Here is a 144,179-nt window from a genome sequence, read left to right on the forward strand (position 1 = left end):
CCTCCATAAGTCACTTGTGGACTTTTCTTCATCTGATCTAAATCCTCCAAATATTTTTTACTGCTTCAGTCGATCTGAGTCATTCTAGTGTGTGTGAGGGGCGTGGCTAAAGCTAGTGCGTGTGAGGGGCGTGGCTAAAGCTAGTGTGTGTGAGGGGCGTGGCTAAAGCTAGTGTGTGTGAGGGGCGTGGCTAAAGCTAGTGTGTGTGAGGGGCGTGGCTAAAGCTAGTGTGTGTGAGGGGCGTGGCTAAAGCTAGTGTGTGTGAGGGGCGTGTACAGTAACGTTTCTCTTGTTGCTTAGTAACCTGTTCTTCATGAAGACCACGCGTGACTTCAATGACGGTCACCTCTGGCTCTCGGTGGTCAATCGACCTTTGACCTCCAGCTTCTCCAGGGTCCAGAGAGTGTCCTGCTGCTTCTCTCTGCTGCTCTGCACCATGCTGACCTCACTCATGTTCTACGGCCTGCCCTCTGACCCCTCAGAGCAGGTCATGGACCTGGGTAAGACCAGGACCAGACCAGGACCTGGACCAGGACCAGGACCAGACCAGGACCAGACCAGGACTAAACTTCTGTGTTTGTGCAGGTCATTTTGAGTTCACGCTGCAGCAGTTCATCGTCGGGGTTCAGTCGTCTCTCGTCATGTTTCCTGTCAACATCCTGATCGTCAGTCTCTTCAGGTTCTCCAGGTCCAGGACCTGCTGCAGATCTGGACCAGACTCTGTGGAGCGCATTATCAAGGTGAACACTGAAGACTAAACCAGGTCTGAACCCGGACTAAACCAGGACTAAACCCGGACTAAACCAGGTCTGAACCCGGACTAAACCAGGACTAAACCAGGACTAAACCAGGACTAAACCAGGACTAAACCAGGTCTGAACCCGGACTAAACCAGGACTAAACCAGGACTAAACCAGGTCTGAACCCGGACTAAACCAGGACTAAACCAGGACTAAACCAGGACTAAACCCGGACTAAACCAGGTCTGAACCCGGACTAAACCAGGACTAAACCAGGACTAAACCCGGACTAAACCAGGACTAAACCAGGTCTGAACCCGGACTAAACCAGGACTAAACCAGGACTAAACCCGGACTAAACCAGGACTAAACCAGGTCTGAACCCGGACTAAACCAGGACTAAACCAAGACTAAACCCGGACTAAACCAGGACTAAACCAGGTCTGAACCCGGACTAAACCAGGACTAAACCAAGACTAAACCAGGACTAAACCAGGACTAAACCAGGTCTGAACCCGGACTAAACCAGGACTAAACCCGGACTAAACCAGGTCTGAACCCGGACTAAACCAGGACTAAACCAGGACTAAACCAGGACTAAACCAGGACTAAACCAGGACTAAACCAGGACTAAACCAGGTCTAAACCAGGTCTGAACCCGGACTAAACCAGGACTAAACCAGGACTAAACCAGGTCTGAACCCGGACTAAACCAGGACTAAACCAGGACTAAACCAGGTCTAAACCAGGTCTGAACCCGGACTAAACCAGGACTAAACCAGGACTAAACCAGGACTAAACCAGGACTAAACCAGGTCTAAACCAGGACTAAACCAGGTCTAAACCAGGTCTGAACCCGGACTAAACCAGGACTAAACCAGGACTAAACCAGGACTAAACCAGGACTAAACCAGGACTAAACCAGGACTAAGCCAGGTCTAAACCAGGACTAAACCAGTTCCAAACCAGGACTAAACCAGGACTAAACCAGGACTAAACCAGGTCTAAACCAGGACTAAACCAGGACTAAACCAGGACTAAACCAGGACTAAACCAGGACTAAACCCGGACTAAACCCGGACTAAACCAGGTCTAAACCAGGACTAAACCCGGACTAAACCAGGACTAAACCAGGTCTGAACCCGGACTAAACCAGGACTAAACCAGGTCTAAACCAGGACTAAACCAGGACTAAACCAGGACTAAACCAGGACTAAACCAGGACTAAACCAGGACTAAACCAGGTCTGAACCCGGACTAAACCAGGACTAAACCCGGACTAAACCAGGTCTGAACCCGGACTAAACCAGGACTAAACCAGGACTAAACCAGGACTAAACCAGGACTAAACCAGGACTAAACCAGGTCTAAACCAGGTCTGAACCAGGACTAAACCAGTTCCAAACCAGGACTAAACCAGGACTAAACCAGGACTAAGCCAGGTCTAAACCAGGACTAAACCAGTTCCAAACCAGGACTAAACCAGGACTAAACCAGGACTAAACCAGGACTAAACCAGGACTAAATCAGGACTAAACCAGGTCTGAACCCGGACTAAACCAGGACTAAACCCGGACTAAACCAGGTCTGAACCCGGACTAAACCAGGACTAAACCAGGACTAAACCAGGACTAAACCAGGACTAAACCAGGACTAAACCAGGTCTAAACCAGGTCTGAACCAGGACTAAACCAGTTCCAAACCAGGACTAAACCAGGACTAAACCAGGACTAAGCCAGGTCTAAACCAGGACTAAACCAGGTCTAAACCAGGACTAAACCAGGACTAAACCAGGACTAAACCAGGACTAAACCAGGACTAAACCCGGACTAAACCCGGACTAAACCAGGTCTAAACCAGGACTAAACCCGGACTAAACCAGGACTAAACCAGGTCTGAACCCGGACTAAACCAGGACTAAACCAGGTCTAAACCAGGACTAAACCAGGACTAAACCAGGACTAAACCAGGACTAAACCAGGACTAAACCAGGTCTGAACCCGGACTAAACCAGGACTAAACCCGGACTAAACCAGGTCTGAACCCGGACTAAACCAGGACTAAACCAGGACTAAACCAGGACTAAACCAGGACTAAACCAGGACTAAGCCAGTTCCAAACCAGGACTAAACCAGTTCCAAACCAGGACTAAACCAGGACTAAACCAGGACTAAACCAGGACTAAACCAGGACTAAACCAGTTCCAAACCAGGACTAAACCAGGACTAAACCAGGACTAAACCAGGACTAAACCAGGACTAAATCAGGACTAAACCAGGTCTGAACCCGGACTAAACCAGGACTAAACCCGGACTAAACCAGGTCTAAACCAGGTCTAAACCAGGACTAAACCAGGACTAAACCAGGACTAAACCAGGTCTAAACCAGGTCTGAACCAGGACTAAACCAGTTCCAAACCAGGACTAAACCAGGACTAAACCAGGACTAAGCCAGGTCTAAACCAGGACTAAACCAGGTCTGAACCCGGACTAAACCAGGACTAAACCAGGACTAAACCAGGACTAAACCAGGACTAAACCAGGACTAAACCAGGTCTAAACCAGGTCTGAACCAGGACTAAACCAGTTCCAAACCAGGACTAAACCAGGACTAAACCAGGACTAAGCCAGGTCTAAACCAGGACTAAACCAGGTCTAAACCAGGACTAAACCAGGACTAAACCAGGACTAAACCAGGACTAAACCAGGACTAAACCCGGACTAAACCCGGACTAAACCAGGTCTAAACCAGGACTAAACCCGGACTAAACCAGGACTAAACCAGGTCTGAACCCGGACTAAACCAGGACTAAACCAGGTCTAAACCAGGACTAAACCAGGACTAAACCAGGACTAAACCAGGACTAAACCAGGACTAAACCAGGTCTGAACCCGGACTAAACCAGGACTAAACCCGGACTAAACCAGGTCTGAACCCGGACTAAACCAGGACTAAACCAGGACTAAACCAGGACTAAACCAGGACTAAACCAGGACTAAGCCAGTTCCAAACCAGGACTAAACCAGTTCCAAACCAGGACTAAACCAGGACTAAACCAGGACTAAACCAGGACTAAACCAGGTCTAAACCAGGACTAAACCAGGACTAAACCAGGACTAAACCAGGACTAAACCCGGACTAAACCCGGACTAAACCAGGTCTAAACCAGGTCTGAACCCGGACTAAACCAGGACTAAACCAGGTCTAAACCAGGACTAAACCAGGACTAAACCAGGACTAAACCCGGACTAAACCCGGACTAAACCCGGACTAAACCCGGACTAAACCCGGACTAAACCAGGACTGGTGAAGATGAAATACACTAAAATGACGGTTGTTTTGCAGAAAGTGTCTAAACTGGTCCAGTCTCTGTCCAAGTCCAGACTCAGACGACAGAAGGATTTGGACAAAGTTCTGTTGGAACTGGAAGAGTTTGTGTCACTGAGACTTGTGAAGAACACACTACACCAGGAGAAGAAAGGTCAAACACACACACACACACACACATAAAACACACACACACACACACACACACACATAAAACACACACATAAAACACACACATAAAACACACACATAAAACACACACATAAAACACACACATAAAACACACACATAAAACACACACACACACACACACACATAAAACACACACACACACACACACACACACATAAAACACACACACACACACACATAAAACACACACATAAAACACACACACACACATAAAACACACACACACACACACACACATAAAACACACACACACACATAAAACACACACACACACACACACACACATAAAACACACACACACACACACACACATAAAACACACACACACACACACACACATAAAACACACACACATAAAACACACACACACACACACACACACACACACACATAAAACACACACACACACACACACATAAAACACACACACACACACACACATAAAACACACACACACACACACACACACACATAAAACACACACATAAAACACACACATAAAACACACACATAAAACACACACATAAAACACACACACACACACACATAAAACACACACACACACACACACATAAAACACACACACACACACACACATAAAACACACACACACACACACACACATAAAACACACACACACACACACACACACATAAAACACACACACACACACACATAAAACACACACATAAAACACACACACACACATAAAACACACACACACACACACACACATAAAACACACACACACACACACATAAAACACACACACATAAAACACACACACACACACACACACACACACATAAAACACACACACACACACACACATAAAACACACACACACACACACACATAAAACACACACACACACACACACATAAAACACACACATAAAACACACTCACACACACACATAAAACACACACACACACACATAAAACACACACACACACACACACACATAAAACACACACACACACACACACACACACATAAAACACACACACACACACACACACACATAAAACACACACACACACACACACACACATAAAACACACACATGTTCCGTCCCATCGAGTGAAACACCGTGAATTGTTTTTGATTGTTTAATAAATTTAACCAATGGTTCAAACATGAGGAGAGACCAGACACAGCCCTGTCTGACCCCTCTGTCCAGAGCAAACATGAGGAGAGACCAGACACAGCCCTGTCTGACCCCTCTGTCCAGAGCAAACATGAGGAGAGACCAGGCACAGCCCTGTCTGACCCCTCTGTCCAGAGCAAACATGAGGAGAGACCAGACACAGCCCTGTCTGACCCCTCTGTCCAGAGCAAACATGAGGAGAGACCAGACACAGCCCTGTCTGACCCCTCTGTCCAGAGCAAACATGAGGAGAGACCAGACACAGCCCTCTCTGACCCTTCTGTCCAGAGCAAACATGAGGAGAGACCAGACACAGCCCTGTCTGACCCTTCTGTCCAGAGCAAACATGAGGAGAGACCAGACACAGCCCTGTCTGACCCCTCTGTCCAGAGCAAACATGAGGAGAGACCAGACACAGCCCTGTCTGACCCTTCTGTCCAGAGCAAACATGAGGAGAGACCAGACACAGCCCTGTCTGACCCCTCTGTCCAGAGCAAACATGAGGAGAGACCAGGCACAGCCCTGTCTGACCCCTCTGTCCAGAGCAAACATGAGGAGAGACCAGGCACAGCCCTGTCCGACCCCTCTGTCCAGAGGCAGTGACCATTGGTTTTAACTTTTAATGTTGGACAATCATAAAGAGCCCTGCAGCATAACGGGGATGAGAGAGGGGAGGACATGCAGCATAACGGGGGTACTATAGTACTACTATAGTACTATAGTACTATAGTACATACAATAAGTACAATATAAAGTATGTTGTGCAGTAGAAGTGACAGGGAGTGACAGGGAGTGACAGGGAGTGACAGGGAGTGACAGGGAGTGACAGGTGTTCATGAGGGAAAGAAACTGTTCTTATGATGGGAGGTTCTGGTCCTGAGGGGAGTGGCCTCCTGCAGAGATGAAGTCTGCAGCCGATAACCTTCTCAGCAGAGGGCGCTGTAGTCTCTGTTTGGCCCTGTCTGTGGCTCCAGCGTACCACACAGTGATGGAGGAGGTGATGGAGGAGGTGATGGAGGAGGTGATGGAGGAGGTGATGGAGGAGGTGATGGAGGAGGTGATGGTGGTGCAGAGGGAGGAGTCCACAGAGCTCCAGGTTGTTACCGCTGCACCAGCCGCTCCACCTCCTGTAGACAGACTCATCCCAGTCCGAGATGAGACCGTCTTGGTGATGAGGGTGGTGTCGTCATGGTGATGAGGGTGGTGTCGTCGGTGTCGTCATGGTGATGAGGGTGGTGTCGTCGTGGTGATGAGGGTGGTGTCGTCATGGTGATGAGGGTGGTGTCGTCGTGGTGATGAGGGTGGTGTCGTCATGGTGATGAGGGTGGTGTCGTCGTGGTGATGAGGGTGGTGTCGTCGTGGTGATGTGGGTGGTGTAGTCATGGTGATGAGGGTGGTGTCGTCGTGGTGATGTGGGTGGTGTCGTCGTGGTGATGAGGGCGGTGTCGTCGTGGTGATGAGGGCGGTGTCGTCGTGGTGATGAGGGCGGTGTCGTCGTGGTGATGAGGGTGGTGTCGTCGTGGTGATGTGGGTGGTGTCGTCATGGTGATGAGGGTGGTGTCGTCGTGGTGATGTGGGTGGTGTCGTCGTGGTGATGAGGGCGGTGTCGTCATGGTGATGAGGGCGGTGTCGTCGTGGTGATGAGGGTGGTGTCGTCATGGTGATGAGGTGGTGTTGATCCTGGTGTAGGTTCCCGAGGAGTCCAGGTGCTGCAGGTGAAGTGGAGAGCCAGGTTGATGGTGTCGTCCACAGACCTGTTGGTTCTGTAGGTGAACTGCAGGAGGTCCAGCAGGAGGTCCAGCAGGAGGTCCAGCAGGAGGTCCAGCAGGGGGTCCAGCAGGAGGTCCAGCAGGGGGTCCAGCAGGAGGTCCAGCAGGGGGTCCAGCAGGAGGTCCAACAGGGGATCCAGCAGGGGGTCCAGCAGGAGGTCCAACAGGAGGTCCAGCAGGAGGTCCAGCAGGGGGTCCAGCAGGGGGTCCAGCAGGAGGTCCAACAGGGGATCCAGCAGGGGGTCCAGCAGGAGGTCCAACAGGAGGTCCAGTAGGGGGTCCAGTAGGGGGTCCAGCAGGAGGTCCAACAGGGGGTCCAGCAGGGGGTCCAGCAGGAGGTCCAACAGGGGGTCCAGTAGGGGGTCCAGCAGGAGGTCCAACAGGGGGTCCAGCAGGGGGTCCAGCAGGAGGTCCAGCAGGGGGTCCAGCAGGGGGTCCAGCAGGAGGTCCAACAGGGGATCCAGCAGGGGGTCCAGCAGGAGGTCCAACAGGAGGTCCAGTAGGGGGTCCAGTAGGGGGTCCAGCAGGAGGTCCAACAGGGGGTCCAGCAGGGGGTCCAGCAGGAGGTCCAACAGGGGGTCCAGTAGGGGGTCCAGCAGGAGGTCCAACAGGGGGTCCAGCAGGGGGTCCAGCAGGGGGTCCAGCAGGAGGTCCAACAGGGGATCCAGCAGGGGGTCCAGCAGGAGGTCCAACAGGAGGTCCAGTAGGGGGTCCAGTAGGGGGTCCAGCAGGAGGTCCAACAGGGGGTCCAGCAGGGGGTCCAGCAGGAGGTCCAACAGGGGGTCCAGTAGGGGGTCCAGCAGGAGGTCCAACAGGGGGTCCAGCAGGGGGTCCAGCAGGAGGTCCAACAGGAGGTCCAGTAGGGGGTCCAGTTGGGGGTCCAGCAGGAGGTCCAACAGGGGGTCCAGCAGGAGGTCCAACAGGGGGTCCAGTAGGGGTCCAGCAGGAGGTCCAACAGGGGGTCCAGCAGGAGGTCCAACAGGGGGTCCAGTAGGGGGTCCAGCAGGAGGTCCAACAGGGGATCCAGCAGGGGGTCCAGCAGGAGGTCCAACAGGAGGTCCAGTAGGGGGTCAAGTAGGGGGTCCAGCAGGAGGTCCAACAGGGGGTCCAGCAGGGGGTCCAGCAGGAGGTCCAACAGGAGGTCCAGTAGGGGGTCCAGTAGGGGGTCCAGCAGGAGGTCCAACAGGGGGTCCAGCAGGGGGTCCAGCAGGAGGTCCAACAGGGGGTCCAGCAGGGGGTCCAGCAGGAGGTCCAACAGGGGATCCAGCAGGGGGTCCAGCAGGAGGTCCAACAGGGGGTCCAGTAGGGGGTCCAGCAGGAGGTCCAACAGGGGTTCCAGCAGGGGGTCCAGCAGGAGGTCCAACAGGGGGTCCAGTAGGGGGTCCAGCAGGAGGTCCAACAGGGGGTCCAGCAGGGGGTCCAGCAGGAGGTCCAGCAGGGGGTCCAGCAGGGGGTCCAGCAGGAGGTCCAACAGGGGATCCAGCAGGGGGTCCAGCAGGAGGTCCAACAGGAGGTCCAGTAGGGGGTCCAGTAGGGGGTCCAGCAGGAGGTCCAACAGGGGGTCCAGCAGGGGGTCCAGCAGGAGGTCCAACAGGGGGTCCAGTAGGGGGTCCAGCAGGAGGTCCAACAGGGGGTCCAGTAGGGGGTCCAGCAGGAGGTCCAACAGGAGGTCCAGTAGGGGGTCCAGTTGGGGGTCCAGCAGGAGGTCCAACAGGGGGTCCAGCAGGAGGTCCAACAGGGGGTCCAGTAGGGGGTCCAGCAGGAGGTCCAACAGGGGGTCCAGCAGGAGGTCCAACAGGGGGTCCAGTAGGGGGTCCAGCAGGAGGTCCAGTAGGGGGTCAAGTAGGGGGTCCAGCAGGAGGTCCAACAGGGGGTCCAGCAGGGGGTCCAGCAGGAGGTCCAACAGGAGGTCCAGTAGGGGGTCCAGTAGGGGGTCCAGCAGGAGGTCCAACAGGGGGTCCAGCAGGGGGTCCAGCAGGAGGTCCAACAGGGGGTCCAGTAGGGGGTCCAGCAGGAGGTCCAACAGGGGATCCAGCAGGGAGTCCAGCAGGAGGTCCAACAGGAGGTCCAGTAGGGGGTCAAGTAGGGGGTCCAACAGGGGGTCCAGCAGGGGGTCCAGCAGGAGGTCCAGCAGGAGGTCCAACAGGGGGTCCAGAAGGGGGTCTAGCAGGAGGTCCAACAGGGGCAGGAGGTCCAGTAGGGGGTCCAGCAGGAGGTCCAACAGGGGATCCAGCAGGGGATCCAGCAGGGGGTCCAGCAGGAGGTCCAACAGGAAGTCCAGTAGGGGGTCCAGTAGGGGGTCCAGCAGGAGGTCCAACAGGGGGTCCAGCAGGGGGTCCAGCAGGAGGTCCAACAGGGGGTCCAGTAGGGGGTCCAGCAGGAGGTCCAGTAGGGGGTCCAGCAGGAGGTCCAACAGGGGGTCCAGCAGGAGGTCCAACAGGAGGTCCAGTAGGGGGTCCAGTAGGGGGTCCAGCAGGAGGTCCAGCAGGAGGTCCAACAGGGGGTCCAGCAGGGGGTCCAGCAGGAGGTCCAACAGGGGGTCCAGTAGGGTGTCCAGCAGGAGGTGCAACAGGGGGTCCAGCAGGAGGTCCAACAGGGGGTCCAGTAGGGGGTCCAGCAGGAGGTCCAACAGGGGGAGGGGGTCCAGCAGGGGGTCCAGTAGGGGGTCCAGTAGGGGGTCCAGCAGGGGGTCCAGCAAGGGGTCCAGTAGGGGGTCCAGCAGGAGGTCCAACAGGGGGTCCAGCAGGGGGTCCAACAGGGGGTCCAGTAGGGGGTCCAGCAGGAGGTCCAACAGGAGGTCCAGCAGGGGGTCCAGCAGGAGGTCCAACAGGGGGTTCAGTAGGGGGTCCAGCAGGAGGTCCAGCAGGAGGTCCAACAGGGGGTCCAGCAGGGGGTCCAGCAGGAGGTCCAACAGGGGGTCCAGTAGGGGGTCCAGCAGGAGGTCCAACAGGGGGTCCAGTAGGGTGTCCAGCAGGAGGTCCAACAGGGGGTCCAGCAGGAGGTCCAACAGGAGGTCCAGTAGGGGGTCCAGTAGGGGGTCCAGTAGGGGGTCCAGCAGGAGGTCCAGCAGGAGGTCCAACAGGGGGTCCAGCAGGGGGTCCAGCAGGAGGTCCAACAGGGGGTCCAGTAGGGGGTCCAGCAGGAGGTCCAACAGGGGGTCCAGCAGGAGGTCCAACAGGGGGTCCAGTAGGGGGTCCAGCAGGAGGTCCAACAAGGGGAGGGGGTCCAGCAGGGGGTCCAGTAGGGGGTCCAGTAGGGGGTCCAGCAGGGGGTCCAGCAAGGGGTCCAGTAGGGGGTCCAGCAGGAGGTCCAACAGGGGGTCCAGCAGGGGGTCCAGCAGGAGGTCCAACAGGGGGTCCAGTAGGGGGTCCAGCAGGAGGTCCAACAGGGGGTCCAGCAGGGGGTCCAGCAGGAGGTCCAACAGGGGGTCCAGTAGGGGGTCCAGCAGGAGGTCCAACAGGGGGTCCAGCAGGGGGTCCAGCAGGAGGTCCAACAGGAGGTCCAGTAGGGGGTCCAGTAGGGGGTCCAGCAGGAGGTCCAACAGGGGGTCCAGTAGGGGGTCCAGCAGGAGGTCCAACAGGGGGTCCAGTAGGGGGTCCAGCAGGAGGTCCAACAGGGGATCCAGCAGGGGGTCCAGCAGGAGGTCCAACAGGGGGTCCAGCAGGGGGTCCAGCAGGAGGTCCAACAGGAGGTCCAGTAGGGGGTCAAGTAGGGGGTCCAGCAGGAGGTCCAACAGGGGGTCCAGCAGGGGGTCCAGCAGGAGGTCCAACAGGGGGTCCAGTAGGGGGGAGGTGAGAGACTTGAGGTGGGAGAGGACCATGTGCTCAAATGACTTCATGACCACAGACGTAGTCACAGGGAGGGCATCTGACACATTTGTCGTGTGCTTTCAGAAGCTGGTCCTGATCCCAGTGACAGTGAAGAGGAACTTTACTCTGAACTCTGTCGCCTGGAGAAGCAGCTCAGTGACATCACGCTGGACCAGAACCAGGACCAGAACCAGGACCAGAACCAGAAACCGAGCCGGACCAGACTCCTGAGACCCAAAGGACCGAATCTACAAAGCTTCAGCCAGAGCCTCAAGAGAGTCCAGGTCCTGAAGGAGAGACTGAGAGAAAAAGAGAACTACAGGTGAGGAGGACTACAGGTGAGGAGGACTGCAGGTGAGGAGAACTACAGGTGAGGAGAACTACAGGTGAGGAGGACTACAGGTGAGGAGAACTATAGGTGAGGATAACTACAGGTGAGGAGGACTACAGGTGAGGAGAACTACAGGTGAGGAGAACTACAGGTGAGGAGGACTTCAGGTGAGGAGAACTACAGGTGAAGAGGACTACAGGTGAGGAGAACTACAGGTGAGGAGGACTAAAGGTGAGGAGGACTAAAGGTGAGGAGAACTACAGGTGAGGAGAACTACAGGTGAGGAGAACTAAAGGTGAGGAGAACTAAAGGTGAGGAGAACTACAGGTGAGGAGGACTACTAGTGAGGGGGACTACTGGTGAAGAGGACTACAGGTGAGGAGAACTACAGGTGAGGAGAACTACAGGTGAGGAGGACTACAGGTGAGGAGGACTACAGGTGAGGAGAACTAAAGGTGAGGAGGACTACAGGTGAGGAGAACTATAGGTGAGGAGAACTACAGGTGAGGAGGACTACTGGTGAGGGGGACTACTGGTGAGGAGGACTACAGGTGAGGAGGACTACAGGTGAGGAGAACTACAGGTGAGGAGAACTAAAGGTGAGGAGGACTACAGGTGAGGAGAACGGCAGGTGAGGAGGACTATAGGTGAGGAGAACTACAGGTGAGGAGAACTACAGGTGAGGAGAACTACAGGTGAGGAGGACTACAGTTGAGGAGGACTACAGGTGAGGAGGACTACAGGTGAGGAGAACTACAGGTGAGGAGAACTACAGGTGAGGAGGACTACAGGTGAGGAGGACTACAGGTGAGGAGGACTACAGGTGAGGAGAACTACAGGTGAGGAGAACTACAGGTGAGGAGGACTACAGGTTAGGAGGACTATAGGTGAGGAGAACTACAGGTGAGGAGAACTACAGGTGAGGAGGACTACAGGTGAGGAGAACTACAGGTGAGGAGAACTACAGGTGAGGAGAACTACAGGTGAGGAGGACTACAGGTGAGGAGAACTACAGGTGAGGAGAACTACAGGTGAGGAGGACTACAGGTGAGGAGAACTACAGGTGAGGAGAACTACAGGTGAGGAGGACTTCAGGTGAGGAGAACTACAGGTGAGGAGAACTACAGGTGAGGACTACAGGTGAGGAGAACTACAGGTGAGGAGGACTGCAGGTGAGGAGAACTATAGGTGAGGAGAACTACAGGTGAGGAGGACTACTGGTGAGAAGAACTACAGGTGAGAAGAACTACAGGTGAGGAGAACTACAGGTGAGGAGAACTACAGGTGAGGAGAACTACAGGTGAGGAGAACTCTGGTGAGGAGGACTACAGGTGAGGAGAACGACAGGTGAGGAGGACTACAGGTGAGGAGGACTGCAGGTGAGGAGAACTACAGGTGAGGAGAACTACAGGTGAGGAGGACTTCAGGTGAGGATAACTACAGGTGAGGAGGACTACAGGTGAGGAGGACTACATGTGAGGAGGACTACAGGTGAGGAGAACTATAGGTGAGGAGAACTACAGGTGAGGAGGACTACAGGTGAGAACTACAGGTGAGGAGAACTAAAGGTGAGGAGGACTACAGGTGAGGAGAACGACAGGTGAGGAGGACTACAGGTGAGGAGAACTACAGGTGAGGAGAACTAAAGGTGAGGAGAACTACAGGTGAGGAGGACTTCAGGTGAGGATAACTACAGGTGAGGAGGACTACAGGTGAGGAGAACTACAGGTGAGGAGGACTACAGGTGAGGAGAACTACAGGTGAGGAGGACTACAGGTGAGGAGAACTATAGGTGAGGAGAACTACAGGTGAGGAGGACTACTGGTGAGGGGGACTACGGGTGAGGAGAAATACAGGTGAGGAGAACTACAGGTGAGGAGAACTACAGGTGAGGAGAAATACAGGTGAGGAGAACTACAGGTGAGGAGGACTACAGGTGAGGAGAACTACAGGTGAGGAGAACTAAAGGTGAGGAGAACTACAGGTGAGGAGGACTACAGGTGAGGAGAAATACAGGTGAGGAGGACTAAAGGTGAGGAGAACTACAGGTGAGGAGAACTAAAGGTGAGAAGAACTATAGGTGAGGAGAACTACAGGTGAGGAGGACTACTGGTGAGGGGGACTACTGGTGAGGAGGACTACTGGTGAGGAGAACTATAGGTGAGGAGAACTACAGGTGAGGAGGACTACTGGTGAGGGGGACTACTGGTGAGGAGAAATACAGGTGAGGAGAACTACAGGTGAGGAGGACTACAGGTGAGGAGAAATACAGGTGAGGAGAACTACAGGTGAGGAGGACTACAGGTGAGGAGAACTACAGGTGAGGAGAACTAAAGGTGAGGAGAACTACAGGTGAGGAGAACTACAGGTGAGGAGAACTACAGGTGAGGAGAACTACAGGTGAGGAGAACTACAGGTGAGGAGGAATACAGGTGAGGAGAACTACAGGTGAGGAGGACTACAGGTGAGGAGAACTACAGGTGAGGAGAACTAAAGGTGAGGAGAACTATAGGTGAGGAGAACTACAGGTGAGGAGGACTACTGGTGAGGGGGACTACTGGTGAGGAGGACTACAGGTGAGGAGAACTACAGGTGAGGAGAACTACAGGTGAGGAGGACTACAGGTGAGGAGAACTACAGGTGAGGAGAACTACAGGTGAGGAGGACTACAGGTGAGGAGAACTACAGGTGAGGAGGACTACAGGTGAGGAGAACTATAGGTGAGGAGAACTACTGGTGAGGAGGACTACTGGTGAGGGGGACTACTGGTGAGGAGGACTACAGGTGAGGAGGACTACAGGTGAGGAGAACGACAGGTGAGGAGGACTACAGGTGAGGAGAACTACAGGTGAGGAGAACTACAGGTGAGGAGGACTACAGGTGAGGAGGACTACAGGTGAGGAGGACTACAGGTGAGGAGAACGACAGGTGAGGAGGACTACATGTGAGGAGGACTACAGGTGAGGAGAACTATACGTGATGAGAACTACAGGTGAGGAGGACTACAGGTGAGGAGAACTACAGGTGAGGAGAACTACAGGTGAGGAGGACTACAGGTGAGGAGAACTACAGGTGAGGAGGACTTCAGGTGAGGAGAACTACAGGTGAGGAGAACTACAGGTGAGGAGGACTACAGGTGAGGAGAACTACAGGTGAGGAGGACTACTGGTGAGGAGAACTATAGGTGAGGAGAACTACAGGTGAGGAGGACTACTGGTGAGGGGGACTACTGGTGAGGAGAAATACAGGTGAGGAGAACTACAGGTGAGGAGGACTACAGGTGAGGAGAAATACAGGTGAGGAGAACTACAGGTGAGGAGGACTACAGGTGAGGAGAACTACAGGTGAGGAGAACTACAGGTGAGGAGAACTACAGGTGAGGAGGACTACAGGTGAGGAGAAATAGAGGTGAGGAGAACTACAGGTGAGGAGGACTAAAGGTGAGGAGAACTATAGGTGAGGAGAACTAAAGGTGAGGAGAACTACAGGTGAGGAGGACTACTGGTGAGGGGGACTACTGGTGAGGAGGACTACAGGTGAGGAGAACTACAGGTGAGGAGAACTACAGGTGAGGAGAACTACAGGTGAGGAGGACTACAGGTGAGGAGAACTACAGGTGAGGAGGACTACAGGTGAGGAGGACTACAGGTGAGGAGGACTACAGGTGAGGAGAACTATAGGTGAGGAGAACTACAGGTGAGGAGAACTACAGGTGAGGAGGACTACAGGTGAGGAGAACTAAAGGTGAGGAGAACTACAGGTGAGGAGAACTACAGGTGAGGAGAACTACAGGTGAGGAGAACTACAGGTGAGGAGAACTACAGGTGAGGAGGACTACAGGTGAGGAGAAATAGAGGTGAGGAGAACTACAGGTGAGGAGAACTACAGGTGAGGAGGACTAAAGGTGAGGAGGACTAAAGGTGAGGAGAACTACAGGTGAGGAGAACTACAGGTGAGGAGAACTAAAGGTGAGGAGAACTATAGGTGAGGAGAACTACTGGTCAGGGGGACTACTGGTGAGGAGGACTACAGGTGAGGAGAACTACAGGTGAGGAGAACTACAGGTGAGGAGGACTACAGGTGAGGAGAACTACAGGTGAGAACTACAGGTGAGGAGAACTACAGGTGAGGAGAACTACAGGTGAGGAGGACTACAGGTGAGGAGAACTACATGTGAGGAGGACTACAGGTGAGGAGAACTATAGGTGAGGAGAACTACAGGTGAGGAGGAATACTGGTGAGGGGGACTACAGGTGAGGAGAACGACAGGTGAGGAGGATTACATGTGAGGAGAACTACAGGTGAGGAGAACTAAAGGTGAGGAGAACTACAGGTGAGGAGGACTACAGGTGAGAACTACAGGTGAGGAGAACTACAGGTGAGGAGGACTACAGGTGAGAAGAACTATAGGTGAGGAGGACTACAGGTTAGGAGAAGTACAGGTGAGGAGGACTACAGGTGAGAACTAAAGGTGAGGAGGACTACAGGTGAGGAGGACTACAGGTGAGGAGAACGACAGGTGAGGAGGACTACAGGTGAGGAGAACTACAGGTGAGGAGGACTACAGGTGAGGAGAACTACAGGTGAGGAGGACTACAGGTGAGGAGAACTACAGGTGAGGAGGACTACTGGTGAGGGGGGCTACTGGTGAGGAGAACTACAGGTGAGGAGAAATACAGGTGAGGAGGACTACAGGTGAGGAGAACTACAGGTGAGGAGAAATACAGGTGAGGAGAACTACAGGTGAGGAGAACTACAGGTGAGGAGGACTACAGGTGAGGAGAACTACAGGTGAGGAGGACTACAGGTGAGGAGAACTACAGGTGAGGAGGACTAAAGGTGAGGAGAACTACAGGTGAGGAGAACTACAGGTGAGGAGAACTACAGGTGAGGAGAACTACAGGTGAGGAGGACTACAGGTGAGGAGAACTACAGGTGAGGAGGACTACAGGTGAGGAGGACTACAGGTGAGGAGAACTACAGGTGAGGAGAACTACAGGTGAGGAGGACTACTGGTGAGGGGGACTACTGGTGAGGAGGACTACAGGTGAGGAGGACTACAGGTGAGGAGAACGACAGGTGAGGAGGACTAAAGGTGAGGAGGACTACAGGTGATGAGAACTACAGGTGAGGAGGACTAAAGGTGAGGAGAACTACAGGTGAGGAGAACTACAGGTGAGGAGAACTACAGGTGAGGAGAACTACAGGTGAGGAGGACTACAGGTGAGGAGGACTACAGGTGAGGAGGACTACAGGTGAGGAGAACGACAGGTGAGGAGGACTACATGTGAGGAGGACTACAGGTGAGGAGAACTATACGTGAGGAGAACTACAGGTGAGGAGGACTACAGGTGAGGAGAACTACAGGTGAGGAGGACTACAGGTGAGAACTACAGGTGAGGAGAACTACAGGTGAGGAGAACTACAGGTGAGGAGGACTTCAGGTGAGGAGAACTACAGGTGAGGAGAACTACAGGTGAGGAGGACTACAGGTGAGGAGGACTACAGGTGAGGAGAACTACAGGTGAGGAGAACTACAGGTGAGGAGAACTACAGGTGAGGGGGACTACAGGTGAGGGGGACTACAGGTGAGGAGAACTATAGGTGAGGAGGACTACTGGTGAGGAGAAATACAGGTGAGGAGAACTACAGGTGAGGAGGACTACAGGTGAGAAGAAATACAGGTGAGGAGAACTACAGGTGAGGAGAACTACAGGTGAGGAGGACTACAGGTGAGGAGAACTACAGGTGAGGAGAACTACAGGTGAGGAGAACTACAGGTGAGGAGAACTAAAGGTGAGGAGAACTACAGGTGAGGAGAACTACAGGTGAGGAGAACTAAAGGTGAGGAGAACTACAGGTGAGGAGAACTAAATGTGAGGAGAACTACAGGTGAGGAGAACTAAAGGTGAGGAGAACTATAGGTGAGGAGAACTACTGGTCAGGGGGACTACTGGTGAGGAGGACTACAGGTGAGGAGAACTACAGGTGAGGAGAACTACAGGTGAGGAGGACTACAGGTGAGGAGAACTACAGGTGAGGAGAACTAAAGGTGAGGAGAACTAAAGGTGAGGAGAACTACAGGTGAGGAGAACTACAAGTGAGGAGAACTACAGGTGAGGAGAACTACAGGTGAGGAGGACTACAGGTGAGGAGAACTACAGGTGAGGAGAACTACAGGTGAGGAGAACTACAGGTGAGGAGGACTACAGGTGAGAAGAACTATAGGTGAGGAGGACTACAGGTGAGGAGAACTGCAGATGAGAAGGACTAAAGGTGAGGAGAACTACAGGTTAGGAGAAGTACAGGTGAGGAGGACTACAGGTGAGAACTACAGGTGAGGAGGACTACAGGTGAGGAGAACTAAAGGTGAGAACTACAGGTGAGAAGAACTACAGGTGAGGAGGATTACAGGTGAGGAGAACTACAGGTGAGGAGGACTAAAGGTGAGGAGAACTATAGGTGAGGAGAACTACAGGTGAGGAGGACTACTGGTGAGGGGGACTACAGGTGAGGAGGACTACAGGTGAGGAGGACTACAGGTGAGGAGAACGACAGGTTAGGAGGATTACATGTGAGGAGAGCTACAGGTGAAGAGAACTAAAGGTGAGGAGAACTACAGGTGAGGAGAACTACAGGTGAGGAGAACTACAGGTGAGGAGGACTACAGGTGAGGAGGACTACAGGTGAGGAGGACTACAGGTGAGGAGAACTACAGGTGAGGAGGACTACAGGTGAGGAGAACTACAGGTGAGGAGAACTACAGGTGAGGGTGACTACAGGTGAGGAGGACTTCAGGTGAGGAGAACTACAGGTGAGGAGAACTACAGGTGAGGAGGACTACAGGTGAGGAGGACTACAGGTGAGAAGAACTATAGGTGAGGAGAACTACAGGTGAGGAGGACTACTGGTGAGGGGGACTACAGGTGAGGAGAAATACAGGTGAGGAGAACTACAGGTGAGGAGGACTACAGGTGAGGAGAACTACAGGTGAGGAGAACTAAAGGTGAGGAGAACTACAGGTGAGGAGAACAACAGGTGAGGAGAACTACAGGTGAGGAGAACTACAGGCGAGGAGGACTACAGGTGAGAAGAACTACAGGTGAGAAGAACTACAGGTGATGAGAACTACAGGTGAGGAGAACTACAGGTGAGGAAGACTACAGGTGAGGAGAACTACAGGTGAGGAGAACTACAGGTGAGAAGAACTACAGGTGAGGAGGACTACAGGTGAGGAGAACGACAGGTGAGGAGGACTACAGGTGAGGAGGACTACAGGTGAGGAGAACTGCAGGTGAGGAGAACTACAGGTGAGGAGAACTACAGGTGAGGAGGACTACAGGTGAGGAGAACTACAGGTGAGGAGAACTACAGGTGAGGAGGACTACAGGTGAGGAGAACTACAGGTGAGGAGAACTACAGGTGAGGAGAACTACAGGTGAGGAGAATTACAGGTGAGGAGGACTTCAGGTGAGGAGGACTTCAGGTGAGGAGAACTACAGGTGAGGAGAACTACAGGTGAGGAGGACTACAGGTGAGGAGAACTACAGGTGAGGAGGACTACAGGTGAGGAGAACTATAGGTGAGGAGAACTACAGGTGAGGAGGACTACTGGTGAGGGGGACTACTGGTGAGGAGAAATACAGGTGAGGAGAACTACAGGTGAGGACTACAGGTGAGGAGAAATACAGGTGAGGAGGACTACAGGTGAGGAGAAATACAGGTGAGGAGGACTACAGGTGAGGAGAACTACAGATGAGGAGAACTAAAGGTGAGGAGAACTACAGGTGAGGAGAACTACAGGTGAGGAGAACTACAGGTGAGGAGAACTAAAGTTGAGGAGAAATACAGGTGAGGAGAAATACAGGTGAGGAGAACTACAGGTGAGGAGGACTACAGGTGAGGAGAACTACAGGTGAGGAGAACTACAGATGAGGAGAACTACAGGTGAGGAGAACTACAGGTGAGGAGAACTACAGGTGAGGAGAACTACAGGTGAGGAGGACTACAGGTGAGGAGAACTACAGGTGAGGAGAACTATAGGTGAGGAGAACTACAGGTGAGGAGGACTACTGGTGAGGGGGACTACTGGTGAGGAGGACAACAGGTGAGGACGACTACAGGTGAGGAGAACGACAGGTGAGGAGGACTACAGGTGAGGAGAACGACAGGTGAGGAGGACTACATGTGAGGAGGACTACAGGTGAGGAGAACGACAGGTGAGGAGAACTACAGGTGAGGAGGACTACAGGTGAGGAGAACTACAGGTGAGGAGAACTACAGGTGAGGAAGACTACAGGTGAGGAGAACTACAGGTGAGGAGAACTACAGGTGAGGAGAACTACAGGTGAGGAGAACTACAGGTGAGGAAGACTACAGTTGAGGAGAACTACAGGTGAGGAGAACTACAGGTGAGGAGAACTACAGGTGAGGAGGACTACAGGTGAGGAGAACGACAGGTGAGGAGGACTACAGGTGAGGAGGACTACAGGTGAGGAGAACTGCAGGTGAGGAGGACTACAGGTGAGGAGAACTACAGGTGAGGATAACTACAGGTTAGGAGGACTACAGGTGAGGAGAACTACAGGTGAGGAGGACTACAGGTGAGGAGGACTACAGGTGAGGAGAACTACAGGTGAGGAGAACTACGGGTGAGGAGGACTACGGGTGAGGAGAACTACGGGTGAGGAGAACTAGTGGTGAGGAGGACTACAGGTGAGGAGAACTACAGGTGAGGAGAACTACAGGTGAGGAGGACTTCAGGTGAGGAAAACTACAGGTGAGGAGAACTACAGGTGAGGAGGACTACAGGTGAGGAGAACTACAGGTGAGGAGGACTACAGGTGAGGAGAACTATAGGTGAGGAGAACTACAGGTGAGGAGGACTACTGGTGAGGGGGACTACTGGTGAGGAGAAATACAGGTGAGGAGAACTACAGGTGAGGAGAACTACAGGTGAGGAGAACTACAGGAGAGGAGAACTACAGGTGAGGAGGACTACAGGTGAGGAGAACTACAGGTGAGGAGAACTACAGGTGAGGAGAACTACAGGTGAGGAGGACTACAGGTGAGAAGAACTACAGGTGAGGAGAACTACAGGTGAGGAGGACTACAGGTGAGGATAACTACAGGTCAGGAGGACTACAGGTGAGGAGAACTACAGGTGAGGAGGACTACAGGTGAGGAGAACTACAGGTGAGGAGGACTACAGGTGAGAAGAACTACAGGTGAGGAGAACTACAGGTGAGGAGGACTACAGGTGAGGATAACTACAGGTCAGGAGGACTACAGGTGAGGAGAACTACAGGTGAGGAGGACTACAGGTGAGGAGAACTACAGGTGAGGACAACTACAGGTGAGGAGGACTGCAGATGAGGAGAACTGTTTGGGTTCCCTCTCCTTAAACAGCCTCATCTCCCCCTCAGCCTCCCGCGCCTCCCCCCGAGGCGGGCGCTCCCCTGGTGGTGTGTGTATGTGGCCTGGCTGCTCGTGGCTGCCTCCTCCTGTGTGTCGGGGTACTACACCATGCTCTACGGACTCAAGTTTGGGAAAGAGAAGTCTATCAGCTGGCTCGTGTCCATGAGCGTGTCCTTCTTCCAGAGCCTGCTGCTCATCCAGCCTCTCAAGGTGAGTCCAGACCCTGAAGTCCAGACCCTCAAGTCCAGACCCTGAAGTCCAGATCCTCAAGCCCAGACCCTGAAGTCCAGATCCTCAAGCCCAGACCCTCAAGTCCAGATCCTCAAGCCCAGACCCTCAAGTCCAGATCCTCAAAGTCCAGACCCTCCTCTGTGTTCTTTAGGTGGTGGGTCTGGCTGTGTTCTTCGCTCTGGTGGTGAAGAAGGTGGAGGACGAGGACCTGGGGGACGTCCAGATCCACAAAGACTCAAGTAAAAAAAACACTTTACTTCACAAACAAAGAGTAAACGTCTTCATTTACTGCATGATTACGACCGCTGTGGCTGTTCTTCTGACCGCTGTGGGTGTTGTTCTGACCGCTGTGGGTGTTGTTCTGACCGCTGTGGGTGTTGTTCTGACCGCTGTGGGTGTTGTTCTGACCTCTGTGGCTGTTGTTCTGACCGCTGTGGGTGTTGTTCTGGCCGCTGTGGGTGTTGTTCTGACCGCTGTGGGTGTTGTTCTGACCTCTGTGGCTGTTGTTCTGACCGCTGTGGGTGCTCCTCTGACCGCTGTGGGTGTTCTTCTTACCGCTGTGGGTGTTGTTCTGACCGCTGTGGCTGTTGTTCTGACCGCTGTGGCTGTTGTTCTGACCGCTGTGGGTGTTGTTCTGACCGCTGTGGGTACTCTTCTGACCGCTGTGGGTGTCCTTCTGACCGCTGTGGGTGTTTTTCTGACCGCTGTGGGTGTTGTTCTGACCGCTGTGGCTGTTCATCTGACCGCTGTGGGTGCTCTTCTGACCGCTGTGGGTGTTGTTCTGACCGCTGTGGGTGTTGTTCCGACCGCTGTGGGTGTTGTTCTGACCGCTGTGGCTGTTCTTCTGACCGCTGTGGGTGTTGTTCTGACCGCTGTGGGTACTCTTCTGACCGCTGTGGGTGTCCTTCTGACCGCTGTGGGTGTTTTTCTGACCGCTGTGGGTGTTGTTCTGACCGCTGTGGCTGTTCATCTGACCGCTGTGGGTGTCCTTCTGACCGCTGTGGGTGTTTTTCTGACCGCTGTGGGTGTTGTTCTGACCGCTGTGGCTGTTCATCTGACCGCTGTGGGTGCTCTTCTGACCGCTGTGGGTGTTGTTCTGACCGCTGTGGGTGTTGTTCCGACCGCTGTGGGTGTTGTTCTGACCGCTGTGGCTGTTCTTCTGACCGCTGTGGGTGTTGTTCTGACCGCTGTGGGTACTCTTCTGACCGCTGTGGGTGTCCTTCTGACCGCTGTGGGTGTTTTTCTGACCGCTGTGGGTGTTGTTCTGACCGCTGTGGCTGTTCATCTGACCGCTGTGGGTGCTCTTCTGACCGCTGTGGGTGTTGTTCTGACCGCTGTGGGTGTTGTTCCGACCGCTGTGGGTGTTGTTCTGACCGCTGTGGCTGATGTTCTGACCGCTGTGGCTGTTCTTCTGACCGCTGTGGGTGCTCTTCTGACCGCTGTGGGTGTTGTTCTGACCGCTGTGGCTGTTCTTCTGACCGCTGTGGGTGTTGATCTGACCGCTGTGGGTGTTGTTCTGACCGCTGTGGGTGCTCTTCTGACCGCTGTGGGTGTTGTTCTGACCGCTGTGGGTGTTCTTCTGACCGCTGTGGGTGCTCTTCTGACCGCTGTGGCTGTTGTTCTGACCGCTGTGGCTGTTCTTCTGACCGCTGTGGCTGTTGTTCTGACCGCTGTGGGTGTTCTTCTGACCGCTGTGGGTGTTGATCTGATCGCTGTGGGTGTTCTTCTGACCGCTGTGGGTGTTGATCTGACCGCTGTGGGTGTTGTTCTGACCGCTGTGGGTGTTGTTCTGACCGCTGTGGGTGTTGTTTTGACCGCTGTGGCTGTTCTTCTGACCGCTGTGGGTGTTCTTCTGACCGCTGTGGGTGTTGATCTGATCGCTGTGGGTGTTCTTCTGACCGCTGTGGGTGTTGATCTGACCGCTGTGGGTGTTGTTCTGACCGCTGTGGGTGTTGTTCTGACCGCTGTGGGTGTTGTTTTGACCGCTGTGGCTGTTCTTCTGACCGCTGTGGGTGTTCTTCTGACCGCTGTGGGTGTTGTTCTGACCACTGTGGGTGTCCTTCTGACCGCTGTGGGTGTTTTTCTGACCGCTGTGGGTGTTGTTCTGACCGCTGTGGCTGTTCATCTGACCGCTGTGGGTGTCCTTCTGACCGCTGTGGGTGTTTTTCTGACCGCTGTGGGTGTTGTTCTGACCGCTGTGGCTGTTCATCTGACCGCTGTGGGTGCTCTTCTGACCGCTGTGGGTGTTGTTCTGACCGCTGTGGGTGTTGTTCCGACCGCTGTGGGTGTTGTTCTGACCGCTGTGGCTGTTCTTCTGACCGCTGTGGGTGTTGTTCTGACCGCTGTGGGTACTCTTCTGACCGCTGTGGGTGTCCTTCTGACCGCTGTGGGTGTTTTTCTGACCGCTGTGGGTGTTGTTCTGACCGCTGTGGCTGTTCATCTGACCGCTGTGGGTGCTCTTCTGACCGCTGTGGGTGTTGTTCTGACCGCTGTGGGTGTTGTTCCGACCGCTGTGGGTGTTGTTCTGACCGCTGTGGCTGATGTTCTGACCTCTGTGGCTGTTCTTCTGACCGCTGTGGGTGCTCTTCTGACCGCTGTGGGTGTTGTTCTGACCGCTGTGGCTGTTCTTCTGACCGCTGTGGGTGTTGATCTGACCGCTGTGGGTGTTGTTCTGACCGCTGTGGGTGCTCTTCTGACCGCTGTGGGTGTTGTTCTGACCGCTGTGGGTGTTCTTCTGACCGCTGTGGGTGCTCTTCTGACCGCTGTGGCTGTTGTTCTGACCGCTGTGGCTGTTCTTCTGACCGCTGTGGCTGTTGTTCTGACCGCTGTGGGTGTTCTTCTGACCGCTGTGGGTGTTGATCTGACCGCTGTGGGTGTTGTTCTGACCGCTGTGGGTGTTGTTCTGACCACTGTGGGTGTTGTTCTGACCGCTGTGGGTGCTGATCTGACCGTTGTAGGTGTTCTTCTGCCCGCTGTGGCTGTTCTTCTGACTGCTCTGGGTGTTGTTCTGACCGCTGTGGCTGTTGTTCTGACCTTCTGACCGCTGTGGCTGTTCTTCTGACCGCTGTGGGTGTTGTTCTGACCACTGTGGCTGTTCTTCTGACCGCTGTGGCTGTTGTTCTGACCGCTGTGGCTGTTGTTCTGACCGCTGTGGCTGTTCTTCTGACTGCTCTGGGTGTTGTTCTGACCGCTGTGGATGTTCTTCTGACCCCTGTGGCTGTTGTTCTGACCGCTGTGGCTGTTGTTCTGACCGCTGTGGCTGTTGTTCTGACCGCTGTGGCTGTTGTTCTGACCGCTGTGGATGTTCTTCTGACCCCTGTGGCTGTTGTTCTGACCGCTGTGGCTGTTCTTCTGACCGCTGTGGCTGTTGTTCTGACCGCTGTGGGTGTTCTTCTGACCGCTGTGGCTGTTCTTCTGACCGCTGTGGGTGTTGTTCTGACCACTGTGGCTGTTCTTCTGACCGCTGTGGCTGTTGTTCTGACCGCTGTGGCTGTTGTTCTGACCGCTGTGGCTGTTGTTCTGACCGCTGTGGCTGTTGTTCTGACCGCTGTGGATGTTCTTCTGACCCCTGTGGCTGTTCTTCTGACCGCTGTGGGTGTTGTTCTGACCACTGTGGCTGTTCTTCTGACCGCTGTGGCTGTTGTTCTGACCGCTGTGGCTGTTGTTCTGACCGCTGTGGCTGTTGTTCTGACCGCTGTGGCTGTTCTTCTGACCTGTTTTCCAGATTCGGGTGCCAGAGAGACAAACATGAGTCTGTACAAACCTCCTCCTGCTGGCGACATCGAGAAGATGAAGAGGAACCGAGAGAAGGAGCAGAAGGCCTACGCTCTGCTCACTGAAATCCTGGGTACGTGACACCAGGGGGCGCTCTGTGTCTGTGTGTTGATGTGTTCTGCGTTTCATCGTACGTGACACCAGGGGGCGCTCTGTGTCTGTGTGTTTTCAGCCTACGTGTGCTTTATGTGGATGCTCCTGCTCTTGGCCTACGGTCAGCGAGATCCAAACGCCTTTTACTTGAACCGTCACATCCTCGGCTCCTTCAGACCTGCTGAAGACCAGAGTCTGAGCCTGGAGCAGGTCTTCCTCTGGACCCAGAGCACCGTGCTGCCCAGCCTCTACGGACCCTACCCAGGTATGGACCCTACCCAGGTATGGACCCTACCCAGGTATGGACCCTACCCAGGTATGGACCCTACACAGGTACCACAGCCTCTTCCTGGGCTAGTGTTGGATCAGGAACCAGTTGACCGCTCAGTCCGCTGGAGACTGACTTTTATTGAAGACACTAAAAAGCATGTTCCCTGAGAAATTAAGAGCTGCGTTACTCCAGAACACTTCGTTAGTCCAGAATACTTTGTTAGTCCAGAATACTGCGTTACTCAAAATACTTTGTTAGTCCAGAATACTGCGTTACTCCAGAACACTTTGTTAGTCCAGAATACTGCGTTACTCCAGAATACTGTGTTACTCCAGAATACTGTGTTACTCCAGAACACTTCGTTAGTCCAGAATACTGCGTTACTCCAGAAAACTTTGTTAGTCCAGAATACTGCGTTACTCCAGAATACTGCGTTACTCCAGAATACTGCGTTACTCCAGAATACTGCGTTACTCCAGAATACTGCTTTACTCCAGAACACTTTGTTAGTCCAGAATACTTTGTTACTCCAGAACACTGCGTTACTCCAGAATACTGCGTTACTCCAGAACTCTGCGTTACTCCAGAACACGGCGTAACTGCAGAATACTGCGTTACTCAAGAATACGGCGTAACTCTAGAATACTGCGTTACTCCAGAATACTGCGTTACTCCAGAATCCTGTGTTACTCCAGAAAACGGCGTTTCTCCAGAATACTGTGTTACCCCAGAATACTGCGTTACTCCAGAACACTGCGTTACTCCAGAATATGGCATAACTCAAGAATACTGCGTTACTCCAGAATACGGCGTAAATCTAGAATACTGCGTTACTCCAGAATACTGCGTTACTCCAGAATCCTGTGTTACTCCAGAAAACGGCGTTTCTCCAGAATACTGTGTTACCCCAGAATACTGCGTTACTCCAGAACACTGCGTTACTCCAGAATATGGCATAACTCAAGAATACTGCGTTACTCCAGAATACGGCGTAAATCTAGAATACTGCGTTACTCCAGAATCCTGTGTTACTCCAGAAAACTGCGTAACTCCAGAATACGGCGTTACTCCATAATACTGTGTTACTCCAGAATACTGCATCACTCCAGAATACTGCGTAACCCCAGAATCCTGCGTTACTCCAGAATACTGCGTAACTCCAGAATACTGCGTTACTCCAGAATCCTGCGTTACTCCAGAATCCTGCGTTACTCCAGAATCCTCCGTTACTCCAGAATACTCCGTAACTCCAGAACCCTGCGTAACTCTAGAACACTGCGTAACTCCAGAATACTGCGTTGCTCCAGAATCCTGCGTAACTCCAGAATCCTGTGTTACTCCAGAAAACTGCGTAACTCCAGAATACTGCGTCACTCCAGAACATTACTTAACTCCAGAACCCTGCGTTACTCCAGAACCCTGCGTAACTCTAGAACACTGCGTAACTCCAGCATACTGCGTTATTCCAGAATCCTGCGTAACTCAAGAATCCTGCGTAACTCCAGAATACTGCGTCATTCCAGGATACTGCGTTACTCCAGAATACTGCATTACCCCAGAATAATGAGTTACTCCAGAATACTGCGTTACTCCAGAATATTGCGTAACTCCAGAATACTGCATTACTCCAGAATCCTGCGTAACTCCAGAATACAGCGTTACTCCAGAATATTGCGTAACTCCAGAACCCTGCGTTACTCCAGAACCCTGCTTAACTCTAGAACACTGCGTAACTCCAGAATACGGCGTTACTCCATAATACTGCGTAACTCCAGAATCCTGCGTTACTCCAGAATACTCCGTAACTCCAGAACCCTGCGTTACTCCAGAACCCTGCGTAACTCTAGAACACTGCGTAACTCCAGAATACTGTGTTACTCCAGAAAACTGCGTAACTCCAGAATACTGCGTCACTCCAGAACACTACGTAACTCCAGAACCCTGCGTTACTCCAGAACCCTGCGTAACTCTAGAACACTGCGTAACTCCAGCATACTGCGTTACTCCAGAATCCTGCGTAACTCAAGAATCCTGCGTAACTCCAGAATACTGCGTCATTCCAGGATACTGCGTTACTCCAGAATACTGCATTACCCCAGAATAATGAGTTACTCCAGAATACTGCGTTACTCCAGAATATTGCGTAACTCCAGAATATTGCGTAACTCCAGAATACTGCATTACTCCAGAATCCTGCGTAACTCCAGAATACAGCGTTACTCCAGAATATTGCGTAACTCCAGAACCCTGCGTTACTCCAGAACCCTGCTTAACTCTAGAACACTGCGTAACTCCAGAATACGGCGTTACTCCATAATACTGCGTAACTCCAGAATACCGCGTCACTCCAGAATACTACGTAACTCCAGAACCCTGCGTTACTCCAGAACCCTGCGTAACTCTAGAACACTGCGTAACTCCAGAATACTGCGTTACTCCAGAATCCTGCGTAACTCAAGAATCCTGCGTAACTCCAGAATACTGCGTCACTCCAGGATACTGCGTTACTCCAGAATATGGCATTACCCCAGAATAATGAGTTACTCCAGAATACTGCGTTACTCCAGAATACTGCATTACTCCAGAATCCTGCGTAACTCCAGAATACTGCGTTACTCCAGAATATTGCTTAACTCCAGAATATTGCGTAACTCCAGAATACTGCATTACTCCAGAATATTGCGTAACTCCAGAATATTGCGTAACACCAGAATACTGCATTACTCCAGAATCCTGCGTAACTCCAGAATCCTGCGTTACTCCAGAATACTGCGTTACTCCAGAATCCTGCGTTACTCCAGAATCCTGTGTTACTCCAGAAAACTGCGTAACTCCAGAATACGGCGTTACTCCATAATACTGCGTAACTCCAGAATACTGCGTCACTCCAGAATACTACGTAACTCCAGAACCCTGCGTTACTCCAGAACCCTACGTAACTCTAGAACACTGCGTAACTCCAGAATACTGCGTTACTCCAGAATCCTACGTAACTCAAGAATCCTGCGTAACTCCAGAATACGGCATTACCCCAGAATAATGAGTTACTCCAGAATATTGCGTAACTCCAGAATATTGCGTAACTCCAGAATACGGCATTACTCCAGAATCCTGCGTAACTCCAGAATCCTGCGTTACTCCAGAATCCTGCGTTACTCCAGAATACTGCGTTACTCCAGAATCCTGCGTTACTCCAGAATCCTGCGTTACTCCAGAATACTGCGTTACTCCAGAATACTGCGTTACTCCAGAATCCTGCGTTACTCCAGAATACTGCGTTACTCCAGAATACTGCGTTACTCCAGAATCCTGCGTAACTCCAGAATACTGTGTTACTCCAGAATACCGCGTAACTCCAGAATCCTGTGTTACTCCAGAACACTGCGTTACTCCAGAACTCTGCGTTACTCTAGAACACTGCATAACTCCAGAATACTGCGTTACTCCAGAATCCTGCGTTACTCCAGAATCCTGCGTAACTCAAGAATCCTGCGTAACTCCAGAATACTGCGTCACTCCAGAATACTGCGTTACTCCAGAGTACTGCGTTACTCCAGAATACTGCGTAACTCCAGAATACTGTGTTACTCCAGAACACTGCGTTACTCCAGAATCCTGCGTTACTCCAGAATACTGTGTTACTCCAGAACACTGTGTTACTCCAGAACACTGTGTTACTCCTGAACCCTGCGTTACTCTAGAATACTGCGTTACTCCAGAATACTGCATTACCCCAGAATAATGAGTTACTCCGGAATACTGCGTTACTCCAGAATCCGGCGTTACTCCAGAATACTGCGGTACTCCAGAATACTGCGTAACTCCAGAATACTGCGTTACTCCAGAATACTGTGTTACTCCAGAACACTGCGTTACTCCAGAACACTGCGTTACTCCTGAACCCTGCGTTACTCTAGAACACTGCGTCACTCCCGAATACTGCATTACCCCAGAATACTTTGGACATGTATTTACTTACAGGACACTGATCATCTGTATTAACACGTATTAGTAACGATTTGAATACTTAGAATACTTTGTCTTTGAAGTGCAGAAGTGTAAAAACACGACATTGGATTAAAACATCTTTGTGTCGTTTGTGTTGCACTGATTAAAGAAGAAGAATCACACGTTTTAAAGAAGCGAGAGATGATTCGGAGCCTGAAAGTCTCACGTTGTGTTTCCCCGTTCCTCCTCCACCTGTGTATTTTGTGTATTTTGTGTATTTTGTGTATTTTGTGCTTGTTCCTGCTGAAGCTCGGGTCCTCAGGATTTAATTGGCCCTCAGAGACTCGCCTGAACGTTCAGTGGATTTAAAGAGCTAAACTGTGGATAAATGATCTCGTGAGATAATCTGGATTTAATGAGGAGTTTGTCTAAAGTGGTTTGAGACGCTGCCTTTTTGAAACATGAGTCATAATAATAATAATGAATCCTTTTGTTTTTGGACTACATCCTCAGATGCTCGCTGCAGGAGTTTAAAACACAGTGTGTAACTTTTCCTTCTTATATTGGTGCTGTTCAAACGTGTGTCATGTGCCTCAGAGTGAGTCATGGTCTGAGCCAGGTTCAAAGTGGGACAAAAGTGACTGACGGGGAAATGAAACACTCTGTCTCAGGTTTCATCACGGACGGAAACTCGTTCCTGGTTGGTTCGGCTCGGCTCCGTCAGCTCCGTGTACAGGGCCCCTCGTGTCGGGCCCCCGAAGCTCTGCACTTCCACGGAGACTGTAACCCCACGTACTCCTGGGACTGGGAGGACACTGGCTCCTACAGCCCACGATGGGCCGCGCCGAGCAACTGCACCAGTGACGAGAGCGCCCCCTGTGGGAACAGCACTGGCCCCTGGACGTACCAGAGCCAGGAGCAGCTGAGGGCCGCGCCGTTCTGGGGCCGAAGTGTCTTGTACAAAGGAGGAGGGTTTGTTACAGAGCTTGGACCAAACCTGCAGAACGCCGCCAGGTAAGACTGCTTTAGACTAGTTTAGACTGGTTTAGAATATATTTGCAGTACTCTGCAGCACTTGTACTCTGTATATTTGCAGTACTCTGCAGCACTTGTACTCTGTATATTTGCAGTACTCTGCAGCACTTGTACTCTGTATATTTGCAGTACTCTGCAGCACTTGTACTCTGTATATTTGCAGTACTCTGCAGCACTTGTACTCTGTGTATTTGCAGTACTCTGCAGTACTTGTACTCTGTGTATTTGCAGTACTCTGCAGCACTTGTACTCTGTGTATTTGCAGTACTCTGCAGCACTTGTACTCTGTATATTTGCAGTACTCTGCAGCACTTGTACTCTCTGCGCTGGCTGGACTCGCTCACACGGGCCGTGTTTGTTGAGTTCACGGTTTACAACGCCAACGTGAACCTGTTCTGTTTAGTGACGCTGCTGCTGGAGGCGCCGGACGCCACAGGTCAGTATAAACTCATTTTTAGTATTTATTATTATATATTTATTATTGGGCCCGAGCGCCACAAGCTGGCGAGAGGCCTATTAACCTCGTAAGGCCGCGCTCGCCCACTTCCAAACACTCACTAACGCACTCCTTCACTCACGCACGCCCCGTGCATACTAATTAGTAGTAGGAAAATGGAACATTACCTTTGTAAACGGGCGAAGCCCGTGCAAAAGTGCGCACTAAACGAGCACTTTACATTTCGCGGTCGTCATCCCCATATAAAGCACTCATTTGCGCTAAGTAGCTCACGAATACGTTCCCCATCTCTTGCATGTTCCGTGCATATAAGCATGTAATGCAAAAATTGAACATTATTACTGTTTAGAGGGCCAAAAACACAAAGTGGGCGGAGCCCACTCAAAATTAACGAAAGTACCCGTCAGTGACCAGGGACCCACACCATGAGGTAGGAAAGCGCGAGCGCTTTCCCAAAATGTATAGTTTATGATATTTGAAAAATGGGAAACATTGTTTTCGCATCGGAATATTCTTCTTTTTTCTTCTCTATTTTTCACCCAGTGAAAATTGACGAAAAGTCACAAAAATTTGCACACCTCTAAAAATCGTGCCTCTCTACATTCTGGCTATTTCCCTTTTCTAAAATAAAAAAAATTGGCGCGTCAGCGCCCCCAAATGTACCAAAAATGCATTGAGAGATGGGAAATGACCCAAAAATGATCTGATCGTAGAATCATGAAATTTGGCGCAGAGGTAGATGGTGACAAGAGAAGTAAAAAATATTATCACGGCAACGCCGTCCACCCAACCAAATGTCGGCCATATTGCTTCAAAAATGGCTAAGCATGACCCGGGAGTTTTTCCAAACGTCGTACTTTTACGAACTCCTCCCAGGGCGTTGGCTCTAAAAAGCTGAAACTGTGTGAAAATGCTACTGAGGAGTGGGACATCAAAAGTTATGAAATGACATTGACCCTGTCACGGTCTCTGAGCGGTGAAGCCACAAACTGTAGCTAGAATTTCAGAAATCTCTCAAATGTAACATTTCTGCCGTTTGCGCAGATAAAGTCCGAATTGCGTCAAATTAGAATCAGTTGTTAAACTCTTTGCCCTAAACCTACTTGAGGTGAAATAAATTAATTTGGCGCCACAGCGCCCCCTACAGATTTTATATGGAGGTTAAATGTTTAGTTTTGCGAAATTATATGAAATTTGACACACAACTCAATTTTGGCCCCATCAAAAAAGTCAATGACTCATGTCATAGTTGTTATGGCGTTGCCGTAGCGATGACCAAAACCTCCCATATTATTCCAATGGGGAAATCGCCAGAACATGTTTACACTTTAGACTTTCACAAACTCCTCCCCCTCAGGGCGTTAGACATATGAACCTGAAATGTGGTGAGACTCATCTTCAGGGGTAAAAGTTATTCACATTTTTATTCAAAGAGTCACGGTGTCTGTGCAGCAAAGCCGCACATTTTGCCAAGAATTCTAAATAAAATTGCTTTTTGATGTAAAACAAAGGGGAGAAGATGTGACAGCGTCACAGATTCAGCAGTAGGCGTAATAAAAGGACAATTGGGGCGCGTTAGCCACGCCCCCTCCTATTGCGGCGTGGCGGCGGCTTGGCGAGGGCCGATCATTGCCGCTTGCGGCTATATTTACCTTTTATTATTGTGAGGACAGAAGTATAAGGCCTAAACAGCAGAGGTCGGATCTGAGTATCTGCTGTTATTAAGCGTTCACATTCTCATGTTTCTTCAGGAGCGTTCACATTCTCTTGTTTTTCTTCAGGAGCGTTCACATTCTCATGTTTCTTCAGGAGCGTTCACATTCTTGTGTTTCTTCTGGAGCGTTCACATTCTCGTGTTTCTTCGGGAGCGTTCACATTCTCATGTTTTCTTCAGGAGCGTTCACATTCTCATGTTGTCTTCAGGAGCGTTCACATTCTTGTTTCTTCAGGAGCGTTCACATTCTCGTGTTTCTTCAGGAGCGTTCACATTCTCATGTTTTTCTTCAGAAGCGTTCACATTCTTGTGTTTCTTCTGGAGCGTTCACATTCTCGTGTTTCTTCAGGAGCGTTCACATTCTCTTGTTTTTCTTCAGGAGCGTTCACATTCTCATGTTTCTTCAGGAGCGTTCACATTCTTGTGTTTCTTCTGGAGCGTTCACATTCTCGTGTTTCTTCAGGAGCGTTCACATTCTTGGGTTTCTTCAGGAGCGTTCACATTCTCGTGATTCTTCAGGAGCGTTCACATTCTCATGTTTTCTTCAGGAGCGTTCACATTCTTGTGTTGTCTTCAGGAGCGTTCACATTCTTGCATTTCTTCAGGAGCGTTCACATTCTCGTGTTTCTTTGGAGCGTTCACATTCTCATGTTTCTTCAGGAGCGTTCACATTCTCGTGTGTCTTCAGGAGCGTTCACATTCTTGTGTTGTCTTCAGGAGCGTTCACATTCTTGTGTATCTTCAGGAGCGTTCACATTCTCATTTTCTTCAGGAGCGTTCACATTCTCATGTTTCTTCAGGAGCGTTCACATTCTCATGTTTTCTTCAGGAGCGTTCACATTCTTGTTTTCTTCAAGAGCGTTCACATTCTTGTTTTGCTTCAGGAGCGTTCACATTCTTGTGTTTCTTCAGGGGCGTTCACATTCTTGTATTTCTTCAAGAGCGTTCACATTCTCATGTTTCTTCAGGAGCGTTCACATTCTTGTGTTTCTTCAGGAGCGTTCACATTCTTGTGTTTTTTCAGGAGCGTTCACATTCTTGTGTTTCTTCAGGAGCGTTCACATTCCCGTGTTTCTTCAGGAGCGTTCACATTCTTGTGTTTCTTCAGGAGCGTTCACATTCTCGTGTTTTTTCAGGAGCGTTCACATTCTCGTGTTTCTTCAGGAGCGTTCACATTCTCGTGTTTTCTTCAGGAGCGTTCACATTCTTGTGTTTTCTTCAGGAGCGTTCACATTCTTGTGTTTTCTTCAGGAGCGTTCACATTCTTGTGTTTCTTCAGGAGCGTTCACATTCTTGTGTTTTCTTCAGGAGCGTTCACATTCTTGTGTTTCTTCAGGAGCGTTCACATTCTTGTTTTTCTTCAGGAGCGTTCACATTCTTGTGTTTCTTCAGGGGGGTTCACATTCTTGTGTTTTCTTCAGGAGCGTTCACATTCTTGAGTTTCTTCAGGAGCGTTCACATTCTCTTGTTTCTTCAGGAGCGTTCACATTCTCATGTTTCTTCAGGAGCGTTCACATTCTTGTCTTTCTTCAGGAGCGTTCACATTCTCATGTTTCTTCAGGAGCATTCACGTTCTCATATTTCTTCAGGAGCGTTCACATTCTTGTGTTTCTTCAGGAGCGTTCACATTCTTGTTTTTCATCAGGAGCGTTCACATTCTAGTGTTGTCTTCAGGAGCGTTCACATTCTCGTGATGTCTTCAGGAGCGTTCACATTCTCATGTTTTCTTCAGGAGCGTTCACATTCTTGTGTTTCTTCAGGAGCGTTCACATTCTAGTGTTTCTTCAGGAGCGTTCACATTCTCGTGTTTCTTCAGGAGCGTTCACATTCTCGTGTTTTTTCAGGAGCGTTCACATTCTCGTTTCTTCAGGAGCGTTCACATTCTCGTGTTTTTTCAGCAGCGTTCACATTCTCGTGTTGTCTTCAGGAGCGTTCACATTTTTGTCTTTCTTCAGGAGCGTTCACATTCTCATGTTTCTTCATGAGCTTTCACATTCTTGTGTTTTCTTCAGGAGCGTTCACATTCTCGTGTTTTTTCAGGAGCGTTCACATTCTCGTGTTTTCTTCAGGAGCGTTCACATTCTCTTGTTTCTTCAGGAGCGTTCACATTCTTGTGTTTCTTCAGGAGCGTTCACATTCTCGTTTCTTCAGGAGCGTTCACATTCTCGTGTTTTTTCAGCAGCGTTCACATTCTCGTGTTGTCTTCAGGAGCGTTCACATTTTCGTGTTTCTTCAGGAGCGTTCACATTCTTGTGTTTTCTTCAGGAGCGTTCACATTCTCGTGTTTTTTCAGGAGCGTTCACATTCTCGTGTTTTCTTCAGGAGCGTTCACATTCTTGTGTTTTCTTCAGGAGCGTTCACATTCTCGTGTTTTTTCAGGAGCGTTCACATTCTCGTGTTTTCTTCAGGAGCGTTCACATTCTTGTGTTTCTTCAGGAGCGTTCACATTCTTGTGTTTCTTCAGGAGCGTTCACATTCTTGTTTTTCTTCAGGAGCGTTCACATTCTCGTGTTTCTTCAGGAGCGTTCACATTCTCGTGTTGTCTTCAGGAGCGTTCACATTCTCATGTTTCTTCAGGAGCGTTCACATTCTCGTGTTGTCTTCAGGAGCGTTCACATTTTCTTGTTTCTTCAGGAGCGTTCACATTCTCATGTTTCTTCAGGAGCGTTCACATTCTCATGTTTCTTCAGGAGCATTCACATTCTCGTATTTTCTTCAGGGCCGTTCTCATTCTCGTGTTTTCTTCAGGAGCATTCACATTCTTGTGTTTCTTCAGGAGCGTTCACATTCTCGTATTTTCTTCAGGAGCGTTCACATTCTTGTGTTTCTTCAGGAGCGTTCACATTCTCGTGTTTTCTTCAGGAGCGTTCACATTCTTGTTTTTCTTCAGGAGCGTTAACATTCTCGTGTTTCTTCAGAAGCGTTCACATTCTTGTTTTTCTTCAGGAGCGTTCACATTCTTATATTTCTTCAGGAGCGTTCACATTCTTGTGTTTCTTCAGGAGCGTTCACATTCTCATGTTTCTTCAGGAGCGTTAACATTCTTGTGTTTCTTCAGGAGCGTTCACATTCTCGTATTTTTTTCAGGAGCGTTCACATTCTCATGTTTCTTCAGGAGCGTTCACATTCTTGTGTTTCTTCTGGAGCGTTCACATTCTCGTGTTTCTTCAGGAGCGTTCACATTCTCTTGTTTTTCTTCAGGAGCGTTCACATTCTCGTGATTCTTCAGGAGCGTTCACATTCTCATGTTTTCTTCAGGAGCGTTCACATTCTTGTGTTGTCTTCAGGAGCGTTCACATTCTTGCATTTCTTCAGGAGCGTTCACATTCTCGTGTTTCTTTGGAGCGTTCACATTCTCATGTTTCTTCAGGAGCGTTCACATTCTCGTGTGTCTTCAGGAGCGTTCACATTCTTGTGTTGTCTTCAGGAGCGTTCACATTCTTGTGTATCTTTAGGAGCGTTCACATTCTCATTTTCTTCAGGAGCGTTCACATTCTCGTGTTTCTTCAGGAGCGTTCACATTCTCATGTTTTCTTCAGGAGCGTTCACATTCTTGTGTTTCTTCAGGAGCGTTCACATTCTTGTTTTCTTCAAGAGCGTTCACATTCTTGTTTTGCTTCAGGAGCGTTCACATTCTTGTGTTTCTTCAGGGGCGTTCACATTCTTGTATTTCTTCAAGAGCGTTCACATTCTCATGTTTCTTCAGGAGCGTTCACATTCTTGTGTTTCTTCAGGAGCGTTCACATTCTTGTGTTTTTTCAGGAGCGTTCACATTCTTGTGTTTCTTCAGGAGCGTTCACATTCTCGTGTTTCTTCAGGAGCGTTCACATTCTTGTGTTTCTTCAGGAGCGTTCACATTCTCGTGTTTTTTCAGGAGCGTTCACATTCTCGTGTTTCTTCAGGAGCGTTCACATTCTCGTGTTTTCTTCAGGAGCGTTCACATTCTTGTGTTTTCTTCAGGAGCGTTCACATTCTTGTGTTTTCTTCAGGAGCGTTCACATTCTCGTATTTTCTTCAGGAGCGTTCACATTCTTGTGTTTCTTCAGGAGCGTTCACATTCTCGTGTTTTCTTCAGGAGCGTTCACATTCTCATGTTTCTTCAGGAGCATTCACGTTCTCATATTTCTTCAGGAGCGTTCACATTCTCGTGTTTTCTTCAGGAGCGTTCACATTCTTGTTTTTCTTCAGGAGCGTTAACATTCTCGTGTTTCTTCAGAAGCGTTCACATTCTTGTTTTTCTTCAGGAGCGTTCACATTCTTATATTTCTTCAGGAGCGTTCACATTCTTGTGTTTCTTCAGGAGCGTTCACATTCTCATGTTTCTTCAGGAGCGTTAACATTCTTGTGTTTCTTCAGGAGCGTTCACATTCTCGTATTTTTTTCAGGAGCGTTCACATTCTCATGTTTCTTCAGGAGCGTTCACATTCTTGTGTTTCTTCTGGAGCGTTCACATTCTCTTGTTTTTCTTCAGGAGCGTTCACATTCTCATGTTTCTTCAGGAGCGTTCACATTCTTGTGTTTCTTCTGGAGCGTTCACATTCTCTTGTTTTTCTTCAGGAGCGTTCACATTCTCGTGTTTCTTCAGGAGCGTTCACATTCTCTTGTTTTTCTTCAGGAGCGTTCACATTCTCATGTTTCTTCAGGAGCGTTCACATTCTTGTGTTTCTTCTGGAGCGTTCACATTCTCGTGTTTCTTCAGGAGCGTTCACATTCTTGGGTTTCTTCAGGAGCGTTCACATTCTCGTGATTCTTCAGGAGCGTTCACATTCTCATGTTTTCTTCAGGAGCGTTCACATTCTTGTGTTGTCTTCAGGAGCGTTCACATTCTTGCATTTCTTCAGGAGCGTTCACATTCTCGTGTTTCTTTGGAGCGTTCACATTCTCATGTTTCTTCAGGAGCGTTCACATTCTCGTGTCTCTTCAGGAGAGTTCACATTCTTGTGTTGTCTTCAGGAGCGTTCACATTCTTGTGTATCTTCAGGAGCGTTCACATTCTCATTTTCTTCAGGAGCGTTCACATTCTCGTGTTTCTTCAGGAGCGTTCACATTCTCATGTTTTCTTCAGGAGCGTTCACATTCTTGTGTTTCTTCAGGAGCGTTCACATTCTTGTTTTCTTCAAGAGCGTTCACATTCTTGTTTTGCTTCAGGAGCGTTCACATTCTTGTGTTTCTTCAGGGGCGTTCACATTCTTGTATTTCTTCAAGAGCGTTCACATTCTCATGTTTCTTCAGGAGCGTTCACATTCTTGTGTTTCTTCAGGAGCGTTCACATTCTCGTGTTTCTTCAGGAGCGTTCACATTCTTGTGTTTCTTCAGGAGCGTTCACATTCTCGTGTTTTTTCAGGAGCGTTCACATTCTCGTGTTTCTTCAGGAGCGTTCACATTCTCGTGTTTTCTTCAGGAGCGTTCACATTCTTGTGTTTTCTTCAGGAGCGTTCACATTCTTGTGTTTTCTTCAGGAGCGTTCACATTCTTTTGTTTCTTCAGGAGCGTTCACATTCTTGTGTTTTCTTCAGGAGCGTTCACATTCTTGTGTTTCTTCAGGAGCGTTCACATTCTTGTTTTTCTTCAGGAGCGTTCACATTCTTGTGTTTCTTCAGGGGGGTTCACATTCTTGTGTTTTCTTCAGGAGCGTTCACATTCTTGAGTTTCTTCAGGAGCGTTCACATTCTCTTGTTTCTTCAGGAGCGTTCACATTCTCATGTTTCTTCAGGAGCGTTCACATTCTTGTCTTTCTTCAGGAGCGTTCACATTCTCATGTTTCTTCAGGAGCATTCACGTTCTCATATTTCTTCAGGAGCGTTCACATTCTTGTGTTTCTTCAGGAGCGTTCACATTCTTGTTTTTCATCAGGAGCGTTCACATTCTAGTGATGTCTTCAGGAGCGTTCACATTCTCATGTTTTCTTCAGGAGCGTTCACATTCTCATGTTTTCTTCAGGAGCGTTCACATTCTTGTGTTTCTTCAGGAGCGTTCACATTCTCGTGATGTCTTCAGGAGCGTTCACATTCTCATGTTTTCTTCAGGAGCGTTCACATTCTTGTGTTTCTTCAGGAGCGTTCACATTCTAGTGTTTCTTCAGGAGCGTTCACATTCTCGTGTTTCTTCAGGAGCGTTCACATTCTTGTGTTTTCTTCAGGAGCGTTCACATTCTCGTGTTTTTTCAGGAGCGTTCACATTCTCGTGTTTTCTTCAGGAGCGTTCACATTCTCTTGTTTCTTCAGGAGCGTTCACATTCTTGTGTTTCTTCAGGAGCGTTCACATTCTCATGTTTCTTCAGGAGCATTCACATTCTCATATTTCTTCAGGAGCGTTCACATTCTTGTGTTTCTTCAGGAGCGTTCACATTCTTGTGTTTCTTCAGGAGCGTTCACATTCTCGTGTTTTCTTGAGGAACGTTCACATTCTTGTGTTTCTTCAGGAGCGTTCACATTCTCTTGTTTCTTCAGGAGCGTTCACATTCTCATGTTTCTTCAGGAGCGTTCACATTCTCGTGTTTCTTCAGGAGCATTCACGTTCTCATATTTCTTCAGGAGCGTTCACATTCTCGTGTTTCTTCGGGAGCGTTCACATTCTCATGTTTTCTTCAGGAGCGTTCACATTCTCATGTTGTCTTCAGGAGCGTTCACATTCTTGTTTCTTCAGGAGCGTTCACATTCTTGGGTTTCTTCAGGAGCGTTCACATTCTCTTGTTTTTCTTCAGGAGCGTTCACATTCTCATGTTTCTTCAGGAGCGTTCACATTCTTGTGTTTCTTCTGGAGCGTTCACATTCTCGTGTTTCTTCAGGAGCGTTCACATTCTCTTGTTTTTCTTCAGGAGCGTTCACATTCTCATGTTTCTTCAGGAGCGTTCACATTCTTGTGTTTCTTCTGGAGCGTTCACATTCTCGTGTTTCTTCAGGAGCGTTCACATTCTTGGGTTTCTTCAGGAGCGTTCACATTCTCGTGATTCTTCAGGAGCGTTCACATTCTCATGTTTTCTTCAGGAGCGTTCACATTCTTGTGTTGTCTTCAGGAGCGTTCACATTCTAGTGTTTCTTTGGAGCGTTCACATTCTCGTGTGTCTTCAGGAGCGTTCACATTCTTGTGTTGTCTTCAGGAGCGTTCACATTCTTGTGTATCTTCAGGAGCGTTCACATTCTCATTTTCTTCAGGAGCGTTCACATTCTCATGTTTCTTCAGGAGCGTTCACATTCTCATGTTTTCTTCAGGAGCGTTCACATTCTTGTGTTTCTTCAGGAGCGTTCACATTCTTGTTTTCTTCAAGAGCGTTCACATTCTTGTTTTGCTTCAGGAGCGTTCACATTCTTGTGTTTCTTCAGGGGCGTTCACATTCTTGTATTTCTTCAAGAGCGTTCACATTCTCATGTTTCTTCAGGAGCGTTCACATTCTTGTGTTTCTTCAGGAGCGTTCACATTCTTGTGTTTTTTCAGGAGCGTTCACATTCTTGTGTTTCTTCAGGAGCGTTCACATTCTCGTGTTTCTTCAGGAGCGTTCACATTCTTGTGTTTCTTCAGGAGCGTTCACATTCTCGTGTTTTTTCAGGAGCGTTCACATTCTCGTGTTTCTTCAGGAGCGTTCACATTCTCGTGTTTTCTTCAGGAGCGTTCACATTCTTGTGTTTTCTTCAGGAGCGTTCACATTCTTGTGTTTTTTCAGGAGCGTTCACATTCTTGTGTTTCTTCAGGAGCGTTCACATTCTTGTGTTTTCTTCAGGAGCGTTCACATTCTTGTGTTTCTTCAGGAGCGTTCACATTCTTGTTTTTCTTCAGGAGCGTTCACATTCTTGTGTTTCTTCAGGGGGGTTCACATTCTTGTGTTTTCTTCAGGAGCGTTCACATTCTTGAGTTTCTTCAGGAGCGTTCACATTCTCTTGTTTCTTCAGGAGCGTTCACATTCTCATGTTTCTTCAGGAGCGTTCACATTCTTGTCTTTCTTCAGGAGCGTTCACATTCTCATGTTTCTTCAGGAGCATTCACGTTCTCATATTTCTTCAGGAGCGTTCACATTCTTGTGTTTCTTCAGGAGCGTTCACATTCTTGTTTTTCATCAGGAGCGTTCACATTCTAGTGTTGTCTTCAGGAGCGTTCACATTCTCGTGATGTCTTCAGGAGCGTTCACATTCTCGTATTTCTTCAGGAGCGTTCACATTCTCGTCTTTGTTCAGGAGCGTTCACATTCTCGTGTTGTCTTCAGGAGCGTTCACATTCTAGTGTTTCTTCAGGAGCGTTCACATTCTCGTATTTTTTCAGGAGCGTTCACATTCTCGTTTCTTCAGGAGCGTTCACATTCTCGTGTTTTTTCAGCAGCGTTCACATTCTCGTGTTGTCTTCAGGAGCGTTCACATTTTCGTGTTTCTTCAGGAGCGTTCACATTCTTGTGTTTTCTTCAGGAGCGTTCACATTCTCGTGTTTTTTCAGGAGCGTTCACATTCTCGTGTTTTCTTCAGGAGCGTTCACATTCTTGTGTTTTCTTCAGGAGCGTTCACATTCTCGTGTTTTTTCAGGAGCGTTCACATTCTCGTGTTTTCTTCAGGAGCGTTCACATTCTTGTGTTTCTTCAGGAGCGTTCACATTCTTGTGTTTCTTCAGGAGCGTTCACATTCTTGTTTTTCTTCAGGAGCGTTCACATTCTCGTGTTTATTCAGGAGCGTTCACATTCTCGTGTTGTCTTCAGGAGCGTTCACATTCTCATGTTTCTTCAGGAGCGTTCACATTTTCTTGTTTCTTCAGGAGCGTTCACATTCTCATGTTTCTTCAGGAGCATTCACATTCTCGTATTTTCTTCAGGGCCGTTCTCATTCTCGTGTTTTCTTCAGGAGCATTCACATTCTTGTGTTTCTTCAGGAGCGTTCACATTCTCGTATTTTCTTCAGGAGCGTTCACATTCTTGTGTTTCTTCAGGAGCGTTCACATTCTCGTGTTTTCTTCAGGAGCGTTCACATTCTTGTTTTTCTTCAGGAGCGTTAACATTCTCTTGTTTCTTCAGAAGCGTTCACATTCTTGTTTTTCTTCAGGAGCGTTCACATTCTTATATTTCTTCAGGAGCGTTCACATTCTTGTGTTTCTTCAGGAGCGTTCACATTCTCATGTTTCTTCAGGAGCGTTAACATTCTTGTGTTTCTTCAGGAGCGTTCACATTCTCGTATTTTTTTCAGGAGCGTTCACATTCTCATGTTTCTTCAGGAGCGTTCACATTCTTGTGTTTCTTCTGGAGCGTTCACATTCTCGTGTTTCTTCAGGAGCGTTCACATTCTCTTGTTTTTCTTCAGGAGCGTTCACATTCTCATGTTTCTTCAGGAGCGTTCACATTCTTGTGTTTCTTCTGGAGCGTTCACATTCTCGTGTTTCTTTGGAGCGTTCACATTCTTGTGTTGTCTTCAGGAGCGTTCACATTCTTGCTTTCTTCAGGAGCGTTCACATTCTCGTGTTTCTTTGGAGCGTTCACATTCTCATGTTTCTTCAGGAGCGTTCACATTCTTGTGTTGTCTTCAGGAGCGTTCACATTCTTGTGTATCTTCAGGAGCGTTCACATTCTCATTTTCTTCAGGAGCGTTCACATTCTCGTGTTTCTTCAGGAGCGTTCACATTCTCATGTTTTCTTCAGGAGCGTTCACATTCTTGTGTTTCTTCAGGAGCGTTCACATTCTTGTTTTCTTCAAGAGCGTTCACATTCTTGTTTTGCTTCAGGAGCGTTCACATTCTTGTGTTTCTTCAGGGGCGTTCACATTCTTGTATTTCTTCAAGAGCGTTCACATTCTCATGTTTCTTCAGGAGCGTTCACATTCTTGTGTTTCTTCAGGAGCGTTCACATTCTTGTGTTTTTTCAGGAGCGTTCACATTCTTGTGTTTCTTCAGGAGCGTTCACATTCTCGTGTTTCTTCAGGAGCGTTCACATTCTTGTGTTTCTTCAGGAGCGTTCACATTCTCGTGTTTTTTCAGGAGCGTTCACATTCTCGTGTTTCTTCAGGAGCGTTCACATTCTCGTGTTTTCTTCAGGAGCGTTCACATTCTTGTGTTTTCTTCAGGAGCGTTCACATTCTTGTGTTTTCTTCAGGAGCGTTCACATTCTTGTGTTTTCTTCAGGAGCGTTCACATTCTTGTGTTTCTTCAGGAGCGTTCACATTCTTGTTTTTCTTCAGGAGCGTTCACATTCTTGTGTTTCTTCAGGAGCGTTCACATTCTTGTCTTTCTTCAGGAGCGTTCACATTCTCATGTTTCTTCAGGAGCGTTCACATTCTTGTGTTTCTTCAGGAGCGTTCACATTCTTGTTTTTCATCAGGAGCGTTCACATTCTAGTGTTGTCTTCAGGAGCGTTCACATTCTCGTGATGTCTTCAGGAGCGTTCACATTCTCGTATTTCTTCAGGAGCGTTCACATTCTCGTCTTTGTTCAGGAGCGTTCACATTCTCGTGTTGTCTTCAGGAGCGTTCACATTCTAGTGTTTCTTCAGGAGCGTTCACATTCTCGTGTTTCTTCAGGAGCGTTCACATTCTCGTGTTTTTTCAGGAGCGTTCACATTCTCGTTTCTTCAGGAGCGTTCACATTCTCGTGTTTTTTCAGCAGCGTTCACATTCTCGTGTTGTCTTCAGGAGCGTTCACATTTTTGTCTTTCTTCAGGAGCGTTCACATTCTTGTGTTTCTTCAGGAGCGTTCACATTCTTGTGTTTCTTCAGGAGCGTTCACATTCTCGTATTTCTTCAGGAGCGTTCACATTCTCGTCTTTCTTCAGGAGCGTTCACATTCTCGTCTTTCTTCAGGAGCGTTCACATTCTCGTGTTGTCTTCAGGAGCGTTCACATTCTTGTGTTTCTTCAGGAGCGTTCACATTCTCTTGTTTCTTCCGGAGCGTTCACATTCTCATGTTTCTTCAGGAGCATTCACGTTTTCATATTTCTTCAGGAGCGTTCACATTCTCGTGTTTTCTTGAGGAACGTTCACGATCTTGTGTTTCTTCAGGAGCGTTCACATTCTTTTGTTTCTTCAGGAGCGTTCACATTCTTGTTTTTCTTCAGGAGCGTTCACATTCTCGTGATTCTTCAGGAGAGTTCACTTTCTTGTGTTTTCTTCAGGAGCGTTCACATTCTCGTGTTTCTTCAGGAGCGTTCACATTCTCGTGTTGTCTTCAGGAGCGTTCACATTCTCATGTTTCTTCAGGAGCGTTCACATTCTCGTGTTGTCTTCAGGAGCGTTCACATTCTCTTGTTTCTTCAGGAGCATTCACATTCTTGTGTTTCTTCAGGAGCGTTCACATTCTCATGTTTTCTTCAGGAGCGTTCACATTCTTGTGTTTCTTCAGGAGCGTTCACATTCTCATGTTTCTTCAGGAGCATTCACGTTCTCATATTTCTTCAGGAGCATTCACGTTCTCATATTTCTTCAGAAGCGTTCACATTCTTGTTTTTCATCAGGAGCGTTCACATTCTCGTGTTGTCTTCAGGAGCGTTCACATTCTTGTTTTTCATCAGGAGCGTTCACATTCTCGTGTTGTCTTCAGGAGCGTTCACATTGTCGTGATGTCTTCAGGAGCGTTCACATTCTCGTGTTTTCTTCAGGAGCGTTCACATTCTTGTATTTCTTCAGGGGCGTTCACATTCTGGTGTTTCTTCAGGAGCGTTCACATTCTCGTGTTTCTTCAGGAGCGTTAACATTCTTGTGTTTCTTCAGGAGCGTTCACATTCTCGTATTTTTTTTTGGGGCGTTCACATTCTCATGTTTTCTTCAGGAGCGTTCACATTCTCGTATTTCTTCAGGAGTGTTCACATTCTCGTCTTTCTTCAGGAGCGTTCACATTCTCGTCTTTCTTCAGGAGCGTTCACATTCTCTTGTTTCTTCCGGAGCGTTCACATTCTCATGTTTCTTCAGGAGCGTTCACATTCTCGTTTTTTCTTGAGGAACGTTCACGATCTTGTGTTTCTTCAGGAGCGTTCACATTCTTTTGTTTCTTCAGGAGCGTTCACATTCTTGTTTTTCTTCAGGAGCGTTCACATTCTCGTGTTTCTTCAGGGGCGTTCACATTCTCATGTTTTCTTTAGGAGCGTTCACATTCTCATGTTTTCTTCAGGAGCGTTCACATTCTTGTGTTTCTTCAGGAGCGTTCACATTCTCGTGTTTTCTTCAGGAGTGTTCACATTCTCGTGTTTTCTTCAGGAGTGTTCACATTCTTGTTTTTCTTCAGGAGCGTTCACATTCTTGTTTTCTTCAGGAGCGTTCACATTCTTGTTTTTCTTCAGGAGCGTTCACATTCTCGTGATTCTTCAGGAGAGTTCACATTCTTGTGTTTTCTTCAGGAGCGTTCACATTCTCATGTTTCTTCAGGAGCGTTCACATTCTCGTGTTGTCTTCAGGAGCGTTCACATTCTCATGTTTCTTCAGGAGCGTTCACATTCTCGTGTTGTCTTCAGGAGCATTCACATTCTTGTGTTTCTTCAGGAGCGTTCACATTCTCGTATTTTCTTCAGGAGCGTTCACATTGTTGTGTTTCTTCAGGAGCGTTCACATTCTCGTATTTTCTTCAGGAGCGTTCTCATTCTTGTTTTTCTTCAGGAGCGTTAACATTCTCGTGTTTCTTCAGAAGCGTTCACATTCTTGTTTTTCTTCAGGAGCGTTCACATTCTCATGTTTTCTTCAGGAGCGTTCACATTCTTGTGTTTCTTCAGGAGCGTTCACATTCTCATGTTTCTTCAGGAGCATTCACGTTCTCATATTTCTTCAGGAGCGTTCACATTCTTGTGTTTCTTCAGGAGCGTTCACATTCTTGTTTTTCATCAGGAGCGTTCACATTCTCGTGTTGTCTTCAGGAGCGTTCACATTCTTGTTTTTCATCAGGAGCGTTCACATTCTCGTGTTGTCTTCAGGAGCGTTCACATTGTCGTGATGTCTTCAGGAGCGTTCACATTCTCGTGTTTTCTTCAGGAGCGTTCACATTCTCATGTTTTCTTCAGGGGCGTTCACATTCTGGTGTTTCTTCAGGAGCGTTCACATTCTCGTGTTTCTTCAGGAGCGTTAACATTCTTGTGTTTCTTCAGGAGCGTTCACATTCTCGTATTTTTTTCAGGAGCGTTCACATTCTCATGTTTTCTTCAGGAGCGTTCACATTCTCGTATTTCTTCAGGAGTGTTCACATTCTCGTCTTTCTTCAGGAGCGTTCACATTCTCGTCTTTCTTCAGGAGCGTTCACATTCTCTTGTTTCTTCCGGAGCGTTCACATTCTCATGTTTCTTCAGGAGCGTTCACATTCTCGTGTTTCTTCAGGGGCGTTCACATTCTTGTGTTTCTTCAGGAGCGTTCACATTCTTGTGTTTCTTCAGGAGCGTTCACATTCTTGTTTTCTTCAGGAGCGTTCACATTCTCGTGTTTTCTTCAGGAGCGTTCACATTCTCGTGTTTTCTTCAGGAGCGTTCACATTCTCGTGTTTCTTCAGGGGCGTTCACATTCTTGTTTTTCTTCAGGAGCGTTCACATTCTTGTTTTCTTCAGGAGCGTTCACATTCTTGTTTTTCTTCAGGAGCGTTCACATTCTCGTGATTCTTCAGGAGAGTTCACATTCTTGTGTTTTCTTCAGGAGCGTTCACATTCTCGTGTTTCTTCAGGAGCGTTCACATTCTTGTGTTTCTTCAGGAGCGTTCACATTCTTGTTTTTCTTCAGGAGCGTTCACATTCTTGTGTTTCTTCAGGGGGGTTCACATTCTCGTGTTTTCTTGAGGAACGTTCACATTCTTGTGTTTCTCCAGGAGCGTTCACATTCTTGTGTTTCCTCAGGAGCGTTCACATTCTCGTGTTTCTTCAGGAGCGTTCACATTCTCGTGTTTCTTCAGGAGCGTTCACATTCTCATGTTTCTTCAGGAGCATTCACATTCTCGACTTTCTTCAGGAGCGTTCACATTCTCTTGTTTCTTGAGGAGCATTCACATTCTCATGTTTCTTCAGGAGCGTTCACATTCTTGTCTTTCTTCAGGAGCGTTCACATTCTTGTGTTTCTTCAGGAGCGTTCACATTCTCATGTTTCTTCATGAGCGTTCACATTCTCATGTTTCTTCAGGAGCGTTCACATTCTCTTGTTTCTTCAGGAGCGTTCACATTCTTGTGTTTCTTCAGGAGCGTTCACATTCTCATGTTTCTTCAGGAGCGTTCACATTCTTGTGTTTCTTCAGGAGCGTTCACATTCTTGTGTTTCTTCAGGAGCGTTCACATTCTCGTGTTTCTTCAGGAGCGTTCACATTCTCATGTTTCTTCAGGAGCGTTCACATTCTTGTGTTTCTTCAGGAGCGTTCACATTCTCGTGTTTCTTCAGGAGCGTTCACATTCTCGTGTTTTCTTGAGGAACGTTCACATTCTCTTGTTTCTTCAGGAGCGTTCACATTCTCATGTTTCTTCAGGAGCGTTCACATTCTCGTGTTTCTTCAGGAGCATTCACGTTCTCATATTTCTTCAGGAGCGTTCACATTCTTGTGTTTCTTCAGGAGCGTTCACATTCTTGTTTTTCATCAGGAGCGTTCACATTCTCGTGATGTCTTCAGGAGCGTTCACATTCTCGTATTTCTTCAGGAGCGTTCACATTCTCGTCTTTCTTCAGGAGCGTTCACATTCTCGTGTTTTCTTGAGGAACGTTCACGATCTTGTGTTTCTTCAGGAGCGTTCACATTCTTTTGTTTCTTCAGGAGCGTTCACATTCTTGTTTTTCTTCAGGAGCGTTCACATTCTCGTGATTCTTCAGGAGAGTTCACATTCTCGTGTTTCTTCAGGAGCGTTCACATTCTTGTGTTTCTTCAGGAGCGTTCACATTCTCGTGTTGTCTTCAGGAGCGTTCACATTCTCATGTTTCTTCAGGAGCGTTCACATTCTCGTGTTGTCTTCAGGAGCGTTCACATTCTCGTCTTTCTTCAGGAGCGTTCACATTCTCTTGTTTCTTCCGGAGCGTTCACATTCTCATGTTTCTTCAGGAGCGTTCACATTCTTGTGTTTCTTCTGGAAAGTTCACATTCTTGTGTTTCTTCAGGAGCGTTCACATTCTTGTGTTTCTTCTGGAAAGTTCACATTCTCGTGATTCTTCAGGAGCGTTCACACTCTTGTGTTGTCTTCAGGAGCATTCACATTCTCTTGTTGTCTTCAGGAGCGTTCACATTCTCTTGTTGTCTTTAGGAGCGTTCACATTCTCATGTTTCTTCAGGAGCGTTCACATTCTTGTGTTTCTTCTGGAAAGTTCACATTCTTGTTTTTCTTCAGGAGCGTTCACATTCTCATGTTTCTTCAGGAGCGTTCACATTCTCGTGTTTCTTCAGGAGCGTTCACATTCTCGTTTCTTCAGGAGCGTTCACATTCTCATGTTTCTTCAGGAGCGTTCACATTCTCGTATTTCTTCAGGAGCGTTCACATTCTCGTCTTTCTTCAGGAGCGTTCACATTCTCTTTCTTCCGGAGCGTTCACATTCTCATGTTTCTTCAGGAGCATTCACGTTTTCATATTTCTTCAGGAGCGTTCACATTCTCGTGTTTTCTTGAGGAACGTTCACATTCTTGTTTTTCTTCAGGGGCGTTCACATTCTTGTTTTTCTTCAGGAGCGTTCACATTCTTGTGTTTCTTCAGGGGCGTTCACATTCTTGTATTTCTTCAAGAGCGTTCACATTCTCATGTTTCTTCAGGGGCGTTCACATTCTCGTATTTTCTTCAGGTGCGTTCACATTCTCATTTTTCTTCAGGAGCATTCACATTCTCTTGTTTCTTCAGGAGCGTTCACATTCTCATGTTTCTTAAGGAGCATTCACATTCTTGTTTTTCTTCAGGAGCGTTCACATTCTAGTGTTTCTTCAGGAGCGTTCACATTCTTGTGTTTCTTCAGGAGCGTTCACATTCTCGTGTTTTCTTCAGGAGCGTTCACATTCTCGTGTTTTTTCAGGAGCGTTCACATTCTCGTGTTGTCTTCAGGAGCTTTCACATTTTCGTCTTTCTTCAGGAGCGTTCACATTCTCATGTTTCTTCATGAGCGTTCACATTCTTGTGTTTCTTCAGGAGCGTTCACATTCTCATGTTTCTTCAGGAGCGTTCACATTCTTGTGTTTCTTCAGGAGCGTTCACATTCTCGTGTTTCTTCAGGAGCGTTCACATTCTTGTTTTTCTTCAGGAGCGTTCACATTCTTGTGTTTCTTCAGGGGCGTTCACATTCTTGTATTTCTTCAAGAGCGTTCACATTCTCATGTTTCTTCAGGGGCGTTCACATTCTCGTATTTTCTTCAGGTGCGTTCACATTCTCATTTTTCTTCAGGAGCATTCACATTCTCTTTCTTCAGGAGCGTTCACATTCTCATGTTTCTTAAGGAGCATTCACATTCTTGTTTTTCTTCAGGAGCGTTCACATTCTAGTGTTTCTTCAGGAGCGTTCACATTCTTGTGTTTCTTCAGGAGCGTTCACATTCTCGTGTTTCTTCAGGAGCGTTCACATTCTCGTGTTTTGTCAGGAGCGTTCACATTCTTGTGTTTCTTCAGGAGCGTTCACATTCTCGTGTTTCTTCAGGAGCGTTCACATTCTCGTGTTTTGTCAGGAGCGTTCACATTCTCGTGTTTCTTCAGGAGCGTTCACATTTTCGTCTTTCTTCAGGAGCGTTCACATTCTCATGTTTCTTCATGAGCGTTCACATTCTCGAGTTTCTTCAGGAGCGTTCACATTCTCTTGTTTCTTGAGGAGCGTTCACATTCTCGTGTTTTCTTCAGGAGCGTTCACATTCTTGTTTTTCTTCAGGAGCGTTCACATTCTCGTGTTTCTTCAGAAGCGTTCACATTCTTGTTTTTCTTCAGGAGCGTTCACATTCTTGTTTCTTCAGGAGCGTTCATTTTCTCGTATTTTCTTCAGGAGCGTTCACATTCTCGTATTTCTTCAGGAGCGTTCACATTCTTGTGTTTCTTAAGGGCCGTTCACATTCTCGTGTTACTTCAGGAGCGTTCACATTCTTGTTTTTCTTCAGGAGCGTTCACATTCTTGTTTTTCTTCAGGAGCGTTCACATTCTTGTGTTTCTTCAGCAGCGTTCACATTCTTGTTTTCTTCTGGAGCATTCACATTCTCGTATTTTCTTCAGGAGCGTTCACATTCTTGTGTTTCTTCTGGAAAGTTCACATTCTTGTGTTTCTTCAGGAGCGTTCACATTCTTTTGTTTCTTCAGGAGCGTTCACATTCTTGTTTTTCTTCAGGAGCGTTCACATTCTTGTGTTTCTTCAGGGGCGTTCACATTCTCCTGATTCTTCAGGAGCGTTCACATTCTCTTGTTGTCTTTAGGAGCGTTCACATTCTCATGTTTGTTCAGGAGCGTTCACATTCTTGTGTTTCTTCTGGAAAGTTCACATTCTTGTTTTTCTTCAGGAGCGTTCACATTCTCATGTTTCTTCAGGAGCGTTCACATTCTCGTGTTTCTTCAGGAGCGTTCACATTCTCGTTTCTTCAGGAGCGTTCACATTCTCATGTTTCTTCAGGAGCGTTCACATTCTCATGTTTCTTCAGGAGCGTCCACATTCTCGTATTTTTTCAGGAGCGTTCACATTCTCGTATTTCTTCAGGAGCGTTCACATTCTCGTATTTCTTCAGGAGCGTTCACATTCTCGTATTTCTTCAGGAGCGTTCACATTCTCGTATTTCTTCAGGAGCGTTCACATTCTCATGTTTCTTCAGGAGCATTCACATTCTTGTATTTCTTCAAGAGCGTTCACATTCTCATGTTTCTTCAGGGGCGTTCACATTCTCGTATTTTCTTCAGGTGCGTTCACATTCTCATTTTTCTTCAGGAGCATTCACATTCTCTTGTTTCTTCAGGAGCGTTCACATTCTCATGTTTCTTAAGGAGCATTCACATTCTTGTTTTTCTTCAGGAGCGTTCACATTCTAGTGTTTCTTCAGGAGCGTTCACATTCTCGTGTTTCTTCAGGAGCGTTCACATTCTCGTGTTTTTTCAGGAGCGTTCACATTCTCGTGTTTCTTCAGGAGCGTTCACATTCTCGTGTTTTTTCAGGAGCGTTCACATTCTCGTGTTGTCTTCAGGAGCGTTCACATTTTCGTCTTTCTTCAGGAGCGTTCACATTCTCTTGTTTCTTCATGAGCGTTCACATTCTTGTGTTTCTTCAGGAGCGTTCACATTCTCATGTTTCTTCAGGAGCGTTCACATTCTTGTCTTTCTTCAGGAACATTCACATTCTTGTGTTTCTTCAGGAGCGTTCACATTCTTGTGTTTCTTCAGGAGCGTTCACATTCTTGTGTTTCTTCAGGAGCGTTCACATTCTCGTGTTTCTTCAGGAGCGTTCACATTCTTGTGTTTCTTCAGGAGCGATCACATTCTTGTTTTTCTTCAGGAGCGTTCACATTCTTGTGTTTCCTCAGGAGCGTTCACATTCTCTTGTTTCTTGAGGAGTATTCACATTCTCATGTTTCTTCAGGAGCGTTCACATTCTTGTCTTTCTTCAGGAACATTCACATTCTTGTGTTTCTTCAGGAGCGTTCACATTCTCGAGTTTCTTCAGGAGCGTTCACATTCTCTTGTTTCTTGAGGAGCGTTCACATTCTCGTGTTTTCTTCAGGAGCGTTCACATTCTTGTTTTTCTTCAGGAGCGTTCACATTCTCGTGTTTCTTCAGAAGCGTTCACATTCTCGTTTTTCTTCAGGAGCGTTCACTTTCTTGTTTCTTCAGGAGCGTTCACATTCTCGTATTTTCTTCAGGAGCGTTCACATTCTCGTATTTTCTTCAGGAGCGTTCACATTCTCGTATTTCTTCAGGAGCGTTCACATTCTTGTGTTTCTTAAGGGCCGTTCACATTCTCGTGTTACTTCAGGAGCATTCACATTCTTGTGTTTCTTCAGGAGCGTTCACATTCTTGTGTTTCTTCAGGAGCGTTCACATTCTTGTTTTTCTTCAGGAGCGTTCACATTCTTGTTTTTCTTCAGGAGCGTTCACATTCTTGTGTTTCTTCAGCAGCGTTCACATTCTTGTTTTCTTCTGGAGCATTCACATTCTCATGTTTCTTCAGAAGCGTTCACATTCTCTTGTTTCTTCAGAAGCGTTCACATTCTCGTGTTTCTTCAGGAGCGTTCACATTCTCGTGTTTTCTTCAGGAGCGTTCACATTCTTGTTTTTCTTCAGGAGCGTTCACATTCTCGTGTTTCTTCAGGAGCGTTCACATTCTTGTGTTTCTTCAAGAGCGTTCACATTCTTATGTTTTCTTCAGGACCGTTCACATTCTTGTTTTTCTTCAGGAGCGTTCACATTCTCATGTTTTCTTCAGAGGCGTTCACATTCTCGTTTTTCTTCAGGAGCGTTCACATTCTCAGGTTTCTTCAGGAGCGTTCACATTCTTGTTTTTCTTCAGGAGCGTTCACATTCTCGTGTTTTTTCAGGAGCGTTCACATTCTCGTGTTTCTTCAGGAGCGTTCACATTCTCGTGTTTTTTCAGGAGCGTTCACATTCTCGTGTTGTCTTCAGGAGCTTTCACATTTTCGTCTTTCTTCAGGAGCGTTCACATTCTCATGTTTCTTCATGAGCGTTCACATTCTTGTGTTTCTTCAGGAGCGTTCACATTCTCATTTTTCTTCAGGAGCGTTCACATTCTTGTGTTTCTTCAGGAGCGTTCACATTCTCGTGTTTCTTCAGGAGCGTTCACATTCTTGTGTTTCTTCAGGAGCGTTCACATTCTTGTTTTTCTTCAGGAGCGTTCACATTCTTGTGTTTCTTCAGGGGCGTTCACATTCTTGTATTTCTTCAAGAGCGTTCACATTCTCATGTTTCTTCAGGGGCGTTCACATTCTCGTATTTTCTTCAGGTGCGTTCACATTCTCATTTTTCTTCAGGAGCATTCACATTCTCTTTCTTCAGGAGCGTTCACATTCTCATGTTTCTTAAGGAGCATTCACATTCTTGTTTTTCTTCAGGAGCGTTCACATTCTAGTGTTTCTTCAGGAGCGTTCACATTCTTGTGTTTCTTCAGGAGCGTTCACATTCTCGTGTTTCTTCAGGAGCGTTCACATTCTCGTGTTTTGTCAGGAGCGTTCACATTCTTGTGTTTCTTCAGGAGCGTTCACATTCTCGTGTTTCTTCAGGAGCGTTCACATTCTCGTGTTTTGTCAGGAGCGTTCACATTCTCGTGTTGTCTTCAGGAGCGTTCACATTTTCGTCTTTCTTCAGGAGCGTTCACATTCTCATGTTTCTTCATGAGCGTTCACATTCTCGAGTTTCTTCAGGAGCGTTCACATTCTCTTGTTTCTTGAGGAGCGTTCACATTCTCGTGTTTTCTTCAGGAGCGTTCACATTCTTGTTTTTCTTCAGGAGCGTTCACATTCTCGTGTTTCTTCAGAAGCGTTCACATTCTTGTTTTTCTTCAGGAGCGTTCACAGTCTCATGTTTTCTTCAGGAGCGTTCACATTCTCGTATTTCTTCAGGAGCGTTCACATTCTTGTGTTTCTTAAGGGCCGTTCACATTCTTGTTTTTCTTCAGGAGCGTTCACATTCTTGTTTTTCTTCAGGAGCGTTCACATTCTTGTGTTTCTTCAGCAGCGTTCACATTCTTGTTTTCTTCTGGAGCATTCACATTCTCGTATTTTCTTCAGGAGCGTTCACATTCTCATGTTTCTTCAGGAGCGTTCACATTCTTTTGTTTCTTCAGGAGCGTTCACATTCTTGTTTTTCTTCAGGAGCGTTCACATTCTTGTGTTTCTTCAGGGGCGTTCACATTCTCCTGATTCTTCAGGAGCGTTCACATTCTCTTGTTGTCTTTAGGAGCGTTCACATTCTCATGTTTGTTCAGGAGCGTTCACATTCTTGTGTTTCTTCTGGAAAGTTCACATTCTTGTTTTTCTTCAGGAGCGTTCACATTCTCATGTTTCTTCAGGAGCGTTCACATTCTCGTATTTTTTTCAGGAGCGTTCACATTCTCGTATTTCTTCAGGAGCGTTCACATTCTCGTATTTCTTCAGGAGCGTTCACATTCTCGTATTTCTTCAGGAGCGTTCACATTCTCGTCTTTCTTCAGGAGCGTTCACATTCTCTTTCTTCCGGAGCGTTCACATTCTCATGTTTCTTCAGGAGCATTCACGTTTTCATATTTCTTCAGGAGCGTTCACAGTCTCGTATTTCTTCAGGAGCGTTCACATTCTCGTATTTCTTCAGGAGCGTTCACATTCTCGTATTTCTTCAGGAGCGTTCACATTCTCATGTTTCTTCAGGAGCATTCACGTTTTCATATTTCTTCAGGAGCGTTCACATTCTCATGTTTCTTCAGGGGCGTTCACATTCTTGTATTTCTTCAAGAGCGTTCACATTCTCATGTTTCTTCAGGGGCGTTCACATTCTCGTATTTTCTTCAGGTGCGTTCACATTCTCATTTTTCTTCAGGAGCATTCACATTCTCTTGTTTCTTCAGGAGCGTTCACATTCTCATGTTTCTTAAGGAGCATTCACATTCTTGTTTTTCTTCAGGAGCGTTCACATTCTAGTGTTTCTTCAGGAGCGTTCACATTCTCGTGTTTCTTCAGGAGCGTTCACATTCTCGTGTTTTTTCAGGAGCGTTCACATTCTCGTGTTTCTTCAGGAGCGTTCACATTCTCGTGTTTTTTCAGGAGCGTTCACATTCTCGTGTTGTCTTCAGGAGCGTTCACATTCTCATGTTTCTTCAGGAGCGTTCACATTCTCATGTTTCTTCAGGAGCGTTCACATTCTCGTGTTTCTTCAGGAGCGTTCACATTCTCGTGTTTCTTCAGGAGCGTTCACATTCTTGTGTTTCTTCAGGAGCGTTCACATTCTTGTTTTTCTTCAGGAGCGTTCACATTCTTGTGTTTCCTCAGGAGCGTTCACATTCTCGTGTTTCTTCAGGAGCGTTCACATTCTCGTGTTTCTTCAGGAGCGTTCACATTCTCTTGTTTCTTGAGGAGTATTCACATTCTCATGTTTCTTCAGGAGCGTTCACATTCTTGTCTTTCTTCAGGAACATTCACATTCTTGTGTTTCTTCAGGAGCGTTCACATTCTTGTGTTTCTTCAGGAACGTTCACATTGTCGTGTTTCTTCAGGAGCATTCACATTCTCATGTTTCTTCAGGAGCGTTCACATTCTCGAGTTTCTTCAGGAGCGTTCACATTCTCTTGTTTCTTGAGGAGCGTTCACATTCTCGTGTTTTCTTCAGGAGCGTTCACATTCTTGTTTTTCTTCAGGAGCGTTCACATTCTCGTGTTTCTTCAGAAGCGTTCACATTCTCGTTTTTCTTCAGGAGCGTTCACATTCTTGTTTCTTCAGGAGCGTTCACATTCTCGTATTTTCTTCAGGAGCGTTCACATTCTCGTATTTCTTCAGGAGCGTTCACATTCTTGTGTTTCTTAAGGGCCGTTCACATTCTCGTGTTTCTTCAGGAGCGTTCACATTCTTATTTTTCTTCAGGAGCATTCACATTCTCTTTCTTCAGGAGCGTTCACATTCTCATGTTTCTTCAGGAGCATTCACATTCTCGTGTTTCTTCAGGAGCGTTCACATTCTTGTGTTTCTTCAGGAGCGTTCACATTCTTGTTTTTCTTCAGGAGCGTTCACATTCTTATTTTTCTTCAGGAGCGTTCACATTCTTGTGTTTCTTCAGCAGCGTTCACATTCTTGTTTTCTTCTGGAGCATTCACATTCTCATGTTTCTTCAGAAGCGTTCACATTCTTGTGTTTCTTCTGGAAAGTTCACATTCTTATGTTTTCTTCAGGAGCGTTCACATTCTCGTGTTTTCTTCAGGAGCGTTCACATTCTTGTTTTTCTTCAGGAGCGTTCACATTCTCGTGTTTCTTCAGGAGCGTTCACATTCTTGTGTTTCTTCAAGAGCGTTCACATTCTCATGTTTTCTTCAGAGGCGTTCACATTCTCGTTTTTCTTCAGGAGCGTTCACATTCTCAGGTTTCTTCAGGAGCGTTCACATTCTTGTTTTTCTTCAGGGGCGTTCACATTCTCATTTTTCTTCAGGAGCGTTCACATTCTCGTGTTTCTTCAGGAGCGTTCACATTCTTGTATTTCTTCAGGAGCGTTCACATTCTCATGTTTTTTCAGGAGCGTTCACATTCTCTTGTTGTCTTCAGGAGCGTTCACATTCTCATGTTTCTTCAGGAGCGTTCACATTCTCGTGTTTTCTTCAGGAGCGTTCACATTCTTGTTTTTCTTCAGGGGCGTTCACATTCTCGTGTTTCTTCAGAAGCGTTCACATTCTTGTTTTTCTTCATGAGCGTTCACATTCTCATGTTTTCTTCAGGAGCGTTAACATTCTTGTGTTTCTTCAGGAGCGTTCACATTCTCGTATTTTCTTCAGGAGCGTTCACATTCTCGTATTTCTTCAGGAGCGTTCACATTCTCTTGTTTCATCAGGAGCGTTCACATTCTCGTGTTTCTTCAGGGGCGTTCACATTCTCGTGTTACGTCAGGAGCGTTCACATTCTTGTGTTTCTTCAGGAGCGTTCACATTCCCGTCTTTAGGAGAATTCACATTCTCGTGTTTTCTTCAGGAGCGTTCACATTCTTGTGTTTCTTCAGGAGCGTTCACATTCTCATGTTTCTTCAGGATCGTTCACATTCTTGTGTTTCTTCAGGAGCGTTCACATTCTTGTTTTTCTTCAGGAGCGTTCACATTCTCATGTTTCTTCAGAAGCGTTCACATTCTCTTGTTTCTTCAGAAGCGTTCACATTCTTATGTTTTCTTCAGGAGCGTTCACATTCTCGTGTTTCTTCAGGAGCGTTCACATTCTTATGTTTTCTTCAGGAGCGTTCACATTCTTATGTTTTGTTCAGGAGCGTTCACATTCTCGTGTTTCTCCAGGAGCGTTCACATTCTCATGTTTTCTTCAGGAGCGTTCACATTCTTGTGTTTCTTCAAGAGCGTTCACATTCTCATGTTTTCTTCAGGAGCGTTCACATTCTCGTGTTTCTTCAGGAGCGTTCACATTCTCATGTTTTCTTCAGGAGCGTTCACATTCTCGTGTTTGTTCAGGAGCGTTCACATTCTTGTGTTTCTTCAAGAGCGTTCACATTCTCATGTTTTCTTCAGGAGCGTTCACATTCCCGTGTTTCTTCAGGAGCGTTCACATTCTCATGTTTCTTCAGGAGCGTTCACATTCTCGTGTTTCTTCAGGAGCATTCACCTTCTTGTTTTTCTTCAGGAGCGTTCACATTCTCGTGTTTTTTCAGGAGCGTTCACATTCTAAGGTTTCTTCAGGAGCGTTCACATTCTTGTTTTTCTTCAGGGGCGTTCACATTCTCATTTTTCTTCAGGAGCGTTCACATTCTCGTGTTTTTTCAGGAGCGTTCACATTCTCGTGTTTCTTCAGCAGCGTTCACATTCTCGCGTTTCCTCAGGAGCGTTCACATTCTTGTGTTTCTTCAGGAGCGTTCACATTCTCGTGTTTTCTTCAGGAGCGTTCACATTCTTCTGTATCTTCAGGAGCGTTCACATTCTCATATTTTCTTCAGGAGCATTCACATGCTTGTGTTTCTTCAGGAGCGTTAACATTCTTGTGTTTCTTCAGGAGCGTTAACATTCTCATTTTTCTTCAGAGGCGTTCACATTCTTGTTTTTTTTCAGGAGCGTTCACATTCTCATTTTTCTTCAGAGGCGTTCACATTCTTGTTTTTTTTCAGGAGCGTTCACATTCTCATTTTTCTTCAGGAGCGTTCACATTCTCGTGTTTTTTCAGGAGCGTTCACATTCTCGTGTTTTTTCAGGAGCGTTCACATTCTCGTGTTTCTTCAGGAGCGTTCACATTCTTGTGTTTCAGGAGCGTTCGAGTTCCGGTGGGAGCTGAGGTCTGTGCGTCTTTACTCGTCCACTGGGGGGCTCCACGTGTTTGTGATGGCAGCAGAGATCGTCTACATGCTCTTTGTGCTCTATTACATGTACAAACAGGTACTCCCCTGCACATACTACATGTCCAAACAGGTACTCTCCTGCACATACTACATGTACAAAAAGGTACTCACCTGCACATACTACATGTACAAACAGGTACTCTCCTGCACATACTACATGTCCAAACAGGTACTCTCCTGCACATACTACATGTACAAAAAGGTACTCACCTGCACATACTACATGTACAAACAGGTACTCACCTGCACATACTACATGTACAAACAGGTACTCCCCTGCACATACTACATGTACAAACAGGTACTCCCCTGCACATACTACATGTACAAACAGGTACTCCCCTGCACATACTACATGTACAAACAGGTACTCCCCTGCACATACTACATGTACAAACAGGTACTCACCTGCACATACTACATGTACAAACAGGTACTCTCCTGCACATACTACATGTACAAACAGGTACTCCCCTGCACATACTACATGTACAAACAGGTACTCTCCTGCACATACTACATGTACAAACAGGTACTCTCCTGCACATACTACATGTACAAACAGGTACTCCCCTGCACATACTACATGTACAAACAGGTACTCTCCTGCACATACTACATGTACAAACAGGTACTCACCTGCACATACTACATGTACAAACAGGTACTCCCCTGCACATACTACATGTACAAACAGGTACTCTCCTGCACATACTACATGTACAAACAGGTACTCGCCTGCACATACTACATGTACAAACAGGTACTCTCCTGCACATACTACATGAACAAACAGGTACTCTCCTGCACATACTACATGTACAAACAGGTACTCCCCTGCACATACTACATGTACAAACAGGTACTCTCCTGCACATACTACATGTACAAACAGGTACTCGCCTGCACATACTACATGTACAAACAGGTACTCACCTGCACATACTACATGTACAAACAGGTACTCCCCTGCACATACTACATGTACAAACAGGTACTCCCCTGCACATACTACATGTACAAACAGGTACTCTCCTGCACATACTACATGTACAAACAGGTACTCGCCTGCACATACTACATGTACAAACAGGTACTCTCCTGCACATACTACATGTACAAACAGGTACTCCCCTGCACATACTACATGTACAAACAGGTACTCACCTCTACACGTACAACATTATTTATTACTTTTGAGATGATGCGGTCTCAGAAGTGTGTGTCGCTCGAGGACTCACTTTCTCTCTTCCTCAGGTGCAAAGGTTGAGGGTCCAACGCTGGTCTTACTTCAGAGACCGCTGGAACCTGCTGGAGCTGAGCATTATCACCCTCTCCTGGACGGGAGTGGGACTGTTCATCCAGAGGACACTGCTTGGACAGAGAGAGATGGACGAGTATCACAACAACAAAGACAAGTATGAATATGACTCTGAACTCACGTTGCTCTCTTCACAGTTTAAGCCCTTCACACTTTCATCTCAGATCCACGTGTCTATATACATATATATATACATATATATATATATATATATATATATATATATATATATATGTATATATATATATATATATATGTATATATGTATATATATATATATATATATGTATATATATATGTATATATATATATATGTATATATATATATATATATATGTATATATATATATATATATGTATATATATATGTATATATATATATATATGTATATATATATGTATATATGTATATATATATATATGTATATATATATATATATGTATATATATATATATATATATATATATATATATATATATATATATATGTATATATATATGTATATATATATATATGTATATATATATATATATATATATATGTATATATATATGTATATATGTATATATATATGTATATATATGTGCACAGAGTGGGTCATTTCTAGAGCTTTGAGTTCATAAAATGGCATTAAATCATTGTAAAAGTCTTTGCGACTTTAGTTTAAAAATGTCCTGAAGTGATGAAAACTTAAGTTCAGCAAATTAACAAGAACCAGGCAAAGTCAGAGCTGTTCTTTTCTCATCCAGACCTGGTCCAGACCTGGTCCAGACCTGGTCCAGACCTGGTCCAGACCTGGTCCAGACCTGGTTCAGACCTGGTTCAGACCTGGTTCAGACCGGTTCTCTGTGGGTTCTCCTCAGGTTCCCGTCCTTCTCCTCCTCGGCCTCCTCAAACTTGGCTCTTCAGTTTCTCGTGGCGTTCGTGGTTCTTCTGTCGACGGTGAAACTTTGGCATCTCCTCAGACTCAATCCAAACATGAGGCTGATCTCATCTGCTCTGAACCGCGCCTCTGGGGACATAACCGGCTTCCTCCTGGTCATCGGGCTCATGCTGATCGCCTACGCCACCACCGTGAGTCTGAGGCCTGGTTTAGTCCTGTTTAGTCCTGGTTTAGTCCTGTTTTAGTCCTGTTTAGTCCTGTTTAGTCCTGTTTTAGTCCTGTTTAGTCCTGGTTTAGTCCTGGTTTAGTCCTGTTTAGTCCTGGTTTAGTCCTGGTTTAGTCCTGTTTAGTCCTGGTTTAGTCCTGGTTTAGTCCTGGTTTAGTCCTGGTTTAGTCCTGGTTTAGACCTGGTTTAGTCCTGGTTTAGTCCTGGTTTAGACCTGGTTTAGACTTGGTTTAGTCCTGGTTTAGTCCTGGTTTAGACCTGGTTTAGTCTTGGTTTAGTCCTGGTTTAGTCCTGGTTCAGTCCTGGTTTAGTCCTGGTTTAGTCCTGGTTTAGACCTGGTTTAGTCCTGGTTTAGTCCTGGTTCAGTCCTGGTTTAGACCTGGTTTAGTCCTGGTTTAGACCTGGTTTAGTCCTGGTTTAGACCTGGTTTAGTCTTGGTTTAGTCCTGGTTTAGTCCTGGTTCAGTCCTGGTTTAGACCTGGTTTAGTCCTGGTTTAGTCCTGGTTTAGACCTGGTGTAGACCTGGTTTAGACCTGGTTTAGTCCTGGTTTAGACCTGGTGTAGACCTGGTTTAGACCTGGTTTAGTCCTGGTTTAGTCCTGGTTTAGACCTGGTGTAGACCTGGTTTAGACCTGGTTTAGTCCTGGTTTAGTCCTGGTTTAGACCTGGTTTAGACCTGGTTTAGACCTGGTTTAGACCTGGTTTAGACCTGGTTTAGTCCTGGTTTAGTCCTGGTTTAGTCCTGGTTGTGTTCTGTCAGTGTAATGTTCTGTACTTTTGTGTGTTCTCTCAGTGTAATGTTCTGTACGGCCAGCAGATGGCGGCGTACAGAACTCTGCCGGACTCTCTGCTCACGCTCATTAAACTGCAGCTCGGAATATTCAACTACAGCGAGGTAAAAGTTTATTTTGTGATTAAAATGTGACCACCAGAAGGCTCTACCTCCTACAGTACTTTTAGAGACTCTTGGCACCACCAGAAGGTCAGCATGTTGAGAGTGAAGAGCTCTGATTGGATGAGATGGTTCTATAGCATCTTTGAGGTGGGAGGGGCCATGTCATTTATGGCTTTGTAAATCAGGAGGAGGAGTTTAAATGTGATTCTAAACAGGAGCCAGTGAAGAGACTCCAGCACCGGTGTAATGTGCTCTCTTCTTTTAGTTGCTGTTTGTAATCTTGCTGCTGCATTTTGAACCAGTTAAAGCTTTTTATGGAGCTTTTAGGACCTGCTGTGAGCAGGAGTTACAGGAGAATCGAGACGTTACAAATGCAGGAGACGTTTCAGCTTCACTTTTAGGCCGGATTCTTCTGATTTTGGCTCTTGTTGTGCAAATGGAAATAAGCTGTTTTACAAGCTTGATTTATCTGAGCTTTAAATGAGAGCTCCTGGTCCAATCAGACTCTGAGGTTTCTTACAGTAGAACTGGAGGCTTCACTGAGACTATCTGCTCAGATAAAGCGTCTCGTACATGTTTAGGACCAGCACAATGACCTCCAGCACAATGACCTCCAGCACAATGACCTTCAGCACAATGACCTCCAGCACAATGACCTCCAGCACAATGACCTCCAGCACAATGACCTCCTGCACAATGACCTCCAGTACAATGACCTCCAGCACAATGACCTCCAGCACAATGACCTCCAGCACAATGACCTCCAGCACAATGACCTCCAGCACAATGACCTCCTGCACAATGACCTCCAGCACAATGACTTCCAGCACAATGACCTCCAGCACAATGACCTCCAGCACAATGACCTCCAGCACAATGACCACAATGACCTCCAGCACAATGACCTCCAGCACAATGACCTTGGTTTGTTCAGGGTTAAGAAGCAGATCATTAAGTGTCCTCCAGGTTTTTATCTCCTTCACACGAGCTCTAAGTCTGTCTGATCGCTCTGATCATGTGACCTGATCATGTGACCTGATGATGTGACCTAACGGCAGCATGTAAAGAGGAAACAGAACTGGACCCAGTACTGACCCCTGAGGCACACCGTGACTTTAGAACAAGGGGAGGAGCTCTGGACAAGGGGAGGAGCTCTGGACAAGGGGAGGAGCTCTGTTTACATGAGAGAAACATTCATTTTCATAGTTTCAATCCTTTGACTTGTTTTTCTGTCCTTCAGTTCTTTGTGTTCTTAGTTTTACTTTAAAGAAACAGAAAAGTTTGAGGAAAGTTCTGTTCGTCTCAGTCTTTAATCCGGTCGCTCTCCTCAGGTCCTGGACTACAGCCCGGTCCTTGGGGGTCTTCTGGTCGGCTCTTGTGTGGTCTTCATGGGGTTTGTGGCCCTAAACCTCCTGATCTCTGTGATCCTGGATGCCTTCCAACAGGAGCAGATCCAGCACCAGGTAAAGACCTGGTTTAGTCCTGGTTTAGACCTGGTTTAGTCCTGGTTTAGACCTGGTTTAGTCCTGGTTTAGACCTGGTTTAGACCTGGTTTAGTCCTGGTTTAGTCCTGGTTTAGACCTGGTTTAGTCCTGGTTTAGACCTGGTTTAGTCCTGGTTTAGACCTGGTTTAGACCTGGTTTAGACCTGGTTTAGTCCTGGTTTAGTCCTGGTTTAGTCCTGGTTTAGTCCTGGTGTAGACCTGGTTTAGACCTGGTTTAGTCCTGGTTTAGTCCTGGTTTAGACCTGGTTTAGACCTGGTGTAGACCTGGTTTAGTCCTGGTTTAGTCCTGGTTTAGACCTGGTTTAGTCCTGGTTTAGTCCTGGTTTAGACCTGGTTTAGTCCTGGTTTAGTCCTGGTTTAGACCTGGTTTAGACCTGGTGTAGACCTGGTTTAGTCCTGGTTTAGTCCTGGTGTAGACCTGGTTTAGACCTGGTTTAGACCTGGTGTAGACCTGGTTTAGTCCTGGTTTAGACCTGGTTTAGTCCTGGTGTAGACCTGGTTTAGACCTGGTTTAGTCCTGGTTTAGTCCTGGTTTAGACCTGGTTTAGTCCTGGTGTAGACCTGGTTTAGACCTGGTTTAGTCCTGGTTTAGACCTGGTTTAGACCTGGTGTAGACCTGGTTTAGTCCTGGTTTAGACCTGGTTTAGTCCTGGTTTAGACCTGGTTTAGTCCTGGTTTAGTCCTGGTTTAGACCTGGTTTAGTCCTGGTTTAGTCCTGGTTTAGACCTGGTTTAGTCCTGGTTTAGTCCTGGTTTAGTCCTGGTTTAGACCTGGTTTAGACCTGGTGTAGACCTGGTTTAGTCCTGGTTTAGTCCTGGTTTAGACCTGGTTTAGTCCTGGTTTAGTCCTGGTTTAGTCCTGGTTTAGACCTGGTTTAGACCTGGTTTAGACCTGGTGTAGACCTGGTTTAGTCCTGGTTTAGTCCTGGTTTAGTCCTGGTTTAGACCTGGTTTAGACCTGGTGTAGACCTGGTTTAGTCCTGGTTTAGTCCTGGTTTAGTCCTGGTTTAGACCTGGTGTAGACCTGGTTTAGTCCTGGTTTAGACCTGGTTTAGACCTGGTTTAGTCCTGGTTTAGACCTGGTGTAGACCTGGTTTAGTCCTGGTTTAGACCTGGTTTAGTCCTGGTTTAGACCTGGTTTAGTCCTGGTGTAGACCTGGTTTAGTCCTGGTTTAGACCTGGTTTAGACCTGGTGTAGACCTGGTTTAGTCCTGGTTTAGTCCTGGTGTAGACCTGGTTTAGTCCTGGTTTAGACCTGGTGTAGACCTGGTTAAGTCCTGGTTTAGACCTGGTTTAGTCCTGGTGTAGACCTGGTTTAGTCCTGGTTTAGACCTGGTTTAGACCTGGTTTAGTCCTGGTGTAGACCTGGTTTAGACCTGGTTTAGTCCTGGTTTAGACCTGGTTTAGTCCTGGTGTAGAGCTTGTTTAGACCTGGTTTAGTCCTGGTTTAGACCTGGTTTAGACCTGGTTTAGACCTGGTTTAGACCTGGTTTAGACCTGGTTTAGACCTGGTTTAGACCTGGTTTAGTCCTGGTTTAGACCTGGTTTAGACCTGGTTTAGTCCTGGTTTAGTCCTGGTTTAGACCTGGTTTAGTCCTGGTTTAGTCCTGGTTTAGACCTGGTTTAGTCCTGGTTTAGACCTGGTGTAGACCTGCTTTAGTCCTGGTTTAGACCTGGTTTAGTCCTGGTTTAGTCCTGGTTTAGACCTGGTTTAGACCTGGTTTAGACCTGGTTTAGTCCTGGTTTAGACCTGGTTTAGTCCTGGTTTAGTCCTGGTTTAGACCTGGTTTAGTCCTGGTTTAGTCCTGGTTTAGTCCTGGTTTAGACCTGGTTTAGACCTGGTTTAGACCTGGTGTAGACCTGGTTTAGACCTGGTTTAGTCCTGGTTTAGTCCTGGTTTAGTCCTGGTTTAGTCCTGGTTTAGACCTGGTGTAGACCTGGTTTAGTCCTGGTTTAGACCTGGTTTAGACCTGGTTTAGTCCTGGTTTAGACCTGGTGTAGACCTGGTTTAGTCCTGGTTTAGACCTGGTTTAGTCCTGGTTTAGACCTGGTTTAGTCCTGGTGTAGACCTGGTTTAGTCCTGGTTTAGACCTGGTTTAGACCTGGTGTAGACCTGGTTTAGTCCTGGTTTAGTCCTGGTGTAGACCTGGTTTAGTCCTGGTTTAGACCTGGTGTAGACCTGGTTTAGTCCTGGTTTAGACCTGGTTTAGTCCTGGTGTAGACCTGGTTTAGTCCTGGTTTAGACCTGGTTTAGTCCTGGTTTAGTCCTGGTTTAGACCTGGTTTAGTCCTGGTGTAGACCTGGTTTAGACCTGGTTTAGTCCTGGTTTAGACCTGGTTTAGTCCTGGTGTAGAGCTTGTTTAGACCTGGTTTAGTCCTGGTTTAGACCTGGTTTAGACCTGGTTTAGACCTGGTGTAGACCTGGTTTAGACCTGGTTTAGACCTGGTGTAGACCTGGTTTAGACCTGGTTTAGTCCTGGTTTAGTCCTGGTTTAGACCTGGTTTAGTCCTGGTTTAGTCCTGGTTTAGACCTGGTTTAGTCCTGGTTTAGACCTGGTGTAGACCTGGTTTAGACCTGGTTTAGACCTGGTTTAGTCCTGGTTTAGACCTGGTTTAGTCCTGGTTTAGACCTGGTGTAGACCTGGTTTAGTCCTGGTTTAGACCTGGTTTAGTCCTGGTTTAGTCCTGGTTTAGACCTGGTTTAGTCCTGGTTTAGACCTGGTGTAGACCTGGTTTAGACCTGGTGTAGACCTGGTTTAGTCCTGGTTTAGACCTGGTTTAGACCTGGTTTAGTCCTGGTTTAGTCCTGGTTTAGACCTGGTTTAGTCCTGGTGTAGACCTGGTTTAGACCTGGTTTAGTCCTGGTTTAGACCTGGTTTAGTCCTGGTGTAGAGCTTGTTTAGACCTGGTTTAGTCCTGGTTTAGTCCTGGTGTAGAGCTTGTTTAGACCTGGTTTAGACCTGGTTTAGACCTGGTTTAGACCTGGTTTAGACCTGGTGTAGACCTGGTTTAGACCAGGTTTAGACCTGGTGTAGACCTGGTTTAGACCTGGTTTAGACCTGGTGTAGACCTGGTTTAGACCTGGTTTAGTCCTGGTTTAGACCTGGTTTAGTCCTGGTTTAGACCTGGTGTAGACCTGGTTTAGACCTGGTTTAGACCTGGTTTAGTCCTGGTTTAGACCTGGTTTAGTCCTGGTTTAGTCCTAAATAAATGTAAAATGAGGTGTCTGTGTTCAGGTGTCGGACGAGGAGGAGATCGTGCAGCTGATGCTGAAGAAGGTGTTTGGACTGTTCGGCCTCAGTTACACAGCGCCCTCCACAGAGCAGGAGGGGAACTGCAGCCACACAGCGCCCTCCACAGAGCAGGAGGGGAACTGCAGCCACACAGCGCCCTCCACAGAGCAGGAGGGGAACTGCAGCCACGCACAGGATTGTGGGAAAAGCAGTGTCTGAAGAGCTCTTAAAGATACACATTATGGCATTACAACAAATCTGTCTTAAATTAAATTATTACTAGTTCATTGGTGTCCAAACTATGGCCCAGGGGCCACATGCGGCCCTCAGGCTTCCTGCTAAACCGGCCAAAACAACAAAAAATAATAGTTTTACTTTCAAATTGAAAAAATTCTGCTTTAATAACCTAAATATCTCACATTTTGATGAGAAACAGACTTAATATTAATGTTCCAAGTCAAAGGCATCAAAGGCCATGATCTGTGGCCTCATCGAACCTGTTTCAGTCGGTCACTTATATTTCTAATATTCCAAACAACAAAAAATACACAAATGAAAAAAGTGATTTTCTAGTGAGTAGTTTTAAACTCTCACAAACCGAAAAGATTCAGATTTCATCTGAAAGTCGTTTTAGTCCGACTCAAACACAGTTTGTTTTATTCTCACACTTCTGCCTCAGTAATTCTTCTTTTTGTATATTGAAGAAGAAGAACCCTATTGTTCAGCACAAACTGTCTGACTTTCCTCTTTGAAATGGCTTATGGTCAGTCAGCCATGGTAAGTCAGGAACAGAAATATAAAGCTACAGCTTCAGCACTCCGCCTCTCCACGGAGCTGACCTGTCTCCATGGAGATAGATGTGTTTGATGCCATACTGCGTACAACCTTCCATGTTATTACATTTCCATGGAAACACTCAGCACAGCTTATTTATACATTATAAACACATTTAACATTTGATGAATGACTTTGTTTGCATTGTTTCCATATTTGGTGATATTTGGTGATATTTGGTGAATCGTTTCCTGTCGTGGCTCTTTATTATTCATGAGTTTGATTTGTTTATACTTTTATTATAAATGTCATTATCCAAAAATAATTTTGATGCAGATTTTATTCATGAATCTGTGACTGACAAAGTAATGACAGAACCTGAGTCACATTGATGTATTTATTTATTCTGATCCAAATAAAGAGAAAAAGAACAAACCACAATGTTTACATTTTGATCAAGAATCATCTTTCAAATTTAGACCTGGTTTAGTCCTGGTTTAGTCTTGGTTTAGACCTGGTTAAGTCCTGGTTAAGTCCTGGTTTAGACCTGGTTTAGACCTGGTTTAGTCCTGGTTAAGTCCTGGTTTAGACCTGGTTTAGACCTGGTTTAGTCCTGGTTTAGACCTGGTTTAGACCTGGTTAAGTCCTGGTTTAGACCTGGTTTAGTCCTGGTTTAGACCTGGTTTAGTCCTGGTTTAGACCTGGTTTAGACCTGGTTTAGTCCTGATTAAGTCCTGGTTTAGACCTGGTTTAGACCTGGTTTAGTCCTGGTTTAGACCTGGTTTAGGCCTGGTTTAGGCCTGGTTTAGACCTGGTTAAGTCCTGGTTTAGACCTGGTTTAGTCCTGGTTTAGACCTGGTTTAGTCCTGGTTTAGACCTGGTTTAGTCCTGGTTTAGTCCTGGTTTGGACCTGGTCTAGTCCTGGTTTAGACCAGGTTTAGTCCTGGTTTAGTCCTGGTTTAGTCCTGGTTTGGACCTGGTCTAGTCCTGGTTTAGTCCTGGTCTCCGTGGTGGTCTCCGTGGTGGTCTCCGTGGTGGTCTCCGTGGTGGTCCTTCAGGCTGATGTGGACCACCCGCCCCTCCTCCGGCAGGGACAGGGCGGAGCCGCACACGTACCCGGGCAGAGAACCTGGAGCGTGGGCCGGCGGCAGCACAGGGCAGCGGGTCAGTAGAGAGCGCCCTCCGGAGGTCGAGCGAGTGCACAGGCCCAGGGGGGAGTGACCGCTCGTGCTGTGGGTCAGACCGCCCACCACCGACCCATAATGGTAACGGCCAAACAGCACCGGGGCCCTCCACTCCAGAGCCAGGGCCCTGCGACGCCACGCCTTCTTCAGCTCGCTCTGCACCTGAGGGAATCAGGCCATGTTCAGAGTCTCATCATTACTTGGTCTCATCATTACTTAGAGTCTCATCATTACTTAGTCTCATCATTACTTAGTCTCATCATTACTTAGAGTCTCATCATTACTTAGAGTCTCATCATTACTTAGAGTCTCATCATTACTTAGTCTCATCATTACTTAGTCTCATCATTACTTAGAGTCTCATCATTACTTAGTCTCATCATTACTTAGAGTCTCATCATTACTTAGTCTCATCATTACTTAGAGTCTCATCATTACTTAGAGTCTCATCATTACTTAGAGTCTCATCATTACTTAGTCTCATCATTACTTAGTCTCATCATTACTTAGTCTCATCATAACTTAGAGTCTCATCATTACTTAGTCTCATCATTACTTAGAGTCTCATCATTACTTAGAGTCTCATCATTACTTAGTCTCATCATTACTTAGAGTCTCATCATTACTTAGTCTCATCATTACTTAGAGTCTCATCATTACTTAGTCTCATCATTACTTAGTCTCATCATTACTTAGAGTCTAATCGTTACTTAGAGTCTCATTGTTACTTAGAGTCTCATCATTACTTAGTCTCATCATTACTTAGAGTCTCATCATTACTTAGTCTCATCATTACTTAGAGTCTCATCATTACTTAGAGTCTCATCATTACTTAGTCTCATCATTACTTAGAGTCTCATCATTACTTAGAGTCTCATCATTACTTAGAGTCTCATCATTACTTAGAGTCTCATCATTACTTAGTCTCATCATTACTTAGAGTCTCATCATTACTTAGAGTCTCATCATTACTTAGAGTCTCATCATTACTTAGAGTCTCATCATTACTTCGTCTCATCATTACTTAGAGTCTCATCATTACAGAGTCTCATCATTACTTAGAGTCTCATCATTACTTAGTCTCATCATTACTTAAAGTCTCATCATTACTTAGTCTCATCATTACTTAGAGTCTCATCATTACTTAGTCTCATCATTACTTAGAGTCTCATCATTACTTAGTCTCATCATTACTTAGAGTCTCATCATTACTTAGAGTCTCATCATTACTTAGTCTCATCATTACTTAGAGTCTCATCATTACTTAGAGTCTCATCATTACTTAGAGTCTCATCATTACTTAGAGTCTCATCATTACTTAGTCTCATCATTACTTAGAGTCTCATCATTACTTAGAGTCTCATCATTACTTAGTCTCATCATTACTTAGTCTCATCGTTACTTAGTCTAATCGTTACTTAGAGTCTCATCGTTACTTAGAGTCTCATCGTTACTTAGAGTCTCATCATTACTTAGAGTCTCATCATTACTTAGTCTCATCATTACTTAGAGTCTCATCATTACTTAGTCTCATCATTACTTAGAGTCTCATCATTACTTAGAAGCTCATTACTTAGAGTCTCATCATTACTTAGAGTCTCATCATTACTTAGAAGCTCATTACTTAGAGTCTCATCATTACTTAGTCTCATCATTACTTAGTCTCATCATTACTTAGTCTCATTACTTAGAGTCTCATCATTACTTAGAGTCTCATCATTACTTAGAGTCTCATCATTACTTATTCTCATCATTACTTAATCTCATCATTACTTAGAGTCTCATCATTACTTAGAGTCTCATCATTACTTAGAGTCTCATCATTACTTAGAGTCTCATCATTACTTATTCTCATCATTACTTAATCTCATCATTACTTAGAGTCTCATCATTACTTAAAGTCTCATCATTACTTAGAGTCTCATCATTACTTAGTCTCATCATTACTTAGTCTCATCATTACTTAGTCTCATCATTACTTAGTCTCATCATTACTTAGAGTCTCATCATTACTTAGAGTCTCATCATTACTTAGAGTCTCATCATTACTTAGTATCATCATTACTTAGAGTCTCATCATTACTTAGAGTCTCATCATTACTTAGAGTCTCATCATTACTTAGAGTCTCATCATTACTTAGTCTCATCATTACTTAGAGTCTCATCATTACTTAGTCTCATCATTACTTAGAGTCTCATCATTACTTAGTCTCATCATTACTTAGTCTCATCATTACTTAGAGTCTAATCGTTACTTAGAGTCTCATTGTTACTTAGAGTCTCATCATTACTTAGTCTCATCATTACTTAGAGTCTCATCATTACTTAGTCTCATCATTACTTAGAGTCTCATCATTACTTAGAGTCTCATCATTACTTAGTCTCATCATTACTTAGAGTCTCATCATTACTTAGAGTCTCATCATTACTTAGAGTCTCATCATTACTTAGAGTCTCATCATTACTTAGTCTCATCATTACTTAGAGTCTCATCATTACTTAGAGTCTCATCATTACTTAGAGTCTCATCATTACTTAGAGTCTCATCATTACTTCGTCTCATCATTACTTAGAGTCTCATCATTACAGAGTCTCATCATTACTTAGAGTCTCATCATTACTTAGTCTCATCATTACTTAGAGTCTCATCATTACTTCGTCTCATCATTACTTAGAGTCTCATCATTACAGAGTCTCATCATTACTTAAAGTCTCATCATTACTTAGTCTCATCATTACTTAGAGTCTAATCGTTACTTAGAGTCTCATCATTACTTAGTCTCATCATTACTTAGAGTCTCATCATTACTTAGAGTCTCATCATTACTTAGAGTCTCATCATTACTTAGTCTCATCATTACTTAGAGTCTCATCATTACTTAGAGTCTCATCATTACTTAGAGTCTCATCATTACTTAGTCTCATCATTACTTAGTCTCATCGTTACTTAGTCTAATCGTTACTTAGAGTCTCATCGTTACTTAGAGTCTCATCGTTACTTAGAGTCTCATCATTACTTAGAGTCTCATCATTACTTAGTCTCATCATTACTTAGAGTCTCATCATTACTTAGTCTCATCATTACTTAGAGTCTCATCATTACTTAGAAGCTCATTACTTAGAGTCTCATCATTACTTAGAGTCTCATCATTACTTAGAAGCTCATTACTTAGAGTCTCATCATTACTTAGTCTCATCATTACTTAGTCTCATCATTACTTAGTCTCATTACTTAGAGTCTCATCATTACTTAGAGTCTCATCATTACTTAGAGTCTCATCATTACTTATTCTCATCATTACTTAATCTCATCATTACTTAGAGTCTCATCATTACTTAAAGTCTCATCATTACTTAGAGTCTCATCATTACTTAGTCTCATCATTACTTAGTCTCATCATTACTTAGTCTCATCATTACTTAGAGTCTCATCATTACTTAGAGTCTCATCATTACTTAGAGTCTCATCATTACTTAGTATCATCATTACTTAGAGTCTCATCATTACTTAGAGTCTCATCATTACTTAGAGTCTCATCATTACTTAGAGTCTCATCATTACTTAGTCTCATCATTACTTAGAGTCTCATCATTACTTAGTCTCATCATTACTTAGAGTCTCATCATTACTTAGTCTCATCATTACTTAGTCTCATCATTACTTAGAGTCTAATCGTTACTTAGAGTCTCATTGTTACTTAGAGTCTCATCATTACTTAGTCTCATCATTACTTAGAGTCTCATCATTACTTAGTCTCATCATTACTTAGAGTCTCATCATTACTTAGAGTCTCATCATTACTTAGTCTCATCATTACTTAGAGTCTCATCATTACTTAGAGTCTCATCATTACTTAGAGTCTCATCATTACTTAGAGTCTCATCATTACTTAGTCTCATCATTACTTAGAGTCTCATCATTACTTAGAGTCTCATCATTACTTAGAGTCTCATCATTACTTAGAGTCTCATCATTACTTCGTCTCATCATTACTTAGAGTCTCATCATTACAGAATCTCATCATTACTTAGAGTCTCATCATTACTTAGTCTCATCATTACTTAGAGTCTCATCATTACTTCGTCTCATCATTACTTAGAGTCTCATCATTACAGAGTCTCATCATTACTTAAAGTCTCATCATTACTTAGTCTCATCATTACTTAGAGTCTAATCGTTACTTAGAGTCTCATCATTACTTAGTCTCATCATTACTTAGAGTCTCATCATTACTTAGAGTCTCATCATTACTTAGAGTCTCATCATTACTTAGAGTCTCATCATTACTTAGTCTCATCATTACTTAGAGTCTCATCATTACTTAGAGTCTCATCATTACTTAGAGTCTCATCATTACTTAGTCTCATCATTACTTAGTCTCATCGTTACTTAGTCTAATCGTTACTTAGAGTCTCATCGTTACTTAGAGTCTCATCGTTACTTAGAGTCTCATCATTACTTAGAGTCTCATCATTACTTAGTCTCATCATTACTTAGAGTCTCATCATTACTTAGTCTCATCATTACTTAGAGTCTCATCATTACTTAGAAGCTCATTACTTAGAGTCTCATCATTACTTAGAGTCTCATCATTACTTAGAAGCTCATTACTTAGAGTCTCATCATTACTTAGTCTCATCATTACTTAGTCTCATCATTACTTAGTCTCATTACTTAGAGTCTCATCATTACTTAGAGTCTCATCATTACTTAGAGTCTCATCATTACTTAGTCTCATCATTACTTAGTCTCATCGTTATTAAGAGTCCCATCATTACTTATTCTCATCATTACTTAATCTCATCATTACTTAGAGTCTCATCATTACTTAAAGTCTCATCATTACTTAGAGTCTCATCATTACTTAGTCTCATCATTACTTAGTCTCATCATTACTTAGAGTCTAATCGTTACTTAGAGTCTCATCGTTACTTAGAGTCTCATCGTTACTTAGAGTCTCATCATTACTTAGAGTCTCATCATTACTTAGAGTCTCATCATTACTTAGAGTCTCATCATTACTTAAAGTCTCATCATTACTTAGAGTCTCATCATTACTTAGTCTCATCATTACTTAGTCTCATCATTACTTAGAGTCTAATCGTTACTTAGAGTCTCATCGTTACTTAGAGTCTCATCGTTACTTAGAGTCTCATCATTACTTAGAGTCTCATCATTACTTAGAGTCTCATCATTACTTAGTCTCATCATTACTTAGTCTCATCATTACTTAGAGTCTCATCATTACTTAGAGTCTCATCATTACTTAGAGTCTCATTACTTAGAGTCTCATCATTACTTAGAGTCTCATCATTACTTAGTCTCATCATTACTTAGAGTCTCATCATTACTTAGAGTCTCATCATTACTTAGAGTCTCATCATTACTTAGAGTCTCATCATTACTTAGTCTCATCATTACTTAGTCTCATCATTACTTAGAGTCTCATCATTACTTAGAGTCTCATCATTACTTAGAGTCTCATCATTACTTAGAGTCTCATCATTACTTAGTCTCATCATTACTTAGTCTCATCATTACTTAGAGTCTCATCATTACTTAGAGTCTCATTACTTAGAGTCTCATCATTACTTAGAGTCTCATCATTACTTAGTCTCATCATTACTTAGTCTCATCATTACTTAGTCTAATCGTTACTTAGAGTCTCATCGTTACTTAGAGTCTCATCGTTACTTAGAGTCTCATCATTACTTAGAGTCTCATCATTACTTAGAGTCTCATCATTACTTAGAGTCTCATCATTACTTGGTCTCATCATTACTTAGAGTCTCATCATTACTTAGTCTCATCATAACTTAGAGTCTCATCATTACAGAGTCTCATCATTACTTAGAGTCTCATCATTACTTAGTCTCATCATTACTTAGTCTCATCATTACTTAGTCTCATCATTACTTAGAGTCTCATCATTACTTAGTCTCATCGTTATTAAGAGTCCCATCATTACTTAATCTCATCATTACTTAATCTCATCATTACTTAGAGTCTCATCGTTACTTAGAGTCTCATCGTTACTTAGAGTCTCATCATTACTTAGAGTCTCATCATTACTTAGAGTCTCATCATTACTTAGTCTCACATGATTACTTAGTCTTACATCATTACTTAGTCTCATCATTACTTAGTCTCATCATTACTTAGTCTCATCATTACTTAGATTCTCATTATTATTTAGAGTCTCATCATTACTTAGAGTCTCATCATTACTTAGAGTCTCATCATTACTTAGTCTCATCATTACTTAGTCTCATCATTACTTAAGAGTCTCATCATTACTTAGAGTCTCATCATTACTTAGTCTCATCATTACTTAGTCTCTCATCATTACTTAGTCTCATCATTACTTAGAGTCTCATCATTACTTAGAGTCTCATCATTACTTAGTCTCATCATTACTTAGAGTCTCATCATTACTTAGAGTCTCATCATTACTTAGAGTCTCATCATTACTTAGTCTCATCATTACTTAGTCTCATAATTACTTAGAGTTTAATCGTTACTTAGAGTCTCATCATTATTTAGTCTCATCATTACTTAGTCTCATCATAACTTAGAGTCTCATCATTACTTAGTCTCATCATTACTTAGAGTCTCATCATTACTTAGAGTCTCATCATTACTTAGTTTCATCATTACTTAGTCTAATCATTACTTAGAGTCTCATCATTACTTAGAGTCTCATCATTACTTAGTCTCATCATTACTTAGTCTCATCATTACTTAGAGTCTCATCATTACTTAGAGTCTCATCATTACTTAGAGTCTCATCATTACTTAGTATCATCATTACTTAGAGTCTCATCATTACTTAGAGTCTCATCATTACTTAGAGTCTCATCATTACTTAGAGTCTCATCATTACTTAGTCTCATCATTACTTAGAGTCTCATCATTACTTAGTCTCATCATTACTTAGAGTCTCATCATTACTTAGTCTCATCATTACTTAGTCTCATCATTACTTAGAGTCTAATCGTTACTTAGAGTCTCATTGTTACTTAGAGTCTCATCATTACTTAGAGTCTCATCATTACTTAGTCTCATCATTACATAGAGTCTCATCATTACTTAGAGTCTCATCATTACTTAGAGTCTCATCATTACTTAGAGTCTCATCATTACTTAGAGTCTCATCATTACTTAGTCTCATCATTACTTAGAGTCTCATCATTACTTAGTCTCATCATTACTTAGAGTCTCATCATTACTTAGTCTCATCATTACTTAGAAGCTCATTACTTAGAGTCTCATCATTACTTAGTCTCATCATTACTTAGTCTCATCATTACTTAGTCTCATTACTTAGAGTCTCATCATTACTTAGAGTCTCATCATTACTTAGAGTCTCATCATTACTTAGTCTCATCATTACTTAGTCTCATCGTTATTAAGAGTCCCATCATTACTTATTCTCATCATTACTTAATCTCATCATTACTTAGAGTCTCATCATTACTTAAAGTCTCATCATTACTTAGAGTCTCATCATTACTTAGTCTCATCATTACTTAGTCTCATCATTACTTAGAGTCTAATCGTTACTTAGAGTCTCATCGTTACTTAGAGTCTCATCGTTACTTAGAGTCTCATCATTACTTAGAGTCTCATCATTACTTAGAGTCTCATCATTACTTAGAGTCTCATCATTACTTAAAGTCTCATCATTACTTAGAGTCTCATCATTACTTAGTCTCATCATTACTTAGTCTCATCATTACTTAGAGTCTAATCGTTACTTAGAGTCTCATCGTTACTTAGAGTCTCATCGTTACTTAGAGTCTCATCATTACTTAGAGTCTCATCATTACTTAGAGTCTCATCATTACTTAGTCTCATCATTACTTAGTCTCATCATTACTTAGAGTCTCATCATTACTTAGAGTCTCATCATTACTTAGAGTCTCATTACTTAGAGTCTCATCATTACTTAGAGTCTCATCATTACTTAGTCTCATCATTACTTAGAGTCTCATCATTACTTAGAGTCTCATCATTACTTAGAGTCTCATCATTACTTAGAGTCTCATCATTACTTAGTCTCATCATTACTTAGTCTCATCATTACTTAGAGTCTCATCATTACTTAGAGTCTCATCATTACTTAGAGTCTCATCATTACTTAGAGTCTCATCATTACTTAGTCTCATCATTACTTAGTCTCATCATTACTTAGAGTCTCATCATTACTTAGAGTCTCATTACTTAGAGTCTCATCATTACTTAGAGTCTCATCATTACTTAGTCTCATCATTACTTAGTCTCATCATTACTTAGTCTAATCGTTACTTAGAGTCTCATCATTACTTAGAGTCTCATCATTACTTAGAGTCTCATCATTACTTAGAGTCTCATCATTACTTGGTCTCATCATTACTTAGAGTCTCATCATTACTTAGTCTCATCATAACTTAGAGTCTCATCATTACAGAGTCTCATCATTACTTAGAGTCTCATCATTACTTAGTCTCATCATTACTTAGTCTCATCATTACTTAGTCTCATCATTACTTAGAGTCTCATCATTACTTAGTCTCATCGTTATTAAGAGTCCCATCATTACTTAATCTCATCATTACTTAATCTCATCATTACTTAGAGTCTCATCGTTACTTAGAGTCTCATCGTTACTTAGAGTCTCATCATTACTTAGAGTCTCATCATTACTTAGAGTCTCATCATTACTTAGTCTCACATGATTACTTAGTCTTACATCATTACTTAGTCTCATCATTACTTAGTCTCATCATTACTTAGTCTCATCATTACTTAGATTCTCATTATTATTTAGAGTCTCATCATTACTTAGAGTCTCATCATTACTTAGAGTCTCATCATTACTTAGAGTCTCATCATTACTTAGAGTCTCATCATTACTTAGTCTCATCATTACTTAGAGTCTCATCATTACTTAGAGTCTCATCATTACTTAGAGTCTCATCATTACTTAGTCTCATCATTACTTAGTCTCATCGTTACTTAGTCTAATCGTTACTTAGAGTCTCATCGTTACTTAGAGTCTCATCGTTACTTAGAGTCTCATCATTACTTAGAGTCTCATCATTACTTAGTCTCATCATTACTTAGAGTCTCATCATTACTTAGTCTCATCATTACTTAGAGTCTCATCATTACTTAGAAGCTCATTACTTAGAGTCTCATCATTACTTAGAGTCTCATCATTACTTAGAAGCTCATTACTTAGAGTCTCATCATTACTTAGTCTCATCATTACTTAGTCTCATCATTACTTAGTCTCATTACTTAGAGTCTCATCATTACTTAGAGTCTCATCATTACTTAGAGTCTCATCATTACTTATTCTCATCATTACTTAATCTCATCATTACTTAGAGTCTCATCATTACTTAAAGTCTCATCATTACTTAGAGTCTCATCATTACTTAGTCTCATCATTACTTAGTCTCATCATTACTTAGTCTCATCATTACTTAGAGTCTCATCATTACTTAGAGTCTCATCATTACTTAGAGTCTCATCATTACTTAGTATCATCATTACTTAGAGTCTCATCATTACTTAGAGTCTCATCATTACTTAGAGTCTCATCATTACTTAGAGTCTCATCATTACTTAGTCTCATCATTACTTAGAGTCTCATCATTACTTAGTCTCATCATTACTTAGAGTCTCATCATTACTTAGTCTCATCATTACTTAGTCTCATCATTACTTAGAGTCTAATCGTTACTTAGAGTCTCATTGTTACTTAGAGTCTCATCATTACTTAGTCTCATCATTACTTAGAGTCTCATCATTACTTAGTCTCATCATTACTTAGAGTCTCATCATTACTTAGAGTCTCATCATTACTTAGTCTCATCATTACTTAGAGTCTCATCATTACTTAGAGTCTCATCATTACTTAGAGTCTCATCATTACTTAGAGTCTCATCATTACTTAGTCTCATCATTACTTAGAGTCTCATCATTACTTAGAGTCTCATCATTACTTAGAGTCTCATCATTACTTAGAGTCTCATCATTACTTCGTCTCATCATTACTTAGAGTCTCATCATTACAGAATCTCATCATTACTTAGAGTCTCATCATTACTTAGTCTCATCATTACTTAGAGTCTCATCATTACTTCGTCTCATCATTACTTAGAGTCTCATCATTACAGAGTCTCATCATTACTTAAAGTCTCATCATTACTTAGTCTCATCATTACTTAGAGTCTAATCGTTACTTAGAGTCTCATCATTACTTAGTCTCATCATTACTTAGAGTCTCATCATTACTTAGAGTCTCATCATTACTTAGAGTCTCATCATTACTTAGAGTCTCATCATTACTTAGTCTCATCATTACTTAGAGTCTCATCATTACTTAGAGTCTCATCATTACTTAGAGTCTCATCATTACTTAGTCTCATCATTACTTAGTCTCATCGTTACTTAGTCTAATCGTTACTTAGAGTCTCATCGTTACTTAGAGTCTCATCGTTACTTAGAGTCTCATCATTACTTAGAGTCTCATCATTACTTAGTCTCATCATTACTTAGAGTCTCATCATTACTTAGTCTCATCATTACTTAGAGTCTCATCATTACTTAGAAGCTCATTACTTAGAGTCTCATCATTACTTAGAGTCTCATCATTACTTAGAAGCTCATTACTTAGAGTCTCATCATTACTTAGTCTCATCATTACTTAGTCTCATCATTACTTAGTCTCATTACTTAGAGTCTCATCATTACTTAGAGTCTCATCATTACTTAGAGTCTCATCATTACTTAGTCTCATCATTACTTAGTCTCATCGTTATTAAGAGTCCCATCATTACTTATTCTCATCATTACTTAATCTCATCATTACTTAGAGTCTCATCATTACTTAAAGTCTCATCATTACTTAGAGTCTCATCATTACTTAGTCTCATCATTACTTAGTCTCATCATTACTTAGAGTCTAATCGTTACTTAGAGTCTCATCGTTACTTAGAGTCTCATCGTTACTTAGAGTCTCATCATTACTTAGAGTCTCATCATTACTTAGAGTCTCATCATTACTTAGAGTCTCATCATTACTTAAAGTCTCATCATTACTTAGAGTCTCATCATTACTTAGTCTCATCATTACTTAGTCTCATCATTACTTAGAGTCTAATCGTTACTTAGAGTCTCATCGTTACTTAGAGTCTCATCGTTACTTAGAGTCTCATCATTACTTAGAGTCTCATCATTACTTAGAGTCTCATCATTACTTAGTCTCATCATTACTTAGTCTCATCATTACTTAGAGTCTCATCATTACTTAGAGTCTCATCATTACTTAGAGTCTCATTACTTAGAGTCTCATCATTACTTAGAGTCTCATCATTACTTAGTCTCATCATTACTTAGAGTCTCATCATTACTTAGAGTCTCATCATTACTTAGAGTCTCATCATTACTTAGAGTCTCATCATTACTTAGTCTCATCATTACTTAGTCTCATCATTACTTAGAGTCTCATCATTACTTAGAGTCTCATCATTACTTAGAGTCTCATCATTACTTAGAGTCTCATCATTACTTAGTCTCATCATTACTTAGTCTCATCATTACTTAGAGTCTCATCATTACTTAGAGTCTCATTACTTAGAGTCTCATCATTACTTAGAGTCTCATCATTACTTAGTCTCATCATTACTTAGTCTCATCATTACTTAGTCTAATCGTTACTTAGAGTCTCATCGTTACTTAGAGTCTCATCGTTACTTAGAGTCTCATCATTACTTAGAGTCTCATCATTACTTAGAGTCTCATCATTACTTAGAGTCTCATCATTACTTGGTCTCATCATTACTTAGAGTCTCATCATTACTTAGTCTCATCATAACTTAGAGTCTCATCATTACAGAGTCTCATCATTACTTAGAGTCTCATCATTACTTAGTCTCATCATTACTTAGTCTCATCATTACTTAGTCTCATCATTACTTAGAGTCTCATCATTACTTAGTCTCATCGTTATTAAGAGTCCCATCATTACTTAATCTCATCATTACTTAATCTCATCATTACTTAGAGTCTCATCGTTACTTAGAGTCTCATCGTTACTTAGAGTCTCATCATTACTTAGAGTCTCATCATTACTTAGAGTCTCATCATTACTTAGTCTCACATGATTACTTAGTCTTACATCATTACTTAGTCTCATCATTACTTAGTCTCATCATTACTTAGTCTCATCATTACTTAGATTCTCATTATTATTTAGAGTCTCATCATTACTTAGAGTCTCATCATTACTTAGAGTCTCATCATTACTTAGTCTCATCATTACTTAGTCTCATCATTACTTAAGAGTCTCATCATTACTTAGAGTCTCATCATTACTTAGTCTCATCATTACTTAGTCTCTCATCATTACTTAGTCTCATCATTACTTAGAGTCTCATCATTACTTAGAGTCTCATCATTACTTAGTCTCATCATTACTTAGAGTCTCATCATTACTTAGAGTCTCATCATTACTTAGAGTCTCATCATTACTTAGTCTCATCATTACTTAGTCTCATAATTACTTAGAGTTTAATCGTTACTTAGAGTCTCATCATTATTTAGTCTCATCATTACTTAGTCTCATCATAACTTAGAGTCTCATCATTACTTAGTCTCATCATTACTTAGAGTCTCATCATTACTTAGAGTCTCATCATTACTTAGTTTCATCATTACTTAGTCTAATCATTACTTAGAGTCTCATCATTACTTAGAGTCTCATCATTACTTAGTCTCATCATTACTTAGTCTCATCATTACTTAGAGTCTCATCATTACTTAGAGTCTCATCATTACTTAGAGTCTCATCATTACTTAGTATCATCATTACTTAGAGTCTCATCATTACTTAGAGTCTCATCATTACTTAGAGTCTCATCATTACTTAGAGTCTCATCATTACTTAGTCTCATCATTACTTAGAGTCTCATCATTACTTAGTCTCATCATTACTTAGAGTCTCATCATTACTTAGTCTCATCATTACTTAGTCTCATCATTACTTAGAGTCTAATCGTTACTTAGAGTCTCATTGTTACTTAGAGTCTCATCATTACTTAGAGTCTCATCATTACTTAGTCTCATCATTACATAGAGTCTCATCATTACTTAGAGTCTCATCATTACTTAGAGTCTCATCATTACTTAGAGTCTCATCATTACTTAGAGTCTCATCATTACTTAGTCTCATCATTACTTAGAGTCTCATCATTACTTAGTCTCATCATTACTTAGAGTCTCATCATTACTTAGTCTCATCATTACTTAGAAGCTCATTACTTAGAGTCTCATCATTACTTAGTCTCATCATTACTTAGTCTCATCATTACTTAGTCTCATTACTTAGAGTCTCATCATTACTTAGAGTCTCATCATTACTTAGAGTCTCATCATTACTTAGTCTCATCATTACTTAGTCTCATCGTTATTAAGAGTCCCATCATTACTTATTCTCATCATTACTTAATCTCATCATTACTTAGAGTCTCATCATTACTTAAAGTCTCATCATTACTTAGAGTCTCATCATTACTTAGTCTCATCATTACTTAGTCTCATCATTACTTAGAGTCTAATCGTTACTTAGAGTCTCATCGTTACTTAGAGTCTCATCGTTACTTAGAGTCTCATCATTACTTAGAGTCTCATCATTACTTAGAGTCTCATCATTACTTAGAGTCTCATCATTACTTAAAGTCTCATCATTACTTAGAGTCTCATCATTACTTAGTCTCATCATTACTTAGTCTCATCATTACTTAGAGTCTAATCGTTACTTAGAGTCTCATCGTTACTTAGAGTCTCATCGTTACTTAGAGTCTCATCATTACTTAGAGTCTCATCATTACTTAGAGTCTCATCATTACTTAGTCTCATCATTACTTAGTCTCATCATTACTTAGAGTCTCATCATTACTTAGAGTCTCATCATTACTTAGAGTCTCATTACTTAGAGTCTCATCATTACTTAGAGTCTCATCATTACTTAGTCTCATCATTACTTAGAGTCTCATCATTACTTAGAGTCTCATCATTACTTAGAGTCTCATCATTACTTAGAGTCTCATCATTACTTAGTCTCATCATTACTTAGTCTCATCATTACTTAGAGTCTCATCATTACTTAGAGTCTCATCATTACTTAGAGTCTCATCATTACTTAGAGTCTCATCATTACTTAGTCTCATCATTACTTAGTCTCATCATTACTTAGAGTCTCATCATTACTTAGAGTCTCATTACTTAGAGTCTCATCATTACTTAGAGTCTCATCATTACTTAGTCTCATCATTACTTAGTCTCATCATTACTTAGTCTAATCGTTACTTAGAGTCTCATCATTACTTAGAGTCTCATCATTACTTAGAGTCTCATCATTACTTAGAGTCTCATCATTACTTGGTCTCATCATTACTTAGAGTCTCATCATTACTTAGTCTCATCATAACTTAGAGTCTCATCATTACAGAGTCTCATCATTACTTAGAGTCTCATCATTACTTAGTCTCATCATTACTTAGTCTCATCATTACTTAGTCTCATCATTACTTAGAGTCTCATCATTACTTAGTCTCATCGTTATTAAGAGTCCCATCATTACTTAATCTCATCATTACTTAATCTCATCATTACTTAGAGTCTCATCGTTACTTAGAGTCTCATCGTTACTTAGAGTCTCATCATTACTTAGAGTCTCATCATTACTTAGAGTCTCATCATTACTTAGTCTCACATGATTACTTAGTCTTACATCATTACTTAGTCTCATCATTACTTAGTCTCATCATTACTTAGTCTCATCATTACTTAGATTCTCATTATTATTTAGAGTCTCATCATTACTTAGAGTCTCATCATTACTTAGAGTCTCATCATTACTTAGTCTCATCATTACTTAGTCTCATCATTACTTAAGAGTCTCATCATTACTTAGAGTCTCATCATTACTTAGTCTCATCATTACTTAGTCTCTCATCATTACTTAGTCTCATCATTACTTAGAGTCTCATCATTACTTAGAGTCTCATCATTACTTAGTCTCATCATTACTTAGAGTCTCATCATTACTTAGAGTCTCATCATTACTTAGAGTCTCATCATTACTTAGTCTCATCATTACTTAGTCTCATCATTACTTAGAGTTTAATCGTTACTTAGAGTCTCATCATTATTTAGTCTCATCATTACTTAGTCTCATCATAACTTAGAGTCTCATCATTACTTAGTCTCATCATTACTTAGAGTCTCATCATTACTTAGAGTCTCATCATTACTTAGTTTCATCATTACTTAGTCTAATCATTACTTAGAGTCTCATCATTACTTAGAGTCTCATCATTACTTAGTCTCATCATTACTTAGTCTCATCATTACTTAGAGTCTCATCATTACTTAGAGTCTCATCATTACTTAGAGTCTCATCATTACTTAGTATCATCATTACTTAGAGTCTCATCATTACTTAGAGTCTCATCATTACTTAGAGTCTCATCATTACTTAGAGTCTCATCATTACTTAGTCTCATCATTACTTAGAGTCTCATCATTACTTAGTCTCATCATTACTTAGAGTCTAATCGTTACTTAGAGTCTCATTGTTACTTAGAGTCTTATCATTACTTAGAGTCTCATCATTACTTAGTCTCATCATTACATAGAGTCTCATCATTACTTAGAGTCTCATCATTACTTAGAGTCTCATCATTACTTAGAGTCTCATCATTACTTAGAGTCTCATCATTACTTAGTCTCATCATTACTTAGAGTCTCATCATTACTTAGTCTCATCATTACTTAGTCTCATCATTACTTAGAGTCTCATCATTACTTAGTCTCATCATTACTTAGTCTCATCATTACTTAGAGTCTAATCGTTACTTAGAGTCTCATTGTTACTTAGAGTCTCATCATTACTTAGTCTCATCATTACTTAGTCTCATCATAACTTAGAGTCTCATCATTACTTAGTCTCATCATTACTTAGAGTCTCATCATTACTTAGAGTCTCATCATTACTTAGTCTCATCATTACTTAGAGTCTCATCATTACTTAGTCTCATCATTACTTAGAGTCTCATCATTACTTAGTCTCATCATTACTTAGTCTCATCATTACTTAGAGTCTAATCGTTACTTAGAGTCTCATCATTACTTAGTCTCATCATTACTTAGAGTCTCATCATTACTTAGTCTCATCATTACTTAGAGTCTCATCATTACTTAGTCTCATCATTACTTAGTCTCATCATTACTTAGAGTCTCATCATTACTTAGAGTCTCATCATTACTTAGTCTCATCATTACTTAGAGTCTCATCATTACTTAGAGTCTCATCATTACTTAGAGTCTCATCATTACTTAGAGTCTCATCATTACTTAGTCTCATCATTACTTAGAGTCTCATCATTACTTAGAGTCTCATCATTACTTAGAGTCTCATCATTACTTAGAGTCTCATCATTACTTCGTCTCATCATTACTTAGAGTCTCATCATTACAGAGTCTCATCATTACTTAGAGTCTCATCATTACTTAGTCTCATCATTACTTAAAGTCTCATCATTACTTAGTCTCATCATTACTTAGAGTCTCATCATTACTTAGTCTCATCATTACTTAGAGTCTCATCATTACTTAGTCTCATCATTACTTAGAGTCTCATCATTACTTAGAGTCTCATCATTACTTAGTCTCATCATTACTTAGAGTCTCATCATTACTTAGAGTCTCATCATTACTTAGAGTCTCATCATTACTTAGAGTCTCATCATTACTTAGTCTCATCATTACTTAGAGTCTCATCATTACTTAGAGTCTCATCATTACTTAGTCTCATCATTACTTAGTCTCATCGTTACTTAGTCTAATCGTTACTTAGAGTCTCATCGTTACTTGGAGTCTCATCGTTACTTAGAGTCTCATCATTACTTAGAGTCTCATCATTACTTAGTCTCATCATTACTTAGAGTCTCATCATTACTTAGTCTCATCATTACTTAGAGTCTCATCATTACTTAGAAGCTCATTACTTAGAGTCTCATCATTACTTAGAGTCTCATCATTACTTAGAAGCTCATTACTTAGAGTCTCATCATTACTTAGTCTCATCATTACTTAGTCTCATCATTACTTAGTCTCATTACTTAGAGTCTCATCATTACTTAGAGTCTCATCATTACTTAGAGTCTCATCATTACTTATTCTCATCATTACTTAATCTCATCATTACTTAGAGTCTCATCATTACTTAAAGTCTCATCATTACTTAGAGTCTCATCATTACTTAGTCTCATCATTACTTAGTCTCATCATTACTTAGTCTCATCATTACTTAGAGTCTCATCATTACTTAGAGTCTCATCATTACTTAGAGTCTCATCATTACTTAGTATCATCATTACTTAGAGTCTCATCATTACTTAGAGTCTCATCATTACTTAGAGTCTCATCATTACTTAGAGTCTCATCATTACTTAGTCTCATCATTACTTAGAGTCTCATCATTACTTAGTCTCATCATTACTTAGAGTCTCATCATTACTTAGTCTCATCATTACTTAGTCTCATCATTACTTAGAGTCTAATCGTTACTTAGAGTCTCATTGTTACTTAGAGTCTCATCATTACTTAGTCTCATCATTACTTAGAGTCTCATCATTACTTAGTCTCATCATTACTTAGAGTCTCATCATTACTTAGAGTCTCATCATTACTTAGTCTCATCATTACTTAGAGTCTCATCATTACTTAGAGTCTCATCATTACTTAGAGTCTCATCATTACTTAGAGTCTCATCATTACTTAGTCTCATCATTACTTAGAGTCTCATCATTACTTAGAGTCTCATCATTACTTAGAGTCTCATCATTACTTCGTCTCATCATTACTTAGAGTCTCATCATTACAGAGTCTCATCATTACTTAGAGTCTCATCATTACTTAGTCTCATCATTACTTAAAGTCTCATCATTACTTAGTCTCATCATTACTTAGAGTCTAATCGTTACTTAGAGTCTCATCATTACTTAGTCTCATCATTACTTAGAGTCTCATCATTACTTAGAGTCTCATCATTACTTAGAGTCTCATCATTACTTAGAGTCTCATCATTACTTAGTCTCATCATTACTTAGAGTCTCATCATTACTTAGAGTCTCATCATTACTTAGAGTCTCATCATTACTTAGTCTCATCATTACTTAGTCTCATCGTTACTTAGTCTAATCGTTACTTAGAGTCTCATCGTTACTTAGAGTCTCATCGTTACTTAGAGTCTCATCATTACTTAGAGTCTCATCATTACTTAGTCTCATCATTACTTAGAGTCTCATCATTACTTAGAAGCTCATTACTTAGAGTCTCATCATTACTTAGAGTCTCATCATTACTTAGAAGCTCATTACTTAGAGTCTCATCATTACTTAGTCTCATCATTACTTAGTCTCATCATTACTTAGTCTCATTACTTAGAGTCTAATCATTACTTAGAGTCTCATCATTACTTAGAGTCTCATCATTACTTAGTCTCATCATTACTTAGTCTCATCGTTATTAAGAGTCCCATCATTACTTATTCTCATCATTACTTAATCTCATCATTACTTAGAGTCTCATCATTACTTAAAGTCTCATCATTACTTAGAGTCTCATCATTACTTAGTCTCATCATTACTTAGTCTCATCATTACTTAGAGTCTAATCGTTACTTAGAGTCTCATCGTTACTTAGAGTCTCATCGTTACTTAGAGTCTCATCATTACTTAGAGTCTCATCATTACTTAGAGTCTCATCATTACTTAGTCTCATCATTACTTAGTCTCATCATTACTTAGAGTCTCATCATTACTTAGAGTCTCATCATTACTTAGAGTCTCATTACTTAGAGTCTCATCATTACTTAGAGTCTCATCATTACTTAGTCTCATCATTACTTAGAGTCTCATCATTACTTAGAGTCTCATCATTACTTAGAGTCTCATCATTACTTAGTCTCATCATTACTTAGTCTCATCATTACTTAGAGTCTCATCATTACTTAGAGTCTCATCATTACTTAGAGTCTCATCATTACTTAGAGTCTCATCATTACTTAGTCTCATCATTACTTAGTCTCATCATTACTTAGAGTCTCATCATTACTTAGAGTCTCATTACTTAGAGTCTCATCATTACTTAGAGTCTCATCATTACTTAGTCTCATCATTACTTAGTCTCATCATTACTTAGTCTAATCGTTACTTAGAGTCTCATCGTTACTTAGAGTCTCATCGTTACTTAGAGTCTCATCATTACTTAGAGTCTCATCATTACTTAGAGTCTCATCATTACTTAGAGTCTCATCATTACTTGGTCTCATCATTACTTAGAGTCTCATCATTACTTAGTCTCATCATAACTTAGAGTCTCATCATTACAGAGTCTCATCATTACTTAGAGTCTCATCATTACTTAGTCTCATCATTACTTAGTCTCATCATTACTTAGTCTCATCATTACTTAGAGTCTCATCATTACTTAGTCTCATCGTTATTAAGAGTCCCATCATTACTTAATCTCATCATTACTTAATCTCATCATTACTTAGAGTCTCATCGTTACTTAGAGTCTCATCGTTACTTAGAGTCTCATCATTACTTAGAGTCTCATCATTACTTAGAGTCTCATCATTACTTAGTCTCACATGATTACTTAGTCTTACATCATTACTTAGTCTCATCATTACTTAGTCTCATCATTACTTAGTCTCATCATTACTTAGATTCTCATTATTATTTAGAGTCTCATCATTACTTAGAGTCTCATCATTACTTAGAGTCTCATCATTACTTAGTCTCATCATTACTTAGTCTCATCATTACTTAAGAGTCTCATCATTACTTAGAGTCTCATCATTACTTAGTCTCATCATTACTTAGTCTCTCATCATTACTTAGTCTCATCATTACTTAGAGTCTCATCATTACTTAGAGTCTCATCATTACTTAGTCTCATCATTACTTAGAGTCTCATCATTACTTAGAGTCTCATCATTACTTAGAGTCTCATCATTACTTAGTCTCATCATTACTTAGTCTCATCATTACTTAGAGTTTAATCGTTACTTAGAGTCTCATCATTACTTAGTCTCATCATTACTTAGTCTCATCATAACTTAGAGTCTCATCATTACTTAGTCTCATCATTACTTAGAGTCTCATCATTACTTAGAGTCTCATCATTACTTAGTTTCATCATTACTTAGTCTAATCATTACTTAGAGTCTCATCATTACTTAGAGTCTCATCATTACTTAGTCTCATCATTACTTAGTCTCATCATTACTTAGAGTCTCATCATTACTTAGAGTCTCATCATTACTTAGAGTCTCATCATTACTTAGTATCATCATTACTTAGAGTCTCATCATTACTTAGAGTCTCATCATTACTTAGAGTCTCATCATTACTTAGAGTCTCATCATTACTTAGTCTCATCATTACTTAGAGTCTCATCATTACTTAGTCTCATCATTACTTAGAGTCTCATCATTACTTAGTCTCATCATTACTTAGTCTCATCATTACTTAGAGTCTAATCGTTACTTAGAGTGTCATTGTTACTTAGAGTCTCATCATTACTTAGAGTCTCATCATTACTTAGTCTCATCATTACATAGAGTATCATCATTACTTAGAGTCTCATCATTACTTAGAGTCTCATCATTACTTAGAGTCTCATCATTACTTAGAGTCTCATCATTACTTAGTCTCATCATTACTTAGAGTCTCATCATTACTTAGTCTCATCATTACTTAGTCTCATCATTACTTAGAGTCTCATCATTACTTAGTCTCATCATTACTTAGTCTCATCATTACTTAGAGTCTAATCGTTACTTAGAGTCTCATTGTTACTTAGAGTCTCATCATTACTTAGTCTCATCATTACTTAGTCTCATCATTACTTAGAGTCTAATCGTTACTTAGAGTCTCATTGTTACTTAGAGTCTCATCATTACTTAGTCTCATCATTACTTAGAGTCTCATCATTACTTAGAGTCTCATCATTACTTAGAGTCTCATCATTACTTAGAGTCTCATCATTACTTAGTCTCATCATTACTTAGAATCTCATTGTTACTTAGAGTCTCATCATTACTTAGTCTCATCATTACTTAGTCTCATCATTACTTAGAATCTCATTGTTACTTAGAGTCTCATCATTACTTAGTCTCATCATTACTTAGAGTCTCATCATTACTTAGAGTCTCATCATTACTTAGAGTCTCATCATTACTTAGTCTCATCATTACTTAGTCTCATCATTACTTAGAGTCTAATCGTTACTTAGAGTCTCATTGTTACTTAGAGTCTCATCATTACTTAGTCTCATCATTACTTAGTCTCATCATTACTTAGAGTCTCATCATTACTTAGTCTCATCATTACTTAGAGTCTCATCATTACTTAGAGTCTCATCATTACTTAGTCTCATCATTACTTAGAGTCTCATCATTACTTAGTCTCATCATTACTTAGTCTCATCATTACTTAGTCTCATCATTACTTAGAGTCTCATCATTACTTAGAGTCTCATCATTACTTAGTCTCATCATTACTTAGAGTCTAATCGTTACTTAGTCTCATCGTTACTTAGAGTCTCATCATTACTTAGAGTCTCATCATTACTTAGTCTCATCATTACTTAGAGTCTCATCATTACTTAGAGTCTCATCATTACTTAGTCTCATCATTACTTAGTCTCATCATTACTTAGAGTCTCATCATTACTTAGAGTCTCATCATTACTTAGTCTCATCATTACTTAGTCTCATCATTACTTAGAGTTTAATCGTTACTTAGAGTCTCATCATTACTTAGTCTCATCATTACTTAGTCTCATCATAACTTAGAGTCTCATCATTACTTAGTCTCATCATTACTTAGAGTCTCATCATTACTTAGAGTCTCATCATTACTTAGTTTCATCATTACTTAGTCTAATCATTACTTAGAGTCTCATCATTACTTAGAGTCTCATCATTACTTAGTCTCATCATTACTTAGTCTCATCATTACTTAGAGTCTCATCATTACTTAGAGTCTCATCATTACTTAGAGTCTCATCATTACTTAGTATCATCATTACTTAGAGTCTCATCATTACTTAGAGTCTCATCATTACTTAGAGTCTCATCATTACTTAGTCTCATCATTACTTAGTCTCATCATTACTTAGAGTCTAATCGTTACTTAGAGTCTCATTGTTACTTAGAGTCTCATCATTACTTAGAGTCTCATCATTACTTAGTCTCATCATTACATAGAGTCTCATCATTACATAGAGTCTCATCATTACTTAGAGTCTCATCATTACTTAGAGTCTCATCATTACTTAGAGTCTCATCATTACTTCGTCTCATCATTACTTAGAGTCTCATCATTACTTAGTCTCATCATTACTTAGTCTCATCATTACTTAGAGTCTCATCATTACTTAGTCTCATCATTACTTAGTCTCATCATTACTTAGAGTCTAATCGTTACTTAGAGTCTCATTGTTACTTAGAGTCTCATCATTACTTAGTCTCATCATTACTTAGTCTCATCATAACTTAGAGTCTCATCATTACTTAGTCTCATCATTACTTAGAGTCTCATCATTACTTAGAGTCTCATCATTACTTAGTCTCATCATTACTTAGAGTCTCATCATTACTTAGTCTCATCATTACTTAGAGTCTCATCATTACTTAGTCTCATCATTACTTAGTCTCATCATTACTTAGAGTCTAATCGTTACTTAGAGTCTCATCATTACTTAGTCTCATCATTACTTAGTCTCATCATAACTTAGAGTCTCATCATTACTTAGTCTCATCATTACTTAGAGTCTCATCATTACTTAGAGTCTCATCATTACTTAGTCTCATCATTACTTAGAGTCTCATCATTACTTAGTCTCATCATTACTTAGAGTCTCATCATTACTTAGTCTCATCATTACTTAGTCTCATCATTACTTAGAGTCTAATCGTTACTTAGAGTCTCATCATTACTTAGAGTCTCATCATTACTTAGTCTCATCATTACTTAGAGTCTCATCATTACTTAGAGTCTCATCATTACTTAGTCTCATCATTACTTAGAGTCTCATCATTACTTAGAGTCTCATCATTACTTAGAGTCTCATCATTACTTAGAGTCTCATCATTACTTAGTCTCATCATTACTTAGAGTCTCATCATTACTTAGAGTCTCATCATTACTTAGAGTCTCATCATTACTTAGAGTCTCATCATTACTTCGTCTCATCATTACTTAGAGTCTCATCATTACTTAGTCTCATCATTACTTAAAGTCTCATCATTACTTAGTCTCATCATTACTTAGAGTCTCATCATTACTTAGTCTCATCATTACTTAGAGTCTCATCATTACTTAGTCTCATCATTACTTAGAGTCTCATCATTACTTAGAGTCTCATCATTACTTAGTCTCATCATTACTTAGAGTCTCATCATTACTTAGAGTCTCATCATTACTTAGAGTCTCATCATTACTTAGAGTCTCATCATTACTTAGTCTCATCATTACTTAGAGTCTCATCATTTCTTAGAGTCTCATCATTACTTAGTCTCATCATTACTTAGTCTCATCGTTACTTAGTCTAATCGTTACTTAGAGTCTCATCGTTACTTAGAGTCTCATCGTTACTTAGAGTCTCATCATTACTTAGAGTCTCATCATTACTTAGTCTCATCATTACTTAGAGTCTCATCATTACTTAGTCTCATCATTACTTAGAGTCTCATCATTACTTAGAAGCTCATTACTTAGAGTCTCATCATTACTTAGAGTCTCATCATTACTTAGAAGCTCATTACTTAGAGTCTCATCATTACTTAGTCTCATCATTACTTAGTCTCATCATTACTTAGTCTCATTACTTAGAGTCTCATCATTACTTAGAGTCTCATCATTACTTAGAGTCTCATCATTACTTATTCTCATCATTACTTAATCTCATCATTACTTAGAGTCTCATCATTACTTAAAGTCTCATCATTACTTAGAGTCTCATCATTACTTAGTCTCATCATTACTTAGTCTCATCATTACTTAGTCTCATCATTACTTAGAGTCTCATCATTACTTAGAGTCTCATCATTACTTAGAGTCTCATCATTACTTAGTATCATCATTACTTAGAGTCTCATCATTACTTAGAGTCTCATCATTACTTAGAGTCTCATCATTACTTAGAGTCTCATCATTACTTAGTCTCATCATTACTTAGAGTCTCATCATTACTTAGTCTCATCATTACTTAGAGTCTCATCATTACTTAGTCTCATCATTACTTAGTCTCATCATTACTTAGAGTCTAATCGTTACTTAGAGTCTCATTGTTACTTAGAGTCTCATCATTACTTAGTCTCATCATTACTTAGAGTCTCATCATTACTTAGTCTCATCATTACTTAGAGTCTCATCATTACTTAGAGTCTCATCATTACTTAGTCTCATCATTACTTAGAGTCTCATCATTACTTAGAGTCTCATCATTACTTAGAGTCTCATCATTACTTAGAGTCTCATCATTACTTAGTCTCATCATTACTTAGAGTCTCATCATTACTTAGAGTCTCATCATTACTTAGAGTCTCATCATTACTTAGAGTCTCATCATTACTTCGTCTCATCATTACTTAGAGTCTCATCATTACAGAGTCTCATCATTACTTAGAGTCTCATCATTACTTAGTCTCATCATTACTTAAAGTCTCATCATTACTTAGTCTCATCATTACTTAGAGTCTAATCGTTACTTAGAGTCTCATCATTACTTAGTCTCATCATTACTTAGAGTCTCATCATTACTTAGAGTCTCATCATTACTTAGAGTCTCATCATTACTTAGAGTCTCATCATTACTTAGTCTCATCATTACTTAGAGTCTCATCATTACTTAGAGTCTCATCATTACTTAGAGTCTCATCATTACTTAGTCTCATCATTACTTAGTCTCATCGTTACTTAGTCTAATCGTTACTTAGAGTCTCATCGTTACTTAGAGTCTCATCGTTACTTAGAGTCTCATCATTACTTAGAGTCTCATCATTACTTAGAGTCTCATCATTACTTAGTCTCATCATTACTTAGTCTCATCATTACTTAGAGTCTAATCGTTACTTAGAGTCTCATTGTTACTTAGAGTCTCATCATTACTTAGTCTCATCATTACTTAGTCTCATCATAACTTAGAGTCTCATCATTACTTAGTCTCATCATTACTTAGAGTCTCATCATTACTTAGAGTCTCATCATTACTTAGTCTCATCATTACTTAGAGTCTCATCATTACTTAGTCTCATCATTACTTAGAGTCTCATCATTACTTAGTCTCATCATTACTTAGAGTCTAATCGTTACTTAGAGTCTCATTGTTACTTAGAGTCTCATCATTACTTAGTCTCATCATTACTTAGAGTCTCATCATTACTTAGTCTCATCATTACTTAGAGTCTCATCATTACTTAGAGTCTCATCATTACTTAGTCTCATCATTACTTAGAGTCTCATCATTACTTAGAGTCTCATCATTACTTAGAGTCTCATCATTACTTAGAGTCTCATCATTACTTAGTCTCATCATTACTTAGAGTCTCATCATTACTTAGAGTCTCATCATTACTTAGAGTCTCATCATTACTTAGAGTCTCATCATTACTTCGTCTCATCATTACTTAGAGTCTCATCATTACTTAGTCTCATCATTACTTAAAGTCTCATCATTACTTAGTCTCATCATTACTTAGAGTCTCATCATTACTTAGTCTCATCATTACTTAGAGTCTCATCATTACTTAGTCTCATCATTACTTAGAGTCTCATCATTACTTAGAGTCTCATCATTACTTAGTCTCATCATTACTTAGAGTCTCATCATTACTTAGAGTCTCATCATTACTTAGAGTCTCATCATTACTTAGAGTCTCATCATTACTTAGTCTCATCATTACTTAGAGTCTCATCATTACTTAGAGTCTCATCATTACTTAGTCTCATCATTACTTAGTCTCATCGTTACTTAGTCTAATCGTTACTTAGAGTCTCATCGTTACTTAGAGTCTCATCGTTACTTAGAGTCTCATCATTACTTAGAGTCTCATCATTACTTAGTCTCATCATTACTTAGAGTCTCATCATTACTTAGTCTCATCATTACTTAGAGTCTCATCATTACTTAGAAGCTCATTACTTAGAGTCTCATCATTACTTAGAGTCTCATCATTACTTAGAAGCTCATTACTTAGAGTCTCATCATTACTTAGTCTCATCATTACTTAGTCTCATCATTACTTAGTCTCATTACTTAGAGTCTCATCATTACTTAGAGTCTCATCATTACTTAGAGTCTCATCATTACTTATTCTCATCATTACTTAATCTCATCATTACTTAGAGTCTCATCATTACTTAAAGTCTCATCATTACTTAGAGTCTCATCATTACTTAGTCTCATCATTACTTAGTCTCATCATTACTTAGTCTCATCATTACTTAGAGTCTCATCATTACTTAGAGTCTCATCATTACTTAGAGTCTCATCATTACTTAGAGTCTCATCATTACTTAGAGTCTCATCATTACTTAGAGTCTCATCATTACTTAGAGTCTCATCATTACTTAGTCTCATCATTACTTAGAGTCTCATCATTACTTAGTCTCATCATTACTTAGAGTCTCATCATTACTTAGTCTCATCATTACTTAGTCTCATCATTACTTAGAGTCTAATCGTTACTTAGAGTCTCATTGTTACTTAGAGTCTCATCATTACTTAGTCTCATCATTACTTAGAGTCTCATCATTACTTAGTCTCATCATTACTTAGAGTCTCATCATTACTTAGAGTCTCATCATTACTTAGTCTCATCATTACTTAGAGTCTCATCATTACTTAGAGTCTCATCATTACTTAGAGTCTCATCATTACTTAGAGTCTCATCATTACTTAGTCTCATCATTACTTAGAGTCTCATCATTACTTAGAGTCTCATCATTACTTAGAGTCTCATCATTACTTCGTCTCATCATTACTTAGAGTCTCATCATTACAGAGTCTCATCATTACTTAGAGTCTCATCATTACTTAGTCTCATCATTACTTAAAGTCTCATCATTACTTAGTCTCATCATTACTTAGAGTCTAATCGTTACTTAGAGTCTCATCATTACTTAGTCTCATCATTACTTAGAGTCTCATCATTACTTAGAGTCTCATCATTACTTAGAGTCTCATCATTACTTAGAGTCTCATCATTACTTAGTCTCATCATTACTTAGAGTCTCATCATTACTTAGAGTCTCATCATTAATTAGAGTCTCATCATTACTTAGTCTCATCATTACTTAGTCTCATCGTTACTTAGTCTAATCGTTACTTAGAGTCTCATCGTTACTTAGAGTCTCATCGTTACTTAGAGTCTCATCATTACTTAGAGTCTCATCATTACTTAGTCTCATCATTACTTAGAGTCTCATCATTACTTAGTCTCATCATTACTTAGAGTCTCATCATTACTTAGAAGCTCATTACTTAGAGTCTCATCATTACTTAGAGTCTCATCATTACTTAGAAGCTCATTACTTAGAGTCTCATCATTACTTAGTCTCATCATTACTTAGTCTCATCATTACTTAGTCTCATTACTTAGAGTCTCATCATTACTTAGAGTCTCATCATTACTTAGAGTCTCATCATTACTTAGTCTCATCATTACTTAGTCTCATCGTTATTAAGAGTCCCATCATTACTTATTCTCATCATTACTTAATCTCATCATTACTTAGAGTCTCATCATTACTTAAAGTCTCATCATTACTTAGAGTCTCATCATTACTTAGTCTCATCATTACTTAGTCTCATCATTACTTAGAGTCTAATCGTTACTTAGAGTCTCATCGTTACTTAGAGTCTCATCGTTACTTAGAGTCTCATCATTACTTAGAGTCTCATCATTACTTAGAGTCTCATCATTACTTAGTCTCATCATTACTTAGTCTCATCATTACTTAGAGTCTCATCATTACTTAGAGTCTCATCATTACTTAGAGTCTCATTACTTAGAGTCTCATCATTACTTAGAGTCTCATCATTACTTAGTCTCATCATTACTTAGAGTCTCATCATTACTTAGAGTCTCATCATTACTTAGAGTCTCATCATTACTTAGAGTCTCATCATTACTTAGTCTCATCATTACTTAGTCTCATCATTACTTAGAGTCTCATCATTACTTAGAGTCTCATCATTACTTAGAGTCTCATCATTACTTAGAGTCTCATCATTACTTAGTCTCATCATTACTTAGTCTCATCATTACTTAGAGTCTCATCATTACTTAGAGTCTCATTACTTAGAGTCTCATCATTACTTAGAGTCTCATCATTACTTAGTCTCATCATTACTTAGTCTCATCATTACTTAGTCTAATCGTTACTTAGAGTCTCATCGTTACTTAGAGTCTCATCGTTACTTAGAGTCTCATCATTACTTAGAGTCTCATCATTACTTAGAGTCTCATCATTACTTAGAGTCTCATCATTACTTGGTCTCATCATTACTTAGAGTCTCATCATTACTTAGTCTCATCATAACTTAGAGTCTCATCATTACAGAGTCTCATCATTACTTAGAGTCTCATCATTACTTAGTCTCATCATTACTTAGTCTCATCATTACTTAGTCTCATCATTACTTAGAGTCTCATCATTACTTAGTCTCATCGTTATTAAGAGTCCCATCATTACTTAATCTCATCATTACTTAATCTCATCATTACTTAGAGTCTCATCGTTACTTAGAGTCTCATCGTTACTTAGAGTCTCATCATTACTTAGAGTCTCATCATTACTTAGAGTCTCATCATTACTTAGTCTCACATGATTACTTAGTCTTACATCATTACTTAGTCTCATCATTACTTAGTCTCATCATTACTTAGTCTCATCATTACTTAGATTCTCATTATTATTTAGAGTCTCATCATTACTTAGAGTCTCATCATTACTTAGAGTCTCATCATTACTTAGTCTCATCATTACTTAGTCTCATCATTACTTAAGAGTCTCATCATTACTTAGAGTCTCATCATTACTTAGTCTCATCATTACTTAGTCTCTCATCATTACTTAGTCTCATCATTACTTAGAGTCTCATCATTACTTAGAGTCTCATCATTACTTAGTCTCATCATTACTTAGAGTCTCATCATTACTTAGAGTCTCATCATTACTTAGAGTCTCATCATTACTTAGTCTCATCATTACTTAGTCTCATCATTACTTAGAGTTTAATCGTTACTTAGAGTCTCATCATTACTTAGTCTCATCATTACTTAGTCTCATCATAACTTAGAGTCTCATCATTACTTAGTCTCATCATTACTTAGAGTCTCATCATTACTTAGAGTCTCATCATTACTTAGTTTCATCATTACTTAGTCTAATCATTACTTAGAGTCTCATCATTACTTAGAGTCTCATCATTACTTAGTCTCATCATTACTTAGTCTCATCATTACTTAGAGTCTCATCATTACTTAGAGTCTCATCATTACTTAGTATCATCATTACTTAGAGTCTCATCATTACTTAGAGTCTCATCATTACTTAGAGTCTCATCATTACTTAGAGTCTCATCATTACTTAGTCTCATCATTACTTAGAGTCTCATCATTACTTAGTCTCATCATTACTTAGAGTCTCATCATTACTTAGTCTCATCATTACTTAGTCTCATCATTACTTAGAGTCTAATCGTTACTTAGAGTCTCATTGTTACTTAGAGTCTCATCATTACTTAGAGTCTCATCATTACTTAGTCTCATCATTACATAGAGTCTCATCATTACTTAGAGTCTCATCATTACTTAGAGTCTCATCATTACTTAGAGTCTCATCATTACTTAGAGTCTCATCATTACTTAGTCTCATCATTACTTAGAGTCTCATCATTACTTAGTCTCATCATTACTTAGTCTCATCATTACTTAGAGTCTCATCATTACTTAGTCTCATCATTACTTAGTCTCATCATTACTTAGAGTCTAATCGTTACTTAGAGTCTCATTGTTACTTAGAGTCTCATCATTACTTAGTCTCATCATTACTTAGTCTCATCATTACTTAGAGTCTAATCGTTACTTAGAGTCTCATTGTTACTTAGAGTCTCATCATTACTTAGTCTCATCATTACTTAGAGTCTCATCATTACTTAGAGTCTCATCATTACTTAGAGTCTCATCATTACTTAGAGTCTCATCATTACTTATTCTCATCATTACTTAGAATCTCATTGTTACTTAGAGTCTCATCATTACTTAGTCTCATCATTACTTAGTCTCATCATTACTTAGAATCTCATTGTTACTTAGAGTCTCATCATTACTTAGTCTCATCATTACTTAGAGTCTCATCATTACTTAGAGTCTCATCATTACTTAGAGTCTCATCATTACTTAGTCTCATCATTACTTAGTCTCATCATTACTTAGAGTCTAATCGTTACTTAGAGTCTCATTGTTACTTAGAGTCTCATCATTACTTAGTCTCATCATTACTTAGTCTCATCATTACTTAGAGTCTCATCATTACTTAGTCTCATCATTACTTAGAGTCTCATCATTACTTAGAGTCTCATCATTACTTAGTCTCATCATTACTTAGTGTCTCATCATTACTTAGTCTCATCATTACTTAGTCTCATCATTACTTAGTCTCATCATTACTTAGAGTCTCATCATTACTTAGAGTCTCATCATTACTTAGTCTCATCATTACTTAGAGTCTAATCGTTACTTAGTCTCATCGTTACTTAGAGTCTCATCATTACTTAGAGTCTCATCATTACTTAGTCTCATCATTACTTAGAGTCTCATCATTACTTAGAGTCTCATCATTACTTAGTCTCATCATTACTTAGTCTCATCATTACTTAGAGTCTCATCATTACTTAGAGTCTCATCATTACTTAGTCTCATCATTACTTAGTCTCTCATCATTACTTAGTCTCATCATTACTTAGAGTCTCATCATTACTTAGAGTCTCATCATTACTTAGTCTCATCATTACTTAGAGTCTCATCATTATTTAGAGTCTCATCATTACTTAGAGTCTCATCATTACTTAGTCTCATCATTACTTAGTCTCATCATTACTTAGAGTCTAATCGTTACTTAGAGTCTCATTGTTACTTAGAGTCTCATCATTACTTAGTCTCATCATTACTTAGTCTCATCATAACTTAGAGTCTCATCATTACTTAGTCTCATCATTACTTAGAGTCTCATCATTACTTAGAGTCTCATCATTACTTAGTCTCATCATTACTTAGTCTAATCATTACTTAGAGTCTCATCATTACTTAGAGTCTCATCATTACTTAGTCTCATCATTACTTAGTCTCATCATTACTTAGAGTCTCATCATTACTTAGAGTCTCATCATTACTTAGAGTCTCATCATTACTTAGTATCATCATTACTTAGAGTCTCATCATTACTTAGAGTCTCATCATTACTTAGAGTCTCATCATTACTTAGAGTCTCATCATTACTTAGTCTCATCATTACTTAGAGTCTCATCATTACTTAGTCTCATCATTACTTAGAGTCTCATCATTACTTAGTCTCATCATTACTTAGAGTCTAATCGTTACTTAGAGTCTCATTGTTACTTAGAGTCTCATCATTACTTAGAGTCTCATCATTACTTAGTCTCATCATTACATAGAGTCTCATCATTACTTAGAGTCTCATCATTACTTAGAGTCTCATCATTACTTAGAGTCTCATCATTACTTAGTCTCATCATTACTTAGAGTCTCATCATTACTTAGAGTCTCATCATTACTTAGAGTCTCATCATTACTTAGTCTCATCATTACTTAGAGTCTCATCATTACTTAGTCTCATCATTACTTAGTCTCATCATTACTTAGAGTCTAATCGTTACTTAGAGTCTCATTGTTACTTAGAGTCTCATCATTACTTAGTCTCATCATTACTTAGAGTCTCATCATTACTTAGAGTCTCATCATTACTTAGAGTCTCATCATTACTTAGAGTCTCATCATTACTTAGTCTCATCATTACTTAGAATCTCATTGTTACTTAGAGTCTCATCATTACTTAGTCTCATCATTACTTAGTCTCATCATTACTAAGAATCTCATTGTTACTTAGAGTCTCATCATTACTTAGTCTCATCATTACTTAGAGTCTCATCATTACTTAGAGTCTCATCATTACTTAGAGTCTCATCATTACTTAGTCTCATCATTACTTAGTCTCATCATTACTTAGAGTCTAATCGTTACTTAGAGTCTCATTGTTACTTAGAGTCTCATCATTACTTAGTCTCATCATTACTTAGTCTCATCATTACTTAGAGTCTCATCATTACTTAGTCTCATCATTACTTAGAGTCTCATCATTACTTAGAGTCTCATCATTACTTAGTCTCATCATTACTTAGAGTCTCATCATTACTTAGAGTCTCATCATTACTTAGTCTCATCATTACTTAGTCTCATCATTACTTAGAGTCTCATCATAACTTAGAGTCTCATCATTACTTAGAGTCTCATCATTACTTAGTCTCATCATTACTTAGAGTCTAATCGTTACTTAGTCTCATCGTTACTTAGAGTCTCATCATTACTTAGAGTCGCATCATTACTTAGTCTCATCATTACTTAGAGTCTCATCATTACTTAGAGTCTCATCATTACTTAGAGTCTCATCATTACTTAGTCTCATCATTACTTAGAGTCTCATCATTACTTAGTCTCATCGTTACTTAGAGTCTCATCATTACTTAGAGTCTCATCATTACTTAGTCTCATCATTACTTAGAGTCTAATCGTTACTTAGTCTCATCGTTACTTAGAGTCTCATCATTACTTAGAGTCTCATCATTACTTAGTCTCATCATTACTTAGAGTCTCATCATTACTTAGAGTCTCATCATTACTTAGTCTCATCATTACTTAGTCTCATCATTACTTAGAGTCTCATCATTACTTTGAGTCTCATCATTACTTAGTCTCATCATTACTTAGTCTCTCATCATTACTTAGTCTCATCATTACTTAGAGTCTCATCATTACTTAGAGTCTCATCATTACTTAGTCTCATCATTACTTAGAGTCTCATCATTACTTAGAGTCTCATCATTACTTAGAGTCTCATCATTACTTAGTCTCATCATTACTTAGTCTCATCATTACTTAGAGTCTAATCGTTACTTAGAGTCTCATTGTTACTTAGAGTCTCATCATTACTTAGTCTCATCATTACTTAGTCTCATCATAACTTAGAGTCTCATCATTACTTAGTCTCATCATTACTTAGAGTCTCATCATTACTTAGAGTCTCATCATTACTTAGTCTCATCATTACTTAGTCTAATCATTACTTAGAGTCTCATCATTACTTAGAGTCTCATCATTACTTAGTCTCATCATTACTTAGTCTCATCATTACTTAGAGTCTCATCATTACTTAGAGTCTCATCATTACTTAGAGTCTCATCATTACTTAGTATCATCATTACTTAGAGTCTCATCATTACTTAGTCTCATCATTACTTAGTCTCATCATTACTTAGAGTCTCATCATTACTTAGTCTCATCATTACTTAGTCTCATCATTACTTAGAGTCTAATCGTTACTTAGAGTCTCATTGTTACTTAGAGTCTCATCATTACTTAGTCTCATCATTACTTAGAGTCTCATCATTACTTAGAGTCTCATCATTACTTAGAGTCTCATCATTACTTAGAGTCTCATCATTACTTAGTCTCATCATTACTTAGAATCTCATTGTTACTTAGAGTCTCATCATTACTTAGTCTCATCATTACTTAGTCTCATCATTACTTAGAATCTCATTGTTACTTAGAGTCTCATCATTACTTAGTCTCATCATTACTTAGAGTCTCATCATTACTTAGAGTCTCATCATTACTTAGAGTCTCATCATTACTTAGTCTCATCATTACTTAGTCTCATCATTACTTAGAGTCTAATCGTTACTTAGAGTCTCATTGTTACTTAGAGTCTCATCATTACTTAGTCTCATCATTACTTAGTCTCATCATTACTTAGAGTCTCATCATTACTTAGTCTCATCATTACTTAGAGTCTCATCATTACTTAGAGTCTCATCATTACTTAGTCTCATCATTACTTAGAGTCTCATCATTACTTAGTCTCATCATTACTTAGTCTCATCATTACTTAATCTCATCATTACTTAGAGTCTCATCATTACTTAGAGTCTCATCATTACTTAGAGTCTCATCATTACTTAGTCTCATCATTACTTAGAGTCTAATCGTTACTTAGTCTCATCGTTACTTAGAGTCTCATCATTACTTAGAGTCTCGTCATTACTTAGTCTCATCATTACTTAGAGTCTCATCATTACTTAGAGTCTCATCATTACTTAGAGTCTCATCATTACTTAGAGTCTCATCATTACTTAGTCTCATCATTACTTAGAGTCTCATCATTACATAGTCTCATCGTTACTTAGAGTCTCATCATTACTATGAGTCTCATCATTACTTAGTCTCATCATTACTTAGTCTCATCATTACTTAGTCTCATCATTACTTAGAGTCTCATCATTACTTAGAGTCTCATCATTACTTAGTCTCATCATTACTTAGTCTCATCATTACTTAGAGTCTCATCATAACTTAGAGTCTCATCATTACTTAGAGTCTCATCATTACTTAGTCTCATCATTACTTAGAGTCTAATCGTTACTTAGTCTCATCGTTACTTAGAGTCTCATCATTACTTAGAGTCGCATCATTACTTAGTCTCATCATTACTTAGAGTCTCATCATTACTTAGAGTCTCATCATTACTTAGAGTCTCATCATTACTTAGTCTCATCATTACTTAGAGTCTCATCATTACTTAGTCTCATCGTTACTTAGAGTCTCATCATTACTTAGAGTCTCATCATTACTTAGTCTCATCATTACTTAGAGTCTAATCGTTACTTAGTCTCATCGTTACTTAGAGTCTCATCATTACTTAGAGTCTCATCATTACTTAGTCTCATCATTACTTAGAGTCTCATCATTACTTAGAGTCTCATCATTACTTAGTCTCATCATTACTTAGTCTCATCATTACTTAGAGTCTCATCATTACTTAGAGTCTCATCATTACTTAGTCTCATCATTACTTAGTCTCTCATCATTACTTAGTCTCATCATTACTTAGAGTCTCATCATTACTTAGAGTCTCATCATTACTTAGTCTCATCATTACTTAGAGTCTCATCATTACTTAGAGTCTCATCATTACTTAGAGTCTCATCATTACTTAGTCTCATCATTACTTAGTCTCATCATTACTTAGAGTCTAATCGTTACTTAGAGTCTCATTGTTACTTAGAGTCTCATCATTACTTAGTCTCATCATTACTTAGTCTCATCATAACTTAGAGTCTCATCATTACTTAGTCTCATCATTACTTAGAGTCTCATCATTACTTAGAGTCTCATCATTACTTAGTCTCATCATTACTTAGTCTAATCATTACTTAGAGTCTCATCATTACTTAGAGTCTCATCATTACTTAGTCTCATCATTACTTAGTCTCATCATTACTTAGAGTCTCATCATTACTTAGAGTCTCATCATTACTTAGAGTCTCATCATTACTTAGTATCATCATTACTTAGAGTCTCATCATTACTTAGTCTCATCATTACTTAGTCTCATCATTACTTAGAGTCTCATCATTACTTAGTCTCATCATTACTTAGTCTCATCATTACTTAGAGTCTAATCGTTACTTAGAGTCTCATTGTTACTTAGAGTCTCATCATTACTTAGTCTCATCATTACTTAGAGTCTCATCATTACTTAGAGTCTCATCATTACTTAGAGTCTCATCATTACTTAGAGTCTCATCATTACTTAGTCTCATCATTACTTAGAATCTCATTGTTACTTAGAGTCTCATCATTACTTAGTCTCATCATTACTTAGTCTCATCATTACTTAGAATCTCATTGTTACTTAGAGTCTCATCATTACTTAGTCTCATCATTACTTAGAGTCTCATCATTACTTAGAGTCTCATCATTACTTAGAGTCTCATCATTACTTAGTCTCATCATTACTTAGTCTCATCATTACTTAGAGTCTAATCGTTACTTAGAGTCTCATTGTTACTTAGAGTCTCATCATTACTTAGTCTCATCATTACTTAGTCTCATCATTACTTAGAGTCTCATCATTACTTAGTCTCATCATTACTTAGAGTCTCATCATTACTTAGAGTCTCATCATTACTTAGTCTCATCATTACTTAGAGTCTCATCATTACTTAGTCTCATCATTACTTAGTCTCATCATTACTTAATCTCATCATTACTTAGAGTCTCATCATTACTTAGAGTCTCATCATTACTTAGAGTCTCATCATTACTTAGTCTCATCATTACTTAGAGTCTAATCGTTACTTAGTCTCATCGTTACTTAGAGTCTCATCATTACTTAGAGTCTCGTCATTACTTAGTCTCATCATTACTTAGAGTCTCATCATTACTTAGAGTCTCATCATTACTTAGAGTCTCATCATTACTTAGAGTCTCATCATTACTTAGAGTCTCATCATTACTTAGTCTCATCATTACTTAGAGTCTCATCATTACATAGTCTCATCGTTACTTAGAGTCTCATCATTACTATGAGTCTCATCATTACTTAGTCTCATCATTACTTAGTCTCATCATTACTTAGTCTCATCATTACTTAGAGTCTCATCATTACTTAGTCTCATCATTACTTAGAGTCTCATCATTACTTAGAGTCTCATTATTACTTAGTCTCATCATTACTTAGTCTCATCATTACTTAGAGTCTCATCATTACTTAGTCTCATCATTACTATGAGTCTCATCATTGCTTAGTCTCATCATTACTTAGTCTCATCATTACTTAGTCTCATCATTACTTAGAGTCTCATCGTTACTTAGAGTCTCATCATTACTTAGTCTCATCATTACTTAGAGTCTCATCATTACTTAGTCTCATCATTACTTAGAGTCTCATCATTACTTAGAGTCTCATCATTACTTAGAGTCTCATCATTACTTAGTCTCATCATTACTTAGAGTCTCATCATTACTTAGAGTCTCATCATTACTTAGAGTCTCATCATTACTTAGAGTCTCATCATTACTTAGTCTCATCATTACTTAGAATCTCATTGTTACTTAGAGTCTCATCATTACTTAGTCTCATCATTACTTAGTCTCATCATTACTTAGAATCTCATTGTTACTTAGAGTCTCATCATTACTTAGTCTCATCATTACTTAGAGTCTCATCATTACTTAGAGTCTCATCATTACTTAGTCTCATCATTACTTAGTCTCATCATTACTTAGAGTCTAATCGTTACTTAGAGTCTCATTGTTACTTAGAGTCTCATCATTACTTAGTCTCATCATTACTTAGTCTCATCATTACTTAGAGTCTCATCATTACTTAGTCTCATCATTACTTAGAGTCTCATCATTACTTAGAGTCTCATCATTACTTAGTCTCATCATTACTTAGAGTCTCATCATTACTTAGTCTCATCATTACTTAGTCTCATCATTACTTAGTCTCATCATTACTTAGAGTCTCATCATTACTTAGAGTCTCATCATTACTTAGAGTCTCATCATTACTTAGTCTCATCATTACTTAGAGTCTAATCGTTACTTAGTCTCATCGTTACTTAGAGTCTCATCATTACTTAGAGTCTCATCATTACTTAGTCTCATCATTACTTAGAGTCTCATCATTACTTAGAGTCTCATCATTACTTAGAGTCTCATCATTACTTAGTCTCATCATTACTTAGAGTCTCATCATTACTTAGTCTCATCGTTACTTAGAGTCTCATCATTACTTAGTCTCATCATTACTTAGAGTCTAATCGTTACTTAGTCTCATCGTTACTTAGAGTCTCATCATTACTTAGTCTCATCATTACTTAGAGTCTAATCGTTACTTAGAGTCTCATTGTTACTTAGAGTCTCATCATTACTTAGTCTCATCATTACTTAGAGTCTCATCATTACTTAGAGTCTCATCATTACTTAGAGTCTCATCATTACTTAGAGTCTCATCATTACTTAGTCTCATCATTACTTAGAATCTCATTGTTACTTAGAGTCTCATCATTACTTAGTCTCATCATTACTTAGTCTCATCATTACTTAGAATCTCATTGTTACTTAGAGTCTCATCATTACTTAGTCTCATCATTACTTAGAGTCTCATCATTACTTAGAGTCTCATCATTACTTAGAGTCTCATCATTACTTAGTCTCATCATTACTTAGTCTCATCATTACTTAGAGTCTAATCGTTACTTAGAGTCTCATTGTTACTTAGAGTCTCATCATTACTTAGTCTCATCATTACTTAGTCTCATCATTACTTAGAGTCTCATCATTACTTAGTCTCATCATTACTTAGAGTCTCATCATTACTTAGAGTCTCATCATTACTTAGTCTCATCATTACTTAGAGTCTCATCATTACTTAGTCTCATCATTACTTAGTCTCATCATTACTTAGTCTCATCATTACTTAGAGTCTCATCATTACTTAGAGTCTCATCATTACTTAGAGTCTCATCATTACTTAGTCTCATCATTACTTAGAGTCTTATCGTTACTTAGTCTCATCGTTACTTAGAGTCTCATCATTACTTAGAGTCTCATCATTACTTAGTCTCATCATTACTTAGAGTCTCATCATTACTTAGAGTCTCATCATTACTTAGTCTCATCATTACTTAGAGTCTCATCATTACATAGTCTCATCGTTACTTAGAGTCTCATCATTACTATGAGTCTCATCATTACTTAGTCTCATCATTACTTAGTCTCATCATTACTTAGAGTCTCATCATTACTTAGAGTCTCATTATTGCTTAGTCTCATCATTACTTAGTCTCATCATTACTTAGTCTCATCATTACTTAGAGTCTCATCGTTACTTAGAGTCTCATCATTACTTAGTCTCATCATTACTTAGAGTCTCATCATTACTTAGTCTCATCATTACTTAGAGTCTCATCATTACTTAGAGTCTCATCATTACTTAGAGTCTCATCATTACTTAGTCTCATCATTACTTAGAGTCTCATCATTACTTAGAGTCTCATCATTACTTAGAGTCTCATCATTACTTAGAGTCTCATCATTACTTAGTCTCATCATTACTTAGAATCTCATTGTTACTTAGAGTCTCATCATTACTTAGTCTCATCATTACTTAGTCTCATCATTACTTAGAATCTCATTGTTACTTAGAGTCTCATCATTACTTAGTCTCATCATTACTTAGAGTCTCATCATTACTTAGAGTCTCATCATTACTTAGAGTCTCATCATTACTTAGTCTCATCATTACTTAGTCTCATCATTACTTAGAGTCTAATCGTTACTTAGAGTCTCATTGTTACTTAGAGTCTCATCATTACTTAGTCTCATCATTACTTAGTCTCATCATTACTTAGAGTCTCATCATTACTTAGTCTCATCATTACTTAGAGTCTCATCATTACTTAGAGTCTCATCATTACTTAGTCTCATCATTACTTAGAGTCTCATCATTACTTAGTCTCATCATTACTTAGTCTCATCATTACTTAGTCTCATCATTACTTAGAGTCTCATCATTACTTAGAGTCTCATCATTACTTAGAGTCTCATCATTACTTAGTCTCATCATTACATAGAGTCTAATCGTTACTTAGTCTCATCGTTACTTAGAGTCTCATCATTACTTAGAGTCTCATCATTACTTAGTCTCATCATTACTTAGAGTCTCATCATTACTTAGAGTCTCATCATTACTTAGAGTCTCATCATTACTTAGTCTCATTATTACTTAGAGTCTCATCATTACTTAGTCTCATCGTTACTTAGAGTCTCATCATTACTTAGAGTCTCATCATTACTTAGTCTCATCATTACTTAGAGTCTAATCGTTACTTAGTCTCATCGTTACTTAGAGTCTCATCATTACTTAGAGTCTCATCATTACTTAGTCTCATCATTACTTAGAGTCTCATCATTACTTAGAGTCTCATCATTACTTAGAGTCTCATCATTACTTAGTCTCATCATTACTTAGAGTCTCATCATTACTTAGTCTCATCGTTACTTAGAGTCTCATCACTCATCATTACTTAGAGTCTCATCATTACTTAGTCTCATCATTACTTAGAGTCTAATCGTTACTTAGTCTCATCGTTACTTAGAGTCTCATCATTACTTAGAGTCTCATCATTACTTAGAGTCTCATCATTACTTAGAGTCTCATCATTACTTAGTCTCATCATTACTTAGTCTCATCATTACTTAGAGTCTCATCATTACTTAGAGTCTCATCATTACTTAGTCTCATCATTACTTAGTCTCTCATCATTACTTAGTCTCATCATTACTTAGAGTCTCATCATTACTTAGAGTCTCATCATTACTTAGTCTCATCATTACTTAGAGTCTCATCATTACTTAGAGTCTCATCATTACTTAGAATCTCATCATTACTTAGTCTCATCATTACTTAGTCTCATAATTACTTAGAGTCTAATCGTTACTTAGAGTCTCATTGTTACTTAGAGTCTCATCATTACTTAGTCTCATCATTACTTAGTCTCATCATAACTTAGAGTCTCATCATTACTTAGTCTCATCATTACTTAGAGTCTCATCATTACTTAGAGTCTCATCATTACTTAGTCTCATCATTACTTAGTCTAATCATTACTTAGAGTCTCATCATTACTTAGAGTCTCATCATTACTTAGTCTCATCATTACTTAGTCTCATCATTACTTAGAGTCTCATCATTACTTAGAGTCTCATCATTACTTAGAGTCTCATCATTACTTAGTATCATCATTACTTAGAGTCTCATCATTACTTAGAGTCTCATCATTACTTAGAGTCTCATCATTACTTAGAGTCTCATCATTACTTAGTCTCATCATTACTTAGAGTCTCATCATTACTTAGTCTCATCATTACTTAGTCTCATCATTACTTAGAGTCTCATCATTACTTAGTCTCATCATTACTTAGTCTCATCATTACTTAGAGTCTAATCGTTACTTAGAGTCTCATTGTTACTTAGAGTCTCATCATTACTTAGTCTCATCATTACTTAGAGTCTCATCATTACTTAGAGTCTCATCATTACTTAGAGTCTCATCATTACTTAGAGTCTCATCATTACTTAGTCTCATCATTACTTAGAATCTCATTGTTACTTAGAGTCTCATCATTACTTAGTCTCATCATTACTTAGTCTCATCATTACTTAGAATCTCATTGTTACTTAGAGTCTCATCATTACTTAGTCTCATCATTACTTAGAGTCTCATCATTACTTAGAGTCTCATCATTACTTAGAGTCTCATCATTACTTAGTCTCATCATTACTTAGTCTCATCATTACTTAGAGTCTAATCGTTACTTAGAGTCTCATTGTTACTTAGAGTCTCATCATTACTTAGTCTCATCATTACTTAGTCTCATCATTACTTAGAGTCTCATCATTACTTAGTCTCATCATTACTTAGAGTCTCATCATTACTTAGAGTCTCATCATTACTTAGTCTCATCATTACTTAGAGTCTCATCATTACTTAGTCTCATCATTACTTAGTCTCATCATTACTTAGTCTCATCATTACTTAGAGTCTCATCATTACTTAGAGTCCCATCATTACTTAGAGTCTCATCATTACTTAGTCTCATCATTACTTAGAGTCTAATCGTTACTTAGTCTCATCGTTACTTAGAGTCTCATCATTACTTAGAGTCTCATCATTACTTAGTCTCATCATTACTTAGAGTCTCATCATTACTTAGAGTCTCATCATTACTTAGAGTCTCATCATTACTTAGTCTCATCATTACTTAGAGTCTCATCATTACATAGTCTCATCGTTACTTAGAGTCTCATCATTACTATGAGTCTCATCATTACTTTGTCTCATCATTACTTAGTCTCATCATTACTTAGTCTCATCATTACTTAGAGTCTCATCATTACTTAGTCTCATCATTACTTAGAGTCTCATCATTACTTAGAGTCTCATTATTACTTAGTCTCATCATTACTTAGTCTCATCATTACTTAGAGTCTCATCATTACTTAGAGTCTCATCATTACTATGAGTCTCATCATTGCTTAGTCTCATCATTACTTAGTCTCATCATTACTTAGTCTCATCATTACTTAGAGTCTCATCGTTACTTAGAGTCTCATCATTACTTAGTCTCATCATTACTTAGAGTCTCATCATTACTTAGTCTCATCATTACTTAGAGTCTCATCATTACTTAGAGTCTCATCATTACTTAGAGTCTCATCATTACTTAGTCTCATCATTACTTGGTCTCATCATTACTTAGTCTCATCATTACTTAGTCTCATCATTACTTAGAGTCTAATCGTTACTTAGAGTCTCATCGTTACTTAGAGTCTCATCATTACTTAGTCTCATCATTACTTAGTCTCATCATAACTTAGAGTCTCATCATTACTTAGTCTCATCATTACTTAGAGTCTCATCATTACTTAGAGTCTCATCATTACTTAGTCTCATCATTACTTAGTCTAATCATTACTTAGAGTCTCATCATTACTTAGAGTCTCATCATTACTTAGTCTCATCATTACTTAGTCTCATCATTACTTAGAGTCTCATCATTACTTAGAGTCTCATCATTACTTAGAGTCTCATCATTACTTAGTATCATCATTACTTAGAGTCTCATCATTACTTAGAGTCTCATCATTACTTAGAGTCTCATCATTACTTAGAGTCTCATCATTACTTAGTCTCATCATTACTTAGAGTCTCATCATTACTTAGTCTCATCATTACTTAGAGTCTCATCATTACTTAGTCTCATCATTACTTAGTCTCATCATTACTTAGAGTCTAATCGTTACTTAGAGTCTCATTGTTACTTAGAGTCTCATCATTACTTAGAGTCTCATCATTACTTAGTCTCATCATTACATAGAGTCTCATCATTACTTAGAGTCTCATCATTACTTAGAGTCTCATCATTACTTAGAGTCTCATCATTACTTAGAGTCTCATCATTACTTAGTCTCATCATTACTTAGAGTCTCATCATTACTTAGTCTCATCATTACTTAGTCTCATCATTACTTAGAGTCTCATCATTACTTAGTCTCATCATTACTTAGTCTCATCATTACTTAGAGTCTAATCGTTACTTAGAGTCTCATTGTTACTTAGAGTCTCATCATTACTTAGTCTCATCATTACTTAGAGTCTCATCATTACTTAGAGTCTCATCATTACTTAGAGTCTCATCATTACTTAGAGTCTCATCATTACTTAGTCTCATCATTACTTAGAATCTCATTGTTACTTAGAGTCTCATCATTACTTAGTCTCATCATTACTTAGTCTCATCATTACTTAGAATCTCATTGTTACTTAGAGTCTCATCATTACTTAGTCTCATCATTACTTAGAGTCTCATCATTACTTAGAGTCTCATCATTACTTAGAGTCTCATCATTACTTAGTCTCATCATTACTTAGTCTCATCATTACTTAGAGTCTAATCGTTACTTAGAGTCTCATTGTTACTTAGAGTCTCATCATTACTTAGTCTCATCATTACTTAGAGTCTCATCATTACTTAGTCTCATCATTACTTAGAGTCTCATCATTACTTAGAGTCTCATCATTACTTAGTCTCATCATTACTTAGAGTCTCATCATTACTTAGTCTCATCATTACTTAGTCTCATCATTACTTAGTCTCATCATTACTTAGAGTCTCATCATTACTTAGAGTCTCATCATTACTTAGTCTCATCATTACTTAGAGTCTAATCGTTACTTAGTCTCATCGTTACTTAGAGTCTCATCATTACTTAGAGTCTCATCATTACTTAGTCTCATCATTACTTAGAGTCTCATCATTACTTAGAGTCTCATCATTACTTAGTCTCATCATTACTTAGTCTCATCATTACTTAGAGTCTCATCATTACTTAGAGTCTCATCATTACTTAGTCTCATCATTACTTAGTCTCTCATCATTACTTAGTCTCATCATTACTTAGAGTCTCATCATTACTTAGAGTCTCATCATTACTTAGTCTCATCATTACTTAGAGTCTCATCATTACTTAGAGTCTCATCATTACTTAGAGTCTCATCATTACTTAGTCTCATCATTACTTAGTCTCATCATTACTTAGTCTCATCATTACTTAGAGTCTAATCGTTACTTAGAGTCTCATTGTTACTTAGAGTCTCATCATTACTTAGTCTCATCATTACTTAGTCTCATCATAACTTAGAGTCTCATCATTACTTAGTCTCATCATTACTTAGAGTCTCATCATTACTTAGAGTCTCATCATTACTTAGTCTCATCATTACTTAGTCTAATCATTACTTAGAGTCTCATCATTACTTAGAGTCTCATCATTACTTAGTCTCATCATTACTTAGTCTCATCATTACTTAGAGTCTCATCATTACTTAGAGTCTCATCATTACTTAGTCTCATCATTACTTAGAATCTCATTGTTACTTAGAGTCTCATCATTACTTAGTCTCATCATTACTTAGTCTCATCATTACTTAGAATCTCATTGTTACTTAGAGTCTCATCATTACTTAGTCTCATCATTACTTAGAGTCTCATCATTACTTAGAGTCTCATCATTACTTAGAGTCTCATCATTACTTAGTCTCATCATTACTTAGTCTCATCATTACTTAGAGTCTAATCGTTACTTAGAGTCTCATTGTTACTTAGAGTCTCATCATTACTTAGTCTCATCATTACTTAGAGTCTCATCATTACTTAGTCTCATCATTACTTAGTCTCATCATTACTTAGAGTCTCATCATTACTTAGAGTCTCATCATTACTTAGAGTCTCATCATTACTTAGTATCATCATTACTTAGAGTCTCATCATTACTTAGAGTCTCATCATTACTTAGAGTCTCATCATTACTTAGAGTCTCATCATTACTTAGTCTCATCATTACTTAGAGTCTCATCATTACTTAGTCTCATCATTACTTAGTCTCATCATTACTTAGAGTCTCATCATTACTTAGTCTCATCATTACTTAGTCTCATCATTACTTAGAGTCTAATCGTTACTTAGAGTCTCATTGTTACTTAGAGTCTCATCATTACTTAGTCTCATCATTACTTAGAGTCTCATCATTACTTAGAGTCTCATCATTACTTAGAGTCTCATCATTACTTAGAGTCTCATCATTACTTAGTCTCATCATTACTTAGAATCTCATTGTTACTTAGAGTCTCATCATTACTTAGTCTCATCATTACTTAGTCTCATCATTACTTAGAATCTCATTGTTACTTAGAGTCTCATCATTACTTAGTCTCATCATTACTTAGAGTCTCATCATTACTTAGAGTCTCATCATTACTTAGAGTCTCATCATTACTTAGTCTCATCATTACTTAGTCTCATCATTACTTAGAGTCTAATCGTTACTTAGAGTCTCATTGTTACTTAGAGTCTCATCATTACTTAGTCTCATCATTACTTAGTCTCATCATTACTTAGAGTCTCATCATTACTTAGTCTCATCATTACTTAGAGTCTCATCATTACTTAGAGTCTCATCATTACTTAGTCTCATCATTACTTAGAGTCTCATCATTACTTAGTCTCATCATTACTTAGTCTCATCATTACTTAGTCTCATCATTACTTAGAGTCTCATCATTACTTAGAGTCCCATCATTACTTAGAGTCTCATCATTACTTAGTCTCATCATTACTTAGAGTCTAATCGTTACTTAGTCTCATCGTTACTTAGAGTCTCATCATTACTTAGAGTCTCATCATTACTTAGTCTCATCATTACTTAGAGTCTCATCATTACTTAGAGTCTCATCATTACTTAGAGTCTCATCATTACTTAGTCTCATCATTACTTAGAGTCTCATCATTACATAGTCTCATCGTTACTTAGAGTCTCATCATTACTATGAGTCTCATCATTACTTTGTCTCATCATTACTTAGTCTCATCATTACTTAGTCTCATCATTACTTAGAGTCTCATCATTACTTAGTCTCATCATTACTTAGAGTCTCATCATTACTTAGAGTCTCATTATTACTTAGTCTCATCATTACTTAGTCTCATCATTACTTAGAGTCTCATCATTACTTAGAGTCTCATCATTACTATGAGTCTCATCATTGCTTAGTCTCATCATTACTTAGTCTCATCATTACTTAGTCTCATCATTACTTAGAGTCTCATCGTTACTTAGAGTCTCATCATTACTTAGTCTCATCATTACTTAGAGTCTCATCATTACTTAGTCTCATCATTACTTAGAGTCTCATCATTACTTAGAGTCTCATCATTACTTAGAGTCTCATCATTACTTAGTCTCATCATTACTTGGTCTCATCATTACTTAGTCTCATCATTACTTAGTCTCATCATTACTTAGAGTCTAATCGTTACTTAGAGTCTCATCGTTACTTAGAGTCTCATCATTACTTAGTCTCATCATTACTTAGTCTCATCATAACTTAGAGTCTCATCATTACTTAGTCTCATCATTACTTAGAGTCTCATCATTACTTAGAGTCTCATCATTACTTAGTCTCATCATTACTTAGTCTAATCATTACTTAGAGTCTCATCATTACTTAGAGTCTCATCATTACTTAGTCTCATCATTACTTAGTCTCATCATTACTTAGAGTCTCATCATTACTTAGAGTCTCATCATTACTTAGAGTCTCATCATTACTTAGTATCATCATTACTTAGAGTCTCATCATTACTTAGAGTCTCATCATTACTTAGAGTCTCATCATTACTTAGAGTCTCATCATTACTTAGTCTCATCATTACTTAGAGTCTCATCATTACTTAGTCTCATCATTACTTAGAGTCTCATCATTACTTAGTCTCATCATTACTTAGTCTCATCATTACTTAGAGTCTAATCGTTACTTAGAGTCTCATTGTTACTTAGAGTCTCATCATTACTTAGAGTCTCATCATTACTTAGTCTCATCATTACATAGAGTCTCATCATTACTTAGAGTCTCATCATTACTTAGAGTCTCATCATTACTTAGAGTCTCATCATTACTTAGAGTCTCATCATTACTTAGTCTCATCATTACTTAGAGTCTCATCATTACTTAGTCTCATCATTACTTAGTCTCATCATTACTTAGAGTCTCATCATTACTTAGTCTCATCATTACTTAGTCTCATCATTACTTAGAGTCTAATCGTTACTTAGAGTCTCATTGTTACTTAGAGTCTCATCATTACTTAGTCTCATCATTACTTAGAGTCTCATCATTACTTAGAGTCTCATCATTACTTAGAGTCTCATCATTACTTAGAGTCTCATCATTACTTAGTCTCATCATTACTTAGAATCTCATTGTTACTTAGAGTCTCATCATTACTTAGTCTCATCATTACTTAGTCTCATCATTACTTAGAATCTCATTGTTACTTAGAGTCTCATCATTACTTAGTCTCATCATTACTTAGAGTCTCATCATTACTTAGAGTCTCATCATTACTTAGAGTCTCATCATTACTTAGTCTCATCATTACTTAGTCTCATCATTACTTAGAGTCTAATCGTTACTTAGAGTCTCATTGTTACTTAGAGTCTCATCATTACTTAGTCTCATCATTACTTAGAGTCTCATCATTACTTAGTCTCATCATTACTTAGAGTCTCATCATTACTTAGAGTCTCATCATTACTTAGTCTCATCATTACTTAGAGTCTCATCATTACTTAGTCTCATCATTACTTAGTCTCATCATTACTTAGTCTCATCATTACTTAGAGTCTCATCATTACTTAGAGTCTCATCATTACTTAGTCTCATCATTACTTAGAGTCTAATCGTTACTTAGTCTCATCGTTACTTAGAGTCTCATCATTACTTAGAGTCTCATCATTACTTAGTCTCATCATTACTTAGAGTCTCATCATTACTTAGAGTCTCATCATTACTTAGTCTCATCATTACTTAGTCTCATCATTACTTAGAGTCTCATCATTACTTAGAGTCTCATCATTACTTAGTCTCATCATTACTTAGTCTCTCATCATTACTTAGTCTCATCATTACTTAGAGTCTCATCATTACTTAGAGTCTCATCATTACTTAGTCTCATCATTACTTAGAGTCTCATCATTACTTAGAGTCTCATCATTACTTAGAGTCTCATCATTACTTAGTCTCATCATTACTTAGTCTCATCATTACTTAGTCTCATCATTACTTAGAGTCTAATCGTTACTTAGAGTCTCATTGTTACTTAGAGTCTCATCATTACTTAGTCTCATCATTACTTAGTCTCATCATAACTTAGAGTCTCATCATTACTTAGTCTCATCATTACTTAGAGTCTCATCATTACTTAGAGTCTCATCATTACTTAGTCTCATCATTACTTAGTCTAATCATTACTTAGAGTCTCATCATTACTTAGAGTCTCATCATTACTTAGTCTCATCATTACTTAGTCTCATCATTACTTAGAGTCTCATCATTACTTAGAGTCTCATCATTACTTAGAGTCTCATCATTACTTAGTATCATCATTACTTAGAGTCTCATCATTACTTAGAGTCTCATCATTACTTAGAGTCTCATCATTACTTAGAGTCTCATCATTACTTAGTCTCATCATTACTTAGAGTCTCATCATTACTTAGTCTCATCATTACTTAGAGTCTCATCATTACTTAGTCTCATCATTACTTAGTCTCATCATTACTTAGAGTCTAATCGTTACTTAGAGTCTCATTGTTACTTAGAGTCTCATCATTACTTAGAGTCTCATCATTACTTAGTCTCATCATTACATAGAGTCTCATCATTACTTAGAGTCTCATCATTACTTAGAGTCTCATCATTACTTAGAGTCTCATCATTACTTAGTCTCATCATTACTTAGAGTCTCATCATTACTTAGAGTCTCATCATTACTTAGAGTCTCATCATTACTTAGTCTCATCATTACTTAGAGTCTCATCATTACTTAGTCTCATCATTACTTAGAGTCTCATCATTACTTAGTCTCATCATTACTTAGTCTCATCATTACTTAGTCTCATCATTACTTAGAGTCTAATCGTTACTTAGAGTCTCATTGTTACTTAGAGTCTCATCATTACTTAGTCTCATCATTACTTAGAGTCTCATCATTACTTAGAGTCTCATCATTACTTAGAGTCTCATCATTACTTAGAGTCTCATCATTACTTAGTCTCATCATTACTTAGTCTCATCATTACTTAGAGTCTAATCGTTACTTAGAGTCTCATTGTTACTTAGAGTCTCATCATTACTTAGTCTCATCATTACTTAGTCTCATCATAACTTAGAGTCTCATCATTACTTAGTCTCATCATTACTTAGAGTCTCATCATTACTTAGAGTCTCATCATTACTTAGTCTCATCATTACTTAGTCTAATCATTACTTAGAGTCTCATCATTACTTAGAGTCTCATCATTACTTAGTCTCATCATTACTTAGTCTCATCATTACTTAGAGTCTCATCATTACTTAGAGTCTCATCATTACTTAGAGTCTCATCATTACTTAGTATCATCATTACTTAGAGTCTCATCATTACTTAGAGTCTCATCATTACTTAGAGTCTCATCATTACTTAGAGTCTCATCATTACTTAGTCTCATCATTACTTAGAGTCTCATCATTACTTAGTCTCATCATTACTTAGAGTCTCATCATTACTTAGTCTCATCATTACTTAGTCTCATCATTACTTAGAGTCTAATCGTTACTTAGAGTCTCATTATTACTTAGAGTCTCATCATTACTTAGAGTCTCATCATTACTTAGTCTCATCATTACATAGAGTCTCATCATTACTTAGAGTCTCATCATTACTTAGAGTCTCATCATTACTTAGAGTCTCATCATTACTTAGTTTCATCATTACTTAGAGTCTCATCATTACTTAGAGTCTCATCATTACTTAGAGTCTCATCATTACTTAGTCTCATCATTACTTAGAATCTCATTGTTACTTAGAGTCTCATCATTACTTAGTCTCATCATTACTTAGAGTCTCATCATTACTTAGAGTCTCATCATTACTTAGAGTCTCATCATTACTTAGTCTCATCATTACTTAGTCTCATCATTACTTAGAGTCTAATCGTTACTTAGAGTCTCATTGTTACTTAGAGTCTCATCATTACTTAGTCTCATCATTACTTAGTCTCATCATTACTTAGAGTCTCATCATTACTTAGTCTCATCATTACTTAGAGTCTCATCATTACTTAGAGTCTCATCAATACTTAGTCTCATCATTACTTAGAGTCTCATCATTACTTAGTCTCATCATTACTTAGTCTCATCATTACTTAGTCTCATCATTACTTAGAGTCTCATCATTACTTAGAGTCTCATCATTACTTAGAGTCTCATCATTACTTAGTCTCATCATTACTTAGAGTCTAATCGTTACTTAGTCTCATCGTTACTTAGAGTCTCATCATTACTTAGAGTCTCATCATTACTTAGTCTCATCATTACTTAGAGTCTCATCATTACTTAGAGTCTCATCATTACTTAGAGTCTCATCATTACTTAGTCTCATCATTACTTAGAGTCTCATCATTACTTAGTCTCATCGTTACTTAGAGTCTCATCATTACTATGAGTCTCATCATTACTTAGTCTCATCATTACTTAGTCTCATCATTACTTAGTCTCATCATTACTTAGAGTCTCATCATTACTTAGTCTCATCATTACTTAGAGTCTCATCATTACTTAGAGTCTCATTATTACTTAGTCTCATCATTACTTAGTCTCATCATTACTTAGAGTCTCATCATTACTTAGAGTCTCATCATTACTATGAGTCTCATCATTGCTTAGTCTCATCATTACTTAGTCTCATCATTACTTAGTCTCATCATTACTTAGAGTCTCATCGTTACTTAGAGTCTCATCATTACTTAGTCTCATCATTACTTAGTCTCATCATTACTTAGTCTCATCATTACTTAGAGTCTCATCATTACTTAGAGTCTCATCATTACTTAGAGTCTCATCATTACTTAGTCTCATCATTACTTGGTCTCATCATTACTTAGTCTCATCATTACTTAGTCTCATCATTACTTAGAGTCTAATCGTTACTTAGAGTCTCATCGTTACTTAGAGTCTCATCATTACTTAGAGTCTCATCATTACTTAGTCTCATCGTTATTAAGAGTCCCATCATTACTTAGTCTCATCATTACTTAATCTCATCATTACTTAGAGTCTCATTATTACTTAGAGTCTCATCATTACTTAGTCTCATCATTACTTAGAGTCTCATCATTACTTAGAGTCTCATCATTACTTAGTCTCATCATTACTTAGTCTCATCATTACTTAGTCTCATCGTTATTAAGAGTCCCATCATTACTTAGTCTCATCATTACTTAATCTCATCATTACTTAATCTCATCATTACTTAGAGTCTCATCGTTACTTAGAGTATCATCGTTACTTAGAGTCTCATCATTACTTAGAGTCTCATCATTACTTAGAGTCTCATCATTACTTAGTCTCATCATTACTTAGTCTCACATCATTACTTAGTCTCACATCATTACTTAGTCTCATCATTACTTAGAGTCTAATCGTTACTTAGAGTCTCATTATTACTTAGTCTCATCATTACTTAGAGTCTCATCATTACTTAGTCTCATCATTACGTAGTCTCATCATTACTTAGAGTCTCATCATTACTTAGTCTCATCATTACTTAGAGTCTCATCATTACTTAGAGTCTCATCATTACTTAGTCTCATCATTACTTAGTCTCATCATTACTTAGAGTCTCATCATTACTTAGAGTCTCATCATTACTTAGTCTCATCATTACTTAGAGTCTCATCATTACTTAGTCTCATCATTACTTAGTCTCATCATTACTTAGTCTCATCATTACTTAGAGTCTAATCGTTACTTAGTCTCATCATTACTTAGAGTCTCATCATTACTTAGTCTCATCATTACTTAGAGTCTCATCATTACTTAGAGTCTCATCATTACTTAGTCTCATCATTACTTAGAGTCTCATCATTACTATGAGTCTCATCATTACTTAGTCTCATCATTACTTAGTCTCATCATTACTTAGTCTCATCATTACTTAGAGTCTCATAGTTACTTAGAGTCTCATCATTACTTAGTCTCATCATTACTTAGAGTCTCATCATTACTTAGTCTCATCATTACTTAGAGTCTCATCGTTACTTAGAGTCTCATCATTACTTAGAGTCTCATCATTACTTAGAGTCTCATCATTACTTAGTCTCATCATTACTTAGTCACATCATTACTTAGAGTCTCATCATTACTTAGTCTCATCATTACTTAGTCTCATCATTACTTAGTCTCATCATTACTTAGAGTCTCATCATTACTTAGTCTTATCGTTATTAAGAGTCCCATCATTACTTAGTCTCATCATTACTTAATCTCATCATTACTTAGAGTCTCATCATTACTTAGAGTCTCATCGTTACTTAGAGTCTCATCGTTACTTAGAGTCTCATCGTTACTTAGAGTCTCATCATTACTTAGTCTCATCATTACTTAGAGTCTTATCATTACTTAGAGTCTCATCATTACTTAGAGTCTCATCGTTACTTAGAGTCTCATCGTTACTTAGAGTCTCATCGTTACTTAGAGTCTCATCATTACTTAGTCTCATCATTACTTAGAGTCTCATCATTACTTAGAGTCTCATCATTACTTAGTCTCATCGTTATTAAGAGTCCCATCATTACTTAGTCTCATCATTACTTAATCTCATCATTACTTAGAGTCTCATCATTACTTAGAGTCTCATCGTTACTTAGAGTCTCATCGTTACTTAGAGTCTCATCGTTACTTAGAGTCTCATCATTACTTAGTCTCATCATTACTTAGAGTCTTATCATTACTTAGAGTCTCATCATTACTTAGTGTCTCATCATTACTTAGTCTCATCATTACTTAGAGTCTCATCATTACTTAGAGTCTCATCATTACTTAGTCTCATCGTTATTAAGAGTCCCATCATTACTTAGTCTCATCATTACTTAATCTCATCATTACTTAGAGTCTCATCATTACTTAGAGTCTCATCGTTACTTAGAGTCTCATCGTTACTTAGAGTCTCATCGTTACTTAGAGTCTCATCATTACTTAGTCTCATCATTACTTAGAGTCTTATCATTACTTAGAGTCTCATCATTACTTAGAGTCTCATCGTTACTTAGAGTCTCATCGTTACTTAGAGTCTCATCGTTACTTAGAGTCTCATCATTACTTAGTCTCATCATTACTTAGAGTCTCATCATTACTTAGAGTCTCATCATTACTTAGTCTCATCATTACTTAGTCTCATCATTACTTAGTCTCATCGTTATTAAGAGTCCCATCATTACTTAGTCTCATCATTACTTAATCTCATCATTACTTAATCTCATCATTACTTAGAGTCTCATCGTTACTTAGAGTATCATCGTTACTTAGAGTCTCATCATTACTTAGAGTCTCATCATTACTTAGAGTCTCATCATTACTTAGTCTCATCATTACTTAGTCTCACATCATTACTTAGTCTCACATCATTACTTAGTCTCATCATTACTTAGAGTCTAATCGTTACTTAGAGTCTCATTATTACTTAGTCTCATCATTACTTAGAGTCTCATCATTACTTAGTCTCATCATTACGTAGTCTCATCATTACTTAGAGTCTCATCATTACTTAGTCTCATCATTACTTAGAGTCTCATCATTACTTAGAGTCTCATCATTACTTAGTCTCATCATTACTTAGTCTCATCATTACTTAGAGTCTCATCATTACTTAGAGTCTCATCATTACTTAGTCTCATCATTACTTAGTCACATCATTACTTAGAGTCTCATCATTACTTAGTCTCATCATTACTTAGTCTCATCATTACTTAGTCTCATCATTACTTAGAGTCTCATCATTACTTAGTCTCATCGTTATTAAGAGTCCCATCATTACTTAGTCTCATCATTACTTAATCTCATCATTACTTAGAGTCTCATCATTACTTAGAGTCTCATCGTTACTTAGAGTCTCATCGTTACTTAGAGTCTCATCGTTACTTAGAGTCTCATCATTACTTAGTCTCATCATTACTTAGAGTCTTATCATTACTTAGAGTCTCATCATTACTTAGAGTCTCATCGTTACTTAGAGTCTCATCGTTACTTAGAGTCTCATCGTTACTTAGAGTCTCATCATTACTTAGTCTCATCGTTATTAAGAGTCCCATCATTACTTAGTCTCATCATTACTTAATCTCATCATTACTTAGAGTCTCATCATTACTTAGAGTCTCATCGTTACTTAGAGTATCATCGTTACTTAGAGTCTCATCATTACTTAGAGTCTCATCATTACTTAGAGTCTCATCATTACTTAGTCTCATCATTACTTAGTCTCACATCATTACTTAGTCTCACATCATTACTTAGTCTCATCATTACTTAGAGTCTAATCGTTACTTAGAGTCTCATTATTACTTAGTCTCATCATTACTTAGAGTCTCATCATTACTTAGTCTCATCATTACGTAGTCTCATCATTACTTAGAGTCTCATCATTTCTTAGTCTCATCATTACTTAGAGTCTCATCATTACTTAGAGTCTCATCATTACTTAGTCTCATCATTACTTAGTCTCATCATTACTTAGAGTCTCATCATTACTTAGAGTCTCATCATTACTTAGTCTCATCATTACTTAGAGTCTCATCATTACTTAGTCTCATCATTACTTAGTCTCATCATTACTTAGTCTCATCATTACTTAGAGTCTAATCGTTACTTAGTCTCATCATTACTTAGAGTCTCATCATTACTTAGTCTCATCATTACTTAGAGTCTCATCATTACTTAGAGTCTCATCATTACTTAGTCTCATCATTACTTAGAGTCTCATCATTACTATGAGTCTCATCATTACTTAGTCTCATCATTACTTAGTCTCATCATTACTTAGTCTCATCATTACTTAGAGTCTCATAGTTACTTAGAGTCTCATCATTACTTAGTCTCATCATTACTTAGAGTCTCATCATTACTTAGTCTCATCATTACTTAGAGTCTCATCGTTACTTAGAGTCTCATCATTACTTAGAGTCTCATCATTACTTAGAGTCTCATCATTACTTAGTCTCATCATTACTTAGTCACATCATTACTTAGAGTCTCATCATTACTTAGTCTCATCATTACTTAGTCTCATCATTACTTAGTCTCATCATTACTTAGAGTCTCATCATTACTTAGTCTCATCGTTATTAAGAGTCCCATCATTACTTAGTCTCATCATTACTTAATCTCATCATTACTTAGAGTCTCATCATTACTTAGAGTCTCATCGTTACTTAGAGTCTCATCGTTACTTAGAGTCTCATCGTTACTTAGAGTCTCATCATTACTTAGTCTCATCATTACTTAGAGTCTTATCATTACTTAGAGTCTCATCATTACTTAGTCTCACATCATTACTTAGTCTCATCATTACTTAGTTTCATCATTACTTAGAGTCTAATCGTTACTTAGAGTCTCATCGTTACTTAGAGTCTCATCATTACTTAGTCTAATCATTACTTAGAGTCTCATCATTACTTTTTCTCATCATTACTTAGAGTCTCATCATTACTTAGAGTCTCATCATTAATTAGAGTCTCATCATTACTTAGTCTCATCATTACTTAGTCTCATCATTACTTAGAGTCTCATTGTTACTTAGAGGCTCATTATTACTTAGAGTCTCATCATTACTTAGAGTCTGATCATTACTTAGTCTCATCATTACTTAGAATCTCATCGTTACTTAGAGTATCATCGTTACTTAGAGTCTCATCATTACTTAGAGTCTCATCATTACTTAGAGTCTCATCATTACTTAGTCTCACATCATTACTTAGTCTCATCATTACTTAGAGTCTAATCGTTACTTAGAGTCTCATTATTACTTAGTCTCATCATTACTTAGAGTCTCATCATTACTTAGTCTCATCATTACGTAGTCTCATCATTACTTAGAGTCTCATCATTACTTAGTCTCATCATTACTTAGAGTCTCATCATTACTTAGAGTCTCATCATTACTTAGTCTCATCATTACTTAGAGTCTCATCATTACTTAGTCTCATCATTACGTAGTCTCATCATTACTTAGAGTCTCATCATTACTTAGTCTCATCATTACTTAGAGTCTCATCATTACTTAGAGTCTCATCATTACTTAGTCTCATCATTACTTAGTCTCATCATTACTTAGAGTCTCATCATTACTTAGAGTCTCATCATTACTTAGTCTCATCATTACTTAGAGTCTCATCATTACTTAGTCTCATCATTACTTAGTCTCATCATTACTTAGTCTCATCATTACTTAGTCTCATCATTACTTAGAGTCTAATCGTTACTTAGTCTCATCATTACTTAGAGTCTCATCATTACTTAGTCTCATCATTACTTAGAGTCTCATCATTACTTAGAGTCTCATCATTACTTAGTCTCATCATTACTTAGAGTCTCATCATTACTATGAGTCTCATCATTACTTAGTCTCATCATTACTTAGTCTCATCATTACTTAGTTTCATCATTACTTAGAGTCTCATAGTTACTTAGAGTCTCATCATTACTTAGTCTAATCATTACTTAGAGTCTCATCATTACTTAGTCTCATCATTACTTAGAGTCTCATCGTTACTTAGAGTCTCATCATTACTTAGAGTCTCATCATTACTTAGAGTCTCATCATTACTTAGTCTCATCATTACTTAGTCACATCATTACTTAGAGTCTCATCATTACTTAGTCTCATCATTACTTAGTCTCATCATTACTTAGTCTCATCATTACTTAGAGTCTCATCATTACTTAGTCTCATCGTTATTAAGAGTCCCATCATTACTTAGTCTCATCATTACTTAATCTCATCATTACTTAGAGTCTCATCATTACTTAGAGTCTCATCGTTACTTAGAGTCTCATCGTTACTTAGAGTCTCATCGTTACTTAGAGTCTCATCATTACTTAGTCTCATCATTACTTAGAGTCTTATCATTACTTAGAGTCTCATCATTACTTAGTCTCACATCATTACTTAGTCTCATCATTACTTAGTTTCATCATTACTTAGAGTCTAATCGTTACTTAGAGTCTCATCGTTACTTAGAGTCTCATCATTACTTAGTCTAATCATTACTTAGAGTCTCATCATTACTTTTTCTCATCATTACTTAGAGTCTCATCATTAATTAGAGTCTCATCATTACTTAGTCTCATCATTACTTAGTCTCATCATTACTTAGAGTCTCATTGTTACTTAGAGGCTCATCATTACTTAGAGTCTCATCATTACTTAGAGTCTGATCATTACTTAGTCTCATCATTACTTAGAATCTCATCGTTACTTAGAGTCTCATCATTACTTAGTCTCATCATTACTTAGAGTCTCATCATTACTTAGAGTCTCATCATTACTTAGTCTCATCATTACTTAGAGTCTCATCATTACTTAGTCTCATCATTACTTAGTCTCATCATTACTTAGTCTAATCGTTACTTAGAGTCTCATCGTTACTTAGAGTCTCATCGTTACTTAGAGTCTCATCATTACTTAGAGTCTCATCATTACTTAGTCTCATCATTACTTAGAGTCTCATCATTACTTAGTCTCATCATTACTTAGAGTCTCATCATTACTTAGAGTCTCATCATTACTTAGAGTCTCATCATTACTTGGTCTCATCATTACTTAGAGTCTCATCATTACTTAGTCTCATCATAACTTAGAGTCTCATCATTACAGAGTCATCATTACTTAGTCTCATCATTACTTAGAGTCTAATCGTTACTTAGAGTCTCATTGTTACTTAGAGTCTCATCATTACTTAGTCTCATCATTACTTAGTCTCATCATTACTTAGAGTCTCATCATTACTTAGTCTCATCATTACTTAGAGTCTCATCATTACTTAGAGTCTCATCAATACTTAGTCTCATCATTACTTAGAGTCTCATCATTACTTAGTCTCATCATTACTTAGTCTCATCATTACTTAGTCTCATCATTACTTAGAGTCTCATCATTACTTAGAGTCTCATCATTACTTAGAGTCTCATCATTACTTAGTCTCATCATTACTTAGAGTCTAATCGTTACTTAGTCTCATCGTTACTTAGAGTCTCATCATTACTTAGAGTCTCATCATTACTTAGTCTCATCATTACTTAGAGTCTCATCATTACTTAGAGTCTCATCATTACTTAGAGTCTCATCATTACTTAGTCTCATCATTACTTAGAGTCTCATCATTACTTAGTCTCATCGTTACTTAGAGTCTCATCATTACTATGAGTCTCATCATTACTTAGTCTCATCATTACTTAGTCTCATCATTACTTAGTCTCATCATTACTTAGAGTCTCATCATTACTTAGTCTCATCATTACTTAGAGTCTCATCATTACTTAGAGTCTCATTATTACTTAGTCTCATCATTACTTAGTCTCATCATTACTTAGAGTCTCATCATTACTTAGAGTCTCATCATTACTATGAGTCTCATCATTGCTTAGTCTCATCATTACTTAGTCTCATCATTACTTAGTCTCATCATTACTTAGAGTCTCATCGTTACTTAGAGTCTCATCATTACTTAGTCTCATCATTACTTAGTCTCATCATTACTTAGTCTCATCATTACTTAGAGTCTCATCATTACTTAGAGTCTCATCATTACTTAGAGTCTCATCATTACTTAGTCTCATCATTACTTGGTCTCATCATTACTTAGTCTCATCATTACTTAGTCTCATCATTACTTAGAGTCTAATCGTTACTTAGAGTCTCATCGTTACTTAGAGTCTCATCATTACTTAGAGTCTCATCATTACTTAGTCTCATCGTTATTAAGAGTCCCATCATTACTTAGTCTCATCATTACTTAATCTCATCATTACTTAGAGTCTCATTATTACTTAGAGTCTCATCATTACTTAGTCTCATCATTACTTAGAGTCTCATCATTACTTAGAGTCTCATCATTACTTAGTCTCATCATTACTTAGTCTCATCATTACTTAGTCTCATCGTTATTAAGAGTCCCATCATTACTTAGTCTCATCATTACTTAATCTCATCATTACTTAATCTCATCATTACTTAGAGTCTCATCGTTACTTAGAGTATCATCGTTACTTAGAGTCTCATCATTACTTAGAGTCTCATCATTACTTAGAGTCTCATCATTACTTAGTCTCATCATTACTTAGTCTCACATCATTACTTAGTCTCACATCATTACTTAGTCTCATCATTACTTAGAGTCTAATCGTTACTTAGAGTCTCATTATTACTTAGTCTCATCATTACTTAGAGTCTCATCATTACTTAGTCTCATCATTACGTAGTCTCATCATTACTTAGAGTCTCATCATTACTTAGTCTCATCATTACTTAGAGTCTCATCATTACTTAGAGTCTCATCATTACTTAGTCTCATCATTACTTAGTCTCATCATTACTTAGAGTCTCATCATTACTTAGAGTCTCATCATTACTTAGTCTCATCATTACTTAGAGTCTCATCATTACTTAGTCTCATCATTACTTAGTCTCATCATTACTTAGTCTCATCATTACTTAGAGTCTAATCGTTACTTAGTCTCATCATTACTTAGAGTCTCATCATTACTTAGTCTCATCATTACTTAGAGTCTCATCATTACTTAGAGTCTCATCATTACTTAGTCTCATCATTACTTAGAGTCTCATCATTACTATGAGTCTCATCATTACTTAGTCTCATCATTACTTAGTCTCATCATTACTTAGTCTCATCATTACTTAGAGTCTCATAGTTACTTAGAGTCTCATCATTACTTAGTCTCATCATTACTTAGAGTCTCATCATTACTTAGTCTCATCATTACTTAGAGTCTCATCGTTACTTAGAGTCTCATCATTACTTAGAGTCTCATCATTACTTAGAGTCTCATCATTACTTAGTCTCATCATTACTTAGTCACATCATTACTTAGAGTCTCATCATTACTTAGTCTCATCATTACTTAGTCTCATCATTACTTAGTCTCATCATTACTTAGAGTCTCATCATTACTTAGTCTTATCGTTATTAAGAGTCCCATCATTACTTAGTCTCATCATTACTTAATCTCATCATTACTTAGAGTCTCATCATTACTTAGAGTCTCATCGTTACTTAGAGTCTCATCGTTACTTAGAGTCTCATCGTTACTTAGAGTCTCATCATTACTTAGTCTCATCATTACTTAGAGTCTTATCATTACTTAGAGTCTCATCATTACTTAGAGTCTCATCGTTACTTAGAGTCTCATCGTTACTTAGAGTCTCATCGTTACTTAGAGTCTCATCATTACTTAGTCTCATCATTACTTAGAGTCTCATCATTACTTAGAGTCTCATCATTACTTAGTCTCATCGTTATTAAGAGTCCCATCATTACTTAGTCTCATCATTACTTAATCTCATCATTACTTAGAGTCTCATCATTACTTAGAGTCTCATCGTTACTTAGAGTCTCATCGTTACTTAGAGTCTCATCGTTACTTAGAGTCTCATCATTACTTAGTCTCATCATTACTTAGAGTCTTATCATTACTTAGAGTCTCATCATTACTTAGAGTCTCATCATTACTTAGTCTCATCATTACTTAGAGTCTCATCATTACTTAGAGTCTCATCATTACTTAGTCTCATCGTTATTAAGAGTCCCATCATTACTTAGTCTCATCATTACTTAATCTCATCATTACTTAGAGTCTCATCATTACTTAGAGTCTCATCGTTACTTAGAGTCTCATCGTTACTTAGAGTCTCATCGTTACTTAGAGTCTCATCATTACTTAGTCTCATCATTACTTAGAGTCTTATCATTACTTAGAGTCTCATCATTACTTAGAGTCTCATCGTTACTTAGAGTCTCATCGTTACTTAGAGTCTCATCGTTACTTAGAGTCTCATCATTACTTAGTCTCATCATTACTTAGAGTCTCATCATTACTTAGAGTCTCATCATTACTTAGTCTCATCATTACTTAGTCTCATCATTACTTAGTCTCATCGTTATTAAGAGTCCCATCATTACTTAGTCTCATCATTACTTAATCTCATCATTACTTAATCTCATCATTACTTAGAGTCTCATCGTTACTTAGAGTATCATCGTTACTTAGAGTCTCATCATTACTTAGAGTCTCATCATTACTTAGAGTCTCATCATTACTTAGTCTCATCATTACTTAGTCTCACATCATTACTTAGTCTCACATCATTACTTAGTCTCATCATTACTTAGAGTCTAATCGTTACTTAGAGTCTCATTATTACTTAGTCTCATCATTACTTAGAGTCTCATCATTACTTAGTCTCATCATTACGTAGTCTCATCATTACTTAGAGTCTCATCATTACTTAGTCTCATCATTACTTAGAGTCTCATCATTACTTAGAGTCTCATCATTACTTAGTCTCATCATTACTTAGTCTCATCATTACTTAGAGTCTCATCATTACTTAGAGTCTCATCATTACTTAGTCTCATCATTACTTAGTCACATCATTACTTAGAGTCTCATCATTACTTAGTCTCATCATTACTTAGTCTCATCATTACTTAGTCTCATCATTACTTAGAGTCTCATCATTACTTAGTCTCATCGTTATTAAGAGTCCCATCATTACTTAGTCTCATCATTACTTAATCTCATCATTACTTAGAGTCTCATCATTACTTAGAGTCTCATCGTTACTTAGAGTCTCATCGTTACTTAGAGTCTCATCGTTACTTAGAGTCTCATCATTACTTAGTCTCATCATTACTTAGAGTCTTATCATTACTTAGAGTCTCATCATTACTTAGAGTCTCATCGTTACTTAGAGTCTCATCGTTACTTAGAGTCTCATCGTTACTTAGAGTCTCATCATTACTTAGTCTCATCGTTATTAAGAGTCCCATCATTACTTAGTCTCATCATTACTTAATCTCATCATTACTTAGAGTCTCATCATTACTTAGAGTCTCATCGTTACTTAGAGTATCATCGTTACTTAGAGTCTCATCATTACTTAGAGTCTCATCATTACTTAGAGTCTCATCATTACTTAGTCTCATCATTACTTAGTCTCACATCATTACTTAGTCTCACATCATTACTTAGTCTCATCATTACTTAGAGTCTAATCGTTACTTAGAGTCTCATTATTACTTAGTCTCATCATTACTTAGAGTCTCATCATTACTTAGTCTCATCATTACGTAGTCTCATCATTACTTAGAGTCTCATCATTTCTTAGTCTCATCATTACTTAGAGTCTCATCATTACTTAGAGTCTCATCATTACTTAGTCTCATCATTACTTAGTCTCATCATTACTTAGAGTCTCATCATTACTTAGAGTCTCATCATTACTTAGTCTCATCATTACTTAGAGTCTCATCATTACTTAGTCTCATCATTACTTAGTCTCATCATTACTTAGTCTCATCATTACTTAGAGTCTAATCGTTACTTAGTCTCATCATTACTTAGAGTCTCATCATTACTTAGTCTCATCATTACTTAGAGTCTCATCATTACTTAGAGTCTCATCATTACTTAGTCTCATCATTACTTAGAGTCTCATCATTACTATGAGTCTCATCATTACTTAGTCTCATCATTACTTAGTCTCATCATTACTTAGTCTCATCATTACTTAGAGTCTCATAGTTACTTAGAGTCTCATCATTACTTAGTCTCATCATTACTTAGAGTCTCATCATTACTTAGTCTCATCATTACTTAGAGTCTCATCGTTACTTAGAGTCTCATCATTACTTAGAGTCTCATCATTACTTAGAGTCTCATCATTACTTAGTCTCATCATTACTTAGTCACATCATTACTTAGAGTCTCATCATTACTTAGTCTCATCATTACTTAGAGTCTCATCATTACTTAGTCTCATCATTACTTAGTCTCATCATTACTTAGAGTCTCATCATTACTTAGTCTCATCGTTATTAAGAGTCCCATCATTACTTAGTCTCATCATTACTTAATCTCATCATTACTTAGAGTCTCATCATTACTTAGAGTCTCATCGTTACTTAGAGTCTCATCGTTACTTAGAGTCTCATCGTTACTTAGAGTCTCATCATTACTTAGTCTCATCATTACTTAGAGTCTTATCATTACTTAGAGTCTCATCATTACTTAGTCTCACATCATTACTTAGTCTCATCATTACTTAGTTTCATCATTACTTAGAGTCTAATCGTTACTTAGAGTCTCATCGTTACTTAGAGTCTCATCATTACTTAGTCTAATCATTACTTAGAGTCTCATCATTACTTTTTCTCATCATTACTTAGAGTCTCATCATTACTTAGAGTCTCATCATTAATTAGAGTCTCATCATTACTTAGTCTCATCATTACTTAGTCTCATCATTACTTAGAGTCTCATTGTTACTTAGAGGCTCATTATTACTTAGAGTCTCATCATTACTTAGAGTCTGATCATTACTTAGTCTCATCATTACTTAGAATCTCATCGTTACTTAGAGTATCATCGTTACTTAGAGTCTCATCATTACTTAGAGTCTCATCATTACTTAGAGTCTCATCATTACTTAGTCTCACATCATTACTTAGTCTCATCATTACTTAGAGTCTAATCGTTACTTAGAGTCTCATTATTACTTAGTCTCATCATTACTTAGAGTCTCATCATTACTTAGTCTCATCATTACGTAGTCTCATCATTACTTAGAGTCTCATCATTACTTAGTCTCATCATTACTTAGAGTCTCATCATTACTTAGAGTCTCATCATTACTTAGTCTCATCATTACTTAGAGTCTCATCATTACTTAGTCTCATCATTACGTAGTCTCATCATTACTTAGAGTCTCATCATTACTTAGTCTCATCATTACTTAGAGTCTCATCATTACTTAGAGTCTCATCATTACTTAGTCTCATCATTACTTAGTCTCATCATTACTTAGAGTCTCATCATTACTTAGAGTCTCATCATTACTTAGTCTCATCATTACTTAGAGTCTCATCATTACTTAGTCTCATCATTACTTAGTCTCATCATTACTTAGTCTCATCATTACTTAGTCTCATCATTACTTAGAGTCTAATCGTTACTTAGTCTCATCATTACTTAGAGTCTCATCATTACTTAGTCTCATCATTACTTAGAGTCTCATCATTACTTAGAGTCTCATCATTACTTAGTCTCATCATTACTTAGAGTCTCATCATTACTATGAGTCTCATCATTACTTAGTCTCATCATTACTTAGTCTCATCATTACTTAGTTTCATCATTACTTAGAGTCTCATAGTTACTTAGAGTCTCATCATTACTTAGTCTCATCATTACTTAGAGTCTCATCATTACTTAGTCTCATCATTACTTAGAGTCTCATCGTTACTTAGAGTCTCATCATTACTTAGAGTCTCATCATTACTTAGAGTCTCATCATTACTTAGTCTCATCATTACTTAGTCACATCATTACTTAGAGTCTCATCATTACTTAGTCTCATCATTACTTAGTCTCATCATTACTTAGTCTCATCATTACTTAGAGTCTCATCATTACTTAGTCTCATCGTTATTAAGAGTCCCATCATTACTTAGTTTCATCATTACTTAATCTCATCATTACTTAGAGTCTCATCATTACTTAGAGTCTCATCGTTACTTAGAGTCTCATCGTTACTTAGAGTCTCATCGTTACTTAGAGTCTCATCATTACTTAGTCTCATCATTACTTAGAGTCTTATCATTACTTAGAGTCTCATCATTACTTAGTCTCACATCATTACTTAGTCTCATCATTACTTAGTTTCATCATTACTTAGAGTCTAATCGTTACTTAGAGTCTCATCGTTACTTAGAGTCTCATCATTACTTAGTCTAATCATTACTTAGAGTCTCATCATTACTTTTTCTCATCATTACTTAGAGTCTCATCATTAATTAGAGTCTCATCATTACTTAGTCTCATCATTACTTAGTCTCATCATTACTTAGAGTCTCATTGTTACTTAGAGGCTCATCATTACTTAGAGTCTCATCATTACTTAGAGTCTGATCATTACTTAGTCTCATCATTACTTAGAATCTCATCGTTACTTAGAGTCTCATCATTACTTAGTCTCATCATTACTTAGAGTCTCATCATTACTTAGAGTCTCATCATTACTTAGTCTCATCATTACTTAGAGTCTCATCATTACTTAGTCTCATCATTACTTAGTCTCATCATTACTTAGTCTAATCGTTACTTAGAGTCTCATCGTTACTTAGAGTCTCATCGTTACTTAGAGTCTCATCATTACTTAGAGTCTCATCATTACTTAGTCTCATCATTACTTAGAGTCTCATCATTACTTAGTCTCATCATTACTTAGAGTCTCATCATTACTTAGAGTCTCATCATTACTTAGAGTCTCATCATTACTTGGTCTCATCATTACTTAGAGTCTCATCATTACTTAGTCTCATCATAACTTAGAGTCTCATCATTACAGAGTCATCATTACTTAGAGTCTCATCATTACTTAGTCTCATCATTACTTAGTCTCATTATTACTTAGTCTCATCATTACTTAGAGTCTCATCATCACTTAGTCTCATCGTTATTAAGAGTCCCATCATTACTTAGTCTCATCATTACTTAATCTCATCATTACTTAATCTCATCATTACTTAGAGTCTCATCGTTACTTAGAGTCTCATCGTTACTTAGAGTCTCATCATTACTTAGAGTCTCATCATTACTTAGAGTCTCATCATTACTTAGTCTCACATGATTACTTAGTCTTACATCATTACTTAGTCTCATCATTACTTAGAGTCTAATCGTTACTTGGAGTCTAATCGTTACTTAGAGTCTCATCGTTACTTAGAGTCTCATTATTACTTAGTCTCATCATTACTTAGAGTCTCATTATTATTTAGAGTCTCATCATTACTTAGAGTCTCATCATTACTTAGAGTCTCATCATTACTTAGTCTCATCATTACTTAGTCTCATCATTACTTAGTCTCATCATTACTTAGAGTCTCATCATTACTTAGAGTCTCATCATTACTTAGTCTCATCATTACTTAGTCTCTCATCATTACTTAGTCTCATCATTACTTAGAGTCTCATAGTTACTTAGAGTCTCATCATTACTTAGTCTCATCATTACTTAGAGTCTCATCATTACTTAGTCTCATCATTACTTAGAGTCTCATCGTTACTTAGAGTCATCATTACTTAGAGTCTCATCATTACTTAGAGTCTCATCATTACTTAGTCTCATCATTACTTAGTCACATCATTACTTAGAGTCTCATCATTACTTAGTCTCATCATTACTTAGTCTCATCATTACTTAGTCTCATCATTACTTAGAGTCTCATCATTACTTAGTCTCATCGTTATTAAGAGTCCCATCATTACTTAGTCTCATCATTACTTAATCTCATCATTACTTAGAGTCTCATCATTACTTAGAGTCTCATCGTTACTTAGAGTCTCATCGTTACTTAGAGTCTCATCGTTACTTAGAGTCTCATCATTACTTAGTCTCATCATTACTTAGAGTCTTATCATTACTTAGAGTCTCATCATTACTTAGTCTCACATCATTACTTAGTCTCATCATTACTTAGTTTCATCATTACTTAGAGTCTAATCGTTACTTAGAGTCTCATCATTACTTAGTCTCATCATTACTTAGAGTCTCATCATTACTTAGAGTCTCATCATTAATTAGAGTCTCATCATTACTTAGTCTCATCATTACTTAGAGTCTCATTGTTACTTAGAGGCTCATCATTACTTAGAGTCTCATCATTACTTAGTCTCATCATTACTTAGTCTCATCATTACTTAGAGTCTCATTGTTACTTAGAGGCTCATCATTACTTAGAGTCTCATCATTACTTAGAGTCTGATCATTACTTAGTCTCATCATTACTTAGAATCTCATCGTTACTTAGAGTCTCATCATTACTTAGTCTCATCATTACTTAGAGTCTCATCATTACTTAGAGTCTCATCATTACTTAGTCTCATCATTACTTAGAGTCTCATCATTACTTAGTCTCATCATTACTTAGTCTCATCATTACTTAGTCTAATCGTTACTTAGAGTCTCATCATTACTTAGAGTCTCATCATTACTTAGTCTCATCATTACTTAGAGTCTCATCATTACTTAGTCTCATCATTACTTAGAGTCTCATCATTACTTAGAGTCTCATCATTACTTAGAGTCTCATCATTACTTAGTCTCATCATTACTTAGTCTCATCATTGCTTAGTCTAATCGTTACTTAGAGTCTCATCGTTACTTAGAGTCTCATCGTTACTTAGAGTCTCATCATTACTTAGAGTCTCATCATTACTTAGAGTCTCATCATTACTTAGTCTCATCATTACTTAGAGTCTCATCATTACTTAGAGTCTCTTTACTTAGAGTCTCATCATTACTTAGAGTCTCATCATTACTTAGTCTCATCATTACTTAGTCTCATCATTACTTAGTCTAATCGTTACTTAGAGTCTCATCGTTACTTAGAGTCTCATCGTTACTTAGAGTCTCATCATTACTTAGAGTCTCATCATTACTTAGAGTCTCATCATTACTTGGTCTCATCATTACTTAGAGTCTCATCATTACTTAGTCTCATCATAACTTAGAGTCTCATCGTTACTTAGAGTCTCATCGTTACTTAGAGTCTCATCATTACTTAGAGTCTCATCATTACTTAGTCTCATCATTACTTAGTCTCATCATTACTTAGTCTCATCATTACTTAGAGTCTCATCATCACTTAGTCTCATCATTACTTAGAGTCTCATCATTACGTAGTCTCATCGTTACTTAGAGTCTCATCATTACTATGAGTCTCATCATTACTTAGTCTCATCATTACTTAGTCTCATCATTACTTAGTCTCATCATTACTTAGAGTCTCATCATTACTTAGTCTCATCATTACTTAGAGTCTCATCATTACTTAGAGTCTCATTATTACTTAGTCTCATCATTACTTAGTCTCATCATTACTTAGAGTCTCATCATTACTTAGAGTCTCATCATTACTATGAGTCTCATCATTGCTTAGTCTCATCATTACTTAGTCTCATCATTACTTAGTCTCATCATTACTTAGAGTCTAATCGTTACTTAGAGTCTCATCATTACTTAGTCTCATCATTACTTAGAGTCTCATCATTACTTATTCTCATCATTACTTAGAGTCTCATCATTACTTAGAGTCTCATCATTACTTAGTCTCATCGTTATTAAGAGTCCCATCATTACTTAGTCTCATCATTACTTAATCTCATCATTACTTAGTCTCATCATTACTTAGAGTCTCATTATTATTTAGAGTCTCATCATTACTTAGAGTCTCATCATTACTTAGAGTCTCATCATTACTTAGTCTCATCATTACTTAGTCTCATCATTACTTAGTCTCATCATTACTTAGAGTCTCATCATTACTTAGAGTCTCATCATTACTTAGTCTCATCATTACTTAGTCTCTCATCATTACTTAGTCTCATCATTACTTAGAGTCTCATAGTTACTTAGAGTCTCATCATTACTTAGTCTCATCATTACTTAGAGTCTCATCATTACTTAGTCTCATCATTACTTAGAGTCTCATCGTTACTTAGAGTCATCATTACTTAGAGTCTCATCATTACTTAGAGTCTCATCATTACTCAGTCTCATCATTACTTAGTCACATCATTACTTAGAGTCTCATCATTACTTAGTCTCATCATTACTTAGTCTCATCATTACTTAGAGTCTCATCATTACTTAGAGTCTCATCATTACTTAGTCTCATCGTTATTAAGAGTCCCATCATTACTTAGTCTCATCATTACTTAATCTCATCATTACTTAGAGTCTCATCGTTACTTAGAGTCTCATCGTTACTTAGAGTCTCATCGTTACTTAGAGTCTCATCATTACTTAGTCTCATCATTACTTAGAGTCTTATCATTACTTAGAGTCTCATCATTACTTAGTCTCACATCATTACTTAGTCTCATCATTACTTAGTTTCATCATTACTTAGAGTCTAATCGTTACTTAGAGTCTCATCGTTACTTAGAGTCTCATCATTACTTAGTCTCATCATTACTTAGAGTCACATCATTTCTTAGAGTCTCATCATTAATTAGAGTCTCATCATTACTTAGTCTCATCATTACTTAGAGTCTCATTGTTACTTAGAGGCTCATCATTACTTAGAGTCTCATCATTACTTAGTCTCATCATTACTTAGTCTCATCATTACTTAGAGTCTCATTGTTACTTAGAGGCTCATCATTACTTAGAGTCTCATCATTACTTAGAGTCTGATCATTACTTAGTCTCATCATTACTTAGAATCTCATCGTTACTTAGAGTCTCATCATTACTTAGTCTCATCATTACTTAGAGTCTCATCATTACTTAGAGTCTCATCATTACTTAGTCTCATCATTACTTAGAGTCTCATCATTACTTAGTCTCATCATTACTTAGAGTCTCATCGTTACTTAGAGTCATCATTACTTAGAGTCTCATCATTACTTAGAGTCTCATCATTATTTAGTCTCATCATTACTTAGTCACATCATTACTTAGAGTCTCATCATTACTTAGTCTCATCATTACTTAGTCTCATCATTACTTAGTCTCATCATTACTTAGAGTCTCATCATTACTTAGTCTCATCGTTATTAAGAGTCCCATCATTACTTAGTCTCATCATTACTTAATCTCATCATTACTTAGAGTCTCATCATTACTTAGAGTCTCATCGTTACTTAGAGTCTCATCGTTACTTAGAGTCTCATCGTTACTTAGAGTCTCATCATTACTTAGTCTCATCATTACTTAGAGTCTTATCATTACTTAGAGTCTCATCATTACTTAGTCTCACATCATTACTTAGTCTCATCATTACTTAGTTTCATCATTACTTAGAGTCTAATCGTTACTTAGAGTCTCATCGTTACTTAGAGTCTCATCATTACTTAGTCTAATCATTACTTAGAGTCTCATCATTACTTAGTCTCATCATTACTTAGAGTCTCATCATTACTTAGAGTCTCATCATTAATTAGAGTCTCATCATTACTTAGTCTCATCATTACTTAGAGTCTCATTGTTACTTAGAGGCTCATCATTACTTAGAGTCTCATCATTACTTAGTCTCATCATTACTTAGTCTCATCATTACTTAGAGTCTCATTGTTACTTAGAGGCTCATCATTACTTAGAGTCTCATCATTACTTAGAGTCTGATCATTACTTAGTCTCATCATTACTTAGAATCTCATCGTTACTTAGAGTCTCATCATTACTTAGTCTCATCATTACTTAGAGTCTCATCATTACTTAGAGTCTCATCATTACTTAGTCTCATCATTACTTAGAGTCTCATCATTACTTAGTCTCATCATTACTTAGTCTCATCATTACTTAGTCTAATCGTTACTTAGAGTCTCATCATTACTTAGAGTCTCATCATTACTTAGTCTCATCATTACTTAGAGTCTCATCATTACTTAGTCTCATCATTACTTAGAGTCTCATCATTACTTAGAGTCTCATCATTACTTAGAGTCTCATCATTACTTAGTCTCATCATTACTTAGTCTCATCATTACTTAGTCTAATCGTTACTTAGAGTCTCATCGTTACTTAGAGTCTCATCGTTACTTAGAGTCTCATCATTACTTAGAGTCTCATCATTACTTAGAGTCTCATCATTACTTAGTCTCATCATTACTTAGAGTCTCATCATTACTTAGAGTCTCATTACTTAGAGTCTCATCATTACTTAGAGTCTCATCATTACTTAGTCTCATCATTACTTAGTCTCATCATTACTTAGTCTAATCGTTACTTAGAGTCTCATCGTTACTTAGAGTCTCATCGTTACTTAGAGTCTCATCATTACTTAGAGTCTCATCATTACTTAGAGTCTCATCATTACTTAGTCTCATCATTACTTAGAGTCTCATCATTACTTAGAGTCTCATTACTTAGAGTCTCATCATTACTTAGAGTCTCATCATTACTTAGTCTCATCATTACTTAGTCTCATCATTACTTAGTCTAATCGTTACTTAGAGTCTCATCGTTACTTAGAGTCTCATCGTTACTTAGAGTCTCATCATTACTTAGAGTCTCATCATTACTTAGAGTCTTATCATTACTTAGAGTCTCATCATTACTTAGTCTCATCATTACTTAGTTTCATCATTACTTAGAGTCTAATCGTTACTTAGAGTCTCATCGTTACTTAGAGTCTCATCATTACTTAGTCTAATCATTACTTAGAGTCTCATCATTACTTAGTCTCATCATTACTTAGAGTCTCATCATTACTTAGAGTCTCATCATTAATTAGAGTCTCATCATTACTTAGTCTCATCATTACTTAGAGTCTCATTGTTACTTAGAGGCTCATCATTACTTAGAGTCTCATCATTACTTAGTCTCATCATTACTTAGTCTCATCATTACTTAGAGTCTCATCATTACTTAGTCTCATCATTACTTAGTCTCATCATTACTTAGTCTAATCGTTACTTAGAGTCTCATCATTACTTAGAGTCTCATCATTACTTAGTCTCATCATTACTTAGAGTCTCATCATTACTTAGTCTCATCATTACTTAGAGTCTCATCATTACTTAGAGTCTCATCATTACTTAGAGTCTCATCATTACTTAGTCTCATCATTACTTAGTCTCATCATTACTTAGTCTAATCGTTACTTAGAGTCTCATCGTTACTTAGAGTCTCATCGTTACTTAGAGTCTCATCATTACTTAGAGTCTCATCATTACTTAGAGTCTCATCATTACTTAGTCTCATCATTACTTAGAGTCTCATCATTACTTAGAGTCTCATTACTTAGAGTCTCATCATTACTTAGAGTCTCATCATTACTTAGTCTCATCATTACTTAGTCTCATCATTACTTAGTCTAATCGTTACTTAGAGTCTCATCGTTACTTAGAGTCTCATCGTTACTTAGAGTCTCATCATTACTTAGAGTCTCATCATTACTTAGAGTCTCATCATTACTTAGTCTCATCATTACTTAGAGTCTCATCATTACTTAGAGTCTCATTACTTAGAGTCTCATCATTACTTAGAGTCTCATCATTACTTAGTCTCATCATTACTTAGTCTCATCATTACTTAGTCTAATCGTTACTTAGAGTCTCATCGTTACTTAGAGTCTCATCGTTACTTAGAGTCTCATCATTACTTAGTCTCATCATTACTTAGTCTAATCGTTACTTAGAGTCTCATCGTTACTTAGAGTCTCATCGTTACTTAGAGTCTCATCATTACTTAGAGTCTCATCATTACTTAGTCTCACATCATTACTTAGTCTCATCATTACTTAGTTTCATCATTACTTAGAGTCTAATCGTTACTTAGAGTCTCATCGTTACTTAGAGTCTCATCATTACTTAGTCTAATCATTACTTAGAGTCTCATCATTACTTAGTCTCATCATTACTTAGAGTCTCATCATTACTTAGAGTCTCATCATTAATTAGAGTCTCATCATTACTTAGTCTCATCATTACTTAGAGTCTCATTGTTACTTAGAGGCTCATCATTACTTAGAGTCTCATCATTACTTAGTCTCATCATTACTTAGTCTCATCATTACTTAGAGTCTCATTGTTACTTAGAGGCTCATCATTACTTAGAGTCTCATCATTACTTAGAGTCTGATCATTACTTAGTCTCATCATTACTTAGAATCTCATCGTTACTTAGAGTTTCATCATTACTTAGTCTCATCATTACTTAGAGTCTCATCATTACTTAGAGTCTCATCATTACTTAGTCTCATCATTACTTAGAGTCTCATCATTACTTAGTCTCATCATTACTTAGTCTCATCATTACTTAGTCTAATCGTTACTTAGAGTCTCATCATTACTTAGAGTCTCATCATTACTTAGTCTCATCATTACTTAGAGTCTCATCATTACTTAGTCTCATCATTACTTAGAGTCTCATCATTACTTAGAGTCTCATCATTACTTAGAGTCTCATCATTACTTAGTCTCATCATTACTTAGTCTCATCATTACTTAGTCTAATCGTTACTTAGAGTCTCATCGTTACTTACAGTCTCATCGTTACTTAGAGTCTCATCATTACTTAGAGTCTCATCATTACTTAGAGTCTCATCATTACTTAGTCTCATCATTACTTAGAGTCTCATCATTACTTAGAGTCTCATTACTTAGAGTCTCATCATTACTTAGAGTCTCATCATTACTTAGTCTCATCATTACTTAGTCTCATCATTACTTAGTCTAATCGTTACTTAGAGTCTCATCGTTACTTAGAGTCTCATCGTTACTTAGAGTCTCATCATTACTTAGAGTCTCATCATTACTTAGAGTCTCATCATTACTTGGTCTCATCATTACTTAGAGTCTCATCATTACTTAGTCTCATCATAACTTAGAGTCTCATCGTTACTTAGAGTCTCATCGTTACTTAGAGTCTCATCATTACTTAGAGTCTCATCATTACTTAGTCTCATCATTACTTAGTCTCATCATTACTTAGTATCATCATTACTTAGAGTCTCATCATCACTTAGTCTCATCATTACTTAGAGTCTCATCATTACTTAGTCTCATCGTTACTTAGAGTCTCATCATTACTATGAGTCTCATCATTACTTAGTCTCATCATTACTTAGTCTCATCATTACTTAGTCTCATCATTACTTAGAGTCTCATCATTACTTAGTCTCATCATTACTTAGAGTCTCATCATTACTTAGAGTCTCATTATTACTTAGTCTCATCATTACTTAGTCTCATCATTACTTAGAGTCTCATCATTACTTAGAGTCTCATCATTACTATGAGTCTCATCATTGCTTAGTCTCATCATTACTTAGTCTCATCATTACTTAGTCTCATCATTACTTAGAGTCTAATCGTTACTTAGAGTCTCATCATTACTTAGTCTCATCATTACTTAGAGTCGCATCATTACTTAGTCTCATCATTACTTAGAGTCTCATCATTACTTAGAGTCTCATCATTACTTAGTCTCATCGTTATTAAGAGTCCCATCATTACTTAGTCTCATCATTACTTAATCTCATCATTACTTAGTCTCATCATTACTTAGAGTCTCATTATTATTTAGAGTCTCATCATTACTTAGAGTCTCATCATTACTTAGAGTCTCATCATTACTTAGTCTCATCATTACTTAGTCTCATCATTACTTAGTCTCATCATTACTTAGAGTCTCATCATTACTTAGAGTCTCATCATTACTTAGTCTCATCATTACTTAGTCTCTCATCATTACTTAGTCTCATCATTACTTAGAGTCTCATAGTTACTTAGAGTCTCATCATTACTTAGTTTCATCATTACTTAGAGTCTAATCGTTACTTAGAGTCTCATCGTTACTTAGAGTCTCATCATTACTTAGTCTCATCATTACTTAGAGTCTCATCATTACTTAGAGTCTCATCATTAATTAGAGTCTCATCATTACTTAGTCTCATCATTACTTAGAGTCTCATTGTTACTTAGAGGCTCATCATTACTTAGAGTCTCATCATTACTTAGTCTCATCATTACTTAGTCTCATCATTACTTAGAGTCTCATTGTTACTTAGAGGCTCATCATTACTTAGAGTCTCATCATTACTTAGAGTCTGATCATTACTTAGTCTCATCATTACTTAGAATCTCATCGTTACTTAGAGTCTCATCATTACTTAGTCTCATCATTACTTAGAGTCTCATCATTACTTAGAGTCTCATCATTACTTAGTCTCATCATTACTTAGAGTCTCATCATTACTTAGTCTCATCATTACTTAGAGTCTCATCGTTACTTAGAGTCATCATTACTTAGAGTCTCATCATTACTTAGAGTCTCATCATTATTTAGTCTCATCATTACTTAATCACATCATTACTTAGAGTCTCATCATTACTTAGTCTCATCATTACTTAGTCTCATCATTACTTAGTCTCATCATTACTTAGAGTCTCATCATTACTTAGTCTCATCGTTATTAAGAGTCCCATCATTACTTAGTCTCATCATTACTTAATCTCATCATTACTTAGAGTCTCATCATTACTTAGAGTCTCATCGTTACTTAGAGTCTCATCGTTACTTAGAGTCTCATCGTTACTTAGAGTCTCATCATTACTTAGTCTCATCATTACTTAGAGTCTTATCATTACTTAGAGTCTCATCATTACTTAGTCTCACATCATTACTTAGTCTCATCATTACTTAGTTTCATCATTACTTAGAGTCTAATCGTTACTTAGAGTCTCATCGTTACTTAGAGTCTCATCATTACTTAGTCTAATCATTACTTAGAGTCTCATCATTACTTAGTCTCATCATTACTTAGAGTCTCATCATTACTTAGAGTCTCATCATTAATTAGAGTCTCATCATTACTTAGTCTCATCATTACTTAGAGTCTCATTGTTACTTAGAGGCTCATCATTACTTAGAGTCTCATCATTACTTAGTCTCATCATTACTTAGTCTCATCATTACTTAGAGTCTCATTGTTACTTAGAGGCTCATCATTACTTAGAGTCTCATCATTACTTAGAGTCTGATCATTACTTAGTCTCATCATTACTTAGAATCTCATCGTTACTTAGAGTCTCATCATTACTTAGTCTCATCATTACTTAGAGTCTCATCATTACTTAGAGTCTCATCATTACTTAGTCTCATCATTACTTAGAGTCTCATCATTACTTAGTCTCATCATTACTTAGTCTCATCATTACTTAGTCTAATCGTTACTTAGAGTCTCATCATTACTTAGAGTCTCATCATTACTTAGTCTCATCATTACTTAGAGTCTCATCATTACTTAGTCTCATCATTACTTAGAGTCTCATCATTACTTAGAGTCTCATCATTACTTAGAGTCTCATCATTACTTAGTCTCATCATTACTTAGTCTCATCATTACTTAGTCTAATCGTTACTTAGAGTCTCATCGTTACTTAGAGTCTCATCGTTACTTAGAGTCTCATCATTACTTAGAGTCTCATCATTACTTAGAGTCTCATCATTACTTAGTCTCATCATTACTTAGAGTCTCATCATTACTTAGAGTCTCATTACTTAGATTCTCATCATTACTTAGAGTCTCATCATTACTTAGTCTCATCATTACTTAGTCTCATCATTACTTAGTCTAATCGTTACTTAGAGTCTCATCGTTACTTAGAGTCTCATCGTTACTTAGAGTCTCATCATTACTTAGAGTCTCATCATTACTTAGAGTCTCATCATTACTTAGTCTCATCATTACTTAGAGTCTCATCATTACTTAGAGTCTCATTACTTAGAGTCTCATCATTACTTAGAGTCTCATCATTACTTAGTCTCATCATTACTTAGTCTCATCATTACTTAGTCTAATCGTTACTTAGAGTCTCATCGTTACTTAGAGTCTCATCGTTACTTAGAGTCTCATCATTACTTAGAGTCTCATCATTACTTAGAGTCTTATCATTACTTAGAGTCTCATCATTACTTAGTCTCACATCATTACTTAGTCTCATCATTACTTAGTTTCATCATTACTTAGAGTCTAATCGTTACTTAGAGTCTCATCGTTACTTAGAGTCTCATCATTACTTAGTCTAA

At 39.6% G+C, this 144,179-nt stretch overlaps 1 protein-coding gene across 1 annotated transcript; it reads left to right on the forward strand.

The window, feature by feature from the left end:
- The first annotated feature begins 4,067 nt into the window (after positions 1-4,067).
- LOC140354518 (polycystin-1-like protein 2) lies at positions 4,068-65,438 on the forward strand. The gene is made up of 14 exons (XM_072439554.1): positions 4,068-4,221; positions 11,072-11,271; positions 20,727-20,945; positions 21,118-21,205; positions 24,691-24,813; positions 24,913-25,098; positions 29,724-30,066; positions 30,387-30,523; positions 57,012-57,139; positions 58,360-58,520; positions 59,288-59,498; positions 60,327-60,428; positions 61,760-61,891; positions 65,168-65,438. Exons 1-14 carry the CDS (start codon positions 4,068-4,070, stop codon positions 65,381-65,383), a joined length of 2,400 nt encoding a protein of 799 aa, XP_072295655.1. The 3' UTR covers positions 65,384-65,438.
- Positions 65,439-144,179: the final 78,741 nt, after the last annotated feature.

The sequence above is a fragment of the Eucyclogobius newberryi genome, unplaced genomic scaffold (assembly GCF_026437365.1).
Source record: "Eucyclogobius newberryi isolate DKJ021-1_F unplaced genomic scaffold, fEucNew1.0.hap1 SCAF_91, whole genome shotgun sequence".
NCBI lineage: Eukaryota > Metazoa > Chordata > Actinopteri > Gobiiformes > Gobiidae > Eucyclogobius > Eucyclogobius newberryi.

Coding starts and splice junctions, on each gene's coding strand:
- LOC140354518 (XM_072439554.1), top strand. CDS start 4,068: ATGACGGTTGTTTTGCAGAAAGTGTCTAAACTGGTCCAGTCTCTGTCC. Junction 4,222..11,071: donor ACTACACCAGGAGAAGAAAG/GTCAAACACACA, acceptor GTGTGCTTTCAG/AAGCTGGTCCTGATCCCAGT. Junction 25,099..29,723: donor CCTCTACGGACCCTACCCAG/GTATGGACCCTA, acceptor ACTCTGTCTCAG/GTTTCATCACGGACGGAAAC.